Source organism: Rana temporaria, chromosome 1 (assembly GCF_905171775.1).
Source record: "Rana temporaria chromosome 1, aRanTem1.1, whole genome shotgun sequence".
Taxonomy (NCBI): Eukaryota; Metazoa; Chordata; class Amphibia; order Anura; family Ranidae; genus Rana; species Rana temporaria.
In genome coordinates this window covers 294958073-295091249 of record NC_053489.1, presented here as the reverse complement: position 1 = coordinate 295091249, position 133177 = coordinate 294958073, and the positions used below count along the sequence as shown (strand labels likewise).

Below are 133177 nucleotides of genomic sequence, written 5' to 3'. Positions count from 1 at the left end.
ATGAAAGTAGCTTACAGATATTTCTATCTAGGCACATTTATGTACTTTTTCAAGGCTGCATTGGGTTTTTGAACACCCTTGGCCCCCTTGACAGCCAGCTGTTTGCAAGCTGCAAAAAACATCCAGCCAGTTTTAATATCAACATGAGCATGCCATGTTTGGGCTAAAAGAAATTTCTGATCAGTTTTGAAGTGTTTAGACATAAAACCCTGCACGCAGCTTGTTAGTTTATGGAATCTCAATAAGATTTTCGTACTTGCCATAAAATCAATTTCTTAACCACCTCAATAAAAGGCATTTTCACCCTCTTCCTGCCCAGGCCATTTTGACATTAACTAGTTTATAAGTATGGTCATGTTATAAGTATTTTGTCCCTTGATGAACACATGTTGGTGAACATCTTCAAAGGCTAATTTTCCTGGCAAATGCACAGATGAGGCCAACAATTTTTTATTTATTTTTTGAAAATACTTTTTATTTAGTGTGAATGAAAAAAGTTACAAAACAAAGCCTCTGGGCGTACCCCGGCTTAAACAACATACATTGTAACATTCCTATAGGTTCTAATACATCTATTGTAACAACTACAACATAGACTGCATGAGCCGTCAAATATATCAGGTGACCACTTCAGGGAGAGGTGCTGGGGGAAACTCATCCAGGGGTACCTTCAAATACCAGCAGATTTAGGTCTCCACCGCTACAAGACATTTAGTTAAATTAAACAAAGAGATCTAGATCTTGCTGTGTTGCGTTTGTGATGTCTAATTCTAATCGCACGTGCCAAATTTTGTCAAACTTGGCTGGGCAACTTCTGGCAAGATAGGCCACTTTGTACAATGGCACCGCTGAGTTGATCAACGATTTCCAGGAATTACAAGTGGGTACCTCCTGGTTGCTTCCATTTTATGAGTAAAGCCTTCCTAGAATAAAATAATAGGAGTCCTATTAGAGTTCTGGTTGCTCGGCGGCGGGCCAGGGAGCCCACCAGACCAGAAAGCAGATTTCCACTTCCAGGGGAACATGGATTGGGAGCAGAGTTTCAATGAATTTTGTGACCTTCATCCAAAAGGACTGGCTCCTGGGCCAGGATCATAACATATGGTTGAAATCGGCATCTGCTATACCACACTTCCAGCAATTGGAAGAGGAATTTGGGTAAATTTTGGATAATCTTTGGAGTGACATAAATCCTGTGAATCCGTTTAAATTGAATCAACTGATCAGAGATAAGTTATAGAAAAGGATACTCCCAAGCGTCTTGAATCCAGATCAGAGATCATGCCCTGCCATTTGGAGAACAAACCCACCAGACCAAAATGGAGTGAGGGTAATAAAGTTCTATAAATGGTAGAGGTGGGTTTGACCAGAGGGACATCCCCTAACTTTGATTCAAGATTGGACTGAAGGAGAAGCACTGGGGTGGATCTGAATTGGGTAGCGAAGGCGTGGCGCATTTGAATAAATCTAAAGAGTTGTCGATCAGTAAGCCCAAATTTCTCCTTAGGGGCTGGAAGGGAGTCATTAATACAGATATGCTCCAATTTTTGATACCTCTAGCAGCCCAGAACCCTGGGTCCGGAACAGTCAAACACTCTGATAAATGCGGGTTGAGCCACAAGGGGGTGTTGGGGGATCTAGTGTGAGGGTCCCCTTGTAGTTTACATACCACTAGTTACCAAGCCCTGATCACCGCCTTCATGGAGAGTGTGAGAGGAGAAGGGGCACTGACACCCCTATATAGAGCATTTTTCAGCACCTCGTAGTAACCGAAGGTGAGCGGCCTCAAGGACTACAGCATGGGCATGTCATAATTGTGCAGCAAATACATTTTTCTGAAAATCTGGACAGGCACAGGGCCTTTTGAGTAAAGATTTATTTATTCTGGGGGGGGGGGGCAGACTCCCACAGAAAGGGGGTTATAGCGGTTTTGAAAGTCAAAGTTTTGAAAGAAGGCTTTGGGGATCCAAATTGGGGAGTGCCTCAGAGCATAAAGAAAAACTGTAAGGAATTTTATTTTGAGTAGGTTTATCCCGCCAATGAGGGATAATGGCAGGTTATTCCAAGCTTGAAATTATAGTTTAAGTTGGGTGAGTAAGGGATATAGATTTAATTTAGCAAAGTCACACCCTAGGGGTAATGTTAATGCCCAAATATTGGACAGAGGAGGCCCAGGCCAAGGAGACAGAGGGGTCTGCAAGAAGTTTTGCCTGAAGGTCAATAGGCAGTGCCTGAGATTTAACTCTCAGCCCAGATAATTTGGAAAATTCTGAAATAATATTCTGAGCAGCACGGAGGGAGGGTCCTGGGTCATTGAGAAAAAGCACGAGGTCAACTGCGTATAGCGTGAGTTTTTCAGTGATAGAGCCAACTGTAATGCCCTTTACTGAGAGTTTCTGAGGACCATAGCCAAGGGTTCCATGACCAAAAATGGGAAGAGGGGACACCCTTGCCTAGTACCTCTCTCTATTGGGAAAGGATCAGACAACCGTCCCCCTAATTTGACTTGCACTATTGTTGATTTGTAGATGTCAATCCACTTGCAGAAGGAGGGACTGAAACCAAGGGTCTGGAGGACTGATTTCATGTATTGCCATATTACCATATCAAAGGCTTTTCAATATCTAGTTACTTGGGTTTGGGAATGAGAATTTGGGAGCTGCGGATGAGTGAAGACTCTACACAGGTTGATGTCAGTGGATTTGCCCGGCATGAACCCAGTTTGATCGGTGTCAACCAGTTCAGGCAGGACTTTAACCAACCTAGTGGCAAGGACTTTGGCCAAAATTTTAATATCATAGGAGGCACAGTGTTTTGGGTTTTTGCCTGGTTTAGGGATGAGTATAATATGGGTGCACTGTACATAGTGGGCGGTAAGGAGTTAACCTCTAGGCAGTGGGAGAAAAGTAGCTAAAGTTTGGGGGCTATAAGCTTGGTGTATCTTTTGTACCAGTCACCCGGGCGGCTATCTGGCCCAGGGGTTTTGGAGGGAGGGCTTGAGGCGATGGTCAACTCTATTTCATGGGTAGTTATTGGAGAATCCAGGGCCTTGATCCCTGCAGATGGCAGGGTGGGAAGATGTAATTTTTGTAGTTCAGAGTCTATAGTCTCAGGAGTAGGGCATTGGGGCTGGTGATATAAGTTCTTAAAGGAAGCAAAAAATTTGTGGAGGATTGCGTTGGAGTCAGTAACACTGGTCCCGGTCTCTGACAACAGTTTTCGGGGACTATAGTTTGAAGATGCGGGTTAGCCACTAGATTGGCTAGCAGGCGGACAGTTTTATCGCCCGATTGAAATATTTTACCGGACAACAAATGGACATCAGTTTGGGTTAGAGAGGTATAATGTAGAGCTACATTCCTCCTGGCTTGGGCTAGTTGTAAATAGTTGGATGGTGTGGAATGCTCAGCAAAAGAGGCGGAAGCATCTGTCTCTAGAACCTCTAGCCTTAAAGTGGATGTAAACCCCAAAAAATTGTTCTTTACAGATCTCGTGCACTAGCTTGCAGACATGCACAGCTTCTGTAAAGTGCACAATTTACATCCCCCTCCCCTCTCCTCCTCCTCTCCCGTCCCAGCTTTTCCCGGGTTGGCTGTCTTTCCTGTGTTTTGATTAAATGTTTTCAGAATATGGGGTGATCCACAGTTCAGTGTAAACAGCCATCAGAATATACATAGACAAGAAGCTGTGCATGTCTGCAAGCTAGTGCACGATATATGTAAATAACCTGTCACTCAAGCAAGGACTTTGGTCTTTATCTGGAAGTCTGTTTTATTTCACTGAACAATAAGGAGGATTGCTCAGCGCTGGATTAACTCTGTGTGGCAAGACTGGGCACAGATGATAGGAAATCGTACACACCCCCCTAAAGTTAGAAACACAAATGAGGTCACACTTAACCCCTTCAGCGCCCCCTTGTGGTTAACTCCCAAACTGCAATTGCCATTTCTCTTCCGTTCATGGATGGACACAGCAGCCTTTGACCTTAGGGTTATATCCAATATAAAAGTGAACTGCGCCAAGTAGGAAACCAGATATCAGGCTGGTAAAAAGCAATGGTAATAGATAGGATGAATAAAAGCACATTCAGTCCAATAAAAAGTTCCTAGCAGCACCACCATGTGTCAGCAAAACTTCTGTGTGAACACACCACCACCAAACTGAAAGCCGCTTACCAGAACCACCCAAACATTAGGCATGTAGACAGATTATATTCAATGGGCTCCACATCAGATTAGCATCAGACTGGGGAGGGATCCAGGGAGCAGATCTCAAATTGCACCACATCGATGATTGAACATATCCTCGGCATATAAATAAAATGGACCATAGCGTGATACCGTACGAAATATTTAATAAAAATGCATAAGACATGTACTTACAAACATCTCATGATTAAAAGCGTGTATGTATGCTGGCCGGCAATAGGAGCCCTTCCTCCTTCAGATGGAATGCAGTGACGTCAGTGTGCACCTTCCCCCAGGGCACACATATGACCGGTCTCTATGGCTTTGTCACAGTGTGTCTGGCCGACAGCCATGCCGTTAGTGGACGTTGGTTCTGTCTGGGATACCTCCAGCCGGTGGTCGCAGGACAGGTAAGTAGTGGCCCCTTGCTCAGGTAAGGTGGTATGGCTGGTGTTTTCCCTGGGGAGGTCGGCCGAGGGTCCGCCCTGCTTTCCTCTCCCCCCTTCCTCTCCCTCCTTCCCCTGACTGGGTAGCGGCTGTAAAGGGGGGCCTCCTGGGTTTTCTTTATTACCACTGGGGCCCGTGTGTTGGGGGACTGTGTTGTTACTCTGGGGGGTGCTGCTGTGTTCAGGGCCGTTTGAAGGAATTTGGGGGCCCCAAGCAAAATGGACATGGAGGCCCCCCCCATGTTTTTTTTTTTTTTACAGCCCCCTCCCTCTACCTTACCGCGTGCAGGAGATTCAGTTTCCTGTTCCCGGCCAGACTGAAAGGAAGAGAGCACTCAGGCCGGACTGACAGGAGGAAGGAAGAGGAGCTTGGCCATGCTACAGGGAAGGGGAACTGGGGAAGTAACGAGAGAGGCTGCAGAATTTATAGGAGGCGTGGCAAGAGTAGGGTGACCACATTTACAAACTGCCATTCATGGACAAATAACCCCCCCCCCCCCCCCCCAAAAAAAAGATGATTTTTGACATATTTTTTTGGTGATATTTGGGGCAGGGGCATATGAAATCAGCGGGCCTGTGTGCAAGATCAAAAGTGGGCCCTAGGCATTAAGAACAACACTATGAAGCACAAAGCGCGTCGTGGTGAACGGTGGACATAATCTTAAATTGTGCTAAATATTGGCTTAAAGGGGTTGTTGTTAAAGAGAGTCTTAGATGACTTACATAGTGCAGAATGTGGTAATGATAAATAAGGAATGCAGAGTGTATGGTGGTGAGTAGTATAAACAGGAGAGGAGTGCGGAGTGTATGGCGGTGGGTAATATGTACAGGAGAGGAGTGCAGAGTGTATGACGGGGGGTAATATGTACAGAAGAAGAATGCGGAGTGTATGGTGGGGGGTAATATGTACAGGAGAGAAGTGCGGAGTGTATGGCGGGGGGTAATATGTACAGAAGAGGAGTGCGGAGTGTATGGCGGGGGGTAATATGTACAGAAGAGGAGTGCGGAGTGTATGGCGGGGGGTAATATGTACAGGAGGAGTGCGGAGTGTATGGCGGGGGGTAGTTAGTGGATAGAGGAGGAAGAGGAGTGCAATACCACCTCCTGATAGTCTGTCAGCCACTGCTATACTACCTTGGTGGTGGGGAACTCCGAAGGATGTAAGGACCCCACACCAGCGTGATGTACAGGGGGAGGCAGTGGGGTAGACAGGGGGGCTGCAGAGTGGTCAGGGGGGCCACAGAGGGGTAGTGGGATGGACAGTGGGACGCACAGAGGGACAGTGGGATGGACAGGGAGATCGTGGGATGGACAGTTTGTCAGCCTCATTACTGTACTGTCCCCCAGCCTCAGTGCCCAGACTTGTCACCTCTGACCTGGCTGCTCCAAATTAATTTGCTCACCTTCTAGCTGGCTGCTGGAGTCTTGTCTTGTGTGTCGGTGAGCGGTTGATCAAGCGCCGGTCTATGATGTTCGTTCCCTCCCTGGTCTGGTTCAGCATGCTGCAGGCAGTTGGGTGGGTCTGCGAGTCGGCCCGGACCGCGGAAATGAGGAGGAGAAGTCGGGAAATGTAGCTGGACTCTGGACGGGCACTGGCCGAGCAGCTGAGCAGTGAGCACTGGATCTGGATCTAAGCCACTAGCCAGCCAGCACTGCAGAAGGATGACGGTTACACACTCGCTGCTGCCGCGCGGATGGAGAAGGAGAGGAGGTGGGTCAGGTGGTTCTCGGAAGGCTAGCGCAGGGCAGTACTGGGTAAAGACGGAATATATAAAAGGGGGGGAACCAATGCGCGAAACCACAACTAACCTAGGGTAACCTAACTAATAAACAAAGTGTAAAATAAATAAACAAATATATGCAGCAGCCACTACATGAAAGTGCTCACGCACCAATCAGCATATAAGAAAGAGGGGGTGTAGTGGCGCTTGCAGTAAATAAATATGACAAGAAACGCACAGCAACGTGTGATAATGTCCAAAAAAAATGTGTTCCACTCCAAATTCCTCTTTATAATCCTCTCGCATCAATGACTTAAGATGTGAAGGAGGGGATGTGTGAAGATAATGAGATCCAAACAATATTTATGACTCAATGTCTAGAGTTCATACACAATCATATAAGATGAAGCAAAATGTGGATAATTGCATTTGTATGAGTGAATCCATGTAACCACAAATAAACGTAGTAAAAGGGTGAACCCAAATGACAGTACGTGCACTATAATACTATAATAATAGGCAAAAAAAAAAAAAAAAAATGCACAGCAACGTGTGATAATGTCCAAAAAAATGTGTTCCACTCCAAATTCCTCTATAAACTCCTCTCACATCAATGACTATGATGTGAAGGAGGGATTGGGTGAAGATAATGAGATCCAAACAATATTTATGACTCAAAGTCTTGAGTTCATACACAATCATATATGATGAAGCAAAATGTGGATAATTGCATCTGTAAGAGTGAATCCATGCAACCACAAATAAACGTAGTAAAATGGTGAACCCAAATGACAGTACGTGCACTATAAAGTCTGTGCCTAAAAAATATAAATATATGATAAATAAATAATGTTCCAGTTAGGTGCACTAAATAAATGTGCCAAATAAATAAATAATGTTCCAATAATCAAAGTGTCCCGAAAAAATTCCCATGCAAAAAACAGGATAATTGTATCACAGTGAACGTGGAATAAATAATAAAGTGCTTGATGCAAAAATTCCCAAAAAGTGCAATAGTGCTAGGTTAGAGGATGATGCCGCAATCCAATGCACGATCCATTCCGTGTAGTAGTGCAGAATCAGAAGGTAAATACTAGCCTCTCACCTCATGAAAGGCTAATTAGAGCCTTTAGGTAATATGAAGGTCAGCAGGGGATAGCTCTGGATCCAGGGCAGCCCAGGTAATTTTCATCACATAAGGTCCCAGGTAATTTTCATCACATAAGGTCCCAGCCGCTCTCAATAAAGCATAAGGCAAAACTCCATAGTGTAGTAGGTAGGAATAACATTTAATAACACATAGTATCACTTACAGTTAAAATCTTTGAACACCAGCAGCAACAGCAAACGGTTCACAGACAAACGAAATGACAGACAGCTAATCTCCGCTCTCGGCCGCAAGCGGAAATAACGTCACCGACGGCACTTCTCCAAACAACTGACGCGTTGCGTGGCTGAACTACGCCACTTAATCGTAGGTAATCGTGTTACCTACGATTAAGTGGCGTAGTTCAGCCACGCAACGCGTCAGGTGTTTGGAGAAGTGCCGTCGGTGACGTTATTTCCGCTCGCGGCCGAGAGCGGAGATTAGCTGTCTGTCATTTTGTTTGTCTGTGAACCGTTTGCTGTTGCTGCTGGTGTTCAAAGATTTTAACTGTAAGTGATACTATGTGTTATTAAATGTTATTCCTACCTACTACACTATGGAGTTTTGCCTTATGCTTTATTGAGAGCGGCTGGGACCTTATGTGATGAAAATTACCTGGGACCTTATGTGATGAAAATTACCTGGGCTGCCCTGGATCCAGAGCTATCCCCTGCTGACCTTCATATTACCTAAAGGCTCTAATTAGCCTTTCATGAGGTGAGAGGCTAGTATTTACCTTCTGATTCTGCACTACTACACGGAATGGATCGTGCATTGGATTGCGGCATCATCCTCTAACCTAGCACTATTGCACTTTTTGGGAATTTTTGCATCAAGCACTTTATTATTTATTCCACGTTCACTGTGATACAATTATCCTGTTTTTTGCATGGGAATTTTTTCGGGACACTTTGATTATTGGAACATTATTTATTTATTTGGCACATTTATTTAGTGCACCTAACTGGAACATTATTTATTTATTATATATTTATATATTTTTAGGCACAGACTTTATAGTGCACGTACTGTCATTTGGGTTCACCATTTTACTACGTTTATTTGTGGTTGCATGGATTCACTCTTACAGATGCAATTATCCACATTTTGCTTCATCATATATGATTGTGTATGAACTCAAGACTTTGAGTCATAAATATTGTTTGGATCTCATTATCTTCACCCAATCCCTCCTTCACATCATAGTCATTGATGTGAGAGGAGTTTATAGAGGAATTTGGAGTGGAACACATTTTTTTGGACATTATCACACGTTGCTGTGCATTTTTTTTTTTTGCCTATTATTATAGTATTATAGTGCACGTACTGTCATTTGGGTTCACCCTTTTACTACGTTTATTTGTGGTTACATGGATTCACTCATACAAATGCAATTATCCACATTTTGCTTCATCTTATATGATTGTGTATGAACTCTAGACATTGAGTCATAAATATTGTTTGGATCTCATTATCTTCACACATCCCCTCCTTCACATCTTAAGTCATTGATGCGAGAGGATTATAAAGAGGAATTTGGAGTGGAACACATTTTTTTTGGACATTATCACACGTTGCTGTGCGTTTCTTGTCATATTTATTTACTGCAAGCGCCACTACACCCCCTCTTTCTTATATACTGGGTAAAGACGGCACCCTCGTTCTGACAGACTTTGCCTTCTGACATGTGACGTCACTCGTTGGCCCTAGCAACCAGTGGATGTGTCTGTCCTAATTTCATTCCGGGACAACAAGGTGCCTGGGACACGGGCAGTCCGAAACACGTGGTCACCCTAGGCAAGGGCCCTGCTTGGGGGCCCCAAGCAAATGCTTGGTTTGCCTGTCCTGTTGCGACGGGCCTGGCTGTGTTATACAGTTGTATTCAAAATTATTCAACCCCCACTGAAATTGATTGTTTTGCCCAGTTTGAAATTGATTTTGATCATTCAGTCATCCTGCTTACAATTAAATCAAAGAGGCACGTGTAAGTCAGACAAATATAACATAACATTTATAATGAAATAACCACAAATGTCTTTTCTGTGCTCACATCATTATCAGTTTTATTCAACCCCCAAGTGACATTCAATCTTAGTACAACATCCTTTTACAGTTATAACAGCTTTTAAACGTGAAGCATAGCTTGACACAAGTGTCTTGCAGCGATCTACGGGTATCTTCGCCCATTCGTCATGGGCAAAAGCCTCCAGTTCAGTCACATTCTTAGGCTTGCGCACTAAAACTATTTTCTTTAAGTCCCACCAGAGGTTCTCAATCGGATTTAAGTCTGGTGACTGCAATGGCCACTCCAAAATGTTCCAGCCTTAAATCTGCAACCATGCTCTAGTGGACTTGGAGGTATGCTACGGATCATTGTCCTGTTGAAAGGTCCAACGTCTCCCAAGCCTCAGGTTTGTGACGGACTGCATCACATTGTCATCCAATATCTCCTGGTACTAAAGAGAATTCATGGTACCTTGTACACGCTGAAGCTTCCCTGTACCTGCAGAAGCAAAACAGCCCCAAAGCATGATTGACCCCCCGCCATGCTTCACAGTAGGCAAGGTGTTCTTTTCATCATAGGCCTTGTTCTTCCTCCTCCAAACATAGCGTTGATCCATGGGCCCAAACAGTTCTAATTTTGTTTCATCAGTCCACAGAACACAATCCCAAAACTTCTGTGGTTTGTCCACATGATTTTTGCATAATGCAGTCGACTCTTCTTATTCTTTGGAGACAGCAAGGGGGTGCGCCTGGGAGTTCTGGCATGGAGGCCTTCATTACGCAGTGTGCGCCGTATTGTCTGAGCAGAAACTTCAGCACCCACATCTGACAAATCTTTTCTCAGTTCCTCAGCAGTCACACAGGGACTTTTCTCCACTCTACGCTTCAGGTAGCGCACAGCAGTCGAAGTCAGCATCTTCTTTCTGCCACGACCAGGTAGCGTTTCAACAGTGCCCTTTGCCTTGAATTTGCGAATGATGCTTCCTATGGTGTCTCTTGGTATGTTTAACATCTTTGCAATCTTCTTATAGCCATTGCCCTTCCTGTGAAGAGTGATCACCTCTTCTATTGTCTTCCTGGACCATTCTCTTGACTTCACCATGTTTGTAACCACACCAGTAAATGTCTAGAAGGAGCAGAGTATCACAGTCATTTTAAAGCTGCCTAATTGGTGCTTATTAGGCTTTATTGCTGCTCCCTGACATCCACAGGTGTTTTCAATACCTGATTGAAAACACTTCACTGAACCTCTGTTCTTCAGAGTGGTAGTCTTTAAGGGGTTGAATAATTGTGTAAAGAATTCACAAAATAAACATTTACTACTGTATTACAAAACCAATTGATGTCATTTTAGTTGCATATGGTTCTTTAAGAAGTCCTTGTAGGATTTCATTCTGAATACAATTACAAATAGGGGTGCAACGGATCAAAAAACTCACGGATCGGATCGATCCTCGGATCAGGAGTCACGGATCGGATCATTTTCGGATCAGCAAAAAAAAAAAAAAAGACAAATCTTGTTACACCCACCAGAGTTTTAGATTTCACAGTTCTTCTCAACACAAAACTGAGCTTGTGTGCTTAAATACAGTGTTTGGAAATCCGACGGACTGTTTATTGCTAATGTGACAGAACACCTCTGATTTTCACATTTAAACAGTCCGTCAGATTTACAAATACTGTATTTAAGCGTATAAGCTCGGTTTTGTGTTGAAATAACTGCATCTCGCAATACTTATATGTGCAGCCAAGTGGAAGTCGCAGCCCCATGTACGAAAGTGGTGTCACCAGTTCCCTACTGTGACCTGAACTATCCCAATCATCAGATCCCTTTAGTGTCATTGATCGGCGGGCTGAGTGTCTAGTGAAAATCCCCCCTATGTGCTCAGTCCATACAGATCCCCCCGATCGCCTCCTCTCTCTTCTCTGGCAAGCAGCAGGACGCCCGGTGCGGCAGCGGCTCCCCGTGTGGATTCCTCAAGGTGCAGCATGGAGCTCATCGCTGGGCTGTTAGGAGTCAATGACATATTGAGCTCAAGTGCCCACAAACTTCCGAGGAGCAGCCTGCATCCCCCGCGCCGGGTGGACCTCGATGGCCACCGCTTCGATAGCTAGGCCGAAGCCGCGGCCTTTCCTATGGACCGGGAGGCCCGTGGATCGCTGTGTGTCCCGACCCGAAGGTGCTGATCCGTACGGATCAGTTGCACCCCTAGTGACAATACTTGATGTGTTCCCACTGTCATATGGCATTCTTGTGCCACAGTGCCTACACACCGTCACGGTTTTATCCACTAACCTCTTTCCTTCATCATTATATTTGACAGGGAAGCCAAAATGCTCCCATACAGGGGATTTAAATGACGCGGGGCATTCAAGCTCCTCCGTTCGCCATGACCACGCTGTGTGTGGACTGAACATGCGCAAATTATTATTATTTTTTTTTTTTAGAAAACAATCCTCGGATCACGTGTGTGCGGTTCGGATCAATCTTTTTCGGTTCGGATCACGGATCAATGACGATCCGTTGTACCCCTAATTACAAATGTACACTAAATTCCCTAAAACCCTTTACAGCATTGGGGGGTTGAATAATTTTGAACACAACTGTATGAGGTGATTTTTACCTCAGACGGCGTCCATCTTGGAAGTCTCTTGTGACAGTTTTAGTGCTGTGAAACGCTGTGATTCTTCCCTGAGGTGAATGACACATCACAGCCAGCACATCAGAGCACACCTCAGGTTTTCAGCTCTCTCTACAGCTGGGTGGGGTGGTGAGTCCCTGGGAGGCCTCTGCTTCTATTTTTGCAGCCAGGAGATGACCGGTGGGTTGTTCTGTCTTGCAGTACACAGCGGTGGGACAATATGGAACTTGAACCTGGTGTTTCTGTCCCAGCAATGACTGAGTTATACTTTAATCCCCCTGCTCCTGCCGCATCTGTTGAGGCAATGTCGGCTGTACTTGAGGCCTTTCTCGCCAGGTTTGAAGCAGCTGGTGCCCAGTAGGGGGGGTACAAAGCGCCCCCTCCCTGAGCCTGCTTCTAGAGATGTCTCTGACAATGCAGGCTTAACCCACACGGACTGTGAGGATGACTCTGCCTCAGGGTCCGTACATGATAGGGAATTTGTTGGAGCTCTTATTTCTGCGGTGCGTGATACTCATAAACTTGACGATTTTGCGGGAGCACCAGTTGTGCCGGTCCCTTTTGGGTTCCGCAAACCGCCCAGCACCGCAAAAAAGTATTTCCCTGTGTTCCTTATTTGGAACATTTGCTATGTAAGGAATGGGACACGCCACAAAAAGTTTTTGCTGTTCCTAAAAATCTTTGCGGTCCGTTATCCCTTTGAGGAGGACTTTAAAAAAAAAAAAAAAAAAAAGATGGGTCTCTCCTCCGTCAGCGGACCCTCCTGTGTCCAGACTGAGTAAGGCCACCACATTGCCTGTGGTGGGGGCTTCTGCTTTTAAGGACCCCACTGATAAGAGAGTGGAGGCTGTGGTCCGCTCTATGTTCACGGTTGTGGGTTCGGCTGTGAGACCGGTTGTGGCCGGGTCTCTGGTGTCGCAGACACTGACTGAACGGGCAAAGTTGTTGCTGCAGAAGCTGGAGGAGCAGGATGCTTCCAAGACCTGCAAGGACCTGGCTGAACAATTGGTTCAGGGTCTAACATTTGTCTGTGAGTCGGCCCTGGATACGCTTCCCTTGCTTTCCAGAGCCTCCGCCTATGCGGTGGTACTACGCCGCCTTGTGTGGCTGAAATGCTGGTCTGCGGACCGATCCTCCAAGAAGGCCTTGGTGGATTTGCCCCTTTAAGGGTGAGCGGCTTTTTGGGGCGTCCCTGGATGACCTCATTAAGGATGCCACAGGTGGTAAGAGCACACTGCTCCCACAGTCTGGGAAGGGCAAGGAGCCTCGCCGTAAGCAAGGGCCCTCTTTTACTACCCCCAAGCGTTTTTTCCGTGCGCCCTGTGCAGCAGGAAAAAGTTTGCAAGGTGCTAAGGCGCCCGCTGCAGGGCAGAAGCGCCCCTGGTTTCGCAAGCCTGCGGACAAACCTGCTTCCGCATGAAGGTCTGCCCCCCGCCCGGGTCTCGTGTGGGGGGCCGGCTTCGCGAATTCGCGGCTCGGTGGAGGTCTCTTCTCTCCAACCGTTGGGTTTGCGAAGTAGTTTCACCGGGGTACAAGATAGAGTTTCTCTCTTGTCCACCAAACAGATTTTTTCCTTCCAACCTCCGGTTCGCCGGTAGGCTCTGTCAGGGGCTGTCCAGGATTTTCTTGTCAGGGGAGTGATTGTGCCAGTTCCCTCGATGGAACGGTTTCAGGGGTTTTACTCCAATCTGTAGCCCCAAAAAGGAGGGGTCCGTCCAATCCTGGACCTCAAGGCCCTCAATTGCTTTGTCAAAGTGCAAAAATTCAGGATGGAGTCCATTCGCTCGGTAATAGCAGCGCTCCATCAGGGGGACTTCATGGCATCCTTGGATATCATGGACGCATACCTGCATGTTCCCGTATGCACAAGGCACCAGAGATTCTGCGCTTTGCGATCGGGGAGGACCACTTTCAATTTGTGGCCCTCCCGTTCGGCCTGGCCTCGGCACCACAGGTTTTCACCAAGGTGCTCGCCCCGATACTGGCCCTGCTGAGACAGCGAGGGATCGCTATCGTGGGGTATCTGGAGGACCTTCTCCTGAGAGCTCCTCAGGCTCAGAATTAGAAGAGGTCGTGTCTATCACGTGTCAGACTCTCCAAGAGTTTGGCTGGTTTCTGAATATCCAGAAGTCAGTGTTGGTTCCGTCTGGAATACCTGAGGCTAGTCCTGGATTCCGCAGAGGCGAGAGTTTTTCTCCCAACGGAGAAACTTCAGACTCTGCAATCTGCGGTGCAGCAGTTGTTGACCCAGAAGTGGTAGTCTCTTCGATTCTGCATGAGGGTTCTGGGTCTGATGGTGGCCTCTTTCGAGGCAGTTCCTTATGCCCAATTCCACACCAGGGAACTACAGAAGAAGATTCTGTCACGTTAGGACAGGCTCCCGTCTTCTCTGGATTACCAGATTCAGTTGAGTCAACTGGTCAAGTCTTCCCTGGTGTGGTGGCTGACGTCTCCGGTGCTTCGGACCGGGAAGTCATTTCTGCCATGTCACTGGACAGTGGTCGCAACGGATGCCAGCCTCTCTCCGGCTGGGGGGGGCGTTTGGGGCACCCAGTCAGCCCAGGGGCGCTGGACTCAGGAGGAGTCTCGCCTGCCAATCAATGTTCTGGAGCTCCGAGCACTCAAGCTGTGCCTTGCCGGGTGGTCCCTGGAGCTGCAGGGCCTACCGGTCAGGATCCAGTCTGACAACGCCACGACCGTGGCGTATGTCAATCATCAGGGAGGCACATGAAGCTCGGCTGCAGCGCTGGAAGTAGCGCACACCCTTCGGTGGGCCGAAAGGTCCGTTCTGGCTCTATCGGCCGCGTACATTCCGGGTGTTCAGAATTGGCAAGCCGACTACTTAAGTCACCAATCAGTGGACCCAGGAGAATGGTCACTTCACCCGGAAGTGTTTCGGGGTCTGTGCCAAAAGTGGGGCACTCCAGACGTGGACCTTCTAGCGTCCCGTCTCAACTGGAAGGTGCCACGATTCGTGGCCAGGTCGAAGGACCCGTGGGCGGACGCGTCAGTGGCTCCTTGGGGTCACTATCGACTGATTTACGCCTTCCCTCCTCTGAAGCTTCTTCCTCGCCTGCTGCGCAGAGTGGAAGCCAAAGGGATTCCAATATTCCTGATCGCCACAGACTGGCCGCGCCGCTCCTGGTACGCGGAACTGGTGCGTCTGGTGGCAGACGCCCCCTGGCGTCTACCTCTGAGAACAGATCTTCTGTCGCAGGGTCCGATCTTCCACCCTGCTTTACAGTCGCTGGCTTTAACGCCGTGGCTGTTAAGAGCCAGGTACTGATGGACCGAGGCCTGTTAGGCTCGGTGGTCTCTACCATGCTGCGTGCACGGAAGTCTACCTCACGTAGGATTTACCATCGTACGTGAAAAGCCTACATCTCTATGTGTGAGGAGATGAAGTGGCACCCTCGTTCATACGTGGTGTCTAGGATTCTGCTGTTTTTTACAGCGGGGAGTGGATCAGGTTAAGAGTCAGATTTTGGCTCTGGCCGTTTACTTTCAGCGACCCTTGGCGGCGCACTCCTTGGTGCGTACGTTTGTGCGGGGGTCCGACATGTGGCTCCTCCGGTCCTTTCGGTGCTTCAGGATGCTCCCTTTGGGGATATCCGAAAGATCCCTTTGTTGACTGTCACAAAAGATGTTTTTTTTCTGGTAGCAATTACCTTGATCAGACGAGTATCTGAACTGGCAGCCTTGTCTTGCAAGGCTCCCTATTTGGTCATCCATAAGGATAAGGTGGTGCTGCGGCCGCAGCCGTCTTTTCTCCCGAAAGTGGTTGCGGCTTTTCACATTGAGGACATTGTTCTTCCATCCTTATGTGCTCAGCCGAAAAACCAGAAGGAGGCCACTTTACATTCCCTGGATGTGGTTCGGGCCCTACGAGTGTACTTCTCTGCTACGGCCCCGTTCCCGAAGTCGGACTCACTGTTCGTGTCGGTGGCTGGTCCCAGAATAGGTCTGGCAGTCTCGTCGGCCACCATTTCTAGGTGGATACGACAGGTTGTGCTTCAGGCCTATGCCCTAACGGGGCGGGCACCTCCCTTTCGGGTCACGGCGCATTCGACCAGGGCGATCGGTGCCTCTTGGGCTTTCTGGTATCAAGCCTCTGTGTTACTGGTGTGTAAGGCAGCGACCTGGTCGTCGGTCCACACTTTTTCAAAGTTTTACAAGGTGGATGTGAGTGCATTTTCTGATGCCTCCTTCGGCCGCAAGGTGTTACAGGCGGCAGTTTAAAGTTGGAGTTCCTCCGTTGAGTAACTCCGATTTTGTTTGGGGTGTAGCTTGGTTTGCTGTGTTGTTTTTCCCACCCCTCAAATTTTTTGACACTGCTTGGGGACGTCCCTAAGGTCAAAGGCTGCTGTGTCCGTTTATGAACGGAAGAGAAAATAGGATTTTTGTACTCACCGTAAAATCCATTTCTCTGAGTTCATGGACGGACACAGCACCCACCCCTCCTTTTGTTTGTACTGCTTGAACTGGAGCTGCTAGAGCAGGGTGTGGGTTATACCCGGGGAACCACGTCCCCTGGGAGGAGCTGCACTGAGGAAAGTGTTGTTAACACTTAAAGTGCTTTGTTTCTGCCTAACTCTCCTGGAAGGAAGCGGATATAACCCTAAGGTCAAAGGTTGCTGTGTCCGTCCATGAACTCAGAGAAATGGATTAATAGAAATGCAATAAAACTATCCCCTATATTTTGTAAACGCTATAAATTTTGCGCTAACCAATCGATAAACGCTTATTGCATTTTTACCAAAAATAGGTAGAAGACCGTCCCTCCATATAAATCACACTCCCATATGACCTCCCTCACCCTCCTGCTTCTCCTAACCTCTGGTGACAAACCCTGGGCCTCCATTATCTGTCTTTGCCGTATGCTCCCATCTCCCTACACACTCTGGCAGCAACCACAACCCACAGAACTTAGTCTCTATTCCTCCTCTTCCCAAAACCAGCCTCCCCTTCTCTTGTGCCCTCTGGAACGCCCACTCTGTGTGTAACAAACTAACCGCCCTCCATGACCACTATCACAAATTCCTTTAAAGTGGTTGTAAACCCTTACAGTGTGGGTTTACAACCACTTTAACCTACTTGCCACACTGAAACATGGCTTCATGAATCCGATACTACGTTTCCTGCTTCCTGCTCCCATGGTGTCCTTCTTCAGACTCACTCCTACAGACTCACTCCTACAGACCAAGTGGACGGAAGGGAGGTGGAGTGGGAAACCTTCTAGCTGCATTTTTAATAGTTTTACTCTCTCCAGATCTTCCAATTCCTCTCCCTCCAACAGCCTAAAGCCTTGTACATACCCTCGGATTTCCGTCTGACAAATCTGAAATTTTGTGTGAAGGTCGTTGGCAGTGAACTTGGTATGCATACAGACGGCAGAACCTTTTTAGCCAACATACACAAAACTATGTGGTTTTTCAGCTCTTTAGCACCACCCTTTGGGAAACTTCTGCCAATGTTGTCTTATGGTTAGCATTGGTTCGGAGCATGCGTGTTTGTACTTTGATTTTTTTTTCGATGGACTTGTGTGCACACGATCGGACAAGACACATTTGTTATCTGAAAATTTGAAAGCATGCTATAAAAAACATTTGTTGTTTGAAATTCCGACAATTGTCCGATGGAGCATACAAACGGTCGGATTTTTCAACAAAACCCTGCCATCACACATTTGTTGTTGGAAAATCCGATCATGTATACGAGGCTTAACAGTTACTTGTAGAAACCTTCGCCACCTCAACCCTTCTCTGCTACTGACCACCTCTATGACCAAATCTCACCCCTGTCCTGCCCCAACCTAGCCACTTTCGTAACAGCTCACCATCATCCTCCCTAGACAAGTTTGCCCGCTCACTACACGCAGAATCAGGCCCAGACCACTACAACCCTGGTGGGCAGACAAAAACTGCTCTCCTTAAACTCAAACATGACCTACTAGCAGCTTAAACCGAGAGACACTATTCCGTACTACTGCTCCTGGACCTCCCTGCTGCCTTTGATACAGTGGACCACCCCCTCCTCCTCAACCACCAGGTCTCCGTGACTGTACTCTTTGCTGGTTCTCATCCTACCTATCCCACCGCTCCTTCAGTGTCACTTAGAACTCTACTTCCTCCTCTCCTCTTCCTTTTTCTGTCGGGGTCCACCAAGGATCTGTTCTTGGACCTCTTCGTTTCTCAATCTACACCTCCTCCCTGGGTTATTTGATAGCTTCCCATGGCTTTCAATATGATCTCTACGTGGATGACACCCAAATCTACCTCTCCATCCCTCAACTCACTCCATCTGTCTCCTCACGCATCACCAAGTTACTAACAGACATATCAGCCTGGATGTCACATCACTTTCTCAAACTCAACCTAATCCAAAATCCAGCTCATGATATTTTTTCCCCCACGTACCACTCCCCCTGATTTCTCTGTCAAAATCAACAGCTCAACTATCAACCCATCCCCCCACACCAAGGTCCTAGGTGTAATGCTGAACTCTGAACTAACCTTTTGGCCCCACATCCAAATCGCTGTTCAAAGCTTGGCACCTCAACCTCTACAACATCTCCAAGATATGCCCCTTCCTAACTCCTCATTGGCTTACCGCTAAAGTAGGCTATCCCCCCCTTCAGTCCATCATGAACACTGATGTCAGTCTCATCCACCTTACAAACCCAGCTAAGCGTCTGCCACCCCTCTCTGCCAATCCCTCCATTGACTGCCACTCAGTCAACAAATTAAAATTCAAGATACTAACAGTAACTTGAAAAGCCATCCACAACCTGGCCCCCAGCTACATCACTAACCTGGTCCCAGAAATACCAACCAAATCGTCCTCTTCGCTCCTACCAAGACCTTCTGCTCTCTAGCTCCCGTGTCATGTCATCCCATGCTCGCCTCCAGGACTTCTTCCGAGCCTCTTCCCAACCTCTGGAATGCTCTACCCCAACCTGACTACATCCTACTTTCAGACTATCCCTGAAAAAAATTCCTTCAAAGAAGCCTATCTGGGCCCTAACAACTGTACATTTATTTCCTCCATCAACACATGCCCCACAGTATTAACTCTTGTATCTCTTGACCCTCCCTCTTAAATTGTAAGCTTTAATGAGCAGGGCCCTCTGTTTCCTACTGTATTAAAGTGTATTGTATTTGTACTGTCTACCCTCAAGTTGAAAAAAGCCCTGCGTAAGCGGTTGGTGCTTTATAAGTCCTGTATAATAATAATAACAACATGCAGTTCGTGAAAGACAACCAAAGACTTTGCATGACCTGGAGGGTTTTTGCCAACATGAATGGGCAGCTATACCACCTGCAAGAATTTGGGACCTCAGATAACCATTACAAAAGACTACATGCTGTCATTGATGCTAAAGGGGGCAATATACAGTATAAGGAACTAGGAGTCATTTCATTTGTTTACTTGTTACTTGTTTACTTGTTCCCAAAAAAAGGTGCATAATGTATATTATCAAGGGTATGCAAACTTTTGAGCACAACTGTGTATTGATCATTTAATCGGAAATGTATGCAAGAATGTAACAGGTTCCCAGAAGTACAGGTGCCAAAACCAATGAAAAACAGCACATTTCTCTTAACAGTGGATTGTGCACTAGACATGCACCTGATTAAATTTTCAATTGTAGTTCGAAGGTCCTACGAACTGCCCTAAATCTGTGTAACTTTACTGTGTAACTACCAATTAAGAGAGACCACCAAAGATGCACAAACCACTTTATACCAATGATCAGACAAAACCTCACTGAGCAAATACACAAAATATTTTCATAAAAATGGCATCATATAAAAACATTTCTATAGAAAAAAAGGGGTTAAGTTTCTACAAGTACACAGCATAGACCAGCAAAAGAACATAAGCAACTTCTCAGAATCATAAAATATTTAATAAGGTATACTTTTAGGGGATATACTGTGTATAAAATTTGAGATCACAATAGGAAGCTAGTTTAGACCCTCTCCAAGCTATGACTGTCACCCATTTGCAATGCTTTGCAGATTGTACTGCCACTGATACAAGGCTCTACTGAGGCATAAAAAAAAAAAAAAAAAAAAAAAAAGTAGCTTTCTGTATTGGAAAGACAAAAAATAAAAATCACATTGCTAGAGTATCAATTATCTCTAAGAGCAGGAAAAATAAACACAGATTACATTGCACTAATGTTGCAACAATGCATACATATTGTTCTCATTAGCTATATTAGTAGTCAGCTGGCTTAAGGTACAAAATATAAAGCAGAGAGAAGCTCACAGTAATAAACTACAAATAAGCTTTGCAAAAGAAGAATGGGGGGGGAAACAAACATAGTAAAAAAGGGAAAGGAATGAAATAAAAACTGGAGTTTGCGGTTCTGTAATCTAACACAACTCTTTGTATTTAAGTGCTGTCAGTGTATGTGGAGCCCTTCCTTCCTAAAAAAGGAGTCTACAAGCCTTTTTCCTACAACACTCTGTGGACCCCCTTGGCACTGGAGCAGAAAAATGTCATGAACCAGGATTGACTGAACATCCAGGAGGCTGTGCATTGGTGAAGAAAAAGGTGATCAATTTACTCTCGCTGTCCCCATGTATTCTCTTCCTCTGTCTTGAGGTAGGTAGTTAATACAAGCCAGACTGTAGGTGTCGTAGCCAGAATGTGAAGATGGTGTCCAAATCCATGGTCTTAAGAGACAGACTACCTTGGATGTTTTAACAGTCGAAAACAGAAGACATGAAGACGCAAGGAAAGAACATTTCCCTCCGATTTGATGAAGGCGTTTCGATTCCACACTGCATGTTGGTCCAATATTTTTTTTTTGCGATTTATTGAATCTGTCTTTATTTATAAAAAGTCAAAAAGGAAAGTGCTATGGGAGCAATCACCGTCCTTTGCTGTAGCCAGGAAAAAACTGGTCAAGCAGTGTTTGCAGGACCTTGTTTGGAACCATAGTGTAAGTCTTTCCAAGGTCAAAGCGACATGCTGGACAGCTGTAGACCTCTGCTCGAAAGGAACGCTGCAAACAGCTCTGAAATCAAAAAGTACAGTTATTCAAAAATAGAAACTTTACAGTCTTACTTTTCAAGTTACTGATTCATCACCTGTACTGTCATCTGCCCATTCAGTTCACCATGTCTCCTGATAGCCCACCCCCAAAAAAATGTATTTGTACCCTACCCACACTCCATTGCCACCTCTCTGCAACAGGAGATCACCCTTCTTAAGCTCTGGCACGGGAGCTCATCTTGGCAGCAGCAGCACATCAGCAATATCAGTACATTTGCTGCATTTACAAAAGGGAAGGACGGCAATTCAGGTCCGCGCTGTAGCCGTCATTCGGCTATAGTGCGGACACCTAGTGGTAAAAACTAGGTATCGGTACCGATACCAAGCATTTGCCCGAGTACTTGTACTTTATGAATGGAGAAGCCGCTGTCTTCTCTCATTTTCAGTACAGCTGAGGCTGCTGAGAATGGGACTGGGGAATCTGTGTCCCTAGTCCCTTTCTCTGTCACAGAGGAGAGATGTCAGAGGTCTGTTAAGACCCCTGATATCTCACCAAAGCCCCCAACAGGGCTGATAAAACAAAGGAATTGCAATAAATAAATAAATAAATAAAAAAAATAAAAAAACACACCGACACTGTCCACCCCCCCCCCCCCCCAGGGAAGGAAGCGTTGTAAAAAAATTGTAAAAAAAAAATACTGACACATGTGCCACTGTCACACGAGATTTAAAAAAAGTATCGGTCATCGGTATCGGCGAGTACTTGATAAAAAGTATCGGTACTTGTACTCGGTCCTAAAAAAGTCGTACCGGGACAACCCTAGTAAAAACTATAAGTTTATGACGAGATAAAATAAACAGAGCTTCCATTTACCTGTACGACTAACAAAGAATAAAGCAGAATTGAAGATTATACATGCAACATTTTAATTGGTTTACTCACCTTGCACACATTGTGGAGGCAGGCAGTTGTAACTGGCTGGTAAACTAACTCCTGGCAGCACACACACATAAAAGTTTGCTCAACATTTTTCAGAAATTTCTAAAAGAAAAAATAAATAAAAAAATTATATATATATATATATATATATATATATATATATATATATATATATATATATATATATATATATATATATATATATATATTATATATATATATATATATATATATATATATAGTCATCTTAATTAACAAAAAATATATTCAGTATAGTGTGTGTAAATGTTGCTTATGTCCATGTTCTTATAGCTTAAAGCTGAACTTCGGGTAAACAGCTAAACACACAGTACAAATACATACAGGTATATTGAAAATATTTAAATCTGGGGGCCGTCTGGAGGGCCAGTGATGTCAGCACCCAGTCCCACCAATGTCGGTGGAATCCCCATCCGAGCCAAAATTAGCCACAGGAAAGAAAATACCAAAACAGCTCTCATGCATTATGCGTCACACGCGTCGGCCCTTCTTCCAAAATGGGGGAACACCGTATTTATAGGATCACCCAACACGAACATAGTCAATTACAGAGCAGGCCGATAATTTCCCTTCTTGAACCCAGAGACTCCACATGAAGATTGACCCCCAATCTGATGCTATGTCACCGATCACACTGGAAGCATCACCGTGTATACGGGCAGATCTACTCTGTACACAGTACAGAGTCCGGGGATCCCATCACATAGGGCGGCTGTGAAAGAATGTCTAGCTTCACCACTGCATACCAAGTGTTAATTTTGACATAAAATTTTGATTTAGTTTTAGTCATAGTCTTGACTAAAATGTCATTTCAGTTTTAGTCGTATTTTAGTCACCTGAATGGTTTTAGTCATTGTAACAGGAGTGACTTTAGGGGCACAGGGTGAATGAGAACCCCACTATGGTCTGTGCTAGTCACATTTAATGCGGTCAGATATTGTATATATATATTGTGTGTTGGCTGATGTATACTAGTAAGCTTGCTGTGATGAAAGGGGTGGGGTGTGATTGCATTCCATTGTCTATTGTGGTAATTAAGTCTGCTCTGTGGATTGGAGCTTGGTAGACAGTCTGAATACCTATTATGGGATGTTAAAGTGTCTTGCTGTGAGGAAAGGGGGGGAATCACTCCAGCAAACCCCCCTCCCCTGCTAAGACTGTTTACTGAAGGAGAAGTTTGAACACACCTGACCTGTATCACCATTGTCATTGGACAATTTAACCCACCCTGTTTCCCAAGGGTGGGAGGGATGTATTTTGAAGAGAAATGTATTACCATGTGCAGATAATAAAGATTCATTCCCTGTTTTGAACCTCAACCAGAGCTGTGTGTCTCGTTTCTGGGGGGAATGGAATATCGTGTACGGATTTAACCCCTGTCCCATTTGGGGTTCCGTTACAATTGTTGGGAAGCAGTGAGATGATCCCACAGCCTTAAAGGACAGCTACAAGGACACAGGACAATGGAGACACAGTAGGAACGGCTGAAGCTCTCTACCCTCAAGGACTTACTGGAGAGCCGGGGCAGAGCAGCCAGAAACCATAAGAAGATGGACGTGATCACAGAACTTGTCCAAATGGATGGAGCGGAAAGACCCAACATAACGGAAAGGCCCAGCGTAACAGACAGGACCCCGGAGGAAGAAAGTTTTGATCGGGCTGTTAAGCTAAGACTGGCACACTATGGTCCTAACCCTCCACCGGAGATCATAGACCGGGTTATAGCTGCTGTGGACGCAAATTGGCTACGGCAAAGACGTACTGCAGCAGCAGAAGTCACAGCAGCACCAACTGAAAGGAGAAAGATACATTTTGCTGCTTTTAAGAACTTTATTGAAACTGAAGGGGAGATTGATGGGTACCTTGCTGATTTTGAACGGCAATGTGCCCTACACCGGGTGCCCACAGAGGAATGGGTTACCATTTTGTCTGGGAAATTGTCCGGCCGGGCCAGTGAAGCATTCAGGGCCATTCCAGACAAGGATATTATGAACTATGGACTGGTAAAAGAAGCACTTTTGGCCAGGTATGCCGTCACACCAGAGGCATACCGGAGGCGGTTCCGAGAGACGAGCAAGCAGACTGGAGACTCATATACCGAGTGGGCATGCCGCCTACACCGCACAGCATCCCACTGGGTCGATGGATGCCAAGCAGAATCCGGGGAAGAGGTGCTGCAGGTGTTCCTGCTGGAGCACTTCTTTGACAAACTGTCCCGGGAAGTCAGAGAATGGGTCCGGGACAGAAACCCTTTCTCCTTGTCTGAAGCAGCTCGCCTGGCGGACGAATACACAGACGCCCGCAAACTGGACAACTCTGTGGTCAAGACCACAGCTCGGGTGGATTATGGATCAGCGGCACCCCCGCCGCCTATTGCCTACAAACCCCAGTCGGACCGTCCTACAACACCACCTCCAGCGGCCACTTATCCTCAGAAGCCTACGTTCAACTCCCAGGACTACTCACAGTCCATCAGGTGTTTCGGGTGTAAACAGCTAGGACACAGAAAGCTAGACTGTTCATTGAATCCACCCAGGCAGTCACAGCCATGGAGACAGCCAGAAAGGGGGAACCCCCGCACACCCATGCCTGCGGCCCACTGCGTTGAGGAGGAAGAACATTGGGACGTTCTGCACGAGGCAGATCCGATACAAGCAGCTAACCAGGACAACAGGCAGCAACACAGGCAGACTGTCTGGGTCAATGGAAAGGTAGCCAATGGACTACGCGATTCTGGGGCCACAATGACCCTGCTACAGAAGAAACTCATCCCAGAGAGCCAGCACACCGGAGACACCGTAGCCGTAAGAGTAGCGGGAGGCACCGTCTTCCGGCTACCCGTTGCCCGGGTTCACCTGGATTGGGGGGTTGGTTCGGGACACGTGAATGTGGGGGTGATGAAGGATTTGCCAGCAGATGTACTATTGGGGAATGATTTGGCCCCCCTTATTTCTGCGTACGCCCCGATGTGCCCCGCTGAAGCCCACACAGTGACTACCTGTGCCCAGACCCGCGTTGCTGGAACCAACTCGCTTGCTGCTGAGACCCAGGTAAGACTACCTTCCCCGACATGTACTGTAGATCCGGCACAATATCACAGTCTAAAATGGGAATGTGACAAGTTGGCCAGTGAGAAATCAGAGATGCAACGACACTACGTCATGTATTATGAGATGTCCCGTGGCTTGAACATTGAAATGCACAAACAGGCTGAAATTGTCAAAAGATTAAATGGGATTTGCATCCAGGTGGTGCCTTATCTGTCCCAAGAGCATCAGCAACAGGTTTTGGGAGCCATTGAGAGAGCAAAGCAAGTGACTGTTCCAGAACTGAATTCCATTATTCACCGTCACCATCAGCTACCGACCTGGTAAGCCAGATGGCAATGCTGAGGGTTTATCCCGGCAAACAGACGTCATCCCGGCCTCCTAGTTCCGGACATCCCCAAGTTGACCCGAAAAGGATCAAGCCGGGTCTGCCAGAGTGTTCCACAAGGAGGGAGCCATGTAACAGGAGTGACTTTAGGGGCACAGGGTGAATGAGAACCCCACTATGGTCTGTGCTAGTCACATTTAATGCGGTCAGATATTGTATATATATATATTGTGTGTTGGCTGATGTATACTAGTAAGCTTGCTGTGATGAAAGGGGTGGGGTGTGATTGCATTCCATTGTCTATTGTGGTAATTAAGTCTGCTCTGTGGATTGGAGCTTGGTAGACAGTCTGAATACCTATTATGGGATGTTAAAGTGTCTTGCTGTGAGGAAAGGGGGGGAATCACTCCAGCAAACCCCCCTCCCCTGCTAAGACTGTTTACTGAAGGAGAAGTTTGAACACACCTGACCTGTATCACCATTGTCATTGGACAATTTAACCCACCCTGTTTCCCAAGGGTGGGAGGGATGTATTTTGAAGAGAAATGTATTACCATGTGCAGATAATAAAGATTCATTCCCTGTTTTGAACCTCAACCAGAGCTGTGTGTCTCGTTTCTGGGGGGAATGGAATATCGTGTACGGATTTAACCCCTGTCCCATTTGGGGTTCCGTTACAGTCATGTTTTAGTTGACTAAAATGTTAGTTATGATATTAAAGCGGTTGTAAACCCTCAAGGTTTTTCATCTTATTGCATTCTATGCATTTGGGTAAAACTTTTGTAGTTTAACAGCCCCCCAGAGCCCTCCCTTTTACTTACCTGGACCCGATCATTTCAGCGACGGGAACAAGCAGGGCAGCTACAGCTCCAGCCACTGTCTTGGGCTCTCATTGGCTGGATTGATGGCAGCAGCAGCAGCATTGGCTCCTGCTGCGGTCAATCAAAGCCAGTGACACGGCAGCCAGGGGGCAGGGCCAGGTCCTGCTGTCTGTCAATGGACGCAACAGCAGGACTCGGGAGTACGCCCGCACGGGTGCCCCAAGGGAATGCTGGTCTCCGTGGGGGCACTTAAGAGGAGGAGCCAGGAGCGCCACTGGGGGACCCCAGAAGAGGAGGATCAGGGGAACCCTTGCACAGAGGAGGCAAGTATGACATGTTTGTTATTTATTGAAAAAAAAATACCTTTACAACCCCTTTAAACACACTACAGACACAGATTTAGCCGTTGTAATATAGAACGTCATTATAAATAAAATGCAATTTCCTAAAAAAATCATTTGCTTTTTGACAAAGGGCAACTTTACAGTTTTTATAAATATATATATATATATATATATATATATATATATATATATATATATATATAAAAAAAATTTAAACTCTATTGGTTGTAATGCCATTGCACATTTTACCTGATTTCCAACATCAAATATTGAGGGGGGGAAAAGAAAGAAAAGCCTTATTCTCAATTTGTTTTAGCAGCTTAGTAGATGGCCCCCTACTTTTTCTTATGTGGTAGTGCAGTGTTCATTTTTATGCCAAATTATGATTTAGTTTTAGTCAGTCTTGACTAAAATTACATTTTAGTTTTAGTCGTATTTTAGTCATCTGAATTCTTTTAGCCTTCGTCGCATTTTAAATTGACTACTTTTAATAAATCGGACCCTTACCTGTCTCAGGGTCCAGCAATGCGGGGGAACGAAGCCCCGCGCGTCTCCCCCTCCTCTCCGCGGCGCCGGCATCACTACTGTGGGCGCCCGTCTGTGGCTTCACAGCCGGGCATGCACTGCGCATGCGCGAGCCACACACTGTGATTGGCTGAGCAATCATCTGGGACCTGTGACGTGTCCCAGATAATTGCAGAGAGAGAGGGAAGAGAGGCGACCATTCTTCCGGCGCCCAGGAAGAAAGTGGGAGCTGAAACCATCTACAAAGAGGGTTTCCACCCCCCCCCACCACAAAAAAATTACATATCAAATGTGGCATGTCAGGGGGTCACCTTCCCTTAAAGGGGAAGTTCCATTTTTGGGTGGAACTCCGCTTTAATTTAGTCAACTAAATTAACGCTGTTCAAGACAATTATCTTAAGAAATGTTACTAAACTTTGCCAAATGTCATTTTTTGCATGTGTGCCATTGTGTATTCTTTTAGTAAAGAGTTAACCACCCATTGAGTAAATGCCAGCTGAAGGATCTCTAATCAGTTCTAATTCTGCTGTATTTTCTCTTTGTGCGACCAGCAGCTACTATTCACCATGCCACCAGTCGTGTTTCTGACCCGGCCTCTTAATATGCATCAATTGACTAACAGACTTGCTATGTTTACATCTGCAACACACTCTGCCCCCAATACTGTCCACATTCACAATTACAGCTACTCCTAGTGGTGCCGCTCAGTGAGCAGATGTGACTTGTGCATCTCCATGATACCTCCTCTGAGTGCATGAATGCAGCTGCTTTTTCTCAAACGTCACTGTTGAAGGTATTTTTTGACTAAATGGTGAAGCTTTATTATAAAAGATGAGCAGCTTTTAATGTAATTTACTCGTGTCCCAGAGTTCAGCTTACTCAAGAAACTGTAGCTAGATTACCACCACTTACAGGGCCCTCCTTAATGGAAGACAGAACTCCGTCCCACAGCTTCTGGTTTTGAGAGTCCTCTTTAATAAGCCAATCCTGCTGTTCTGTTAGTTGAAATGTTTCTCCACCCTTCTCCTTCTGCTCCTTCTCATTCTCATTCTTCGTCTCCTCCTCCTCCTCCTCCTGCTCCTCCTTCTCCTCCTCCGACAGCTTCATAGACTTAGATGGCAAGGTGTCCTCATTTGTCTCATCTGAAATAATTTTCAACATAAGATGACTGAAAATAAATATACAATAAAAAATGATAAACACAACAGAGTAGACATACAAAGCCTAAAGCAGAAAGACCTAATGCACCTTAGGAGGTGTAAGCTTCATTAGTAAACAATGCCCTCTACTGGTCAGAACCCAGTTTGCCCAGTTTGAACACATGTCTAACCAGGATTAAAGGAGAACAGCCAAAGCTTGTTTAGTTGGTCTTCTCTTATGGATCACAGGAGTGCAGTTTGTTCTGCACTCCTGTGACCCATTTTCAGAGAGCAGGCTTAAGTCCGCTCTCTGCTGACGTCACAGAGTCGGTCCAGGCTCGGTGTCATCACAGACCATATTGCTGGTCAAAGACCAGAGCACTTTTTGCGATTCGGCACTGCATCGCTTTAACTGACAATTGCGCAGTCGTGCGACGTGGCTCCCAAACAAAATTGACGTCCTTTTTTCCCACAAATAGAGCTTTCTTTTGGTGGTATTTGATCACCTCTGCGGTTTTTAGTTTTTGCGCTATAAACAAAAATAGAGCGACAATTTTGAAAATAAAAATTAATATTTTTTACTTTTTACCATAATAAATATCCCCCAAAATTATATAAAAAAAATGTTTCCTCAGTTTAGACCGATACAAATTCTACATATTTTTCATAAAAAAAAAAAAAAATTCAGGATAGAAGCTATTGAGCATTAATGCATGCAAAGTGTGGCTTGTTGCTGCTAAACGCTTTGATAGCATACAGCGTGCACGAGGCCTTATTGTGATGTGTTTGCTTCACACGGAAGCAAGTGCAATTTTTCATTCGCACATTTGTTCTGTGCACTGCCTTTGTGCCCAATTTTTGGGCATTGTCGGTGCTGTGTATGGATTTGGTTTGTAGTAGTCCCTTCTGTATTCCAGCATGCCAGAACATCCACTTTTGAAGGCCGGCATGCATTTTAGAATACACAATGGCCTGCCAAATTATATTAAAGGCACATTGCCTTTTTGGATTTCTCTTCCTATGGATCATGATAACCTGGGATCTTGACATGATGGGGTGAGTGGCCTCTTGCGCAATGCTGCACCCACGCATTAACTTGCACTCGTTCAGAATCTGTCTTGTATCATACATATCCTTTAATACACACATATGTATACCGATTTGTGATTGCTGCTCTCAAGAAGTATACCAGTTGGTTATAAGTTATGCTGCTTCTGTGCATTTTGATGGTTTATAGAATTTGATGTAATAGTTTGCTGTACTTCACTTTTGAGTTGGGCCTTCCCCCATACAAAATAAGGAGCCTATTACCTGTCCCTTGCCCATTTTTCTATTTTCTCATTTATCTTAAAAGTTTCCTCTGACCTGAATTTGGCTACTGCCAAATTTGAAATCAGTGTGGCTCTGTCAGCACAACTACATTATTCATTCACAGGAATTTGTAAATTCAAATATGAGCCCCCTTCCACAGCAAAAGGACTCCTAGTACTTAATGGAAAACTATGTGGTGGCGACATCACAGCACCTGTAATCCACCGACACTTTGTTCAGCCCTAGAACCAAAGGTCTGTACCCGACAGGTGCAGATAGACAGAAAAAGTTCTCAAGAGCCAGAGCATTGAACGATCCATAAATCACAGCTGCAATACTTTCCAGGCTCCTATGCACAAATATATACATGCACATTTTATTTTAATATAGGTACATTCATGTTTGTTTTTTATGCAAAATTTGGTCGTAGCCTTTACAGGTATAGATTTAGTCCTCCTGCTAATAATCCAAAGCACATGACTGGGGTAAACTACTTTATATTCCACACATAGAAATACACAAATTAACTGGAAGAGATGTACTTAAATTCATGAAAGAAAATTAAGTCAAGACACAACTATTAAACAGTAATCTAAAATAAAAAGCAGCTTTAATATTACAGAATTATCAGGACATCAGTTTTTTCAGAAAACATACCATCTTCAATAGGCCTTTTCTGGCTTCCGTTGCTTTGGGTGCCACTATATTTGGAGTTGCTACGGGTGCCATGGCTGTGCTCTGGGGTACTTGGTTTACTCTGGCTCCGGGAACTCTGATTCGATGAACTGGCCGGACTACTGGGTTCAGTAGGCGGTTTCTTGACTTTTTTCTCTTTGTTAGCCATGGCTTCCAAATATCCCTCTGGAAACTATAGTAAATGCCATAAAAATTTCAATATTTTATAAATTTACCCTAAAGAGCATGTAAACGCTCACAAAATCTGTATAAAATTACCTGCATGGGATTAGCACTTTAGCCTAAATGATATAGCTTTAGAATAAAACATTTTTAGCAGGCAGCCTTATATTGTATAACTCCTTTGCAACAAATGGGTCTTACCTGCCAACAATGTTTGTTCTGAATGTGTACTGAGCTACATACACAGTTTCTCACAAAAGTGAGTACACCCCTCACATTTTTGTAAATACTTTATTATACCCTTTCATGTGACAACACTGAAGAAATTCCACTTTGCTACAATGTAAAGTAGTGAGTGTACAGCTTGTATAACGGTGTACATTTGCTGTCCACTTAAAATAACTCAAGACACAGCCATTAACCACTTCCATACAGGGCATTTTCACCCCCCCCCCCTTCCTGCCCAGACCAATTTTTGGTTTTCAGCGCTGTCGCACTATGAATGACAATTGCACACGTGCGACGTGATTCCCAATCAAAAATTGACGCACTTTTTCCCCCACAAATAGAGCTTTATTTTGGTGGTATTTGATCACCTCTGCGGTTTTTATTTTTTGCGCTATAAACAAAAGAGCAGCGACAATTTTGAAAAAAAAAAACACAATATATCTTTTACTTTTTGATTTAATATCATAATTTAAAAAAAAAAACATTTTTTCCTCAGTTTAGACCGATACGTATTCTTCTACATATTTTTAGTAAAAAAAAAATGTTTTTTTCTTGTTTTACTACTAATGGCGGGGATCTGTGATTTTTATTGTGGCCGTGACATTGCGGCGGACGTATCGGACACTTGACACATTTTTGGGACCATTCATATTTATACAGCGATTAGTGCTATAAAACTGCACTGATTACTGTGTAAATGTGATTGGCAGGGAAGGAATTAACACTAGGGGGCGAGGAAGGGGTTAATATGTTCCCTAAAGTGTGTTCTAACTGTAGGGGGAGGGGACTCACAAGGGGAGGAGACCGATGTGTGTTGCTCTGTACTGGGAACACACATCAGTTTCCTCACCGCTGACAGGACACACAGATCCATGGTCCTGCCGTGATTGTGGGCAATCGCGGGTGCCCAGCGGACATCACGGCCGCCGGGCACGTGCACTGGGTCCCGAGCAATGCGGCGGGTGCGCGCCCCCCCTAGCCGCCCGGGAATGCAAGGACGTCATATGACATCCACTCTGAGGGAGGGAGGGTTCCCGCCAACGTCATTTTACGACTTGGTAGGGAAAGGGTTAATGTCTAATCCACTGGCAACAAAAGTGAGTACACCCCTAACTGAAAATGTCCAAATTGGGCCCAAAGTGTAAATATTTTGTGTAGCCCCCATTATTTCCCAGCACTGCCTCAACCCTTTTGGGCATGGAGTTCCCCAGAGCTTCACAGGTTACCCCTGGAGTCCTCTCTCACTCTTCCATGACGACATCACGGAGCTGGTGCATGTTAGAGACCTTGCGCTTCTCCACCCTCCGTTTGAGGATGCCCTACAGATGCTCAATAGGGTTTAGGGTTCTGGAGACATGCTTGGCCAGTCCATCTTTACCCTCAGCTTCTTTAGCAAGGCAGTGGCCATCTTGGAGGTGTGTTTGGGGTCATTATGTTAGGATACTGCCCTGCGGCCCAGTATCCAAAGGCGGGGGGGGGGGGGGGGAATCATGCTCTGCTTTAGTAAGTCACAATACATGGTGGCATTAATGGTTCCCTCAATGAACTGTAGCTCCCCAGTGTCAACAGCACTCATGCAGCCCCAAACCATCACACTCTCACCACCATGCTTGACTGTAGGCAAGACACACTCGTCTTTTTACTCCTCATCTGGTTGCCGCCACACACACTTGACACCATCTAAACCAAATACGTTTATCTTGCTCTCATCAGTTGCTGCAGTGTACGGCATATTACCTGAGCACTGACAGGCTGACCCCCCCCCCTTCGACCTCTGCAGCAATGCTGGCAGCACACATGTTTATTTCCCAAAGAAAACCTCTGGATATGATGCTGAGCATGTGCACTCAACTTCTTTGGTCGACCATGGCGAGGCCTGTTCTGAGTTAAACTGCTGTATTGTCTTGGCCACCGTGTTGCAATTTAGTTTCAGGGTCTTGACAATCTTCTTACAGCCTAAGCCATCTTTATGTAGAGCAACGATTATTTTTTTCAGATCCTCAGAGTTCTTTGCCATGAGATGCCATGTTGAATTTCCAGTGAACAGTATGGGAAAGTGATAACACCAAATTTAACACACCTGCTCCCCATTCACACCAGAGACCTTGTAACACCAACGATACACATGACACCGGAAAGGGAAATGGGCTAATTGGGACATTTTCACTTAGGGGTGTACTCACTTTTGTTGCCAGTGGTTTAGAGATTAATGGCTATGTGTTGAGTTATTTGAGGGGACAGCAAATTTACACTGTTATACAAGCTGTACACTCACTACTTTACATGGTAGCAAAGTGTAATTTCTTCAGCGTTGTCACATGAAAAGATATAATAAAATATGTTCAAAAATGTGAGGGGTGTACTCACTTTTGTGAGATACTGTATGTGCATCTCTGTATACATTCTCATCTCTAGGTCAAGGATATGCAATTAGCGGACCTCCAGCTGTGCAAAAGTACAAGTCCCATCATGCCTCTGGGTGTCATGCTTGTGGCTGTCAGAGTCTTGCTATACCTCATGGGACTTGTAGTTCTGCAACAGCTGGAGGTCCACTAATTGAATATCCCTGCTCAAGGTCATATGTTCATTACATGAAGCTATAGGCTGAATTACATAGCTAGGATTTGTTTGTATATTTATTTATTTTATTTTGTGTGTTTATTAAACCAAAAAATACAAATTCACAATGTCTCTGTTGTCACCTGTAAAGTCAATCCAAGGTTTTTTGAGCGTTCTATGCCTTCCGCAGTCCATGGGGCAGGCTCCAAGTCATCCCTCCGCAATAGGTATCTCCACACTAGGAACCCACACTTGCCTATTTCAGGCCAGTATTTTACCACCTGTGCAACAAAAAGGTCAGGCAGTATTCATAGTGTTTTTTCACAACAAATGGATTCCGAAATAGAAAATGTGCAATTCAAATAAACGTATGCAAATAATTCTGCTTCCTTTGCTTAACTTTGTTATGACAACTCAGTAATGCAGTACATTCAATAAACAGCTAACAACCTATCACCTGCAAAGCATTTTATAAATATAAAACTAAAAGCAAAAATCAAGAATCCGATTAGTTGTTAAATTTTTAAACTATTAATGAAAAGTTTACTTATGTACTGCCAACACAAATAATCCCTTCTGCCAAAATCAGTAAATTTAAAGAAAAACAATAGACGCATTTCAGGTTAAATAAATTCTGGGAACTGGGAAGTAGAGACATTTAAGCAGCAATTCGCATGGTGTTGAAGACCTTATAAATGCCATCATATCGGTTGCCATCTTCAGGGGCATATTTGCTGATTCTACGCCCCTTTGAGCTGCGGACTACACGGACAGGCTTTCCAGCTCTCCAATTCTTAGACTCGGCTCCATCTTTATCATTCAGGGGCGCATCACAATTTAGGGCCAGGGCCCTAGAAGGGGATGCAAGAACATGAGAGCACAATAAATGTTCTGCATTATGAACTGCTTAATCACTCAAGTAATCATCATAGTGTTAACATAGCATCAGAAAGGGGAAAGCATTACGTTTCCTCTGTAATAAATCTAAACAATAAATCTAAAGAAAATAAAAAATACCATATAATTGCATAAATATAGTTCTTACCAAAGCCTAATCATGTTAGGAACTTGTTCATGAAGGAATATGGTAGTTATTTTAGGAATTCTAAATACATTTATCACAAAACAGGTCATAATTAATAGAGAGTCGAACAGGTGCACATTTATAGATAGTGAGGGAAAAGCTCTTGCCACCAAGGTATGTATGTTGCATTTAGTTATAAAAGTAATGGCCCATACACAAGATCCAAAAATGGGAAGACAGATGGTCCGTTTTTTTTTTGCATGTTAATCGCATACCCAAATATGGGTATAGAATTGTGTATATGGAATTGTACAATATTTTTTATTTCATTTTTTTATGGTTGAACTAGATGGACTTGTGTCTTTTTTCAACATGACTATGTAACTATACCGAAAATGGAGGTTACTAAAGTTATGAAAATTCTCGTACGACAGAAAAAAAAAAATCTGAAGCCATGTGTTGTAGTGTATTTGTATTGTATTTTAAGACAACAACTGTACTGATTAAACAAAAACCGTACAATCTGGTATCAGACGGAAAAAAATAATAATAATTGTGCCGGTCCGATCAGATATCTTCGGATGAACTGCCGTGATCGGCTCTCGAAAAGCTCTGTACCAACAATCAGATCATCATCCGATTTTCGGATTGTGTGTACGGGCCATAACTAAAGTTTTCAAATAAATGGTAATGTATACACACTCATAATTTTTGATCAATTAAAAAAGGAGAATATGTAAAAAACAAATGATCTTTATGACATCCTGTTTAACTTAACCAAAGGAAAGTGAATCACCACAGTGACTATTAAAAGGAAAAACCCAAAAGCACAGAAAACCACATTGGACTATCACAAACATAAAAACCTCAGTGGTCAAAATCTATTGAAAAACAAACCCATTGGTATCTTCTGGTTCTCTTGGCTGCAAGCTCCACAGGAATAGGATTTCTGGTATCTAGTAATGTTATATTATACTGTGTCTTAAGAAAGAACTTAAAAAAAACAAAACAAGGAAGAAAACAACTTTTGTTTTTTATTTCTAGGCTAAAGCACAGAAATAGTCCTGAGAAACACAGCACGATGCCCAATTATTAAACATGCACTGGTATGTGCATGACAAATCCCATAAATTTCTGTGAAAACAGACAGGCCTGCAATTTATTTTATACAATTTGCACTGATATGTCCAGAGGTACAACCTAGTGTCTGGGGGCAGCTAAGGCAGTAAGATGTTACACCTTGAATACTGGTGTAACATGTTATAAAAGGTGAACTTACCCTTTGACTTTAACCAACACACCCGCCACCCCCCATCCTCGGACAGCAGCCACAATCTGGTTTCTATTCCTCTTCCTCCCAGAACCAGCATCTTTCTCCTGTCCATGGCCTTTTTTAATCACTAACTCCTTCAAAGTAATATCAAAGGTTGTATATATAAAAAACAAAAAAAAAAACAAACACACACACACACACACACACACACACAACCCCCCCCCCCTCACAAAGAAATAAAACAATCGCGTTATACTTACTTGCTTGTGCAATGGCTTTGCACAGAGCAGTCCAGAACCTCTACTTTTTGTCTCCCCCCCCCCTCCTCGCTGAGTGCCCCCAGGAGCAAGCCTCTTGCTATAGGGGCACTTGAGCAGGCTCCCAGCCAAGCCACACTCCTGTGAGTGGACAATGACTATTCACGCACAGCTTTGCCTTGTCCCACGTTCTCTTCTCATTGGCACGCTGCTGTGTGAGCCAATTGAGAGCGAGCGAGACCCAGGAGAGCTGCTGCTCTCATGCACATCGCTGGATCGAGATGTGGCTTAATTATAGGGGGGGGGGGGGGGGGGAGCTCCACCCAGAAGGTTTTAACCTTAATGCAGAGAATGCATTGAGGAAAAAAAAAGCCCTTGTCTTTAGAATCACTTTAATCTACTTGCCATTACTGAAACCTGGCTTCTCCTAAAAGTCAACTGACTAACAGCTAAAACCAATGGTCACTATACTGGACTCTTATGCCGCGTACGCACAATCATTTTTCGGCATGAAAAAAATGTAATTTAAAATGATCGTGTGTGGGCTTCACATCATTTTTCGGCTTCTGAAAAACGACAACATTTTTTTGAGCATGCTGCATTTTTTAACGACGTTTTAAACAATGTCGTTTTTCGGGTTGTAAAAAATGATCATGTGTGGGCTAAAACGACGTTGAAAACCTGCGCATGCTCAAAAGCAAGTCATGAGACGGGAGCGCTCGTTCTGGTAAAACTACCGTTCATAATGGAGTAAGCACATTCATCACGCTGTAACAGACAGAAAAGCGCAAATAGTCTTTTACTAACACGGAATCAGCTAAAGCAGCCCCAAGGGTGGCGTCATCCGCATGGAACTTCCCCTTTATAGTGCCGTCGTACGTGTTGTACGTCACCGCGCTTTGATAGAGCATTTTAAAAAACCGATGGTGTGTGGGCAACGTTGTTTTAATGATGAATTTGGAAAAACTTCGTTTTTTCTACATGCCGAAAAACTTCGTTTTTTTAAATGCGATAAATGATCGTGTGTACGCGGCATTACTCTAGGAACCCCAGTGTTGCTTACAACTCTACCTCCATCTCTCACATTTCATCTTCTGTAGGAGTCCCCCCAAGGTTCTGTCTTTGGACATCACTTATGCCTTGTACACACGATCGGTTTTCCCGTCTGGAAAACTGTCATGACAGCTTTTGGCCAGGAAAACCGGCCGTGTGTACGCTCCATAGCAGTTTTCCCGACAAGGAAAACGACGGGAATCTGGGCGGGAAAAATAAGAACATTTTCTCTTTTTTCCCGCCGGTTTTTAAGCCGGCAGTTTACCTATGGAGAAAACCTGCGGACGAGTTTCCCGACCAAAGTTCTCATGGCAGTTTTCCTGCCAGTAAACCCGGCCGTGTGTAGGGGGAAAAAGCTACCGAGCAGGTTCTCGGTTTTACCGGCGGGAAAAATGATTGTGTGTACAAGGCATTAAGTCTCCATCTACACTTTCTCCCTGGGTCAGCTGATAACCCTCCACAGCTTTTTAACACCATTTCTATGCCAACATCACCCAAATCTATCCTTCTACCCCTCCTCATGCACCATATGGATGTTATACCAATTTTTTAAAATCAATCTATCCAAAACATGCCCCTTCCCCTGACTTTCCTGTTGAGATTAATAAAACCAACAATGCGTCCCCGCATGCGAGGTTGTAAGGTGTAGCCCTGAATTCTTAGCTCTCCTTTTGTCCCCACAGCCATTCGCTGTCCAAATCATGTCATCTCAACCTCTGCAACATCTCCAAAATACATACCTTCTTAAACCAATGACACCACAAAGCTTCCAATTCCCTCCCTGGTCATCTCTCGCTTGGACTACTGCAATTCTCTCCTCATTGGCTTACTTTTACATACGCGCTCCTCCCCTTCAGTCTATCACGAATGCTGCTGCCACACTCACCAACCTTACAGACCGTTCTTTCTGCTACCCTTTAGTTGATCACACCATAGGCTTCCAATCACCCAAAGAATAAAATTCAAAATACTAACTTACATCGCCATCCACAACTCTGCTCCTTTGTCTCTCTCTCCATTGGCTCACACAGCAGTGAGCCAATCAGAAGAGAACATGGGACAGGGCAAAGATTTGCTCTGTGTGTGAGTGGTCGGCTTGCTGCTGTGGGGCACTTGGCGAGAGGGGGGTAAAGTTAGGACCGCCCAGGGGCCAAAAAAGTAGAGGATCTGGGTTGTTCTGTGCAAAGCCATTGCACAGAGTAGGCAAGTATAAAATGTTTACGTTTTTTTTTTCCCTCCACTATCTTTTCTTAAAATATTAAACCATTCTTGGGTCCTCACATGGCCTCCTTGCTCTTTAGCTCCCTTGTCACATTATCCCATGCTCGCCTCCAGGACTTCTATGCAGCCTCTTACATCCTCTGGAACTTCCTACCCCAATCTGTCCGTATAGCTCCTATTCTTTCCACCTTTAGGAGATCCCTAAAAACCCTTCTCTTCAGAAAAGCTTATACTGCTTCTAATAAACTGTACTTTTACTTTCTTCATCAGCGCTTCCTCCACCGTTATTAATTTTGTATCCCCTGACCCGCTTAGATTGTAAGTGCTAAAGAGTAGGGCCCTCCGATTCCTCTTGTCTGTACTATCTGCCTTTATTTTGTAAATCACTGCACAAACTGCTGACATTGTATAATAATAATAATAATATTGAAAACCCCAACTTATGCCCTCTCCACTTCTTGAGAGAACCAAAAGTAAACTACGGTAAATCATAGTATAAAAAATAACCATGATCCCATGTGTAGGTCCAGTAAAACTGGCAACATTTTTTGTAAAGACGTTTTGCATTTTACCATTGTATTTGTTCAATATATTAAAAGAGATTTGTAAATTTCTGCCCCCTCCTGTTCTAGATTTGCCAGGAGGTATGCAAATACAGCTTAGCTTGCCCAAAAACAAAATTTGTGAAACATCCCTACTTACAATTTTTTTTTTTACATAGGCAATAAAAAAAAAGAGAAAATTCCATAAAAAAAAAAAAAAAAAAACACACAAAAAAGAGTCGACAAACTTCAAAAATATATAAAACAGAACTGACCCAAAACCATTAACTCTTTCGTGACTGGAGATCAATGATGTCTAGATGCCCAGGTCAAAATTATTACTATAAGTGCAATACAATTTTGACAGCCAGTAATAGACACGAGGGAGAGAAGCTGAACGTAAGAGATGCATCCTAATTTATTTATTTATTTATTTTTTATTTAAAGAGGACTTATTCACTAAATATGCACATTTATTTTCCATGGAAAGAACTAACCTGTTCATATGAGTCAAAGTCTGATCAAATGAATGTTCTCCAATCCTTTTGTTTCCAGAAAGATCCCGACCACCACTGCCAGTGTATGTGAACTCATCACCACGATCCTATGAAAGGAAATAGTTTGTTTCAGTGGATCTGCCAAGTTTAATTGGCTCTCTTATTAGCAGTCTAGGTTGGGCAATCACTAAGTGCTAATTTGTTAAGAACAGCAACCATGTTACATCTTTCTGACCAAATCAAATATATTTAACAAAGTCTCATGGCCAATACGAATTACTGCATCTAAAGCAGATCTTGGTTTCACATTTACATTTGCCCAGCTTGGAGCCATCTCCCATCTCCACATTAACCACACGGTGGGCGTCAGTCGGAAGACACTTCAAGCAGTTGGACAAGGTGGAGAGAAGGAACAGTAATCTTGTGTTCTCCACCTGTCCAACCAAAGAACACCCTGCATTCGTAAAAAAAAGTGCCGACTAAGCGACCCTTTGCGATTAGTGTGCAGGACCCAAAAGATCACTGCCATCACTGTAGCATCCCCAGGGGACCTTCAGGTATGATCCAGCCTGGAACCATGTCATGTCTCATACCTCGAGTTCAGCTTTAAAATGAAAAGCTCTTTACTGAATAAGTTTGAATGAGCTGTACTTCTATGGACAACGCCCTACTTCTACAAAATCCAGTTTACTTATTAATACCTCCAAAAACTGCTAAGTGGCTTTAAGCACTGCACTGCAGTACACTGCAGTACAAACAAATACAACAAAAAAAAAAACAAAGGACACATTTGTGCAGCTATGTAATTATTATTTACATACTAATTTTTAAAAGCAACTAGTTCAATTTGACTTGATAGCTTCTAGAATTCTCCATAGGTGCTCAACCTGTGGTCCTCCAGTTGTTGTGGAACTACATGGCCCATGAGGCATTGCAAGCCACTGAGGGTTACAAGCATGACTCCTAAAGGCAGAGGCATGATTCGACTTGTAGGTCAACAACAGCTGGAGGGCTACAGGTTGAGTACCCATAACAAAACAATAGTGATGACCAACTCTGTGGTGCATAAAGTAGGCCATACAGTATACAAATTCCTTCCTTCAACCATGGGTTGATTCTCTCATCAACACAGTCAGTGTTAATGGGGGAATCCCTCCCACTGTTCTATTGTATTCTGACACCAGGAGGTTTCCCAGCTGTCAAGAATACAATGACCACTGATAAATGCTATAGCCACCGGCAATGATCGAACAAAAAACACAACAGGCTGGTTGTACTACTGGTTGTTAAAACTACAGATTTTATTAAGTACAGCCAGACTGCCCATAAATAGATTGAAATTTTAATGATCCGACTGTCGGATCGCATCTTGAATGCCGAGTATGACTATTCATCTCACAAGTTGTAATACATAGGCATTTCTGCTTCAAGAACTTTACGATATCTGGACTTTGCCTTACTGAGGGGGCTGAACGCATCTTACGTTGGTCCCACCAGAGGTGGTATACCAGGGCAAACAAACCGAATCGAATGCTGCCAAATAGACCAAGGACTTTCGCTCCCGAATCCACTCCCATCACTTTGCGCAACCGCCACAATGTCCTTACGGGTAACTCAATACATATCTTGGAGGAGTTTCGATTCCGCCTAAATTGTATTCGGACCCGGAACAATTTAACGCTCGGGACACTGCCGACTTCCTCAGCCGTCTCTCACTCCTGACTCTGACGGAGGCGCATGTTACCCTCATGGACCGGGACATACAAGTTTCAGAGGTCCACCAAGGTATTTAGGATCTTAAGGTGGGAAAAAGACCGGGGCCGGATGGCTTTATGGCACTTTGCCATAGAAAATTGGCTGTTATGGTAGCCCCGCACAATTAACGGCCATGTTTAACTCTGTTAAAAATGGTGATTCCTTCACCCTGGATCTCTTAACGGCAAGCATTGTGATCCCTAAACCGGATCGTGATCACTCCTCCTGGGCCAATTTTAGGCCTATTTTTAATATCAAGAGCGGAACCCGCCAGGGATGCCCCCCGTCACCTCTTCTTCTTGTACTGGCTCTGGAACCCCTGGCGGAGGCGATTCGCTCACATCCGGATATACAGGGTATTGAAGTAGCGGGCTATCCCCATAAAATTTCCCTTTTTGCCAATGATATTCTTCTCACTTTGACCTCCCCCAGAACTTCCTTACCAAATTTACAATCCCTTTTAGACACCTTTGCTTCCCTTTCGGGGCTCCGGGTTAACCCTTCCAAATCAAAAGCATTATCGGTCAATCTTTCTCCTGGTCTGTTGGGGAATTTACAGTCGGCGTTCTCCTTCCAATGGGTCTCCTCACTACCCTACTTGGGGATCCACTTTACCCCTACGTATTCTGGAATGTACCAGGCTAACTTTCCACATTTGTTAAAAAGGCTATCGGATATGCTGCTGTCCTGGTCACATTTGCCTTTGTCTTGGTTCGGCAGAATAACGGCTATTCGTATGTCCTACCTCCCAAAATTACTATAAATTTTTCTGTGTCTTGCCTGTTCTGGTTCCCTCGCATATTTTCCGCATACATCAACGCAGAATTATGCCATCTATATGGGGTTCGACGCACCCTCAAATTGGCAAACAGGTCTTGTTTGCTAAGCGAATCAATGGCGGTCTTTCGGTTCCTAATCTACGGGCCTATTATATAGCACCTCTCTCATGCCTTCATGAGACTTATCAGCTTCCGCTCTGGGCTATGCTTGATTTGGTTGACATTGACCCTGTTCCCATCTCCTCATTGCCCTGGCTCCCTCCTGTGCATCAACCAGCGGATATGGGGCCCTGTCTGGCCCATTCTCTGCACCTCTGGGACTTGGTAAAGTACTCTGCAGGGCTGATCTCTCCTCATCTCCCACTCTTACAACTTTTACATTTTTCATGGTGGATCACGAACTCCATAGAGGCAACTAGCCCAGCATCTCTTTACTGCAACGAGGTTGACAATCGCGAGAGCATGGAAAACCCCCCACACTTAGCTTTGAGGCAGTCAAAAACCGCCTGAATGACGTAATGGTTAATGAGAAACTGACGGCGGTCCTTTCTGATACGCATGACAAATTTCTTAGGGTTTGGCAGCCTTGAATTGCATACCACCACCGTTCTCGGTTTGACGCTGCATTACTGTCAATATAGGACTCCTCTCGCACGCACCCCGTGGACCTCACACTCCCTTCCTCTGTTGTTCCCTCTTCACCTTCTACTCCTCTTCTCGCTCTGCTCCTGTCTCCTATTTTTATTCTCCCATAGTCTCTTTTCTCTTGGCAGTTAATTCTTTCTAGAGGATGCTAAACTTTAGGTTCTTTTTTTGTGTATTACAGGTTTACAGACAGCAGGGTATAGCTCGGGTTCCAAATCGTATGGTTCTAAGGACTTTCATCTTATATTTGAGTATAGCCTAAGAGCTCGGCTCCTGCTTCCTTTATGTTGGTTAGGGCTTGCAGGTCCGGATTTGCTTTGTATGATGTATACTATAATACCCTATCGTAAACCTGTACTGTTGGTTTATATGACAATAAAACTTTTTGTAAAATACATTTTAATGACCCATCTATGGCTGGCTTCACTAAACCTTGGAAAGGCCAGTATATGCTGTGCAACATTTCCCCTCCAAAATTTTGGACAGTTAGCTCAATAAAACTTTGCATAAGGATGATTGAGATTGTAGGAACAAATCTTTGAAAGTATCCAGTCTGCAGAGGACCGCTCTAATTTGCTAAGGTATCTAAAAGATGCCCACCAATCAGTATCACTCATGTTTTTTTTTTTTTTTATGGAAGCTGGTTCAATAATAATAATAATAATAATAATAATAATAATAAAAGCACTGCAGTGGAAAATTTGTCCTTTTGATCATCATCATACATACCCAATTAAAGCCCATGGTGCCCGCTGCCGTGTCTCAGCCAATCAGGGGGAAGTTTTACAGATAGCTGAGGGACTCGTGGACATCGCTGGACAGAGATGGAGCTTAAGTATTAGGGGGGGCTGCTGCACACCCAAGTCTTTATCTTAAAAGTATGGGTTTGTTTTTTTCCTTTTATACTTACCTACTCTGCTGTCTCTGCACTGAGCCATCAAACACAGCCGATGGCTCAGTTCTCACAGGTCCGAGAGGAGATCTGCTAACTGTCAATCAGCATCTCTCAGCTCTGCTCCTCCACGCTCACTGGAGCACTGAGCTGTGGAGGGGATGGGGGCACCTGTCTCAGGCTCTCAGCAGCTCGCTGAGAGGCTGAGACCGGCATCAGTCCAGGCACCTGGCGGATCCAGACTTTGTTGCGATGACACAGTGCCTGGACTAATTTTTTTGTCATCAGCAGAGTGTGGACTTCAGATCGCTCTCTGCTGAAAATGCAGAAGCCCAGTCAAACGAGCTCAGGGTGAACTTAATAAAATGTTATGCATTAAAGGCGATAAAAAAAAAAAAAAAAACCTTCTGCCTTTACAACCCATTTAAGTCTCTGAGCCTTATTACCAAAGGATATACGTGTAGAATTTAACTTTTACATTACAATCATATCTCATAGTTTTCAGTTGTGCTCACCATCCTCCTGTAGTATCAAACAGCATCTGCTAGTCGTTTTTCTTTTTATCCAAGTCGGACAATCGTGTGGAATGTAAATGAAACTTTTCTATGTTTTGCAGATATTTCTGTAACATATTGCCTTTACACTACACATACAAGGTAAAATTTCTACTGCATAAAAATATTCTTAGATATAGAAGCTTAATCTCTTATGCGTTTTCTAAAGTGATACATAACTCTGAAATAAAGTTTACTTTTTTTTAACATTGTGTTGCAGAATACGTACCACTTCATCTTCAAATCCTCCCGCTAACACAAGAGAGTATGAACCATCATTGCTCCGGCCATGAATTCCACCAACATGAGGCCGATGGACACCTGCTTCACTAACCTGGTCAGACAGAAAATAAAAAATAAAAAAGGTCTAAATAAAGTTTGCATGGATTTTTATTTCAGTTTCCAGCTCTCGCAGTGTCATGTTGTAAAGTACTTTGTGTCTGGGTATGCTGAAGTAGTTGCAGAGTAGAACATTTGATTTATTCTTAAAGCCTTTAAAGCTAATCTTCAGGCTGTATTGTCCACCACCCCCTCTAATTAGTCGCTTGCATTAAAAAAAAAAAAAACATAAAAAACTATTCAGATGCACACTTACTTAAATCTGTTGTCAAGTCTCCTTTTTTTATTATTATGCAGGATTTATATAGTGCCAGTTTGCGCATCACTTTACAATATAAAGGGGGACAGTACAATTACAATACAGAAGGGATAGGAGGGTCCCTGCTCATGGAGCTTACAATCTAAAGGGAGGGAGAAATGGTACAAAAGGTAATAGCTGTGGGGGATGATCTGGTGGAGGTGACTCAAGTATGGCTTTTAAGGAGGAGGAGGAGGAGGAGGGGGGGGGGGGGGGTAGGCTTCCCTGAATAAGTGAGTTTTCAAGGATTGCCCGTTAGTGGAAGATGACGCGGAACGTGAAATGCATAGAAGCTAGGTCTGACACGCACTCCAAGTCACTTCCGCTGGGGGGTTGCCTAATGCATAGTATACACTGCTGGTCAGATAGCGCTGTCTGAACGGACTTTCACCGCACTAAGTGTTCCCGATATACTGATGCTGGAAAAACTAAGTGAGAATTTTTTTTAACAATACTATACTATATCTGCTTTCCCTGGCTCTTTTTGGCACAGCTTGATTTGCAGATGTAGGAGATTGGAGCGGAGGATAGACACGAAGGATTTTATCTGGTTGGTCCCGGGTTCATTTAACCAATTGATAAGTTTCTTCATGTCTTATGGTCACTTGTTGGTAGGTAATCATCTGGTGAGCGCATTTTGTTGTTACTTTGGGTGAAAAGTCACAAATACTATTTGGAACATGGATTTTATTTTTCACATGGTGTCGAGGAAGAATCATCTAAAAAGATTTCTGGAGCGGTTTTGAACTTTTCATGGTATAGTTGTTTGAGCAATCAAAAAACATAGCAATCAATTTTTTCTGTAACATTTGTGCATGTTTGGAGTGAAGCAATTCACCAATACACGTCTATACACGGTCACAAACGCATATATATATTATTTGCATAGATCACTTTTTGCACTTATTAGTGATTGTTTTGGGAGCGCCTGTTATTACATCATGTATGCCTCATTAGTTTTTACTAATTTCAGGTGCAGCAACCTTTTTGTTTCACCATTGGCACCAGTATCCATTTATATATTTATTTATTGTTCACTGGCTGGCCCTGCTTCTTCCCAGCAGGGCCCAAGTACCACCTGTGTGTCTATGCCAAAGCTATTTGATCAGGAAATCTGCAAAATGAGCTCCTTCCCAGCTCAGCCGCAAAAGTAGAAATTGCTAGAAGGAAAAAAAATGAAATCTTGATGCTTCTCTCAGTGCAGAGAGGAGTTGTCTGTTCGACAAGAGATTAGTCCCATCCTCCATGCAGAGCTGCCAGCAGATGTGTACACATCCATCTGCATGCAGCCAGTCCACAGAAATGGATCAACATGCAGCAGCTGCAAGGACACAATCGAATGTCAAAATCTGACATGCAGGCAGGAGCAGGTGCACAGATCCAAATGTACAGGGCCTGTTCATATCCCTGCAACCGCTCCAGTCCACGAGTCAAACTGACAAGCGATTGTGTCCGTACAGCCACTGCGTGTGCATCCATTTCTCTGGGCTGCCTGCACACGGCTCCAACGTGAATGCAGTCGCTCTGCACAGAGCAGCAACAGTCATACCCAGAAAATGCTGCTCAACCTTGCTTATACTGGAATTAGCAAAATGGTCTCAACTATGCCGAATCAGCAGCGATAACAGCTAAATGTAAATATATATGTGACTTAACTGCCATGTTTGCGTGAGGGCTACTTTTAGTTCCAATTAAAACTGTGCCCTTTGATGAAAAACTGAGTCCATGTCTAATATTTCAAGGATGGCTCTTACTGCAGCAGCCAATATTAATGCTCTTTCAAGGAGGTTATGATTAATGAATCTACTGGAATCTCAAAGCTGACCCACATATGAAAAATGTTCCTTTTATCTGTCTAGTGCTCCCACATTCATATGAATTTTAGCCTCCGAGTTATCCACCTTTTCTTTAATTACATCCTTGGCTGCCTTCAGATTTGAGTTTCCACAGGATTTTATTAGGTGCCTGAAACTTGGCAGCATATATCTGTGGATCGCAAATTCTTTCCGATTGTTCAACAAAAATGTATAGGATTATATACTGCTTCTTACATATTCCACCAATGTCTCAATTAGGGCTGAAACGATTAATCGATATTATCGATAATAATCAGGGCTTTTTTTCTCAGATAATAGGTGCAGGAACTCCCCCTTTCTGAGTCACCCCTCTCCCTTGCCCCTACCCACCTCCAAGCACCTTCCCTTGGTTCCATCCTATACCCACCTCCCAGTACCGCCCCTTTTAGACAATACAGAACCAAGTATCATTTTGTGGTGCTAAGAAATTTGTATGGAATTTGGTAATGATATCAAGAAAATCAGTAAAATAGATCCCCTGCAGCCAGCAACAATAGATCCCTCCAACAACAATAGACCACCGACAACAAAATCCCCCCCCCCCAGCAACAATAGACTCCCGGCAGCATCAACAGATCTCCGCACAGCCAGCATTAATAGACTCTCTGGCAGCCATCAACAATAGACCCCTCCTTAAACAGTAGATCTCTTGCAGCAACAACTGACCACCTGCAGCAACATAAGACCCACCCCCAACAACAATAGGCCCACCACCAGCAAAAATAGACCTCCGCAGCAAAAGTAGACCCCACTGCAAAAATTGGTCCCCTCCAGTTAGAATAGATCCCCCAGCAGTGAGCATCAATACCCTACAGCAGCCTTTCTCAACCAGTGTGCCGCGGCACACTGGTGTGCCGTCAGAGGTTTTCAGGTGTGCCGCGGGGGTCAGTGGAGAGAAGGCTGTCAGATGAGCTCTCCTGCCGAACTGTGAGAAGCTCTGTCGGCTTCAAAAATGAAAGTGAAGTGCAGAGGAGTGTGCTGTGCTCTCTGCTTCCCCCTAGAGTGCAGTACCCGGCTAAAGAGAAATCTGAAAAGGTACTGAGCTAGAAGCTACATTATTTTTTTTTTTTAATGGCTTTATACATTTGTCTGTGTGTGTGTGTGCACATGTGACTGTCTCTGTGTGTGTGTGCACATGTGACTGTCTGTGTGTGTGTGTGTGTGTGCACATGTGACTGTCTGTATGTGTGTGTGCACATGTGACTGTCTGTCTGTATGTATGTGTGTGTGTGCACATGTGACTGTCTGTCTGTGTGTGTGTGTGTGTGTGTGTGTGCGTGCACATGTGACTGTCTGTATGTGTGTGCACATGTGACTGTCTGTCTGTATGTATGTGTGTGTGTGCACATGTGACTGTCTGTCTGTATGTGTGTGTGTGTGTGTGCGTGCACATGTGACTGTCTGTCTGTATGTATGTGTGTGCGTGCACATGTGACTGTCTGTATGTGCGTGTGTGTGTGCACATGTGACTGTCTGTATGTGTGTGTGCGTGTGCACATGTGACTGTCTGTATGTATGTGTGTGTGTGTGTGTGTGCACATGTGACTGTCTGTATGTGTGTGTGTGTGTGCACATGTGACTGTGTATGTGTGTGTGTGTGCACATGTGACTGTCTGTCTGTATGTGTGTGCACATGTGACTGTCTGTCTGTATGTGTGTGTGTGTGCACATGTGACTGTGTATGTGTGTGTGTGTGCACATGTGACTGTCTGTCTGTATGTGTGTGCACATGTGACTGTCTGTGTGTGTGTGTGTGTATCAGGTTTGCCAACTTTCAGTAAATTTACAAAGAGTTTGTAAAATCCATACTTTTTGCATTTGTCCATGAATGTCAGTTACAGACATGCAGCCTACATGTCCGCAATGGACATTCAAGGACAGATGAAAAAAGTATGGATTTTACAAACTTCGTAAATTTACTGAAAGTTGGCAACCCTGGTATGTATGTGTATGCATGTGTAAGCCTGTGTCTGTAGTCTGTATGTATGTTACTTTTAATCCTGCCCCCCCCCCCCCATTCCTGTACCATGACAATGGATTTTGTAGGGCTTGTTTGATAGCAAGGACTGCTGCTTCTCTGAAAAGCAATCCATGCACAGATTGCTTTTCAGAGGCATTTGACAGGCCGTAAAGAGGCATTATGTTGCCTCTTTACTACCTGTTTTAAGCCCGTAAATGCAGCATCACTACACCGCAACCGTGCAATGCACACAGTTGCAGGGTAGTTGCAGTGCAGCCCCATTCACCCTCGGTATACCTCCAGTTGCAGCCACAGCATGTGAACACTCCAGCTGCTGCCTCTGCAGCTAAAGGTAGAGAAGTTGGGGGTGGTAAAAACGTCTCAACCATGTGGTTTTACCGCCCCTTTGACATGTTAACAAGCCCTTGGTTCACATCTGTGCAGCTGCATGTAGGGCAGACCATTCATTTCAATGGGCTTCTGTACCCACAAAAATGCAGGGAAACAAGTCCCCAACCTTCTTCTTTTTTTTTAATTGCACTGCAGCTAAAGCACCCGACATTTTCCAATGTGTGGGTGTACCATTAAGAATTAATGGTACCTCTAAAGAGCAGAGCATTATTCTGTGTGTCAGAATGGGCGCGATTTTGCGCGTGTTCTGCGACACACCATAATGTGAACCAAGCCTTGGACTGGGGTGCCTCAAGACTGAAAATACTTTTTAAGGGTGCCCCGACTGGAAAAAGGTTGAGAAACACTGCCCTACAGCACACACCAGCACCCCTTGCCATTAAATACAGTCAGTCCAGGAGGTGCCGGAACTGCGTTCCCCCTGAAAAAAAGCCCTGAGATAATGAAAATCGTTGTCAACGATTTTCATTATCGATTAGTTGGTCCGCACCTTCCGTCTGTCTGTCCGCCCGCCCTTCCGCCCATTCAAAAAATCCTCCAATCCCGTGATAACAGGCGCCGCCGTATTACACAGGCCATGCAGTGCCGACGTGCCTCGTATGTGTACAAGGCGCCGGCCGTATTACGAGGCACGTCCGCGCCCGCATGTCCACGCCTCTCCTCTGACGTCAGCTCCCCACTGATCTCAGCCCCGCCCGCTGCTGCCTCGAGGGAACAGAGGCTAGAAGCAGCCGTGAGGAGAGCCGAGCTGCACTGTCTGTGAAAGGTAGGTTTTTCTACCTTTCACAGTCTAGTTTACAGTTGCACACTCACACAGTAACAGTACAATGAGTACATGCCTTCTTATAACAATTCCCCATCCTTCTAACTCCCATCATTGATTTTCTTGGGGGGGGGGGATAGTGCCCCATTGGTGTTCCTGGGGGGGGGGGGGGGAATAGTGCCCCATTGGTGTTCCTGGGGGGGGGGAATAGTGCCCCATTGGTGTTCCCGGGTGGGGAGGGGAGGGAATAGTGCCCCAGCATTGGTGTTCCCGGGTGGGGAGGGGAGGGAATAGTGCCCCAGCATTGGTGTTCCCGGGTGGGGAGGGGAGGGAATAGTGCCCCAGCATTGGTGTTCCCGGGTGGAGAGGGGAGGGAATAGTGCCCCAGCATTGGTGTTCCCGGGTGGGGAGGGGAGGGAAGGGAATAGTGCCCCAGCATTGGTGTTCCCGGGTGGGGAGGGGAGGGAATAGTGCCCCAGCATTGGTGTTCCCGGGAGGAATAGTGCCCCAGCATTGGTGTTCCCGGGAGGAATAGTGCCCCAGCATTGGTGTTCCCGGGAGGAATAGTGCCCCAGCATTGGTGTTCCCGGGAGGAATAGTGCCCCAGCATTGGTGTTCCCGGGAGGAATAGTGCCCCAGCATTGGTGTTCCCGGGAGGAATAGTGCTGCTGCAAAGTTGTGTAATGTTAAACATTTTTTAATCTGCCGTTTGAGTGTAACATGTTTTTTCATTATTACTGTTAAATAAACGAAAAAATTCCAAATTACGTTTTTTTTATGATTTTATCCAATTAATCGAAAAAATAATCGGCCGATTAATCGATTATGAAAATAATCGTTAGTTGCAGCCCTAGTCTCAATACTCACTGAATGCTACATGCATTATGGTGTGCTAGGAAATGTTCTAGGAAATAGAAATGTGCTAGGAAATAGACAAGTAAATTTAATTACACAACGTAGCTACCCAAGGCAAAATCCTTTGACATTTAAGATGATCCTCGGGCACAGGGAGTTGGATGTAAAAGCAATCTAGTTTATAAAATAAGACAGACAAAACTTTTACTGTGCAATGTGAAGAGATTTCAGCATTAGGGTTGTCAAATATAAGCCATGTCAGTAATTAAACAGATAAGCTGGCAATTGTGATCAATACTAGTTCATTCAAATGACATTCAAACTTGCAGTATTGCACCTGTAAAAAAATAAAATACATTTTTTTTATGCTTACAGATGTAAGAGCTTTAGTTTCATTTGACATGTGCTTGATCATGGTCTGCTAGTCAGAAATGTTCAACCCGGAAACAGCAAGGCAACTGGCATTTTTAAAAAGATGCCCCTAATTACAACCCAATGTTTATATTGCATATATAAAGCAGTCAAAAAAATAAAAATAAAAATAAAAAACGACTTCCTTTTTACCATAGCAATTTTTTTTTCTGTGTGCTCTGTAGGACACATATGCTTTGCAGTGTTTGCTCTTTACTACGTGGGCCAGGTAACTGGGATAAAAGAACTCCTAGGGCTTGTCACGGATTAACATTATTCATTAGTCTCCCAGTGGTTTAAGAGGAAGCCTTGGAAACCTGACGTAGTCGGGAACACAGACTGCATTGCACAGCGCTGGAGAAGAGAACAACTATATCGGAAGCTCAGATCCCTGGTCTCCCTGCGAGACCGACTAATACAGTTCAAGATGGCTCACCGCGCATACTTTACCCTGCACAGGTTGCACAAAATGAACCCCGCCTCCCCCCCGGGGTGTTGGCGTTGTGGTACAGTACCAGGTGACTTTACCCACATTTTTTGGACCTGCCCAGCCATTGTCGATTACTGGAAGGAGATATTACGGGTCATTACACAGATCACCACTATATCGCTTCAACCCTCCATAGAAGTGTGTATATTAGGTCTCATAGAACAACTGATTCCCACTGTGGCAGGTCGCACTCTGGTCGGGTTGCTTCTCTTTTATGCCCGCAAGGCCATAGCCCTTAGCTGGCGTAAACCTACTACCCCTCCTCTCTCCCTGTGGAAGCAATTGGTCAACAACAGCCTGCCTCTTTACAAAAATTGCTATGCTAATAGGGGTTGCCCTCAAAAAATATGATAAGGTTTGGTCCAAATGGCTGGCGGATCCTTCCACAGCCACAGACCCAAACTCCACTTAATTCTTTGTTCCCTGCTGTTGCATAGGATTCTACGACTAATATATCATGTGTCTCTGAGCTGCAGGGGTTTTTTGTCCCCCCCTTTTGTTTTTTGTTTTGCCCGGAGTTGTCCTTCTACCCGTGAATGATGGCCCGCTGAGACCATTGTGATGACTTGAGCTCCCCACCCTATTTTATGTAACCAGATTGCCTCGAATCATATTTCTGTATGTGCCTCAGCCAATTTTTGTCATGACCAATGTCTGTTGTTTTCTTTTTTTTGTTGAATGTTTTAAAATTCAATAAACAGATTTACAAAAAAAAAAACTATATCGGAAGCATGCATTCAGAAAAATTGCTTTTTTGACACTTAAATATTTAAAAGGAGACTTTTGGAGCGATTTTTATATTTCATTTTAAATTTTCCTTTTATGGCAATAACGAATTGATATTATTTTTGATATTAGCACACTTTGTATAGGTTATATTAATGCATAGATTGTTCATCGTGATTTTGTATAAGAGGGTTTGTTTTGATGCATGTATATTGAAGAGTTTATATACATACAGTATCTCACAAAAGTTAGTACATTCCTCAAATGTTTGTAAATTATGTGTTCATTTGACAACATTAAAGAAATGACACTTTGCTACAATGTAAAGTAATGAGTGTACAGCTTGTATAACAGTGTACATTTGCTGTCCCCTCAAAATAAGTCAACACAGCCATTAATGTCTAAACCGCTGGCAACAAAAGTGAGTACACCCCTATATGAAAATGTCCAAATTGGGCCCAATTAGCCGTTTTCCCTCCCCATGTCATTTGACTCGTTCGTGTTACAAAGTCTCAGGTGTGAATGGGGAGCAGGTGTGTTAAATTTGGTGTCATCGCTCTCACTCTCATACTGCTCACTGGAAGTTCAACATGGCACCTCATGACAAAGAACTCTCTGAGGATCTGAAAAAAAATAAAAGAAGTGTTGATCTACATAAAGATGGCCTAGACTATAAGACGACTGCCAAGACCCTGAAACTGAGCTGCAGTACAGTGGCCAAGACCATACAGCGGTTTAACAGGACAGGTTCCACTCAGAACAGGCCTCGCTATGGCCGACCAAAGACGTTGAGAGTACGTGCTCAGCGTCATATCCAGAGGTTGTCTTTGGGAAATAGACATATATGAGTGCTGCCAGCATTGCTGCAGAGAATGAAGGGGTGGGGATTCAGCCTGTTAGTGTTCAGACCATACGCCGCACACTGCATCAAATTGGTCTGCATGGCTGTCTTCCCAGAAGGAAGCCTCTTCTAAAGATGATGCACAAGAAAGCCTGCAAACAGCTCTCTGAAGACAAGTAGACTAAGGACATGGATGACTGGAACCATGTCCTGTGGTCTGATGAGGCCAAGTAAACCTTTTTTGGTTCTGATGCTGTCAAGCGTGTGGTGGCAACCAGATGAGGAGTACAAAGACAAGTGTGTCTTGCCTACAGTCAAGCATGGTGGTGGGAGTGTCATGGTCTGGGGGTGCATGAGTGCTGTTGGCACTGGGGAGCTAAAGTTCATTGAGGCAACCATGAATGCCAACATGTACTGTGACATACTGAAGCAAAGCATGATTCCCTCCCTTCGGAGACTGGGCCGCAGGGCAGTATACCAAAATAACGACCCAAAACACACCTCCAAGAAGACCACTGCCTTGCTAAGGAAGCCAAGGGTAAAGGTGATGGACTGGTCAAGCATGTCTCCGGACCTAAACCCTATTGGGCATCCTCAAATTGAAGGTGGAGCAGCTCAAGGTCTCCAACATCCACCAGTGCCATGATGTCATCATGGAGGAGTGGAAGAGGTCTCCAGTGGCAACCTGTGAAGCTCTGGTGAAGAGTTAAAGCGGGAGTTCACCCAAAACACAATTTTTAACATTGGATTGAGGCTCATTTTGTCAAGGGGAATCGGGTGTTTTTTTTTAAAATCGAAGCAGTACTTACCGTTTTAGAGATAGAGCTTCTCCACCGCTTCCGGGTATGGTCTTCGGGACTGGGCGTTCCTATTTGATTGACAGGCTTCCGACGGTCGCATACATCGCGTCCCGAGTTGACGAAAGAAGCTGAACGTCGGTGCGGCTCTATACGGCGCCTGCGCACCGAAGTTCGGCTACTTTCGGAAAATCGTGACGCCATGTATGCGACCGTCGGAAGCCTGTCAATCAAATAGGAACGCCCAGTCCCGCAGCCCATACCCGGAAGCGGCGGAGAAGATCTCTCTCTAAAAAGGTAAGTACTGCTTCGATTTAAAAAAAAACACCGATTCCCCTTGACAAAATGAGCCTCAACCTAATGTTAAAAATTAAGTTTTTGGGTGAACCTCCACTTTAAGGCAGTGCTGGAAAATAACGATGGCCACACAAAATATTGACACTTTGGGCCCAATTTGGACATTTGCACTTAGGGGTATACTCACTTTTGTTGCCAGTGGTTTAGACATTAATGGCTGTGTGTTGTGTTATTTTGAGGGGACAGCAAATTTACACTCACTACTTTACATTGTAGCAAAGTGTCATTTCTTCAGTGTTGTCACATAAAAAGATATAATAAAATATTTACAAAAATGTGAGGGGTGTACTCACTTTTGTGAGATACTGTAGATTTAGTGCTGCACTATTTCAGATTCATATTCTCTTATGTTTCTACAGTATCCTTCTTCCCCATAACACAGAGCGTGTCTGCTCTCCCCAAATCTGCATCTGTTTAAACAGTGGGTCTCCTGTTGGGAGCGCAGTAAAATGAACACAGGAGGGTTGGACGGGGGCGTGTCTACTCTCTCCAACTCCACTGCTATTATGACCACCAGGCTTCTGCTGGTAGCGCAGCCAATCAATACAGCAGTACATGTCTCCTCTTTCCCATTCCACTGCAGTTTTAACAGCGAGGCTCCAGTTAGAAGTGATGTCAATCATCATTGCAAGGCTGAACGAGCGTGTGGCGACAGCATAGTATCCTACAATGCCAAGCAGGAAGAACAGATATGCAAACTAACCACACCAGCACCAGTCTGCTTTTGGGCTTTGCATGGTCAGAATGAAAGGGAGAATACGAGAAACAGACAGGTTCACAAGTTATTCTAGTGCAAATAAACAGGCTACATTTACCCACAACAATACACAGACACATAAATGCTACATGAATTTTTGGGGCAGTACGCACTTTAATATCATTTTGTATGTAAAGCCAAAATATTTGTTTGGTAGAGATGAAGTAGTAAAACTGATCAGAATTTTGTTTCTCTATGTGTTATTTGGGTAATTTAGCCACTTCTCTTTGTGCCAGTGACTAGGTAAGAAAGTGACATGAAATAAAAATAGTTAAATTTGTTACCAAAGCAGAAATTGTTCGATAGGACACTCAGACAATTGTCCCAAAGGCAGCCCATAGTGTGAAATCGTTATATAATGTCCTTCACTTCATTTAATGTCCTTTATTGCTGTGCTGCAATCGCATTCTAAAAAGGTTAAAAAAAATGTAGTATTCACAATCCTGTGAACCCTAGTTAGGTCCCTTTCACACGGCAGGGATGCTAAAACAGCATTAAAGCGCCGGTTGTTTTTTTCAGCGCTTTTCAGGCGCTAGTGGGGCTGATTTTTTAAGGTCACCTTAAAAAAAAAAAAAAAGTTCAGTTTTACGCCGCCTTGAAAACACGGCCCAGTCATTTCCATGGGCAGGGGAGTTTTGGAAGCGCCATTTATAGCCCTCCCAGGCCGCCCCCAAAAGATGCTACTTTCAGGACTTTTCCCAACGTCCTGCAAGCGTACCGCTCTAGTGTGAAGGCATCCATCGCACAGAGGACAACGTTTTTAAGTACTTTTTAGAGGCGATTTGTAACGCTAATACGCCTGAAAACAGCCTCAGTGTAAAAGGGGTCTAATAAACTAGGGATATTTTCAAAAGGGACAGATGAAGGCATAATTCAAGCATTCATCATTCAACAGAAAAAAATGTTTATGGATTGCAAGTGCAATTATTTTTTCCGAGCCCTCTGCTGCCAATATTTCGTATGTAGTGAAAAGTTTTATTTCAGTAAAAAAAAAAGCTTTCGTTCAATTCACATTAAAAAATAAAGATAAATGCAATTCTTTTTGTATGCAAAACAAAACAGTAAATGCAATTTTTTTTTTATTTCATTTTTTAGGAGCCTGTAAAACATTCATTGACAGTCTCAAAGCATGTCAGTATTTGTAGTCTTTTCATTCACAGAACTCCTGGCACGGCCATGCTCCTTTAAAATTCTGACAGCAGGTCTGGGGAGAAGATCCCCGGCCCACTGGCCCACGAGGGGGGCTGGGGTAGAGCTGCAGAAGCAGGACCATGTTACATGTTCCACCCTAAAAACAGGTAGAACATGTAACATGTTCCCAAAGATGAACTTATTCTTTAATATAAACAGTTTGTTCATAATTGGCTAGCTGAGGAATATGTATATATTGAGGTTGATTTGCCAAAGGCAAATACACTGTGCACTGCAGATGCTCTAGTCTGAAATAAGGGCACGCGCTGAAATAAGGGCACGCTCTGAAATAAGGGCACGCTCTGAAATAAGGGCACGCTCTGAAATAAGGGCACGCTCTGCTGATTTTCATCATCCAATCATGTGCAAGCAAAACAAAAAATCATTTTTTGTTTTCCTTGCAGGTTTCCCTCAGATCTAGAGCAACTGCATTTGAAGTGTACTTGCAGTGCACAGACCTTTAATAAAATCAACCACGTTATGTTTAGAAAAACAAAGCTTTACACTTAGAACCCATGTAGAACATACCTGCACTCGGAATTTCCATAATGCCCCAACAGGAACACCAGGGATGGGACCATAATGATTTGATGGAACAATAGTGCACTCTTTAGTGCGCCCAACGCAGGCCATTCCCTTTAAAAGAAAAAACACAACAGTTAGCATATAGTATTGACTGGCCACAGACATTTACAGTGGTGGATAAAAGGCGATTTAGAGGCCTGGGCTGTGTGTTGCAATGTGTCCCTGCAGGGTCAGTTGTAGATCAAATAGGCAAAATGATCTTGTTCTAAATAAAAAAAGCTCCTATCCAATTTTAAATCTAAAAACTAGGGCTTAATAATGCCAAGGAAAATCTATTCACCTTTTATAAACGTGGGATCTAATATGCCAGCAAACACTACTCCATTAAAAACTGAGCTCTACAAGTGGCATCTTCACATCAAATGCCTGTACAGCTACCAAGGGAATAATCCTTCAGTTAGGCCAGTGATCGCTGCTCATCACTACTCACAAAAGGCATGCTTTGAAACAAAATAAGCTCATGTTCTATCACCATTAAGCCCTGTGGACACGTTTTCAAATATGAAAAACTTTAATAATCCCCATCTTGCCATATGAACAAAGCTAAATAAGAAGAACCCAGCAATTACAATGGAAAAAAAAAAAAAAAAGACGGACCATGCAATTACAGTGTGAATATAGGAACACCGATTTCTGAAGGATTTTATCGAATAAAGCTCTCGGACTTTGTGATCACACCGGAACAGCTCACTTCTTTCCCCTTGGGGTCCCCACAGCAACTAACCTGCTTAGCTTGCCATTTCATACTGAACTCGTTCCAAAGACTTCCTACATTTACGGTTATACATAAAACATCTCACAGTCAACAACTAAAGACAAATAGTGAATGCTCTTGGAAAAACATCTGAATTTACAAGGATTCGGCTTTTCAGGACTGGCATCTTCAGTATACAGCAGCATCCCTCTTTGGCGCTCTTAGCTCCTCCCCTTGGAGCAGTGCCCCCAGAGAAAGCTGCTTGCCCTGTGCGTGTTCGCTCCCGAGCCGCTGCTCTATGCGTCCACAAGACACAGAGCCGTGTCATTAATTTAGTATCCTGTGGATGGAAAGCTACAACGTCTGGCAGCCTTTGCAAGGAAGCCGATATGCTGACAGATCTTCAGGAGACCTGCAGATCGCTGTTGCAATGATTTACAGGCTCCTGCAAAAAAAAAAAAATTAAAAGCACATTTTCTTTACCTGAAAAAAAAAATGTGCATTTATAAAAAAAATGTTTTAAGTGAACTTATCCTTTCAACATGCTTAGTGTAGAAGGGAATAGATGTGTGTATTGCAATTTGAAGTGAAATAATGATCTATATGCTGCTGCTACAAGAAAGACATTTCCAGTAAAGATATCTACACTAAGGGGTTAGGTGGGATTTGAAAATTAAAGAAAAAAAACCTGTGAATATTACCATTATACCCAAAGGGCTAAGCACATTCGGTCGTTATGTTACTACCCATTCTGCTAACGCACAAAAGATAAAAAAAAAGGGAGATATTTCTTAGGTAAACTGGAAATATTACACGTGACTAGCCATTTTGGAATGGATACAATATCACAATCTAGTTAATCCTCTGGCTATGGAAATAGACATGCTATTTAAATCTCCCAGCAGTAGCTAGGGATTTTAAGATAAAATACATGGAACAGTGTGCTTACATTATGTATCCTGGACATGGACAACCTGCAACATTGTGTTAGAAATGTGAATAATGCACTTTTTATAAGCTGCACGTGGCCCTGATTTAATGGGAAAGGCAAAGACAAGTGTTAGATACACTGCAGCAATATCAAATCTTTAAAACTAAAAGCTATTACTGGCCTTTAAAAAACAAAATAAAGTTTCTGAAATTTAAAATTAGAGACAGGTAGAGAAATGTTAACTTTAGCTGGTGGATGATTAACTGTAAAGCATGATGTCCTTTAACCCCTTTTTCTGACCGGTTCGTACGCACCTACAGCACTGCTTCCATCTGGTCAGGTCCGGACGCCGTATGGACCGGACACATTCCTCCTCCTCTGCTATAAGCTTATGACCATGAACTTATATTGGAACTGTTCAGCAGACTCTGCTGCAAAACCAATAGCTCTGATCAGCGGATGACAAGCTGCTGATCAGAGCTATTCCCCCTTAAATGTGACCTGCCCCCTGCCGCTTCAGAGACATTTCATTGCAAAAAATACACTCCCCACTGCTGTCACAGGGAAGGGGAATTGGACGGGGGAGGAGTTATAGGCTGCAGATGCTGGAACATGTTACGTGTAATACGTTCCAAAGGTGAGCGTGGCCTTTAATGTTAACCAAAAGCACCAGGACCACCCACCTCCCCTCTCCAAGGTAAAACTATGCTTTTCCTATGCAGGGCAAATCAACAAGTTAATTTTACTTTAGCCTCGATCAACAGATGCTTACCTTCCCTTTGCTTCCTCACAGCTCCACTTAGCTGTTGAAAAGTAAAGTCTTATGTAATCCAAGGGTCACTGGTGTCACACTTTACACAAGGCTCTCTCTGTATTCCCCTTCTGACATGGTCAATTGGTCCAATGCTGTCACATGCAGACAGTCATGTGATCCCGCATACACACAAGTACCAATATCCTCAGGAACTGGCTGGCTGCATTTTGGGTGCAGCATCCAGCAAGTGTATCTTAAACTGGAATGAACAGTATCATATGCAGAATTCATTTCTTTGCACATTATTGGGTGGAGATGCAAACAAAATACACCATATCTTGCACAACGGGTACTATACCTTGCCCCAATCTCTCTGACTCTCAGTGCTAGCTGAGGGCATCTTTGCCTTCTTTTTACTTTGTCTCAGTTTTTCACCAGCCTTTACAACTTCAGTTGAATCATTTTTACAGGAAGGACAATACCTAAAAAAAGAAAATAACATACTTTCTGTAGGTAAGCACACAGGGTTACTTTTATCAACAGGTAAGCAGACAAGGTTACTTTTATAAATACTAAATGACACTTCTACACCCTTTATATTGCTCTCCCCAGACAACTGAAATGCAATGGAAAGTAAAAAAGGTACCCACAAAAATGACATGCTTGTTGCCCAAAAGCGAAGAATATGGCAGATATGGTAAACATGTGGTGGAAAAACCACTGGCAACGAGGCTTCATTAGTGAAAGTGGTAACCAAAGGTTACAATTTGCTTAAAAAGTATACTTGGGCAGATTACACAAATTGCTCTCCTGTAGGATTTTCTACTTGGCATACGACCTATATCTTTAAGCTCATTAGGGACGCAGAAAAAAAACAAAACAAAGGTGGACAACCATGCATAGCCACTCCAACTCCCATTATGCTTCAGTTATGCCAAAAAACAGTATTAGGATTAGATCACAAAACAGAGGGATTGGACCAGTGTTAATAAACTCAAAAACTGATTTTACAAGGATTCAAAGCAAATCAAAGGCAACTGGTACATTCAAAAGCAGGGCAACAAAACGCTAACAGGCCCACACAATAAGGCTACAGTCACACTGGTGATTTAGGCTGGTGCGAAATGCAATAGCAAGGATCCTCTAATTCCTGCTGCTGCAAGCAACTAGATGTGGCTGTCTGCATGACCAGCGATGACCACTGGTTATCGCTAGCTGTGCGGAGAGCTGCAGCTGCGGGTTACTTGTCATAGTGAAAAGGGTTGGCAGCCACACCTAGCAGAAGAGCAGTAAACAGAATATTACTTCCGCTGCAATGCGCACCAGCCTAAATCGCCAGTGTTAATGCATCCTAACAGTGCAAACACAGAGGGCAGCCTGCAACTCAAAGAGCTGCCTGAAAGACCTTACCATCCAGGTTTGCATCGGCTGAGGATTGGTAGAAATTTAGGAAGTGATTCAATATATTTAAGCCTTGTAGATGTAAGGTAGGGTAAATACACCCTTTTAGTTTGGGAACAGTGAACAGGTTTGAGTAAGGGCCCCGAGACCTTTCTGCTTTTGAACAATGGTAAAAGCTCCCCATTTCAAGGGAGCTTGAAGAGTGGCCCTGAGAACTGCTAGCCTGTGCAGAGACTTGTGTAGGTTGGACAGCATGAAATTGGGTGGATGTAGAAAGCAGAACTCTAGTTTGTAGCCCTTTAACACAACGTTCTTTGCCCATACCTCCAAGATGTTTTCGAAACAAGCATGGAGAGGTTTCTGTAGGGTTGGAAATTTTGAAAGCCAATGGCTTCTCATGGAACTGGGTCCAGGGATTGGATTAGGTTTGACTTAAAAATGGGAGGCCTGGGACAAATGCAAGGAAATCTTTTTAGTATAAGTGGCAGGTCTATATATTGCCCAGGTTAAAGCTTTGGCTTATTTTGAAGCAGTGACATCTTTAATAGCTGCCCAAAGCACCAAAAAGTTGTTGGTTGTCAAAAGGCATACCGTACATAGTAAAAAAAAAAAAAAAAAAAAATTATATATAAAATTTTTGTTCTGCACACCAATAATTTAGGCAGAAAAATGCATATGCGCGTTAACTGAAAGGAGACTCGTTTAAGAAATGGGATGGACAATATCCACAAAACCATCAACACAATAGTGTAAATATAGCAGGCACGAGCTCCAAGTGTTTCATAACCAATTCAACTGTAAATATAGCTCCTTTGACAAATCCCCTAATGGCTGACATGACCGACATGACTGACATGATGGCTATGGCAGGTTGCATTGTTGGACCTACTAGTGAAAACAAGGATTTGAAAAAAACCTCTAAAGGTTGTCAACCTATACCTTGAAAGCATTGGGGCATGCTCAATAGCAACAGTCAGTGTTTTATAAAGACAGGAATGAAATGGCACACCATGTTATAAAACCGCTAGTAAGGTAGTGATTTTGTTCATATAATCTAGCATAGTATCAGAAAGCCCCTCCCTGTATAAAGCAGAAAATGGATCCACACTCCTGAAAGAGCTAAAAGAAGACTCAGAGGAGAGTGGACTCAAACAGGTTACAATGATCCAGGCTAGCAGGGTCTGGTCCGTAAGGAGGGCGAGTGCAAGCTGCCCATAGCATTACATTTAGGCCACTTTCACACTGGCGCGGTAGCAGTGTCGGCGGTAAAGCGCTTTTCCGCTAATTTTGCAGCGCTATTCGGCCACTAGCGGGGCAGTTTTACCCCCTGCTAGCGACCGAGAAAGGGTTAAAAACAACAGCAAAGAGCCTCTACAGAGGCGCATTGCCAGCGGTATAGCCACAGTGTCCCATTGATTTCAATGGGCTGGAGTGGTGGAGAAGCAATATACACACCGCTCCAAAGATGCGGCTAGCAGGACTATTTTTACCGTCCTGATGGCGTACCGCTCAGGGGGCTTTCACACTGGAGACACAGCAGCTGCTGTTTCAGGTCGGCAAAATGACCCAGTGTGAAAGGGGTCTTCTAGCTTTAAAACTGGGGTCTTCTCACTTTACCCTTACCTTTTGAGAGTGGGAAAGGTATATAATTGGCCCGAGGTAACCGAGTCATTGAAGACAGCAACAACTATGTTTATCTTGCAAATGGAGCAAAGCTAGGAACTACTGCACACTGAAGGCAGGAATAGATGGTGCAATGTGTATGACCCAGCAGTTAGTGACGCAGAACCTTTTTCTATTGCATAAACCCTTTCACACAGAATCTGATAGAATAAGCAAAACAAAACAATGGTGGTGCAAAACAGTGAGAAAAAACCCACAAATTTGGTATGCTCAGAATCTAGACAAAGTACAAGAGCCCTCAGAGACTTACTACGATTGTGGACATGGAGATCAGCTAACAAACTCAGTACTAAGGGACTGAAGAGTGCCATATGCAGGGTCTAGTGCCCAAGGGTCACACTGCAAGTTATCTTTACCCTGTCCATGGACATGTTAAATGTGCGAATCTTCTGGGACTGGGTCAAAACAGAGGTTGCGACAGGACCCCAGAGCCCATCAGAGCTCAGGGTCCAAGGGCCACATTACAGACCAGGCCCTGCATTTTTCAATCCAGCATGGGTTACTGGGTTACGGCCTTCAAGATCAAGGAAAATTAGCCAATCCAGATAACTGCAGATAACCGCAGCAGTATTTGTGAAGAAATCTTGAGAAAAAAAAGAAAATGGTTAAACCTTTTTGAGAAAAGTCCATCCTGCAACGGCACCAACAACAAAATTAAGCATTGTGGGGATGGGAGGGTTTATACCTGGCTCATTTTATTTGCCAGTGTCCAATTCCTCTGAAAGGAGGCAGTTTAACCCAGTTGTCTCTGATTTACTTCTCATCCTCTGTCCCTTATGGAACCATAAAAAAAAAAATCTGCATTTTAAAGTACACCTTTATGAATTAAAAAGGAAAGGTATCCACTTATATTGACTTCCAACAGACTTTCCAAAAACAAAGATTCTATTTTGACATAGATCTAGGCTTAAACCAGGGACATTGAAATGCGAGATTGCCCCTGGAAACTAGTACAACAGTCAATTATTGTTCTGAAAATACATACCAGTCTTCATCTTCAGGTATTTTTGGCAGTGGTGGGTTTAGGCAGTAAATGTGGTAGGCCATGTTACACTCATCACACAGCAGCTGCATATGGGCATCCTGCTTCCCTCCACACACATAACAGGAACAAAATCTGCATTCTGTTTCTGGGTCCGCTTTGCAGTACTTACATTCCGGACCACTTTTCCCTGTAAAATTAAAGTGTGATCGAGATCAGTTAACTGGCCAAATAAGAAACGAAGAGAGAGGTTCTAAATGCAGTTTTGTGTCTTGTAGAGCGTTTTTTCCTTGCTTTCTGTTCTGCCTGAGAGCAATTACACAGAGAAGTGAGAGGCCCTTAGAGAGGACACAGACAGCAATAGGCTGCATATACATAAACATAGCCTTACTTTGACCACCTACCGCAAGAAAACACGGCCGGGGGTCCACCATTCCTATCCTGAACGCAATTCAGAGAGGGAAGTTGAGGCAGGTTAAACCCAACTGCAGCAGCTCCTAAAACTCTGCTAAACGCCTGTGACTCGTAGGCTTTTATGGAGTTGAGATTCGGAGTTTTGGCAAAAAACGAAATAAAAAGTGCCAAAAGCTCCAAAACTCAATTTTAGGAGCGGTGGTGTACATGAGGGCATAAAATCCTGAAAGGACAAATCCTGATTCTTACCCCCCTCACCTTGTTTTGCATATTGAGCCCCAATTCAGGAGATTGTTTCATAAAGGTTAGGAAATAAAAGAACAGACAGGAAATTAGGAGAAATTACTAAAAGGGATTTGGACAGCAAACAAGGTAACAGAATGTATAACCTTTCCTCACTCTATCCAATTGAAAGTTTTTGCCACAGTTGGGTTTTAAAACTACCCCATAATGAAATGAAGCAAATTCTGTATACAAATAGGATAATGTGAAAAAACTCTGCAAAAGTGTTTGGAAAGCCATTTTTTTTAGTTGAATGCCTATCAGGTTATTTTGGCTGCCCGTGTCCTGCTAGGAAGATTTAGTTTCACGATCCTGGAGGCATGAGAGGAAGTCCCTTTGATGTAAAACACAATTCCCATTTTAAAGAGTTGTCCTAGAAACAGGTATTTCATTGGATGAAATTACCTTGACCCTTTGTTTTGGGGACAACTGTAAAATATTTGGGTTTCCAATAATTTTCTGTCCCAGAGATAATGGCCACTAAAACCATGAGAGGAGGGGGGGTCCAACCTTTCCATACTCAATCCAAAACTAAATTAATACTTCCCTTTACATACACTTCAAGTCACATGTCAGATACCATCCCTGTGATAATACCAGTGTTCTAGCAAAATTGAATCTTTACCATAATAAAATTAAAGGGGTAAGTGGAGTTGGCGCTGCTAATGCAAATTATATATAGGTGTATCACAGTAAATACCATAAAAACTAAAAAAACTATTGAAACGCTTCAACAACTGACAATTTGCTAAGTGCAAAAACAAGATACATAGGTATCCATACCAAGTATCAAAGTGCTATAGTGCAATAAATCAAGCGCTATAATATATAATGAACATGCATTAGTGATATTTCATATACATAGTATCAAATAAAAAGTCCATAAGTTCATATCAAACATTAAAATTCATTTTAGCATAGTGAAATAGGTGCTGCCAAAAGTATATGCATTTGAGCAGTGGCTTTGTTTTTATACATCATTTTCTCCCACTACGTAGTCTTAATAGTTCTCTGTTAATTATGTTCAGTCTAACAGTATTAAAGTATAATAGTATTTTAGAATAGCTACATGGTTTGTTACATATTTCACCTTAATGATAATTTGTGATTTGTATCTTAACTATTTATTTTATTAATAAGGTATATGGTTGCATTAATGGCTATTGCATAACATTAGGGAATTATGCACTAGAATGCTGTGTGCAGTGACCTATGAACTGTGGAGACATACATACATACATATATCACCCTCTTTAGGGGTTAAATGTATTCAGCGAGTATCAGGGAACATTATCCAAGATGGCCGCTGGTCACATGGTCCCGAGTTTCTAGGCTACCGCGCCCCATTTAAACTGAATGGGTGTAGCAATATGGCACTGCTTCCGATGACGTCTTGGTGGCAAAACGTGCAAGCCAGGGCTATTGCGTCACATCCGGTTTTGGTCCGTGGAACACATCGCAACCCGGACTTCCTGTTTTGACGATACACAGATGCTTGTAATCTGTTGGATTCTTCTAAGCATTTTACTTTTTCGAGCTAAAAAAATATTGGTATATGGAGTCACGCTATGAGTACAATTACGGTCTTTCCATGATAACACTGGGGGCGAAGGAGAGTGTAGGAGTTTGCCGTGAGGATTTCAATTACAGTCACTGGTACTGTGGAGGCTTGTTACCCCTTGTTGGGTAGAGTTTTCTGGCGAGTGTGGCACAAAAGGGGGCACGAGTGCGACACAAAGCCACTTCCCGAATTGCATGTACTTTGCCAGCACCTACTTCACTATGCTGAAAATAATTTTAATGTTTGTTATATACTGTAGCAATAGATTTATTGCACTATAGCACTTTTGATACTTGTTATAGATACCCATGTATCCTGTATTTGCACTTTGCAATTTGTCAGTTGTTGAAGCTTTTCAAAAAATTTTTTTATGTTTTTATGGTATTCACCACGATACACCTATATAAAATGTACATTAGCACCACTTGCCCCTTTAATTTATTTACATTTGAAAGCCACCCTTTGGTGGTTGACATTTAGTCCATAGCACAGAACCATTTTTCTTTACTCATATACATACATTAGTTTGTTCAATACATTTTTTACATCCTGCACCTTCTAATTTTCTCATCACTGTGGTTGAAAACAAATGCATATTTGACCCACCAATCATTAGAAAAAAGGAACTTTCTTAAAACCTTATTTTCTTAAATGATGTTTGAAATTCTACCCATCTATGGCCAGCTTTAGTGTCTAAACATTCTGCTGACAGAGAAATTAAATGGCTACTCTACCCATCAATTTAGACCTCATCTTCACGAACATGCATAGTCTTTTTTTTTTCCCCATTCTCTTATTTCTAGGTCTACAATTTCCAACATTTTATAAAAGAAAAATGTAATAGATTCAAAAGAAGCAGATACAATTGCCTACAGTCGAGTATGAATTTACAAAGCGAAAGAACTACAGCCTTGAGCTTGAGGATTTGTACAGAATGCTCTTTGCTGCTAGCATATAGTCAAGAGGACACATTTTATAGATCACTTTTTTTTGTCTGTTACAGAGCAAAAACACTTACTCTTAAAATCTCCATCTCCAGATGACAGAGGGTATGCCCCAGGCTTTTCGATCTTGTAAATTTCCTCAGAATAAACTATCTTACAATCAGTAATAGCATCTTCAGGACCACTGTAAGAAAAATAAAATCAATTTAAATCACTTTGAGTGTGTGGGAGGGGAGGAAGGAAGAAAAATAAAACGAGATAGATAGATAGATAGATAGATATAGATAAAGCCTGTTGATTTAAATTGGCTGCACTATATCTGGCTCATGGGACATTTTGGCCTTTTGTGGGTTTTTTACTGTGCGTTTTTCAGCATTTGACCCTAGTTTTTTCACATGGCAAATTGTGCGTTTGCTTCTGTGTTTGGTGTGCTGTTAATTAATGGCACTGAAAGCGCAACTCGTAATTGTAGGTGTATAAACATGGCCATACACTACGCAATCTGATTGTATATTTAGTGAGAAGGGTGATCACTCGTTGATTGCATTTTATTTAAAAAACGTGCACATGGGAGTGGGAGGGTGGATGATGCAGGGTGTGTGCTAATGAGATCAGCTGGTCAACTCCAGACTTTAGGTCCTGACACAGGAAGATCAGAAAGAAAGACATTACTTATGGAAGCGTGGACTTAGACAAGAAAAGTAAAATGCTAGATTTAATGGAAAGCTTTGATATTTTTTTCGCCAAAAAAACAAAAAGTACATGCTATATTGGTGCATAGGGAAGCTGGAATTTAGAAGAAAAAAAAAAAAAGTGCTCAAAAAGGTGAACTTGCCCTTTAATTCTGAACAGCTACATCCTCAGTTATAAAAGGAAGTGCACACTTATGCAACCACATTATTATTTTTTTAATTTATTTCACCCCCTTCCCCCATTAAAGATTTCAGTTTATTAGGTCACATTAAGAGGAGGAAAAGGTTCTGAAATTATTCATCCTTGTCTCATTTTTTTTTTTTTTTACATCAAATTGAGGGACCCATGAATGCCAACATGTACCTGTGACATACCGAAGCAGAGCATGATCCTCTCCCTTTGGAAACTGGGCCACAGGGCAGTATTTCAACATAATAACGACCCCAAACACACCTCCAAGACTACCAATGCCTTGCTAAAGAAGATGAGGTTAAAGGTGATGGACTGGCCAAGCATGTCTCCAGACCTAAACCTTATTGAGCATCTGTAGGGCCTCCTCAAAACGGAAAGGTGGAGGAGTGCAAGGTCTCCAACATCCACCAGCTCCGTGATGTCGTCATGGAGGAGTGGAAGAGAATGTCAGTGGCAACCTCCATGCCCAATAGGGTTAAAGTGGTTGTAAACCCTTTCAGACCACAGACCACTTTTACCGACAGGTAAGCCTAGGTTAAGGCTTACCTGTAGGTACAAGAAATATCTCCTAAACCTACACGGTTTAGGAGATATTTGCAGAAAAGACTGCACCGATGTCTACGGCTCTGAGTGTGCCGTTAGTGAAGGCGATCGTGCCATGTGTGGGAGTGACGTCATTGCGGCTCCAGCCAATCTCAGCACAGGAGCCGCGATACCCGGAAGTCACTCCGGGAGTAATGGCGATGGAGGAGGCGAACGAGGGCCACTGCAGAGGCTTCAATCTCAGGTAAGTACCTCATAATGAGCAAGTATGCTATGGATACTTGCTCATTATGCCTTTGTCTTGCAGGGTTTTTCTTCCTCTTTAAGTGCTGAAAAATAATGGTGGCCACACAAAATATTGACACTTTGGGCCCAATTTGGACATTTTTACTTCCGGGTGTACTCACTTTTGTTGCCAGCAGTTTAGACATTAATGGATGTGTGTTGAGTTATTTTGAGAGGACAGCAAATTTACACTGTTATACAAGCTGTACACTCACTACTTTACATTGTAGCAAAGTGTCATTTCTTCAGTGTTGTCACATGAAAAGATATAACAAAATGTGAGGGGTGTACCGACTTTTGAGAGATACTGTACATACATACACACTTCTGGATGGACTGCCACGGCAGTGCAGTGATTTGAATGGGCGTCTGCCCACACCTGCTGATCGGCGAGGAGACACACAGAACGGAGCTCTGCCTATGCAAACAAGGCAGAACTCCATTCTGATGGGAAAAGGGGGGCGGTAACGTTGGATGTTTTTTCACCTTAATGCTTAGGATGCATCAAGGTGAAAAAACATTTACCTTTACAACCCCTTTAAGGCAAGTCTTTCATATTGTGCTAGTATGCAATAGATACTAGCACACGATTACATTGCTTCGCAGGGTGAATTTTCTTTTATTTACTTTAACCTCTTTGAATGCCATTACATATTCTCTACATCACTGGATAGCCAACAGATGGACAGCATTGATGTTTAGAAAACATCCTTGGTAATGTATTGAAGCATAAAATGTACTATAGACTATCACAAGACACTGGAGTTGCTATAAAAAAACTGAAAAAAATTAAAAATTACAAAGCATTACCATATTTCCCTCTATTTCACAGTTAATACATCAGCACCATCATAGCTAGAAGGTATGCTTGTTAAAACAGGAGAAATGCGATCTACATTTTGCTACATACATGTATGCATTGAAAGCCCTAGATTAGTCACAGAAAAATCAGCGCGAGGCACATTACTTTTAGACAGTAGGATGCATTCCTCGTGCTACCGACTCCAATATTAGAAATCTCGGTAATAGCAATGGATAATCTCCCAGTGCAACAAGGGGTTATTAAGGTCAGACAGAGCAGTAACAGGCACTCATCAAGAGTGCCAGATTATGCCCACCTTTTCTGCCCAGCTGCTCGGGCAGAGGATGATTGAAAGGTCCAACCATTCACAGAATGAAATAGAATCCATTGGACCAATAAAGCACTGCTGCACCACAAGATTACAGCAGCAGGGGGTTCTATGAACAAGGCTTGTAGACAAGCCAGCAGCACAACAGATACTGACCAAGTAATGTTCCCTGTGGTGTTTTTTTTTTCCTTTTCTGTGGGACTGAACGTGTGCTTTAATGTACAATGTCCTTTTTTGCGTGAAACCCCTTTGTATGGCACTACGAAAAACAACTGTTGAAATTTGTAATAAAACGTGCGATCACATACCCCAATAAAATCTTCGCATAGACTTCCTTGTTAGTTCTAGAATGTTCCTTCAGTTCTGTTACTTTAGCATCGAACCAAAACCCACGCTCCTCTGGATTCTCCATGTTGTAATTCACCATTACAATGTCACTCACTTTGAGGTCGCTCCACTTCAAGATGGTTCTTGCTCTGGGTCGCAAATTAGAGCTCTCAATCTCTACAACTCCATTTTCAGGATAACTAAAGCAGAAAATAAATCAGCAAGTCAGTTAAAGAGTCTAGTCTCTACGATTAAGCCTTCAACAGGATAAAGTGTGTTAAAGGGGCGGTCTCCCATAGGTGGAGACCAGGCTGAAGCGATTTCACACACTTATGACTGTGGAGAACATAAACAGAGTGCAGGGATGCACCATTTTGTTGTGGAAGGACTACAGAGCTTGATGAGCCTTACAAGCCAAACCAGCAGCTGGCATTAGATATTCAACCAGCCAGGGTAAAATACTGGGGTATCCGAGTAGTACTTTTCTTTTTCGAGTTTACTAACTTTGAAGTACAGTAGAATTTCCCTGAACTGCCCAACAAGAAAAAAAAAAAGGAACACCATAAATTGATAATTTACAAATCTGTTTACTATTCGCATGGTATGAATGTACATGTACTTTCACTGGAAGAGTTTATATGCAAATGTTCTATAAATACACCCCATAGTACTTAACGAGACTTGTGTTTCACTTTGAATTTATTTTTCTTCTGATACTGACTAGCAAGCCATTTTTTTATGAAAATGTAGCCTACCTAGGAATGCCCACCGATCCATCAAGGCATTTTCATATCTGAAAAACTCCCAAGAGCCAGCCCACTGCTTGCCAAGGATAAGGGCGCTCCTAAAGAGGAGTACTGAGGCAAAGTGCTGTAATGTTTTTATAAAGTCTTGGGCACTGTGGTTTTCCATGCCAGCTGCTACTACAGAACACAGCAGGCTCTGCCACCAGAAAGGATCTACCTGCATTGGATATAGAAGCACAGACACCCAGTGGTAACAGAACCGGGTTTAAATAAGGTATGTAGTGAAAATATATTTCATTAACATGTTAATGAGGAGGGAAAGAAGAGCAAGAAAAGGTAGGGAAAAAAAACCCTGAACTTTAACCATGTTGAACTTTGTGGGGTAGATTCAGATACAAGATACAACGGCGTATCTCCTGATACGCCGTCGTATCTGAGTGCGGGGGGTCGTATCTCTGCGCCTGATTCAGAGAATCGGTTACGCATAGATATCCCTAAGATCCGACTGGTGTAGGTGTCTTACACCGTCGTATCTTAGGCTGCATAATCACGCTGGCCGCTAGGTGGCGCTTCCGTATAGTTACGCTGGGAATATGCTAATTAGGCATTTACGCCGATTCAGAAACGTACGTCCCGCCGGCACAATTTTTTACGTTGTTTACGTTAGGCTTTTTTCGCCGTATAGTTACCCCTGCTATATGAGGCGTAGCTAATGTTAAGTATGGCCGTCGTTCCCGCGCCGAGTTTTGAAATTTTACGTTGTTTGTGTAAGTCGTTCGCGAATAGGGCTGTATGTCATTTACGTACACGTCGAATCCAATACGTCCTTGCGGCGTACTTTAGAGCAATGCACACTGGTATATTTTATGGACGGCGCATGCGCCGTTCAAAAAATACGTCAAAAATGCCGCCGTAACTAAGGGCGCAAGTTCTTTCTGAATACAGAACTTGCGCCCAAAGTTACAGCGGCATAACGTATCGGAGATACGTTACGCCCGCAGAAAGATGCGCTCATCTTTCTGAATCCGGGCCTGTATTACTATGCAGTTTAAAGAAACCCTGCTGCTACATTTCCAAAATGAAAATCTATGTCAAGGCCATGTTTTTAGGATTGAGTAGGGAAGGGATAGAGCCTGTTAAGTTTGCATTGCAGTCTGTGCCCACCATTGGGAAAATTCACTCTTATATTTGTACAGAAATGTCTTTCAGCAAGGGTAAAGCCATAATTTTAGAGTTGTTACAAGAGCAAGAGTTGGGGTAAATCATCCAATGGGGACAAATGTTGGGACATATCCCTCACTTTAGAGAGATTATTTCCTATTGTGTCTCCAGGCCAGGAAGTAAAAGGGAGAAAAAAAAAAAAAAAACACACAGCAAAAAAAATTATCTGATTAGAGTTGTAACCCTTCCACACACAAAAAACAAAAAACCTTTGCCAAACATACACTTTAACCACTTCAGCCCTGGAAGGTTTTACCCCCCTCATGACCAGGCCATTTTTTGCGATACGGCACTGCATTACTTTAACTGACAATTGCGTGGTCATGTGACGCTGTACCCAAATCAAATTTATGTCCTTTTTCCCCACAGAGCTTTCTTTTGGTGGTATTTGATCGCCTCTGCGGTTTTTATTCTTTGCACTATAAAACGGGAAAAAAAATATTTTGAAAATAAAAAAAAACAATATATTTTTTACTTTCTGCTATAGAACATACCCAAGAAAGAAAATTCTTCATCAATTTAGGCCAATATGTATTCTGCTACATATTTTTGGTAAAAAAAAAAAAATTCCAATAGGCATATATTGAATGTTTTATGCAAAAGTTATAGCATCTACAAACTATGGGGTATTTTTATAGATTTTTTTTCTTAATTTTTTTTTTCTTTCTGGTTTACTAGTAATGGTGGCGATCAGCGATTCATAGCGGAAATATGACATTGCAGCGGACAAATTGGAAACTAAATTGGGGGACCAGTGACATTAAAGGGGTTTTCCACCCATTTTGTACGTTTATTAAAAGTCAGCAGCTACAAAAAGTGTAGCTGCTGGCTTTTAATAAACCGACACTTACCTGCTCCACGGCTCCAGCGACGTGCTGGACGGGGCTCCGCTCCTCGCCCCCCCTCGCCGGCCGGCGTCTTCATGCTCAGTGTGGGCACCCGGCCGTGACAGCTTTCGGCTTCAGGGCCGGGCACCCACTGCGCATGCGCGAGCGGCACTGCGCATGCGGCGCGGCCCGGCCCGGCGAGGCGCCGTCTGATTGGACAGGCGATCGCCGAGGACCTGTCACGTGTCCTGGGCGATCGCCTACAGCAACCCCTTCCTGTAGGTGATTAAGCTTAATCGCCTAGGCATCCATTACTTGCCATTGACAAGTGCTTATAAAGTTCATGTCATGGAGTCGTTAAGAAAAGCTGGTATTGGATTTCACATATGCTTGTATTTGTAACAATTGTGAGTACTGTATTTTAGCTTGTTAACCACTTGCTTACTGGGCACATATACCCCCCTCCTGCCCAGGTGAAATTTCAGCTTCCGGCACTGCGTCGCTTTAACTGACAATTGCGCAGTCGTGCAATGTGGCTCCCAAACAAAATTGACGTCCTTTTTTCCCCACAAGTAGAGCTTTCTTTTGGTGGTATTTGATCACCTCTGCAGTTGTTTATTTTTTGCGCTATAAACAAAAAAAAGAGCGCCAATTTTGAAAAAAATTCCACAATCTCAGAAAATTAGAATATTGTGAAAAGGTGCAATATTCTAGGCTTAAAGTGTCCCACTCTAATCAGCTAATTAAGCCATAACACCTACAAAGGGTTCCTGAGCCTTTATATGGTCTCTCAGTCTGGTTCAGTAGGAATCACAATCATGGGAAAGACTGCTGACCTGACAGTTGTGCAGAAAACCATCATTGACACCATCCATAAGGAGGGAAAGCCTCAAAAAAGGTAACTGCAAAAAAAGTTGGATGTTCCCAAAGTGCTGTATCAAAGCACATAGAAAGTTATGTAGAGGGGAAAAGTGTCAAAGAAAAAAGGTTCACAAGCAGCAGGGATGACTGCAACCTGGAGAGGATTGTCAGGAAAAAAAACATTCCAAAGTGTTGGGGACTTTCACAAGGAGTGGACTGAGGCTGGAGTCGGTGCAACAAGAGCCACCACACACAGACGGATCCTGGACATGGGCTTCAAATGTAGTATTCCTCTTGTCACCCCACTCCTGAACAACAAACAACGTCAGAAGCGTCTTACCTGGGCTAAAGAAAAACACACCTGGTCTATTGCTCAGTGGTCCAAAGTCCTCTTTTCTGATAAGAGCAAATTTTGCATCTCATTTGGAAACCAAGGAGCCGGAGTATGGAGGAAGAATGGAGAGGCACACACTGCAAGATGTTTGAAGTCCAGTGTGAAGTTTCCACAGTCTAATGATTTGGGGAGCCATGTCATCTGCTGGTGTTGGTCCACTGTGCTTCATTAAGTCCAGGGTCAACGCAGCCGTCACACAGGATATTTTGGAGCACTTCATGCTTCCTTCCACAGACGAGCTTTATGGGGGTGCTGATTTCATTTTCCAGCAGGACTTGGCACCTGCCTACACTGCTTAAAGCACCAAAACCTGGTTCAATGACTGTGGGATTACTGTGCTTGATTGACCAGCAAACTCGCCTGACCTGAACCCCATAGAGAATCTATGGGGCATTGCTAAGAGAAGGATGAGAGCCATGAGACCGAACAATGCAGAAGAGCTGAAGGCCGCTATTGAAGCATCCTGGTCTTCCATAACACCTCAGCAGTGCCACAGGCTGATGGCTTTCATGCCACGCCGCATTGAGGCAGTAATTGCTGCTAAAGAGGCCCAAACCAAGTACTTGCTTGTTTATACTTTTCAGAGGACCGATATTGTTCTAGGTACAATCCTTGTTTTATTGATTGCATATAATGATCAACATTTTCTGAGATTGTGGATTTGGGGTTTTCATGAGCTGTAAACCATAATCATCACAAATCACGGCTTGCACTATCTTGCTTTGCATGTAATGAGTCTATCTCATATATTAGTTTCACCTTTTAGGTTGCATTAGTGAAATAAATTAACTTTTGCACGATGTTCTAATTTTTCGCGTTTCACCTGTACTGGTCTCAGAGATAGTATATATTCCGTTGGTCAATGATTCAGAAAACACTGTTAGCCTGAGGATAACTATTACAGTATTTTGAAGATACACACAGAACATGAAGCCCATTGGTGTTTGTGCCTGCATTGGGAGTACATCGGCTAGGTACATTAACCAGCAGATAGGGTTCATTTGAATCCTAAGAAGAAAGCACCTGCTTCATTCCTAGGGGAAGATTCAGAAGCAGCAGCAATAAGAAAACAGGACAGGATAAGTTTGCCTACATTCAGTCTCTGTCAAAGCTTCCCCCTGGGCACAGGCTGGTTCATTTTGTATCCACAAACTGTAGGGAGTAATGTTCCTTAAAACATACTAGCACAATAAAAAGCTCTAAAGGACAGTTTGATATACAAATAGATTTCTCCAAATATCAAAATCAGTATTTACATCATATTCTTACCGCAAGGCTGTACTTACTCATCATATTTTATAAAATAAGATACATCTTCATCATCCACATAATCCGAGAAAGAAGTAGAAGGGCCAGAGTCCGACATATGAGAATTCTCAACGGAATGATCCTCGTTCACACTGCCATTAGTCCCCTTGTAAGAGTTGCCCCCCTTAACATGAGCCTTGCCATTTTTCTGTCCTTTTGCAGCTCTTGTAACATTTTCAACGCGCGCTTCAAACCAGGATCCAATGGTTACATCGCGGACATCCACCAACTCATTGATCTACAAAGACACAATAAATAATGAATATGAGCACGTCACTACAGTAACAGAAGCACTGGAGTTTTTTTTTTTCAGCTGTAGCCAGAATTATAAAGATGAGATTAGTCTGAAAAATTTACACTGTTAAATGAAGCACTCCAAATGACTGTATGATGCCACAATGAACACCATCTATTAATTCACAACCAAGAGGCTGAGCAAAGTCACACAGCTAATCAACTACAAAAAAGATCCAATAGTTTTAGATGCCCATAATCTGACTTCTGTTATCAACAAACAACTGGTAACCCAAATTAGGTGCAGGTTACTGCTTCAGATAAAGAAAGTACCTTAGTCAAAATAATTATTTATCGGCTATGGCTAGGTTATAATTTTGTGTCAAGAACCAGGTCAATGATTGTTTGGTATAGATGTTCATAAACAGCATACGTGTATTTATGTATTTTCTTGCATTTTGTATGCTCAATCGATATTGACTATATCAGGGATGCCTTCGCTGGGTTACAAATAAAATTGCCTAGGCAGCTACCTACAATTATCTGCGCCTCCTCTGTATATAGTAATGGCATGGATTGCGGTTCTCATTTATTCAGTTCCTGTGTATGGATTAGAACAGTTTTGTGATTCACTGCCTATATAAGCTGAAGAATATGAACAAACGCATTTATATCTACATAATACAAAATGGCTTCCTAAGTCATGCATTACCTTACAAAATGACAGCCATGTAATGTCTGAGTAATAGAAGTTCATGATAGGAGAATATGTGAAATCTACACACCCCTGTAAAAAATGTCAGTTTTCTGGGATGTAAAAAAAAAATGGAGACAAAGATAAATCATTTAACTTTTTAAAACCTTTATTTGACCTATAAACTGTACAGCTCAATTGAAAAACAAACAATTATTTTAAGAGTAAAAAGAAAATAATGTGGTTGCATAAGTGTGCACACCTTCTTATAACTGGGAATGTAGCAGTGTTCAGAATTAAGCAATCACATTCAAACTCGTGTTAAATAGGAGTCAGTACACCTGCCATCATTTAGTGCCTCCGATTAATCCCCAAAAAAGTTCAGCTGTTCTAGTAGGTCTTTCCTAACATTTTCTTAGTCGCATTCTTCAGCCATGGTCCGCAGAGAGCTTCCAAAGCATCAGACGGATCTCATTGTTAAAAAGGTATCAGTCAGGAGAAGGGTACAAAAGAACTTCCAAGGCATTAGATATACCATGGAACACAGTGAAGAAAATATGGCACAACAGTGACATTACCAAGAACTGGACATCCCTCCAAAATTGATTTAAAGAGAAGAAAACTGGGCAGGGAGGCTGCCAAGAGGCCTACAGCAACATTAAAGGAGCTTCAGAAATATCTGGCAAGTATTGGCTGTGTGGTACATGTGACAACAATCTCCCATATTCTTCAGATATCTGGCACAAAACCGTCAGGGTTCTGCTAGAAAGCTGAACATGAAGAGGAACTTCATCTTTCAACATAACAATGACCCAAACTATACATAAAAATCAACAAAGGAATGGATTCACCAGATGATTAAAGTTTTGGAATTGCACAGCCAGAGCCCAGACCTAAATCCAATTGAAAATCTGTGGGGCGATTTGAAGAGGGCTGGCGCCCCACTCTACCTTGCCCTAATCAAGCCTTGTAAATTATCTCCTGAAATTACACGGTTAAATGTTTTATGCAGAATCAAGTTACAAAAATAATATAAACAACAACTTTAACAATATTAACATAAAATTAACATAAAGCATATCAGTGCCACCCCATCAGTTCAGCCTATCAGTGGCCATCAATGCAGCCCAGGAACTAGGATGTTACATTGAGGTCTCAAATATATCAAATATAAAAAAAAGTCTAGAATGCACCTCCTTCAATTGAGAGTGCCCTGTTAGCAACCCTCATATGCATATGAAATAAATGGGATACCTTAAATATCTACGTTTTGTGAACAATAATATATAAAAGGTGCATCATAAACCAAAACTATAGCTATAGATTTTTTTATACATTTGGTTTACGATACACCTTTATATAACCTAATCATTCACCACACGTAAATGAGGAAGGTAGAACATTCTCAAAAAAAGGTGCATTATAGACCTTCACGTTTTTTGAGACCTCATTGTAACATCCTAGTTACTAGCAGCACCACACCAATTACCATTACATGCTGGCTAATAACATAGCAAATTCTATCAGCTTTAGATTGCAAAAAGGACCAAATGGATCCATGTAGCACATCAACAATTTCTGGCAGGTTTCCTTGACACTTTGTCATCAAAAGCTAATTGACGCTGCCTAAAACTGCCATGTGCAGGGTCTAGATTACATCAACTAAAAAATGCTCTGAATTAAAAGGGGTTGTAAAGGTAAAAAAAAAAATCCTTAACTTCCTTTACCTTAGTGCAGTCCTCCTTCACTTACCTCATCCTTCGATTTTGCTTTTAAAATGTCCTTATTTCTTCTGAGAAATCCTCACTTCCTGTTCTTCTGTCTGTAACTACACACTGTAACGCAAGGCTTTCTCCCTGGTGTGAAGAAAGCCTCTTAAGGGGGGAGGGGGCGAGCAGGCAAGTCAGGACACTCTCTACTTTGCAGATAGAGAAATTAGCTGTGTGTTAGTGGGCGTCCTGACACTCCTGTTCGCTCGCCCCCTCAAGAGGCTTTCTCCACACCAGGGAAAAAGCCTTGTATTAGATTTTATTCAGGTATTTACCAAAACATATTTAAGCTACAGTTATATAATAGATACGGGCTGAAAGCGCACACTCAGGTTTTTTTTGAGGGTATGTACATCCAAATCGGAGGAAGGGTTTCAAAAAGGGTGTCAATTGCGACAGTGCTGTAGAGAAAAAAAAAAAAAAAGCAAAAACAAAAACGCAGGATTAATTTAAAGGGAAAAGTGCTTCCCTGATTACCATTGCCTTTTTTTTTTTTTCACTAAAAACAAAAAATATTTATTTTTTAGCAAAAAAACGATTTTTTACTTCCTTTTTTCTGCAAAGGAGGGAATAAAATCCATCTCTTCTCCTAGCAAAAGCGGAACATACAGTTAGAGCTGCACGATTAATCGTCAAGAATCGTTATAGCAATCTTTTTCCCGTTGCAATTCTCGACACAGGCTTTCACGATTTTCGACACGAAAATAATTTCCTGTCTGCTCTCAGCCAAAAGTCAAAGTCCGGGCAATCTGCCAAGTTTTGAAAACATTTTTTATCAGTGGAAAGTTAAGTCTAAACATTGTATCACATCAAAGGAATAAACTTCTGTATGTAAATTAGGGAAAGTTTAACCACTTAAACACCAAACCTTTTTCTGACAGCTCTTTTCATGTTAAAATCATTTTTTTTGCTAGAAAATTTACGAAGAACCCCCAAACATTATATATTTTTTTTAGTAGAGACCCTAGAGCAGGGGTGTCCAAACTTTTTTCAATGAGGGCCAGATTTGATGAAGTGAACATGTGTGAGGGCCGACCATTTTTGCCTGACATTCTATGAACCCTTAAAATTTGGTCTAAGTGTTTGTTCGAGGCACTAATACACGGCCCAACAAGAATTCTCCTGCCTTTGTGGCTGTGTGTGGTAAAGAGTTGAGCTTGGGGGGTGTTATTTGTATCTATCAGCCTCCCCACTGCCATGAATGCAGCCTCCCCACTGCCATGAATGCAGCCTCCCCACTGCCTTGAATGCAGCCTCCCCACTGCCTTGAATGCAGCCTCCCCACTGCCTTGAATGCAGCCTCCCCACTGCCTTGAATGCAGCCTCCCCACTGCCTTGAATGCAGCCTCCCCACTGCCTTGAATGCAGCCTCCCCACTGCCATGAATGCAGCCTCCCCACTGCCATGAATGCAGCCTCCCCACTGCCATGAATGCAGCCTCCCCACTGCCATGAATGCAGCCTCCCCACTGCCATGAATGCAGCCTGATCCATGCCCATTTGCAGACAGGGAGGGGGCGGAAAGCGTGCTAACAGATTAGATGCAGGAGAATCTCCTGTTTTCTCGGCGGCCTCTTTAATACCAAGTCTTGCCTTCTATGATAGACAGAACAGTCGTCCAATGGCAGCCCAGGAGATAGAACTTCCTATGCCAGATTCCACTGAGTAAACGCTTGTTATGCCCCCTCCCAAGTCCCCTCTGAGATAGCGCCGGGAAATACAGTATATATCATTAGTAGCCCGGGGGCCGCAAAATATATAATATATATATATATATATATATATTATATATATATATATATATATATATATTCAAATTACCAGGGGGGCCACGTTAAACCGGAACAAGGGCCGCATTCGGCCCGTGGGCCGGACTTTGGACATGCCTGCCCTAGAGAATAAAATGGTGGTTGTTGCAATATTTTATGTTGCACTGTATTTGCGCAGCAGTCTTTTTCAATGCAATTTTTTTGGAAAAAATTACTTTAATGAATTAAAAAAAAAAAAAATAGCCAGTAAAGTTAGCCCATTTTTTTTGTATAAATGTAAAAGATTTTAGGCCGTGAGAATCGTGATCTTCATTCTAAGCAAAAAAATTGTGATTCTCATGTTGGCCAGAATCGTGCAGCTCTACATACAGTACACAAAAAACACTGGCTAAGTATACAGGTAACCCTTTGATCGCCCTAGATGTCGAACCCCTTCCTAGCAAGTATCATTAGTACAGTGACAGTAAAAAAAAATTAACACCGATCACTGTATTACGTGTGTCACTGGTTCCGCAAAGTGTCAGTTAGTGTACAATTGTCCGTCACAATATCGTAGTCCCACATAAAAAAAATAAAAAAAAATTGCTGATCGCTGCCATTACTAGTAATAATAAAAAAAAAAGCCATAAAATATTATTCCATAATTTGTAGACGCTATAACATTTGCGCAAACCAGTCAAAATATTCTTACTAGGATTTTTTTTTTACCAAAAACATGTAGCAGAACATAATTGGCCTAAATATATGGGGGGAAAAAATACGATTTTTTAAAAAATGTTTTGCTAAAACAAAAAAAATAATTGTTTTGTTTATAGTGGGGGGGGGGAGGAGGCAGTGGTAATCAGGAAAGAACTTTTCCCTTTAAAATTAATCCTGCGTTTTGTTTTTGCTTTTTTTTTCTCTGCAGCACTGTCGCAATTTGAATGACAATTGCGCGGTCATGCTACACTGTACCCAAATGAAATATTTATCATCATTTTATTCCCACAAATAGAGCTTTCTTTTGGTGGTATTTAATCACCTCTGCAAATAAATTTTTTTTGCGCAACAACTAAAAAATTTCCGAAATTTTTGAAAAAAATTAAGTTTTTATTTTTTTCCTGTTAATTTATTTTGTAAATAAGTAAGTTTTCTTCTTCAATTATGGGCACTGATATGGCGGCACTGATGGGCAACGATGAGGTGGCACTGATGGGCGGCGCTGGTATGCTGCACTGATGGGCACTCATAGGCGGCACTGATGGGCACTCATAGGCGGCACTGGGCATAGATGGGCACTAATGGACACTGGGTGGCACTGATGGCATTGCTGGGCATCATTACAGTCAGTGCCCATGTTGCCAGTCAGTGCCCATTTGTGGGCACTGATTGGCATCGATTGTGTTTATTTTTTTTGGTTTTATTGTTATTTTTTTGTTTGTTTGTTTTTGTTTTGCTCCATTTGGCAACCAGGGGGCACTCCCTGGTGGTCCAGTGTTGGCACCTGAGGGGGGGCTGCGCTGATAAACAATCAGCGTGAACCCCCCTGCCAGGAGAGCCGCCGATCGGCTCTCCTCTACTCGCGTCTGTTTACATTGTAATCAGCCGTGGTTGGACACGGCTGATCACGTGGTAAAGAGCCTCCGCCGGAGGCTCTTTACCGAGATCGGAGATGCAGGGTGTCAGACTGCCACCCCGCATCACCGATCGCCGCGCGAGCTGGCATGAAATCCTGCAGGACGTCAATAGACATCCAGTCGGGATTTCACAACCAGTTCTCGGACGTCAATTGTATATTGACCGGGCGGGAAGTGGTTAAAGTATAACTAAAGGCAAAACCTTTTTTTATAGTTTTGGATAAAGTAGAGATGGATTGGAACACCTATCAGTTTCTATTACAGTCTGTGCCCCCGTTAGAAAGATTCACCCCATTTGTCCTGTTTACCGTCATCATTGAAAGTAAAAGAAAACCTCAAATTTTGAGCTGTCCCAAGAAAAGTAAGAGGGGAAATCTTCCAATAGAGACACTAGTTTTGGTGACCTGGGGGTCCTCAAGAAATGCCTTTAAATTTCCAGAGATTTCCTCTCACTTCCTGCTTGCCTTAGGGACAGGAAGTTAAGGGATATCTCCGCAATGGCACAAAGATGGTGAAAAAAAATAATCTGACAGGGGTTACAACCCTTCCTTACTAAAAATAAAAAAATTGCCCATACTTCTACTTTAACAATGTTGTCCTTGACAAAATGGAGGCATTCGGAATACATTTTCTTATTCCAAAATGTGCATGTACACATAGTGCACACTTTGTCAAATAAGGCTTCAGAAAAATAAGGAGGTGCCCAGTTGAGTTCAGAACAAATGCAAGCTTGCGATCGGTAAAATCCCCATGGAAACGGCATGCTAAATGAGACATGTAAAAAGAATAGCAGACGAGAAGTGGAACTGAAACACTAATGCAGCCTAAACTGAGAATTCCCAGAATTTGTCCCTAAACACCAGGTTTTGTTATTGTTGGACGTCAGCTGAAGGCGCCTAGAACTAGCAGATCAGCAAGGAATAAAAAACTCAAAATGTTCTAAATCATTTTTACAGTTAAAAAAAAAAAAAAAATTCAGTCTGTCCTCGAGCTTTAGAGGCTGCCTTCCGCCATGCCTCTGTTCTGGAACTGTGCTTGTCCTGTATGCTCTCATATTACCATCTAGCGAACGGCTTTTACACTTCAGCACGCTTCTCTAGCTCCAGCCTTCAGTCATTTCCGAGGATGTTTATCTTTTGTTCAGGGACTGTATTCTCATTATATGTATATTTAGCCAAGTGAGGATAGCCCATATTTCACATCTATGCTGCAAAGATTTAAATCTGGCTACTGGCCTGCGCATAGCAACACGCCTCTGTAGTCGCTGACTTCCACCATTTTGTGGATCTCCGCACAGTTCTCTAACCACTGCCTTCAGACGTGCTGAGGACGTCTCCTTTGTTCCAGGACTGTGCTCGCATTTTGTGCATTCTCAGTCTATGTATTTACAGCTCGCTGTGGAGAACGCTAGCTTCGTTATCCTGAAGATCCAGGGAACGGCGAATGTCTGTCACATTTTAAGAACGCGTTCATCCTGTGTGCATTTTCCTTGTATTTACATCTAGCTTCTGCAGATCAGCGTGTGCCTCTGTAGCCGCTCACTTCCACCATTTTGTCGATGTCTTTTATGCTCGGGGAAAGTCATCCATTGTGTGCTTGCAGGTTATGTACAGATCGGGATAACTGTCCCTATATATCATACAATTAAAGCCCTTATATTATATAGTCAAATGTCATAGTTTTAATTATTTTATGTAAAGCTGAACTCCAGGCAGATATGAAAAAAAAAAAAAAAAAAAAAAAAAACACATACATATTATAATGCTATTTATTATTTACAAAATGTATTTTAAAATGCAGCTACCTGAATCTGTCTTGATACCCCATCCCCTGTAAAACATCCTTCACACTGGTACTAAGAAACCTGTACTATGTGTTTAGAGGAAATCTCTAAACTATATTTTATTGGTGACATTCAAAACGGAATATATATATATATATATATATATATATATATATATATATATATATATATATATATATATATATATATATATATATATATATATATATATTTTTTTTAAAGAACTCTCTGCATTCAGGATCTATATCTATCTATCTATAGACACACACACACACACACACACACACACACACAACTCTAAGGTTACTTTTACACTGTGGCAGCAGGAGGGGGGGGGGGGCAAGTTAGCGGTAAAGTGCCGCTGTTATAGAGGTGCTTATAACTCCCGCTAGCGGCTGAGGAAAGGGTTAAAAAGTGCCCGAAAAGCGCCACTGCCAGAGCGCTTTGCAGACGCTTCATCGGCACTGCCTATTGATTTCAATGGCAGGGGAGGTTTAGGAACACTGTATATGCCACTGTAAAATACCTAAGTGTGAAAGTAGCCTAAAGCTCTATGCACACTAGCACATCTATAATAAGGCTTACCTGTAGGTAAAAAGAACAGATATTGACCCTGAGATATTGACCCTGCATGCCGCCGCTGACGCCAGACATGCATGCGCTCTGCAGGTCCGGCGTATACTGCCGGAACGAAGAGCATGCTCGGGAGTGACATCATCGTGGCTCCGGCCGCTCAGAGTGCCAGAGCCAGAACCAGCACCAGCGAGGGAACATGTCTGCTCCCTCAGCGGCAACTGAGTGTGCTGCGGGAGCTTCGTTCTAAGGCAAGTATTTCATAATGTGCTAGTATGCAAGCATACTATCACATTATGCCATTGTCTTGCAGCTTTGGCTTTTTTTTCAGCGGTTTACGAACTTTAACTGCAGCAGAGAAATGTCAGATCACCAACTTAGCTGTCCGACATGGCTGGATAAAACTCAGGACTGGCAAGGCAAATTTACAAAGCAACAGGTAAAACAGTGCATATATTTATGTCAAGGGTGTATTTAGCGGTTTGCTAAAAGTTAAGCAATAAACATTACATTCAATTTAAATCACTGAAACCAGATTTTTACAACATCACACCTTATTAAAGAATAAATATGCAGTATAAAGAAAAATATAGGGTTTAACCACTTGCCGCCCGCCAATGACATATTGACGGCGGCAAAGTGGTTGTCTGATCCTGACCGGACGTCATATGACGTCCTCAGGATTCTGAGCCGCTGCGCGCCCCCGGGGGCGCGCATCGCGGCGATCGTTGTTGCGGGGTGTCAGTCTGACACCCCGCAACACCGATCTTGGTAAAGAGTCTCTTACGGAGACTCTTTACCACGTGATCAGCCGTGTCGAATCACGGCTGTTCACGGTGTAAACAGGAAAAGCCGTTGTCGGCTCTTCCTCACTCGCGTCTGACAGACGCGAGTAGAGGAGAGCCGATCTGCGGCTCTCCTGACAGGGGGGGTTCGCGCTGATTGTTTATCAGCGCAGCCCCCCCTCGGATCGCCACATGGACCACCAGGGATGCCCACCCTGGACCACCAGGGTGGGCAAAAAAAAAAAAAAAAGTCTGTAAAAAAAAATAAAAAAAAAGTCTGTAAAAAAAAAAAAAAAAAAGCATTAAAAAAAAAAAAGATGCCAATCAGTGCCCACAAATGGGCACTGACTGGCAACATAGCTAAATCAGTGCCGCCCCAGTGTCCATCAGTGCCACCCCACATTGTCCATCAGTGCCACCCTACAGTGTCCATCAGTGCCACCCTACAGTGCCCATCCATGCCCAGTGCCCACTTATCAGTGCCCATCTGTGCCACCCATAAGTAGCCATCAGTGCCACCCATAAGTGCCGCCCATGAGTGCCCAGTGCCGCCCATCAGTGCCCATCAGTGCCGCCCATGAGTGCCCATCAGTGCCGCCCATGAGTGCCCATCAGTGCCGCCCATGAGTGCCCATCAGTGCCGCCCATGAGTGCCCATCAGTGCCGCCCATGAGTGCCCATCAGTGCCGCCTGTGTGCCCATCAGTGCCGCATACAAGCGCCGCCAATCAGTACCACCACATCTGTGCCCGTCAGTACTACCTCATCGATGCCCATCAGTGCCATCTCATCGGTGCCCATCAGTGCCGCCATATCAGTGCCCGTTATTGAAAGAAAACGTACTTATTTACAAAAAAATTAACAGAAAAAAATAAAAACATATTTTTTTTCAAAATTTTCAGTCTTTTTTTAGTTGTTGCGCATAAAAAAAAAAATCGCAGAGGTGATCAAATACCACCAAAAGAAAGCTCTATTTGTGGGGAAAAAGGGACGCCAGTTTTGTTTGGGTACAGTGTAGCATGACCGCGCAATTGCCATTCAAAGTGCGACAGTGCTGAAAGCTGAAAATTGGCTTGGGCGGGAAGGTGTATACGTGCCCTGTATGGAAGTGGTTAAACCAGGGATCCTCAAACTACGGTCCTCCAGCTGTTGCGGAACTACACATCCCATGAGGCATTGTAAACCTCTGACATTCACAGACATGACTAGGCATGATGGGAATTGTAGTTCCTGAACAACTGGGGGGCCGTAGTTTGAAGATCCCTGGTTTAAACCATGGGTTTAAACTGGCGGCCCAAGGCTGACAGTTACAAGCATGACTTCCAATGGCAGAGGCATGATGGGACTTGTAGTTTCGGCAACAGCTGGAGGACCGCCGCCAGTTTGAGACCCCTGGAACGTTAAACAGTAGATCATTTAACAGGCACACAAGAAACTTAGCAAACGAATGAAGCATTGTAAAATTTACTGAAAGAATAGGAATAACTTTGTGGTAGCTAATGACCTTTTCTACTCTTCTGCAGCACAGTAATGCCTATGGATTAAAATTATATTTGACAGGTCAATATTCAAAATCAGCACAGCAGATGTGAGCTTCCAATGCTATGATTGGGCTGTTTAAGAGTTAATTGGTTCCAATTATGCTTCTATAGAATACAGGCCAACGTCTTACCTCCCATTGTTAACAATGAGAGATCTGCCCATACATAGGCACCCTTGTACTGTAACCTCTTGCATACATGGCCGTCACACCATGTTTTCCACGTGGTTTATCAAAATTGTCACTATAACTGTTTAACAATGACATTTTCAAACATACCACAACTATCTTAAATAGGCAGTAAAACAAGCATCTCTTTAAATGCATTTCTTTCATTGACAAAAATGCATTGGAGTTTCTGATTTGCCATGAGATGCCCATCTACTGTAGGCTTTGAAAGGAAAGAAAGGGTTAGCACAATATGGGTCAGGCTGATGAACGCTGTAGGGAGAAGATAGGGTAAGCACAACCAACTGCTGTAGAAAGTGGATTCGGTCATTTTCCGGGGGGGGGGGGGGGATTGAAGCACTCAGTGCTTGTTGAAGGCATAAGAGCCTCTACCAACAATGTGAAGGACAACCAATCATCTAACTTAAAGGAGATACTAATAGAACAATACTAACCACATTAGGAATCTAACTTAGGCCAACAATTACGATATACGAATATTAACAGACAAATCACTGATGTGAAGGCCTAAGCTCAGTATACTAAACCCTTGAATTCAGGGAAAGCAAGATTGAACAGATGAAGTATGGCCACAAGAATAGCATACTAGCTCATTATGATTGACTTACCCGAGATCGAAGCCCCCGAGGTTCTGCTCCGTGCCCTCCGCGGCCATGTCTTCTCCGATCTTCTTCCCGTTATCGCCGCTCCGGCACTGTGATTGGCCGGAGCAGCGATAATGTCACTCCTGCGCATGCGCGGAAATGGGGCATTAACCCCTGAATGTACCATTCACAAAAACGGCACGCTCAGTGCGGCCGCACCGTTGTCTACGGCGCACCGTACACATTGGTGCCCGTTTTTGTGAAAATATCTCCTTAACCGTTAAGGAGATATTTCTTGCACCTACAGGTAAGCCCTAATCTAGTTGTGTGGTTGGGTTTACAGCCACTGTAATACTGGCACTAGATTAATTGTGGGGGGGGGGGGGGTATTTCTTGTTTGTAAAAGTACCTTCTGAGTGGCACGTATGTTGTTGCCCCTCCTGCTTAGCCTGGGACTATCACTCTATTTAGTATACCAGGATGATGAAATGTTCAACGATTATTCTTTTTTGTTTAGATGGCTGTGATTAAAGCTCCTGAGGAAGTGGATTAAGTCTAGACAAATCGAGAAATCATAAAGAAATCAGTATCTCCCAATATACTACATGATCCTGTCACAATGTATTCTACATTTGTACTGCAAACGGACTTGAAGAAATTTAGGGATATTGGAGATTACAATTTTACGAATGTCGATTCTAAATAAAGAATTAGCATTACATGTTGTGCCTCAAAAGTCTCATTTTAGAAAGTTAATCCTCATTTCCTTTTTTTTGTCAAGGAAAGGAAGCTTGGACAGATGAAGTATATCCACCAGAACATAAATATACTAGAAAAAAAAAATAGTCTGAAAGTTATTGAAGGTACCTTTAACTTTTGGTATTAAGAAAGATCTAGAATAAGGGATATTCCCAGACAGCAAGTAATCTCTAAGGAGCCATGTATGGACAAGAGAACCCTCAAAATATTACATTCAAATGAACAGGACAGCAACCCACAAGTCTAGGAAGGAGAGAGTGTGGGGTAACAACATCTACAGTAGGCAGGAATGAAAATAAATTGCAACTCCAATAGGCAAACAAAGGAGCAGAAGGATGGGGTGGAACACATGCCATTTACTGTACACCCAAAATCGTTGAGAAATATGATGGCATCATTACACTCTGCCTGAAAATAATAAAACAGGATTATAGAAATTATGAGCAGAATCCACTACGGATTAATCAGAAATCAGAGTTAGGAATTTGCACAAGAAAAAAAAAAAAAAAAAAAAAGGAGGAACTATGGCTGTGATAAATTCTGATGAACGCCAAACAGAAAATTTTGCACCAAGAAGAGTGTCACTCCAATTTTTACAAAACCAAAGCATATTATAAATAATTCCATCAATACAGCTCCAGTTAGAACAATGGGGTCATCGCTGCCAACCTTGCATGGTTACCTGGCTATACCTATAGGTACAGTAAATATCTTATAAACGTACTGTTTAGGAGATATTTACTTTAGATGCAGCTGATGAAGTCACCAGCGCATGCGCACTGAAGGAATGGTATACCCGTGCCACTCTTTAGGAGCTGTGCCGTAAATAGTGACATCAACACTAACTCGGCCATTCACATCACCACAGCCCGCAAACCCAGAAGGAAGACAGGACTGGATGAAGATGGAAGCGCTTTCAGCAGTGACAGTGGGCAGCTGGAGGGCTACGCTACATGATAAACTGCAGATTTTCTCCAGTGCTGAGAGTTCAGGAAGGAGGAGATTTCCACTGCAGCCTGTATACATGCCCACATGTATGAGGTCAATATCATGTGACCTGCCTATCTCTGAGAATAAGCAACTGTTCTCTCCAGCATAAAAGACAACTGAGCATGTGCAGGTCGGCTACTCTGAGTGTTAGCTGGCCTTCCCCAGATAGACTGTGCAGGGAGAGGCTCTAGGCATACAGGATAAAACAGCCTTTTTACACAATGCAGAGAATTAACCCCTTAAGTGCCACAGTGAGAAAAACAAGCATGCTATGCTGCATATACAGCCTGATTTTACTGTTGTGGGTTTAGTAATACTTTACGGCCGAAACGCGTTGACCGTTTTGACCTTTGTTCACATGCCTATAACAAATCAATGTTTTAGCCGACTTCCATGGCACCAGCCTTACTGCCTTTTTTTGCATGGATTACATGGAGGTTTGCAGAGACTTCCCATGCCGAGTGCTGCATCCTTGAAGCTCACCAGGCATTGCACAGGAGGTAGTTGCTCGGATGCACCTGTTCCAATAAATTCTGAAGATTTTAAAGAGCAAGCAAGGAGTTGAACACTCTTTCATGAGTGCGGCTCTCTGAAGCTGGAAAAATGCTGTGGAAAGACCAACATGGTTCAGGTCAAACAACTTTGAGTCTGCATAGACTGGGTCAGTGTAGGTTGTGCCATGGCCCTAGAGCAGGGGTCTCCAAACATTCTAAACAAAGGGCCGGTTTATTGTCCTTCAGACTCTTGGAGGGCCGGACTTTGGCAAACGGGGGTGGAAATTTTCCCGGCATCAGTGGGACTTAACATATGGTATTAGGGGGAGAAATAGTGCCCCATTGTTTGTATCATAGGGAGGATTAGTGCCCCATTAGTGGTGTCAGTGGTAGAAATGGTGCTCCACTGTCGGTGTCAGATGTCAGAATAGTGTCTCGTATCAGTGGGAGGGATACTTCCCCAAGGGCCGGATAAAGGCTAGCAAAGGGCCGCATCCAGCCCTCTGGCCGCAGTTTGGAGACTGCTGCTCTAGAGTAAGAGAGTGTCCTGAAGTTGACCAATAAAGTACACAGAGATGTGCATCTTGCTATAATGCAGAGCTGAATAAGGGAAGGTCAAAGACCATAATAACCTACATAATTCCAGTTCAGTGGAGGGTAGGTAGAGATTTCAAAAGAAAGTGTCCATAGGTTTCAGTCTAAATGGCTGTCTCACAAAGAGTATTCAAAGATTGGGTCAGAGCCATGGTCGTGCCACTGCCTCAGTCCTAAAACACTATGCTCTGCTGCCAATTAAAACATAAGTGAAGGTCTGGAAAGCATCAAAATGCAGAGCTCAGTGCTCAATGAGGAGTTACCCAATTTATCTTTGCTGCAAAAATAGGTCAACTCAAAGTGAGTCTTCTGCTGTGTAACTGACCCCAAAAAAATAAAATAAAATCCAATAATAATAATAATAATAATAATAATAATAATAATAATAATAACCAAGCTTTAAATAACATTAAACATGACACTTATTCATTTAGAATACAATTTTTAAAAGCAAAATAGTAGCTTAGAATTAGAAAATATGTTCAAACAAAAAAGTAACATATAACACAGTGTATTATAAAAACATATAAACCCTCAAAAGCAAATATAAGGAAAAACCCTAAACAAACAAAATAACTTTGTGTAACATCAGGGCCTACCTTGTAAATTCCAATTCCCGGATCAATCAGGAAGGCTCGGGCAGAAGTGGAGGGCTGAACTGAAGGAGTGGATACACGCAACTTCTTATTTGTAGAATTTAACTGAACTTTGCTTTCCCCTTCCTTTTTCTTTGAAGAATTGCTGCTGCCCTCAGACTGCGAACGGATTAAGAGTTGGACAATGTCATTTAATCCAACGTTGTAGTCAAAGAGTGTATGTCCATCTTCCAGCTGTAAAATAAATAAAATAAAGAACACTAAGTGTGAAGCCTTTTCTGATCAAAAGTACCAACGATTCTAGTAGTTTGGAGAGTTGACAGGTGTATATTTAAATGTGTAAATGGTATTATACACCTTACTACCTGTACCCTGTGACAAAATGTTAGGACCAAACATGCTTGGGAAAACAACATTAAAACGTGATACCAAGCACACACGGTTTCATTTACATTGTCCCTTTTTCTGCAAGTATTATAACAGCTTGCCGACCATATATCATACATATACGGCGGCAAGGTTTGTCTCCTGTTAAAAAAAAAAAAAATCACATACTGGTACATGATTTCGGGTCTGGGGAGCACGCCGCCGGCTACCCGCTCCTGCCGTGATTGGACATAGCAAGAGCCAATCAGCAGGTACGGCGGACCCGCCGATCGCCAAAAACAAAAAAGGAGCATAGCCCTATATTATAGGTATCGTCTGCCACAATGATCTCCAAAATAAAAAAAGGAAAGCAAACAAAAAGAAAGCAGCCAGAAAAAAAAAGGACAGATAAAGCAAGAGAAAGGAAATATGATGGACCCGCTATCAATAAACACCACATAAAAAAAGATACTAATTAACCAGAAAATGTAAATATTGGGTCCATGTTTCCTAGACTCTCAAATCGCGTAACAGTATCATTCAAAACACTAGCAATCTTTTCATAAAGACATAATCCACAATATTTTCCTCTTTGCCTACAAAAGGGACACCAAAAAGGTAATATCCAGGATTTAGCAATGGCCCTCTTGGCTGCAACGAGTATAAAGAAGTTTAGTTTCTTGGCAATTTTAAAGTACATTTTCAACAGATTCAACCTGTGTGTCCCAGAAGACAGGCGCCCATTCATGAAGCGTCGTGCAACTCGCGCATGCACAGTAGGAAACGGGCAGTGAAGTCGCAAGGCTCCACTGCCCGTTTCCTTTAGTGAGGATGGCGGTGCTGGGAAACGATCCAAAGGACGGATTGGCCTCGGGGGGCCGACATCACGGGCGCCCAGGACAGGTAAGTGTCCTTATAAAAAGTCAGCAGCTACAGTGTTTGTTTTTACAGTTTAGAGGGGGGAAGATTAGCACAAGCACTGTGCTATTTAATCTGCTTTAAGGGACCAGGATGCGTTTTTTTTTTTTTTTTTGGTTAAACACTTTAAAAAAAGGACAAGTTCACCTTTGGAAACATGTTACACATTTGTAATAGTGTAACATGTTACTGTTAAGCACCCCCCTTGGCCCCTCACCCATCCATGACAGCGGGTACTCTCACTGCATCCACTTTCACATTTTATAAACTGCGTGACTGCGGGACTCCACCCACATAGCCACGTTATTCATGCACAGCGTTCTATGAATGAGAGAACTACAAACCCCAATCGGCCACCGAGGCAGACGTACTTTAAATGAGCTGCAAGCTTGCCGAGCAGCACACTTATAGTTCAGTCTGCTTCCAGACTTGTAACAGATAGCCTACATGGAGCTATAGGCACAAAGCTAGGAGGAAGACATTCCAACTTGCAATCTGCTGATTGCACGTGCAATGCTTTTCAGGATCCTGTCAAAATAATTGCATATTTCCTTTCAGTTTGACCAGCCCTAAAGAGGAAGTAAACCCTGATGGGTGTTACTTATGCTTTGTTTCCCTGCAAAGGTAAAGCATAATGGGCTACTATGCATCGCATAGTAGCCCATTATGTGACACTTACCCGCAGGAGAAGCCTGCGATGTCCCAGTTTTCCTTGCGAGTAGCAAGCATACATTCTTCACCCTTCTTCCTTCCAGGGCCGCAAACTCCGGGTCTGTGAGTGGCTGGAGTCGCGTGACGTCACTCCCACGCATGTGCGTGGGAGTCTCCACTCACGGCATGACCAGAGTTAGAAAGGGAACAGCGTGCCCTTTCTAACTCCGGCGCATGCGCAGAAGAAATCACCGTACATCGATTTGCAAATATCTCCTAGACCAGGGATCTTCAAACTACAACTCTCCAGCTGTTGCGGAACTACAAATCCCATGAGGCATTGTAAAACTCTGACATTCACAGACATGACTAGGCATGATGGGAATTGTAGTTCCTGAACAACTGGAGGGCCATAGTTTGAGGACCCCTGTCCTAGACCGTGCAGGTCTGGGAGATATTTCAAGCACCTACAGGTAAGCCTTAATCTAGGCTTACCTGTAGGTTAAAGTGGTTTACAACCACTTTAAGGCCCCGCATAATTGGGTAACTGGTAATAAATTCAGGACTTTAATTGTAACTTGTACTTGACAAACGTGTTACAAGTATTTGCTTTTTATACAATTAGTTAAACGCACATTTTTACTAGAAGTTACAAGAAGAATCTTTTTTTTTTTTTTTTTGCCAATCTCCTTTGATGCCTGCATTATTAGACAACATAAGTATTCATTTATATGACCGAAGTGTACAGTTACAACTAACATATTAGTGCATCGCATGGCAGTGGAGTAGGCCTTTTTCCCTTTCTTTTGAAATTCTCTTTACATTTTGTTCAGCGAAACGTATAAAAACATTATAGACTAAGCTCCATGCACACTGGTTAAAAATCGCTGCTTCTAGAGGAGTTTGCGTTCTGCCTGTAGAAGCAGCTCAATGTTATCCTATGTGTCCATGCACATTAGGACGATTACAGGCATTTTTTGAGCTTGTGTTAAGAGGCAGGAAAAACACCTTCTGGTTTGCATCTCTGATTGGAGCTTTCTAGCAGAAAAAAAAAATCTCTAAACTTTCCGAAACTGTGTAAAAAAAAAAACTTTTTTTTTTTTTTTTTTTTTTTTTTATGGAGCCTAACAAACTCATTGTATTGTAAACACACTACAATACAATACAATACAATACAAGATAATTCTCCTCATGAGAACTGCCGTGAACTGCTGTGAACTGAACGGAGAAAAAACTTCACAGTTTATTAAACGGACACCTCAGGCTCGATTCACACTTCCACAACTTGTCATGAGACTTGAGAGTAACAAAGTCACATGACAAGGCTCCCTATTAAAAGCAATAGAACGGTTCTAGTCGCAGCGACTTGGAAAAAGGTTCCAGCGCTACTCTGAGGGTGGACTTCATCGCGACTTGCATGGACTTCTGTTAATAAAGTCGCAAGCAAGCCGTAATGAAGTCATGCAGGATGCTGGCTGTCAAAGTTGCGTTGATGTGAACTAGTACACCCTTACTAACAAATTTGAAACAAAATAATTATCTTGCATTTCATGTTATCATAAACATATACACAACCTATTCTTTTTTCCCTTCTCTCACTACTGTAACAATATTATTTATAAAGTTCACATGCTAAACATGTAAAATATTAAAACTTTGCATCCAAAATCTGCTGTTATTACAGATCTGAAACCAAGGTGGTCAGAAAAATTTGCATGTCTTTCAAATTTCCCACTCCAGCTCAAAACAAAAAACACAAACTTGTACATGTAATCTGTTTATGCGTTATGTAGATAATTGGAAGTGGCTTTGTGATTATAGCATTGGTTTCTTTTTATGAAGGTAAGCACATGGAAATGATCCGCCGTAATCCTTTGCTTGCTCATACAGGAAATGAGTAGCAGGTAAAAAACACTTTTTTTTACTGGAAATAAAGTGAGTAATGCACATTAGGAGTCATGTTAAATATACGCAAGTCTATTATTGGTAAGGTGGCGCTTTGAGGTACCTCAGGCTATCACTTCTGCCCTGTCTAAAAACACACATGAATAATCTACCAAATAAAGTAGATTAAAGTGATTGTAAAATGATCACCTTATAAAAACAACCCATTCAGTTTATAATAGAAATGAAAAACATTTTTTTGTATAGATAAAAAAATAAAAACAAAAAACACACCTCTATAAAATACCATTTTAACCCTTCTCAGCTGCATAAGGCCTCATGCACATAGGACATTTAAAAAAACGCCAGCACTGCTACCAGGAAAAAGCAGCGCTAAAAATGCAGTTACCTGCATTCGTCTGCTTTTTTTGCATTTTCAGTAAAAAAAACTCCCTATAAGGCTTCATTTCCATGGACGTTTTTACAGCCACTTTCTTTAGCCTTTTTTACAGCTTAAAAACGCCTGTCCATGTTATTTATTGAGCTGGAGCTCAAAAACGCTGCGGTAGCGTTTTTGCAGGTTTTTGAGCGTTTAACGTCTGGCGTTTTTACAGCTCTACTCTGGAGCTTCAGAACGCACTTGGTCCTGTTTTTTTTTTTGCAGCTTAAAAACGGCTCAGTCATCTACAGCTCAAAAACGTCATGGTGGGCATGAGGCCTTAGACCAGTGTTTCTCAATTCCAGTCCTCAGGCCCCCCCAACAGGTCAGGTTTTCAGGATTTCCATTATTTTGCACAGGTGATTTGATCAGTTTCACTGCCTTAGTAATCACCACAGCCTTTTCATCTGAGGGAAATCCTGAAAACCTGACCTGTTGGGGGGGCCTGAGGACTGGAATTGAGAAACACTGCCTTAGACTAACATGGAGAGCTGTTTTTAAGCTGCAAAAAACGCTCAGAAAAGTGGCTGTAAAAACGTCCATGGAAATGAAGCCTAAGGCTTCATTTCCACTGGCGTTTTTACAGCCACTGTTGTTAGGCTTTTTTACAGCTTAAAAACGCCTGTCCATGTTTATTTTGTAAAAAAAAAAAAAAAAAAAAAAATATTTTTTTTTTTGGGAGCTGCAGCTTTAAAAATGCCGCGGTCGCGTTTTTGAGCGTTTTTGCGCGTTTTTGAGCGTCTTTGAGCGTTTTTTAACGTCTGGCGTTTTTACAGCTCTACTCTGGAGCTTCAGAACGCCCTGGTCCCGCGTTTTTTTTACAGCTCAAAAACGTCTATGCCACTAGCAGCTCAAAAACGCCTATGTGGGAATGAAGCCATAGAATAACATGGACAGGCGTTTTTAAGCTGTAAAAAACGCTCAGAAACGTGGCTGTAAAAACGCCAGTGGAAATGAGGCCTAAATGTAAAAAACGCCAAACATGGCTTGTTACAACGTTTAGAAGCAGTACACCAAGCTTCCCAGTGAATGGCTGTGCAGTAGGGGTGTGTCAGGACAAGTCTGATCATTGGAGGAGAGCAGGCCGAGTTCCCAGCATAGCTAGAGAACTGACCAAGGTGTACCCTCCCTGCTTAGCGTTGTCAGTTTTTAAACAGGAAAGCAGAGGGACTACTAGCGGGAACACCAGGGATTTCACATAAAGGAAGCAATACAAATATAACATTTTCAAGTACATGGTACAGCAGGCACATATCAGGAATATGAAGTGTTGGGGAAACAAATGCGATAAGTATATAACTATTAACAAAAATTAAGTGTTCAGTCAATTCCAATAATGTTCACTCTGCTGTTATCTGGTCATACAAGAAATATTGTCAATCGGTGGACCTGGTGGTCTGAAGAAAGCCGCCTTATATCCCCAAAAGAATGCATCTGCAAGGTCCCCCTGCTTCGGCTTCCAAAACTACCACCTCTCCTAAAAATACTACTTGCCTGGCTGTTATCCAATGGTTCAATACCTTTTGAGATGCTATACCCCCAATGATGATTACCCATCATTGGCACAAATTATTTTCTTACCAGTACAGATATCATAAAACAAGCGCAGTCCAGCACAAGCTCGTGAAACGTTGGCACTACCTGTATTTTCCTTTAAACTCTGGGTCCTGCGACATGTCTGTGCAAGATAGAAATGCCTTGCCTGTGAAATGCCTTTTGACCTTTCTACCCTTCTGCTCAATAACATTAGATCAGCCTAGGCAAAGCTGCGATGCCTAAAGATTTGCCGATGGTGTCAAAAAGAGGTCAGTGTAGAATGTGCAGATGGAAGGATATTCTTTACATGAATTCCATCTGGGAAGATATTTTTTAGATGCCATCTGTCACGAAACACATCATCTAGGTGAAAAGCCATAGACAGAAGCTGCCACTCATTTATTTAGCCTTGACCTGCACAATGCTATAGGTCTTGACATCACATGCACTGAAACTGAGCAGAATCTGCTTGAATATGCAGAAAGGCAACATCTAGCGAAGGTTTCTAACATGGAAATATTACATTGCGACTTAATTCTTTATAATGCACACCTGTACCTAAAATTATCACATGGTTCAACAAGCCATGTTTCAGCATTAGCAAATCAAATGATGTAATTTTATCATGAGTAAACAGACAAATGCTTCCCAGGAGCTTCTTCATGTGGCCTACAGCCTAGGCAGGCTACATCACATGGTCCCTGGTTACAAGAAGCTGCATATCATAAGAGACAACACCAAACCTGGTCTCAACAAGACACTGGTAGATTTATAGCGATACAAGATGATTTGCAAAGCAGAGCCTCTGTAAAAGGCTACTAAACAGGAAGTAGAGCCTGGAAACATAATGAGCACATGTGGTTGCCGCCATGTAGCTATGGAACTATAATAAAACATTTGGATACTCGGATTATATTCTATTAACAGCAGAGTTCCAGTTATATAAAACCAAATCGTTTTGGATAGATTGGGGAATACTAAAGATGCCTGTAAGGGTCCTTTCACACGTGCGTCGTCCGTTTTTCATTGGATGAAAAACGGACTACAATGCTTTCCAATGGTATAGCGGATGACCATCCGCTAACGTCCGTTCACATCCGTCTCCGTCAAGCTCCGTTTTTCTGAACGGAAGAAACCCTATTTTTCTTCCGTCAAAAAGACGGAACGGACGAAAAACGGATGTTAGCGGACGATCCGTTTAACATTCGATGCGCTAACATCCGTTCTAACAAAAAAAAAAAAGGATGAAAAAAACTGATGAAAAAAACTGATGATAAAAAACTGATCTAAAAAACGGTCCGCACGTGTGAAAGGACACTTAGGTTTTTTTTTTTTGGTAAATATGAAAATGAAAAAAAAAAAAAAGCCAAAAACAATAAACAATCATCTCATGGGTACAAAATACTTTGTGGATATCAACCGTAACGGGCCAAAAATCCATCTTCATCAGGGCTTAAACAAAAGTAGCAAAAATGGGTCTATCGGAGTCGAAACAAAAAGTTCTTGGCACAAGAAAAAAAAGAAAAAAAGAAAACCTACAAGGAAAAAGGAAATCCCTCGCAGGTCTTCGGCTCCTGCGACAACTGAATTTTTTGGGGATTTTATATTACTTTCTGTACCCGAGACAATGGTTTCTGAAACAAATGGAGGGTGAATCTTATATACATATATTTGTGTACATACATACACACACACACTCTATTATATATATATATATATATATATATATATATATATATATATATATATATATATATATATATATATATATATAGCAGATCCACAGAGCGAGTACGCCGGCGTATCTACTGATATTTCAAATTACCCGCGTCGTATCGTCGTTTTGAATCCTCAAGATACGACGGCATCTGGGTTAGATGAGACAGGTGTACGTCTTCGGATCTAAGATGCAATTCTTCGGCGTCCGCTGGGTGGCGTTCGTCGTTTTCCGCGTCGGGTATGCAAATTAGCTATTTCCGACGATCCACGAATGTACAAGCGGCCGTCGCATTTTTTTCCCGGCGTCTCTAGTTGGCTTTTTCCAGCGTATAGTTAAAGCTGGTATTTTGTTGCGTATAGTTAGACCTGCCATGTTAAGTATGGCCGTCGTTCCCGCGTTTATTTTTAATTTTTAATTTTTTTTGCGCAAGTCGTCCGTGAATCGGGATGGACGTAATTCACGTCTATGTTAAAAAAAATGACGTCCTTGCAAGTCATTTAGTGCAATGCACGGCGGAAAATTTAGGGACGGCGCATTCGCAGTTCATTCGGCGCGGGGACGCGCTAAATTTAAATGAAACACGCCCCCTAATCGCCGATTTGAATTACGTGCCGTTACGCCGCCAGAGATAGACTACGTTGCCGTAACTTACGGCGCAAAATCTTTATGGATTCAAACTAAAGCCGGGTAAGTTACGGCGGCGTAGCGTATCTCTGATACGCTGCGCGGGTGCAGATTTCTGTGGATCTGCCCCATTATGTTTAAAAAATAAAAAAAGTTTGACTTTACATACCACTTTGAATCATTAAATCTTCCTTTAGAGCTTTGATGCTAAAGGTATTGCAAAACACACTAGATACAGGGGATTATGCAGCATACAAGTGCCTAGCTAAGGATATTGGAACATTCACTTGACAACCACTGCAGTAAAAAAAAAAAAAAAACAAACACACACTTGGGAGTAAAACTGACATCCTTTCAGGCATAATCAAGTGATCTTGCTGAATATATTTCTTCAAAATAAAATACTTGGTGTTTTCAGTAAAAGGTGGCATGCTGCTACTTCGGTAACAAAATTGTATATGGTGGTTGATGAATGGCAAAATATTAATGTTTGGCAAATCATGCTTTTTTTCCCCCCGTTTCAAAAGCAAAACTACATGCCCATATAAAAGGCACAAGCAAATGCAGCGCTTTAACTATTAATGCAGCATTGCATACATCTTCAGTAGGTACCGGAATATGAGTTATCAGCCTCTTGAAGTACCTGGGGGGGGGGGAAACAGCACAATGGGCCAATCAGGTGTGCTGTGGTTCAAGAAGCACGTTGATACATGGAGATAGAATAGTGACAATGAGATGAGCTCATCAGCATGCTGCTACTCCTTTCACTGTCCATTCACAGGCCAGGAGTAGAAGGCGACCTGTAAAGTGCAATGCACCTGTATTAACCCTTTATCGGCCGCTAGCCGAGACCATACAGCAGTTTAACACAGGACAGGTTCCACTCAGAACAGGCCTCGCCATGGTTGACCAAAGAAGTTGAGTGCACGTGCTCAGCGTCATATTCAGAGGTTATCTTTGAGAAATAGACGTATGAGTTCTGACAGCATTGCTGCAGAGAGGGTGAAGGGGTGGGTGGGGGTCAGCCTGTCAGTGCTCAGACCATACGCCACGCACTGCATCAAACTGGTATACATAGGTGCCGTCCCAGAAGGAAGCCTTTTCTAAGGATGATGCACAAGAAAGCCTGCAAACAGTTTACTAAAGACAAGCAGACTAACGACGTGGACTACTGGAACCATGTCCCGTGTTCTGATGAGATCAAGATAAACTTATTTGGTTCAGATGGTGTCAAACGTGTGGCGACAACCAGGTGAGGAGTACAAAGACAAGTGTCTTGCCTACAGTCAAGTATGGTGGTGGGAGCGTTATGGTCTGGGGCTGCATGAGTGCTGCTGGCACTGGGGAGCTACAGTTCATTGAGGGAAACATGAACGCGAATATGTACTGTGACATAGAGCATGATCCCCCGCCTTCGGTGGGTGGGCCGCAGGGCAGTATTCCAACACAACGACCCCAAACACATATCCAAGACGACCACTGCCTTGCTAAAGAAGCTAAGTGTAAAGGTGATGGACTGTTTTCAGACAGTGTCTGAAGACAAGCATGTCTTCAGACCTAAACCTTTTTAAAGCATCTGTGGGGCCTCCTCAAACAGAAGGTAGAGGAGCGCAAGGTCTCTAACACCCACCGTCTCTGTGATGTCATCATGGAGGAGAGGAAGAGGACTCCAGTGGCAACCTGTGAAGCTCTGGTGAACTCCATGCCCAAGAGGGTTAAGGCAGTGCTGGAAAATAATGGTGGTCACACAAAATATTGACACTTTGGGCCCAATTTGGACATTTGCACTGTTATACAAGCTGTACACTCACTACTTTACAATGTAGCAAAGTGTCAAAGGATAAAGGATATAATAAAATATTTTCGGAGAGGGGCCTTAATGTGGTTGTAAACCTCAGACATGAAATATGAAGAAAGCATATCCTTCTATAGTGTGTACTTGTCTCAATTCAGAGCACAAAGTGTCACTTATCTGCTGCTTCCTTCCTTTGAATCACATCGGACAAGTTTTCCTGACACCAAGAGGAAAATGGTGACAGGCAACAGCCTCAGGTCTGTTTTCGTGTGCAGGGAGGTGTGTCCCTTGCCTTCAATCAGCTCTTAGAGCTCTCCTCACAGAGTGCGACTTCAGCTCTCCACCCCCTTTTTTCTAAACTCTCAGACAAGTTGTATAAGTCAGCACTTTGAAAAGATGTAGAACCATTTTACGAGCTGTAAACGCTTAGGTGTGAATGCAGCCTTAGGGGCTGTGACAGACCTGCCGGGCTGCATGCTCAGATAAGGGTCTGGTATGGATTGGGGGGGGGACCCATGCTGGGTTTTTTTTCCTCTCCATTTTACCGTGGGGTTCCCTTTTTAAGATCCATACCAGACTCAAACGTTATGGCATCTTGGGAGGGACCCCATGCTATTTTTATTTTTTTGGCGTGTGGTTCCACTTAAAAAGATCCTCAAAGCACAAGTCGCGCCACAAATAGGATCATCATGATCCGACTTCTATTCAAATCAATGGGCGGAAAGTGGGATCAGTTAACACGGCTTCCATAGGGAACCATTGATTTTGAATAGAGGCAGAGAAACGCTGCTAAAAGCAAACACGGTAAACGCACATTAACGTCAATGCAAAAAGCTACTAAAAACTGCATTTTTGCAGCTGCATTTTCCTGCTGTGGGTAGTGACTTTGCAGCTCGTTTTTTCCAATGCCCTATGTGCATGGGGACGTACAGGCACAAAAAAAAAAAAAAAAAAAAAATGGTTAGCGCATGCCAGCTGGGTTTGTTTCAGTTAAAAAGGTGACACAAAAAAACAAAAAGAGCAGCGCCATCCAAGTGTACTGTAGTATGATCACAGTTTTTGTTTTTTTTTAACATTAAAAGTGGAATGACACTCACAATGTTAGTTAAAAACAATATCCAGCGTTAAGGAGTCTGGTGCTTATCCACTTATCTGCTGGTGTATACGTAACCAGAGGTCCAATGGCTCCAAGCGCTTCCTGGAAAACTTGGAGACACTTGAAAACTGTTGCTCCGAATGCACACTACCCCCGCCCCACCCAGCTGGGTGTCTCAGAGTTATCCAGGAATCGCTGGGAGGCACCCCCAGGCCTCTGGCCACGTATACACCAGCTGCTTTACGTGGATGACTCCTTAATGCTGGATATGTGGATGAGTGTCATTCCACTTTTTTACATTAAAACTGTGATTATACTACACTCATGAATAGAGAGAGCAGACTGCGCAAAGGACAAAACAATAACAAAGCTGCTGAACACCGAGGGTCAATAAGTCCTTGGTCAGAGTATGTAAAAAAAGCAGTGCAGCGCTACTAACAAAATGATGAAAGTCCAAAAAACAAATAATTAATCAAAATGAAGAGAGGATAAGGGTGACTTCTGGAACCTCAATAAGGTGATCGGATGAAGACTCCTTATAAAACAGTCAAGTATCCTTAGATAGAAATACAAGCCGCTCACCTTAGCAGATGGACCTGTGGGTGAGCAGCAGGTCAAATGCGCTGTCCCTCTAATAAGGGGGTATTATAAGATGATAACGGTGCCTCCTCGGTCGATCCTTTTCTCCAAAAAAACAATGTGAAGCCCACACACGACGATTTTAAATGACGTTTTTAAAAACGTCTTTTTTTTTCATGCCGAAAAACGACCGTGTGTACGCGGCATCAGATGGTGCTGTTTGACTCTACTCACATTGCAAGACCTCGCTTGAATATCAATAAAAATAAATTTGCTCATCTTGCAAAACATTCGCAATCCAAGGTTTGAATTGACTATCATTGAATCATTCTATGGATTTGGGGAAATTGCAACAGAAGCCAACTAAATTTTGTTTTTGCTAAACCCGTATCCAAATCGCATAAGTGTGAATTCAGCCTTAGATTAAGCCCTGATAATTTTTTGTCTCTGACTTTTAAGTGTACCTATTTTGTAAGAAAAACATAATTACCTATCAACTATGATACATTCGCCAATCTTATTTTGGATCCTTTCACACGGGTGTTCTGATAACATCCACCTGTTTAACAACTAGAAAGGCAGGAAGATTTTCTAAATTAAATTTTTGTTACGTCATTTAAAATGGGAACCCAAACAGATAGCGATGTTTCTCAAATTTGACTGCAAAAGGTGGACATACACTTTAAAAGTGGTTGTAAAGACACATTATTAACTTACGGGTGTACTTACTTGCCCTCTGTTTTTTTAAAAAATTATGCTAAATACCTTTTCTCACACCGCCGCTGTGCAGTCACGTGATACCCTCTGCTCTCATTCCTTGATCTAAAGAGAGCAGTGGGAGAAGCGGAGATTCCCCTCTGACATCAGCCAGCCAGCAGTGCGAGAAGGTATTTAGCATTATTTTTTAAAACACACACACACACACACACACTGTAGTTCATGTCTTTATAAATCAGATGGGATACAAGTCATTGTGTTAGATATTGCAGTGGAATAGTGGCAGAAGGGGAGGAGATCGGCTCTCGCACGGACTAGGAAATGACAGGGCAGGGAGGGAGGGGGAGAGAGTGACCACGCACCGGGATGATGAAAGGACATAAACTGACCACGATATCATGGATCAGCAGCCACGATTACCGTAGTTAAAAACACACGCGCGCGCGAACAGGATCAAGCAGGTATTTTATAGCCTAGAATGGGATAAATGACACTGCAGAAGCACAATGCCATTTATCATGCTTTAAAGGAACAGGATCTTTTCTTTTTTAGCTTTACAGTTACAGCCACTTTAAATCAACCTTTAAGTTTGAATATTAAGCAGCCACACAGCCTACTTCATGAAAACGCAAAAGTTTGGATTTGCAATAATAAAATAAGTTTATACATCCTGGGTATACTACAGCGTTCATCACAATTATGTGTACTCATTTTATTTAACAAAGACTAACTTACAGAACTATACTGTGCAGTAAACATGTGGAGATGACAACTTGGTATAGAAGCTAGTGGGGTAAAAAATGATCAAGACACAAATCACAGATCTATATATAAAAAAAAAAAAAGAAGGAATTAGAATCTGACAAAAGGGTTGCTCTTCAGCAATTCACACACTCAAAACATCATCCAACCTCATGAGAAGTAGCAGTGCCTTAGATCTCAAACAACAGACATACAAATATGAGACTGTAAGCCCAGGAATGTCTCGACACCTTCACCCGCCAATGCCAGGAAGGGCACTGCTAATTTTCAGGAAGAATTTAAGGCAAAATGCTAAGATTTTACTGCTCTACTTAGTCACATTTAACATTTCTAGGTGTTCCCTATAGCATGGAATTGGAAAAAATCCTGGACTGCCGCACTCTGTTAAAACGACGTCTTTATTGGATAAAATCTGATAAAAACAATCCAAAATGGTGCAGTGGAGATGAAAAAGTGGACAACAGGACAAAAAATGGCTAACATGTTTCACATCATAAGATGCTTACTCATAGCTCACATCAATTCTTCACTTTTTAAATTTAGGCCTTTAAGTTTTAAAATCAAGCAACCGCAAGTGACAAATATTTTACCCCAGAGAAAATTAAGAGTCGATGAAAAACTCAGAAAACAAGCAACGTGACCAACTTCTGTACTTCTGGGACCCAAAGGACCTCCCTCACAAAATACTAGTTGTGTACAATATCTCTACAGAGCAAAAAGAACCAAAATGTGGCTGGGTATCCATGACAAGTGGACAAAACCATGCAACCATTCATTTACCAGGGCAAATTCATATTAAAAATTAGAATCTTTTCTAATTAAAATCCACCCATGCCCCCACAATTTAGGATCAATACTCAATTCCACTATGAACGTATTATTGCGCTCAACTGACAACCACATACCGTATCCTTTAACCATAAGTGGTCTGCCTGGTCTCAATTGTACATTTGATAAGAACTATTGATAGAGTTTTAGCAGCTTAATTTTTATATGGTGCACAGAATTTTTCCGTTCGTTCTATACCCTACCCCATTTTATTTTTTTCCCCCCTTTTAAGTTGTGTTTAGCTTGTTTTTCATTAACACTTATGCAGTATATGAGCACTTAACCATTTAATACTTCACTACTTGTAGTAATAGGTCCCGAGTTTGATACTTTATGGGCAACTTATTATCACCCAATGTGTTTTTATTGGCTGTTACTGTGTAGACAACATGGTCGTTATACTGTTTCTTTTGTTATTCTTCAAAACCTTTCAATAAAAATAATTGGAACAATAGAATGTTGTCCGATACTTACCTATCCATTACATGAAAAGCCAGAACTGCCAAGCTTTGCCGAAATATTGGTACATTGTGTTGATTTTTTCCACAAGATGCGGCTATGGATAAATATACACAAATGAAAAAAAAGAGAACCTGACGCTGGTTGTACGACCCTTTTTAATGCACATTTCTATTTAAACTTTGACACTGTAACGTTTCCAAATCTTTAGAAAAAAAAAAAAAACGTTTTAAAGGCGCTGGTCATATAATTTTTTTCATTTATGTAATTTAAATTGATTGAAGTGGACTTTGCTGGCGGCACCGTCGGTTATTCTAAAAATCGCATACAAATCCGGTGAAAGGCACACGGATGTGGCGAAGCTTTATCAGGACTCCAAACACACTGGCACCATTTCAAAAGGCATTCAGATTCCATGAGCTTGAATCTAATTTGAAGCACAATATGAACACATAGGAAGCCGACAGAAATTCACAAACAATTACATACAGAGTATGGAGGCGGGAAGTCTTTTGCCACATGTTAGCACATTTAAAAAAAAAAAAAAATCTTTTCAACAAAACTTTTGTGCATTTCACAGAAATAAAAACAGGTTAACAAAAAGTAGCTTTCCTATTAAAAACGGAATTACCAACTTGAAATAAAATCTTTAGGAACATTTTATCTAAATGTTTTTAAAAAAAGTTTTCCCCCTCAAAAACTGCACAGATTCACTTAATACTTAAGCATTCTTTCAGTAAGTAATGTGAGCCAGAGGCGGCAAAATAAGCCATGGAAGACTTTTTTCTACTCTGACCTTTGCCATTGTAACTTTGTGAACTTCCTTGCTATAACTGGCTCTGATCGTAGCGGCATGTCCTTTAGTTTTCAATCCTTGTGATATGGCCAAGTTAATTGGAAAAAAAAAAAAAATAGGGCAAACTGGGAATCTAGTAGAAACGCAAGACAGTCAAATCACTACCTACGCCTGCATTATAATTTTAGTCAGGCCTTTTTGTTAATTGAATCCAAGTTATTATGTTAGGATTGCAATAAACTATACACCACAAGTTTACATATTTTACATTTTTGTGATGACAGGCATTGGAGATATTATTATTTAAGTGCCCCTGTCATACAAACATAGGCAACATTAAAAGCGGCCTTTCCAATAAAAGTACAAGGTTCGGGACCTTATTAAAATCACTAGCAGAGATGGTAGGTCCAAAAAGCTTCATAGTGCGATGTACTGTACATGAGGCATATAGCCTGAAAATTTGATAGCCAAAAGATGATTTACTTAAGCTGTAAATGAAGAAAGCCATAGTTAACAAGTGCCACCTTTCATCCTCTCCTTTCCTGGGCAAGATCTCAACATTCCTGACATTTTAGAAAAAGGACAAAAAGAAAAGGAAGAACCATTATCAGGGAGTGGTACGCAATTCCTGTTTTTTAGGCTCCATGCACACTGACTGGGCTTAAAAAAAAAAAGTCTGTTCTCTTTGGAGTAAAAAGCATTTTTTGTACAAAGTTTAGACGAGTTTGGGAGAGTTTTACGTTTTTTCTGACAGTGAGGTCCAATCAGAAATAGCGAATGAGAAGGGTTTTTTCCTGCCTCTAAACGTTGATCTCAAAATATGCCTGTAAACGTCCTAATGTCTATGGACACATAGGCCAACATTGAGTTGCTTCTAACATTGAGTTGCTTCTACAGGCAAAACACAAAAAACTCTTGCATCAGTAACGATTTTTACGCCAGTGTGCATGGAGCCTTATGCCGCGTACACTCGATCGAAAATTCCGACAAGAAAACCGTGGATTTTTTTCAGACTGAATTTTGGCTCAAACTTGTGTTGCATACACAAGACTTGATTCCGAGCATGCGTGTTTTTTGTGTGTGTCGTTATTGCATACAGACAATTGGAATTTCCGACAAGAACTTTTCCCATCGGAAAATTTGAGAACCAGCTCTCAAAATATTTGCTATCGGAAATTCCGACAGAAAAAGTCAGAAGGGGCCTACACACGGTCGGAATTCAGACCAAAAGCTCACATGGAACTTTTCTTGTCGGAAATTGCGATCGTGTGTATGCGGCATTAGATTGCTAAATCATATGGCGAAAACGGTTTACCATATTTTCTGGTGTATAAGACGACTGGGCGTATAAGACAACCCCCTAATTTTCCAGCTAAAATGTTGGTTTTGGGATATACTCACCGTATAAGACTACCCCTTTCCTACTAGTCATGCCTCGCCTCACTGTGCCACCGTTACATGCCTCACTGTGCCACCGTTACATGCCTTGACGATCCCTTACCTTATCCCTGACATGCAGAATCTACAGCTTTCATTTGAATAGCTGTCTGTTCCCCGCCGCGCATAGACACTCCCCCTTGCTCGGGATTGGACGGGTGATCTGTCTATCAAAGTGCAGATCACCGGTCCAATCCCGAGCAAGGGGGAGTGTCTATACGCGGCGGGGAAGATAGCTATTCAAATGAAAGCTGTAATGTTCCCCGCACGCTGATTAACTAGGCGGCATCTAGGTATGGGGAGACATGGCTGCATTCGTGGGGGGACATGGCTGCATTCGTGGGGGGACATGGCTGCATTCGTGGGGGGACATGGCTGCATTCGTGGGGGGACATGGCTGCATTCGTGGGGGGACATGGCTGCATTCGTGGGGGGACATGGCTGCATTCGTGGGGGGACATGGCTGCATTCGTGGGGGGACATTTAAAAAAAAAGTATCGGTATTCGGTATCGGCGAGTACTTGAAAAAAAGTATCGGTACTTGTACTCGGTCCTAAAAAAGTGGTATCGGGACAACCCTACCGATTACCGATACTTTTTTTTTAAATGTGTCCATGTGTCCTCAAATGCAGCCATGTGTCCCCAAAGAGAAAGCCAAGCCCCCCCCCCCCCCGCCTAGTTGATCAGCGCGGGGAACATTACAGCTTTCATTTGAATAGGGTTGGCTTTCCCTTTGAGGACTGCTCTGCTCCGCTCTCCGCCTCCTCTCCACCTGCTCTCCGGAGAAAAGAAAAAAAAGTATCGGGCGAAGCATCGGGAGCATTTGCGCGAGTACAAGTACTCGCGCAAATGCTCAGTATCGGTCCCGATACCGATACTAGTATCTGTATCGGGACAACCCTACCAGTTTTAGTAAATCAACCAGCATGTTGAAGGAGTTAGAGGAAGAAAAACCCAATGGGTTTTACTTTCTCTTTTGTTCCCTGCAAAGTAAAAGCATCTACCTGCAAACAAAGCCAGCGATGTCCCCGCATCCATCTTCACCCCTCTTCTTTCCGGGGCCACGGACTGCGACTGTCCGGAGTCGCCAGTCATGGCACGGGCCCTTTAGAACAGCACAAGCATATATGGAAAATATCTCCTAAACTGTGCATTTCCAGTACCTACAGGTAAGCCTTATTATAGAAACAAGTCGATGTATACATGTGAATAGTGGTGCAACGGATCGTCATTGATCCGCATGGATCAATGACTTCGGACCGGCACACACGCGATCCGCGGCGTGCCGCGGGATTGCAGAGCGGTAAAACACACATTAAAATCTGCTCGCACACAGCCCCGCCTGCTCCTAACCATGCTGTGATAGACAGAATGCGGGTCCAATGCTGTGATGTGTTCTGTCCATCACAGCATGGGGTTAGGAGGAGGCAGGGCTGTGTGCGAGCAGTGTGGAGACAGTTTCAACATACGGGTGGCGAGTTGCTTTCCTTTCTAGCAGAACATGTGTGCAGCCATCCATCCTCCCCTCTCCCCCCTTATACTTCTGTCGGCTGGCTCTGTCTTTGGGACTCTGTCCCCCCGGCTGCAGAGTCTGGCTCCTGTCCCTGCCACCAATGCACTCCTGTTTTTGGAGGTGACAGGGTCAATAAAGAGAACATGTCACCTCCAATTGCTATCACACAGGGAATTGTTTTCTCCTGTGTGATAGCAATAAAGTATAAAAAAAAATAAGAAATATTAAATTAAATAAAATAAGTAATTAAAAAGTAAAGAATAAGAAAGATATTAAAAATAAGAAAATTCTACCAAAAAATAAAAAAAAAAGTAAAATGATAAAGTAATAAAAAAAATAAAAAAAAGAACAAAATATTTGAACTAACCGTGCCGCCCCTGCCATCCTATTGCTATTCTCCGTTGATTGGGGGGGGTGGGTCGGTTAGTGGGGAGGGGGTGCATTGCGGATCTTGGCCTTGGGGCGGCAGGGAAAGGAGTGTCTGCATCCCTTTAAAAAATTAAGGCATACTTATTTTAATTTTAAACACCTTTATTCTATACAGGAGAAAAGCAGCAGAAAAAAATAAAAAAACACATGGTAAAAAATATTTTGCATGCAAGTTTAAATGTTTGGCATTGATGAGTTCTATTGGCCATTTGAAAAGTTATTAACGCACATAAACATGCCTAGTGTCAACGCATTTATTTTTAGCCCAAATGTTCCCTTTTGGAACATGCAAGTGATGTTTTTTTTCCTGCCTCTAAACTCCTGTTAAGCCTATATGTGCATGGACACATTAGGTTAACATTGGAGGGGCTTTTAAAGGCAAAAAAGATAAAAAAAAAAAACGAAAAAACGAACAAAGAGCCTATAACAACAAAAACAGGCCTTTTTTTTTGCAAAATATTTTTTTGACAAAAAGGGAAAAAATAAAAATAGTACAAAATGACCCAAAGGGTTTGGCATCTTACAAAAAATATATATTAAAGGAACACTAAAAAGGTACAATTTTTTTTTTTTTAAATAACATACATGATATACTTACCTCCACTGTGCAGATCGTTTTGCACAGAGTGACCCGGATCCGTGTCTTCTGGGGTCCCTCGGCGGCTGTCTCGGCTCCTCCTCGCAAAAGCTTTCCACGTTCATGCGAGCTCCCTCGCATGGTGGAAAGCTTTTGCGAGCGCGCTCCCGTGATACAGCAGCGGCCATAGCCGCCGACTGTATCACTCGGCGGCGGATGCATTAAGGTAAAAAAACTTTTACCTTTACAACCCCTTTAATATATTCCAAAAGAAACAATTGGTTTAATATAAAATAAACTAGGGCTGCAACTAACGATTGTCATAATCGATTAATCGAAACAAATCGGCCAACTAAACAAAAAGGGGCCATACAATGTCCTCCTTCAAAAAACTAATAATTTTAAGAACGTTCGTTCAACTTTCCTATTGTCAGTGGGGTCAAAACAACGTTCGTTTTCAACCACAGTGATGGGGAAGTTTAGAAATAAAAAACTTCTTGTTTTTTTGTTCAGAAATTACAATCATTTTAAAACTGAATGTTAAAAGCAAGTGAAAAAGTCAAACATTCTTTCATCAGCGAATGTATAAAGATTTTTCGTATTAATATAAAACATTAACAGAGTGATTTATTGCTCTTTTTGTACTATAAAAAAGGGCCAAATTTTCTGGGGGGGGGGGATGGGTTTAAGCCATTTTGTTACTGGCCGATTGATTACTATTTTCATAGTCGATTAATCAATTTCATAAATCGATTAGTTGTTTCGGCCCTACAGTAAAACCGCCATACCATCACAGAATAATGCAAGAATACAAATAAAGCTTAGCATAAAGTATAAAGTAAAAAGAAGAAAAAGCTAATTATATGGTTATATCCTCAAAATAGCAATTAGGACAGAAAAGATCAACGGGAGGATTTGCATATTTATTTTTTATATATAAAAAAATTGTATTATATGCAACCTTTTAATTATCAATTTAAAATGAATTTATTGTTGCCCGTTATTGGCACCTTTAGTGCAAGAATAGCTCAAGAAAAATGCAGTCTGCAGTCTCTAAACAATCTCTTGCATCAGGTCTGCAATCTCTTAAAGTGGATGTAAACCCTCATATACCCAGTGAAGTGAACAGCCTCAGATGATACACAGGGATGAAACAAATCTCCCTACATAAGTATGTATATCTGCTGTCTTCAACTTTATATGCTGTTTAGAAAGTGCACATTGTGTTAGATTTTCTATTCCGGGTTAGCACTGCAGTGAAGCCTGGGCATATAGCCAAGACAGCTGGATTTGAATCAACGGGAGGCTTCTGTAACAAAGTCCCGCCTGGGGGCGTGGCCAAGATGGTGCTGTGAGCGGCTGCTTCTGCTGAGAGCTCCGCTGCATTCCGGCCTTTAATCTGGATCCTGGGCTAATAGAGGCAGACTCACTCACCCTTGCTGAGCGGGCGGGTGCACGGACATCACAGAGCAGGGAGTAAGGCTGTTTATCAGGCTGCTGCCGGCTCCTCAAGTGCTTCCCGGAGCTTCGAAATGGAGCAGAGGTACACCGCGACCCCTACACGTGGGGAAGGCATTCTGGCACAAGCCACAGATGGCGGGGAGTGTGGCTGATATACCGGCGGCTGCCGGCTCTTCTCGAGGTGCATCCCAGCTCCCTCATACTGCTGGGCCGCGGCCTTTCCTGGCGGACCTTGAGGCTCCAGGGCGGGGAGAAGGCACACCGTAACTTTGCACAGAGGGAGCTCTAGCCTGCGCAGCGGACACAGACGGAGGGGCGAGAGGCACCTCAGGGTGCATCCCGGCCCCCTCGTGTGGATAGGCTGCGACAGACTTTCATGACGGGCCCTGGAGCTCTGGACCGGGACGCAGCAGCAAAGCGGTGGCTCGCGGTAAGAAAACTACACCAACTGGGGGCCCCATTCTTCTGCGACTCTCACAGGGACACACAGGTCCTGCTAGTGGACCCCTCCACGCTGCCCACAGTACATACAAGTCACATTGCGGGCTCTGAATGAGGTGCCAGAGCTCATTCAGCAAAGGGGACTTTTTCACCACTGCCAGACCTCCCCCCCAGACGCCCACTGATCTCTCGATATGGGTCCGTACCACACGGAGCTCCCACAGGGCCTCACAGATGGGTCTCTTGGATTCAGCCGAGTCCTGACCCCCCTGGCTGGCAGAAGTCATGGCGGCCATTGCCACTTGCCAGTCCACGTTAACAGCAAAAATAGAGGGCGTACAGATGGACGTGGACCTTATGCGCCAAGACATGGACAAACTTAGGGCCAGAGAAGCGGAGACCGAACAAATAGTGAGCAACACTGAAGATACGGTCGCAGAACATGTCGCAGTGCTCCGCACCCCTCACACCACAGTGAAAGCCCTGGAGTACAGAGCCAAAGATGCTGAAAATAGAAACCGGCGGAACAACCTTTGTATAGTCAGCCTACCCAAGGGAGCAGAGGGGAATAACCCCACAGGCTTCGTAGAAGGTATGATGTGTACCCTCCTCCTTGAGGCTTGCATGTCACCCCATTATGTGGTGGAAAAGGCGCACCGCATTCCACCTAAACCGGAACCCCCTGGAGCTCCACCGCAAACCTTCATTCTCCGCCTGCTCAACTTCCGGGATAGAGACAAAATTCTCCGTGCCTCCAGGCTTATGGGCGGTACCAGAATGCCAAGTTGATGATTTTCCACCGACTATTCGGTGGACACCCAGAAACTCAGGAAATTGTTCGACCATGTCAAAGCAGCACAGAGGGCGTGCAACATCGGCTACAGCGTCCTCTTCCCGGCCCATCAGAGTCCAGGACGGAGAGACGACTCGCTTCTTCAACAATCCCAGGGTGGTGTCTGTTTGGCTGGACTCGCTGCCGCAGGCCCGCTGATCGGACACATAGTACGTACCACGACACCTCAATTGCTCCGAGTTTTGCCCGTGCCTGTGTAGTCTACAGACTGACCCACGGAGGGAGTACACACCTTTTGTTGCACCTGTTGTGCCCTGTTTGTACCAATGGTGTGTACTGCTCCCATACTGGAGGTTAGCCCCCACTGATGTGGGAACCCAAGTTAGCACCCCTGGCAGGAACATAGTCAGGAGATCATTGCGGCCTGCCGCCTCCTTTTGTTTGTTTTTTACCCCTCCTGTGGCATTAGGGGCTATACCATGTATGCCCACCCACTACTGGATCAATTTTACTGCTGGGACGTATTCCTGTTTGCTTTTCTGCTTTTGGACCCCTGTCACTTGCAGCTTGTTGCATTGCCCAGCAGATGTCTCACACTTAGAGAGCTGCTCAGACTGTTGCTCGGCCCCCCCAGAAAGTATCTGGGGGGCCGAGTTCCCCTCTTGCACGGAAGGGGTTGGGGCAGGGATTGTTGCCCTACTGGGGCCATTTTTATTTTTCTGTTCTTGGGTTTTTATGTAGTACTGTTCTTGTTTGTTATGCAGATAATTGATATTTCAGCTTTACTCGATGCTCAGATGTATACATCCTGGGTCTGGGGGGTCAGGTCCGGAATCTGGGAAGGGTCGTCATCCTAAACTCCCTACTACCTTCATAGTTTATGTCCACAGTTAATATCTTGTCATGGAACACTAGGGGACTAAACTCGCCAACCAAGCGTCCTACAAGAAACACACCTTATGGGGAGTAGGATTTTATCTCTTTAAAAAAAAAAACATGGGTGCGCTACCATCATCACTCGTACTCTAGTTTTGAAAGGGAGGGGGGGGTGTCAGTGCCCTGGTCCTTAAATCCCTCCCGTTTTGCCTCCTGGATTTGGCCCTTGACCTGGATGGTAGGCATGTTATAATCCATGCTGTGATTTACTCTTTAACCTGGACCATTGTGGGCCTATACCTGCCCCACCAGCCTCATTGTCGCTATTGAATCAGGTGACTAGTAGGATGGCTGAGTTCACCTCTGACAATACTGTGATTTTAGGTGACTTTAACCTGGTCCCTGACTCGGGCATGAATTGGCTGACGTCTGTGGGATATCCCTGTTCTGGGTTGGCTCACTGGGCTGATACCTATGGATTGACGGATGTGTGGAGGGGGAGGCACCCTCAGGCTCAGGCCTACACAAGCCACTCAGCCTCCCATAGGACGTTCTCCCGCATTGATCTGGTTTATGCGGGGGGCCCGGTCCTGCCGAGAGTCACTGACATACGCATATTGCCTCGGGTGATTTCTGACCATGCTCCAATGCTCCTGACACTTGATCTTTTGGTGGGCCCTAATGTTGGCCTGCGAAGACTGTCCAGGTTCTGGGTTATGGATACTGATACAGATGTTCAATTTCAGACTGAGCCGACGGGTTATTGGGCAGCTATAGCTGGCACGGCGGATGCCGCAATTGTGTGGGATGCCGCAATTGTGTGGGAAGCCTTTAAGGCCTCCATGAGAGAACATTACCAGACCATCATTGACAAAGTTCGTAGGGAGTGCAGGGCAGAACTGGTGAGGGCAGAGGCGGCCAGGGCAGAAGAAAATTTCATTAGATCACGGGATCCCCAACAATATACCCAACTGCAGCCCCTGATTGGGGAGGTCCTTAGCCTCTGTACCGCTCTTACACAGAAGAAATTACTTGCTCAGTCCTAGCGGATTTTTGAGCAGGGAGAGAGGTCCAGGAGACTGCTGGCCTGGCTTTCTAGGGAACAGGTGGGGGGGGGGCCCGAGGATTATGGGCCCCACGGGGGAACTGATCTGTTCCCCGGAGGGAATCAATACGTGTTTAGCCGAATTTTATAGACTCCTTTACAGCTCGCGGGCGGACTATGAGGTTCTAGATCTCCGGGCCTACCTGGACGACAATGATATACCGGTCCTCACACCAACCTACCGTACACAGCTTGATGCTCCCATCACGGTGACGGAAATCCAGCGGCCCATAAATCCATGCAAACGGGTAAAACGCCGGGGGCCTGATGGAATTCCTGTGGAGTTTTAAAAAGCATTACGCCGAGGACCTCATCGTTCGATTCCACTATCTTTTCACTGGAGAGTCGCGGCTGAGGAGGCTGCCTGACACCATGAGAGAGGCGGTTATAGTGGTAATTCCCAAGCCAGGGAAGGACCCTACCCTGTGCTCCTCGTCTCGCTCCATTTCTCTGCCAATTGTGGACGCAAAAATCATGGCCAAAATCCTTGCCAACAGGCTGAACTCGGTCATAACTGCTCTGGTACACTCGGACCAGATGGGTTTTTGCCGGGTTGGAGAACGGATATCAATATCAGGCCCTTCTCACTCACATTGATAGGGCCGAGGAGGGGTCAGCAGGTGTGGCGGCCTCACTTGATGCAGAGAAAGTTTTTTACTCCGTCGAGTGGGGCTACCTGTGGGAGGTGCTCTCTAGTTTTGGGTTTGGGACAATCTTCACAAAATGGGTACGCATGTTATACACCTGTCCCTCAGCTAAAATTATAACAGCTGCCTTTCTGAGATATTCCAACTGGGTCAAGGCACGAGTGTCCCCTCTCCCCGGGTTTGTTTGCCCTGGCCATAGAACCCATTGCCATATTGTTGAGAGCAGAGACGAGGGTTCAGGGACTGCGGATAGGCCCGATAGAGGAAAAGCTAGCTTTGTATACGGATGATACCCTGCTCTATTTAGCGGATGCCTCCTCCTCCTTACAAGTGGCCTTAGATCTCAATCAGTTTGGTCGGTATTCGGGCATCCGTATTAACTGGGACAAAAATCGGTCCTGTTCCCGTTACACTCGCCACTTCAGTGGGTGGATGAGTTTACTTACCTGGGCATTAAACTTAGTGGTAGGACGGGCGACTATGAGTGGGAAAATTCAACCACTTATGACCCAACTGACAGACAAATGTGCGGCGTGGCGCTCTCTCCCCCTGATGCCAGTGGGAAGAGTTAATCTTCTGAAAATGATTTACCGCCCAAAGTTTTTATATTTCTTTCACAATACCCCTTCGCATATTCCTAGGAGATTTTTTAGGAGACTAGAGGGCCTGCTGATATCCTTTGTGTGGGCTGGACGACCCCCCCCGGGTAGCGGAACAGATTCCATACCTCCCCGTCTGGTGGGGGACTGGCACTCCCAAATTTTTTACTCTACTATTGGGCGGCAGTACTGGTTATGGTCCCGTGGTGGTTCTCTCAGCCCAGACAAAATCCGGCGGTCACCCTGGAAGAGGCTATCCTGGGCTCCTATGCAGCCCTGAGTAACCCGACATTTGAGGCCTTAGGGCGAACCCCTCTGACGACCATCATGCGCACCACAGTTAAGGTCTGGCAGGAGGTTCAAACTATTTATAGGAGGCCTGCCCACATGTCCCTGCATATTCCCCTGTGGTGTAACCCTATGTTGCCCCACCTAACTAGCATTCCGGACCCCTCTCCCTGTGGGCAAAGAAGGGTATCATCACTTATAGTCCATATAAGTGATGATATGCCATATAGACCTCAAGGGTAGACTTATACCTTTTCAGGCATTGAGACGAGCTTAAGCCCTGCCAGTCTCTTTTCAGTTCAGATACTGGCAGCTTAAACATGCTTTCGAGGCCCAATTTCCTGACCCCTTAACTTTGGAGTCTGACTCCATAGAGCGACTCCTGGCCTCTAGTGTAATGGACCACCCTCTCATCCCTGTACCTGTATCTCACTGTGGCATATGACACCAAACTTACTAAAACCTGGGATAAGTGAAGGGCCGATATACCGTCCTTGGACGAGGAGGGGTGGGAGGACTGCATCTCCTCGTACATTCCCTCTATGATTGCCGCGAAGGACAGGTTTATACAGTTTACATTTCTTCACAGGGCCTACAATACCGCGCAGGGGCCGGCCTGTATCTACCGGTACGGGATCCCAATTGTCAACGGTGCAAACAGGAAATAGGTACGTTCTGGCATATGGTCTGGTCGTGTCCAAAACTCCGGCCATATTGGACAGCTGTTGCCTCCAGGCTGACTGATGTAATTGGGACAACCAGTCAACCCGACAGTTCTGTTATTGAGCCATCTGGAGGACGTGGCAGGGGATAGGTACTGTAAACTACACCTGACCTTCTCCCTATTTCATGAGAAATTCTGCTGAAATGGAAATCTGGCCCCCCCCCCCCATGCTTCCTGGCAGCGCTCGGCAAATTCAGTCCTGCCCTTGTACATGTAGACTTAAGTGAATAGACAGTGCCCGGTGAAGTTCAACAAAATCTGGTCTACCTGGATGGAGACCAGCGCTGCCCTTGACCCCCCCTCCAGACTGGATGTGCCGGACATTTGACCCCCCCCCCCCCCCCCCCCGACGGTTGCCGTTTTGGTCTCCCCCCCTTTATGCTACTGTTAAGGGTTATTTGAAGTAGCTCTGGCGTAACTGTGAAGAAATACTAGTTATGTATGTTTGATATTTACCCAATCCTCACTTGCTACCGATTACTTGGGTTCTGCCCCTGGAAGTGATGTATGCTCCCGACACTGATTTTTGCATTGATGGAATTTCTGTGACGCATCTGTAATGTAATGCTGATTTGTCTAATAAAATGTATTTCTGTTAAAAAAAAAACAAAGTCCCACCTCCTAGATCTGCTACTATGGCACACGTCACACTGATATAATTTCCCAGCTTTGGATCAGCGTGCCGTCTATCACAAGAGGCAGTCTAGGAGGCAGGACATTGATTTAAATCACCAGGCGGCCCTGTAACAAACTGTGACACAGCGTGAGATCCCCACGAAGCATCACAAGGAGAGGAAGAGGTAGGGGGAGGACTCTGACAAGGGCAAAAGGGTGACACACATGTGGCACCTGGGGCGTAACACCCCCTTGTCAATTCCTTTTGGCCGCATGCATAGAATTCACTCCATCAATAAGAGAAAATGGAACTACCTTGGAAGGGCCATTGCCCAAATTGTTGCAACACAGACAGTGTGGATAAGGCGTTCTTGGAGTGAAGCACCGGGAATAGAGATAAAAAGCAAACACAGAGGACACCGAATTGAGCAGGCCACCCACAATCTTGGTAGACATTAGAAATCCTATGCCACACAGGTTGCAAAACTTGAGAGGGCCAAACCATATGATGCAATGTGCCTCGGGCTGCATAAAATTATTTAGGGATGCTATATATGCCTTTATGACATTATATTTGATGAATTGTACCCCTTATGCTTTTTACCAGCTTTTCACATTTGTAACCATTTCGCTATCACTGTTAATATGACATCTGTACACATGTATACTCATTCTATGCATTCATCAATCAATGCAGATCATCATGTGGCACCTGGTTATGCACTGCTGTATCCCTGTTTCTCTTACTAAAGATGCACATATTTATGTGTTTTAATATGAAGTAATGTCATTTATTTGAAATTGTTTCGTTTACATGTTTTCTGGATGTTGACACATGTTTTGCATTTTATGATGAATAAATATGTACCCCTTTTTTTCACCCGTACCATGTCTGCAGCCTCACTCAAGGTCCCAAATTTCAAATTTTTTATTTTATGTGTCTGAACCAGGGATGGAGGTGCTATACTCATACACCTCATTTAAAGTCCCAAATTTCCCCTTCCTCGTTCCGTGCCTCGGGCTGGGCAACCACAAAAACAAAATTGAGGAGTTCGAGAAGGTGGCATGGATACAAACCAGGTTATAACATCTGGTTAGAAACTTGATTGCTGTTTCCCTAACAGTGAGGTATCGTGTACAGGCCCGGGAGATTGCACTCCACAAGATTTGGATACATTGTAAAGTAAAATCCTCTTCCCATTTGCGTTCATAAAAAGGGACTCAGGGAGGTAGGGTGCCAACCATGAAGCTACAAAAGATGAGAAATTAGGTCTTTTCCTCTAGGGGTGGAACTACAAGTCTGCTCAGTAAAAGGTTTTAGGAGGAGAGGTAGGGTTAAGGGCATAACTAGGAGCATACAAAATGTCTAGGGTATCGTAGATATTCATGATTGGAGGTGGCCATCAAACGTTGGAGTTTTGCAAATTTTATGAAAGCCGATGAGAATGTGTCCAATTTAACCAAACGATTAGCCTTCCACCAAAAGAACTGTTGATCAATTGGAAAAGCTGGGGGAAATGGAAAAAGAGGAGGCTGGGGAAAGACAAACCAAATGCAGTTTAGTAACTGGACCCGAGGCGAAGGGAGTGAGAGACCGAGGTATTACATGTGGCCAACGCTTGATAAGATAGAGGAAGTCCACAAAAGACACAGAACATTATACAGGTGTACTGAACAGGTTTTAAATTGAATCCATGGGAGGGAACAATATGCCACTGGGCCAGTTGGAATAATCTAACGGACAGAAAAGTAGAGCCAAAAATTAGATAGGCCGATACCCCCTTGGGGTTGGTAAAGATAAAGAATCCTCTCTCGAAAATCTAGGTTGCTTGTCCTGCCAAATAAATCAAATATCATCACTTTGTAACTTGTCAAACTGTTTAGGTTTTACAATACAGAGTGCACGAGACGGATGAATAAGACATTCATCCTAATTGTTGCGATTCTCCCAAGGAAAGATACGGGGTAGCCGATCTGACCATATGCAGCAGTCTCAGGCTCCCCAGTAAAATGGGAGAGGCCTTCTGAGCCTGGTAAAAAGTGACTGGGCGACTGTAGATAACATTTACTTAAAAGCCGATGGCCAGCATAAATAATATTATTAATAATAATAATAATAATAATAATAATAATAATAATAATAATAAATAATAATAATGCAGCCATGCCATGGTCCTGGTATAACCGCTTCTCATCCAGGATGTTTATATACGTACGCTGGACTGAAAGTAGTTAATGCTGAGGGAAATGTAATTCTATGGAAAACCGATTTTTATAATATTTAGCATACTTGTTAGTGTACACATCTAATCTTTTTTTTTTTTTTTTTATAAATACCTACTGGTCATGCCATTGAGGTCCTTATTATACAGGATTTATAAAGCACCAACAGTTTATGCAGCGCTTTACAATTTGAGGGTAGACAGTACAAATACAATACACTTTAAGCACTTAAGCCCCGGACCATTTTGCTGGTCAGACCAGACCACTTTTTGCGATTCGGCACTGCATTGCTTTAACTGACAATTGCGTGGTCGTGCGACGTGGTTCTCAAACAAAATTGACGTTTATTGATCGGTTTGTGCAAAAGTTATAGCGTCTACAAAACAGGGGATAGTTTTATGCCATTTTTATAAAAAAAAAAAATTTTTACAAGCAATGGCGGCGATCAGCGATTTTTATCGTGACTGACATTATGGCGGACACATCGGACACTTTTGACGCCATTTTGGGACCAGTCATTAATACAGCGATCAGTGCTATGAAATTGCACTGATTATTGTGCAAAATTACACTGGCAGTGAAGGGGTTAACCACTAGGTGGTGCTGTAGGGGTTAAGTGGGCCCTAGTGAGTGCTTCTAACTGTAGGGGGGGAATGGGCTGTGTGTGACAGGACAGCGATCACTGCTTCCGATTACAGGAAGCTGTGTTCACCGTCCTGTCACTAGGAAGACTGGGGAAATGCTTGTTTACATAAGCATTTCCCCCTTCTTCCTCACCGTGACACGATTGCGGGTATGCCCGCAGCCATCAAGTCCGTGAGACCCGCAGTCGGAGTCACGGAGCTCACGGCGGGTGGGGGCCAGATAGGCTTCTCTAAAGAGATGCGTTTTCCGGGATCGTCTGAAAGCGGACAAAGTAAAAGATAGTCGGACAGATTGGGGTAGAGCATTCCAGAGTAATTGTTCAGGCAGTTACTGTTGTATGGTGACAATACTCTGTCCCTGTCTTTCCATTGATCCCCGTTGTCATAATATGCGAGGGCTGTTAATAGAGACTACAAGTGATGGTGTCGACACTGAGCAGGCATGTTGCTCCATGGTCACCAATACAAACGCTACCCTGAGGTTTAATGTGCAGTAAAAGCTAAAATGGGTACATGTAGACAGAAGAAGCTTGAGCAGATCAACAGCGCTGAGATGCAAAGACAAGGATTTAAAAGTGAAAATTGTATTTATTAAGAAAAAAAAAAATAGGCAATTGGTTTAGGATACATAAGGCTTTAGCAATGTATATTTTATACAGTGAGAGTTTACATCTACTTTAACTTCAACACAGCCCTTAAAATTTGCCCGCTGTTGTAATTCAGCGCCATGTTCCCCGAAGGCTTCACTGCTGCATAATTCCAGACATGGCCACAGAAAATGACAGCCCATTTATTTAAAAACGAGACATGTTCTTCTCGCAGGGTTATGAATGGCGGAGAAGTGACAACGCCATCTCAAAATTCAGAGTTCCTCATCGGCATCCCGATGATGTAGAGAATGTCAAGGAAGAATGTGCGCACAACAGGAAGGACGGATTCTTCAACATTTAAATACAGAAAGGTTAATGGTCATATGCAAGTATGGTTGGTTAAGCATTATTCATACATTAATAAAAACCTGCATAAGGCAATACAATTCAGTTATGGGAGATTCAAAGGTTAGCAATTTTATTTCAAGTCCCCTTTATTTTAAGCTTTTTCTCTACTTTTTTTTTTTACAAGATCAACATGCAATTTTAATTATGACATTAAATTAAAATAGTTTAACAGTAGCTGTTGTGTTTGCCGATTAGAATATAATCCTGAATAAATAAAACGCCACTTGGCTGTGCAGCTTGACTGCAGTACTGTTTTGCTGCCTTCAGGATTACAGCGCACATGCTGCTACTATTGGGGGGGGGCTTGGGAGAGAATGAATAAAACCAGCAGAGGAATTTCTATGCTGAAAAAGGTGGGCCTAGGAGCCCATTCACACAGGCAGAAAGACAAAAAAAAAAAAAAAAACACTGTTTAGATCAGCACAGCAGATAGTTTTGTATGCATCGGAATGCAGCGCTTTAGTAAATCAATGAGCCCATACATACAGCGGCCTCTACATAGGAGAATGGCGCTGCATGTAGACCTGCAGATTTTTGGCATGTAAACGTGAGTACGTTAAGCATATATTTTATGCAGGCTCATGTAGCCCTGCCAGCAAGGACCTTTGTTTAATGCAGAAAACATGCATCTAAAATGCAGTGTTTTTTATGCACCAACAACAAAGTAGCAATACTGACGTGTTGACACTATGGAAGCCCTGTATATGGCCGCATTACACATCATGTGTTATTTTAGCAAAGAGCACTGAAGGAAATATAGTGCTAATGTTTAAAGACCCTGCATTACAGGGGAATATAAATTGAAGTGCATGTAAACCCTAAATCTATCTGTATACAGTTTTCTCATGCAAATGTTTGCCAATCTATTGCAATATATTTTACCTCAAGATCCTAACAGCGCTTTCTGTTTCTGGCCGACAGCTCTAAGCCCTGCCTGACAATTACAAGTAGTGTGGTCATCCTGCTGTGTGACCTCATTTAGTTGGCCTTTGGACTGCCTATCTGGTAGACCTTATCAGTCAAAAAGGGAGTACACAAAGTAGGGCGACAATGTTGCTACTAATTCCAAGACAGTGATTTAGAATTGTTAGCCTGCCACGAGTTGCAGGAAAGAAAATCTGTCGATTCCCCCATCAACACTGTGCGAATTCCTCCCGTGAAGTCATTGTGTACTCCCAGCAGGGGGTGTGGGTAACCATCCTTGCCGGGAGAACACAGTGGCTAGCGGCTATAATCGCATGCTAAAGATCCAACAGGCTGGTCGTACCCAAGTCAATCTGCGGATAAACTTGGATAAATCAGCCTGCCTATAGATGAGTGAATCTTGGCCGCTCCGTGTGTGTGTATGTATGTGTATGTGTATGTGTATGTGTATGTGTATGTGTATGTGTATGTGTATGTGTATGTGTATGTGTGTGTGTATGTGTATGTGTGTGTATATATATATATATATATATATATATATATATATATATATATATATATATATATATATATATATATATATATATATATATATATATTTTCTCTCTCTTTTCATAAATGTAGGGTTTACATACCCTTTAAAATTAAAAGGTCCACCAGGCCCTGGATAAAAGTAGTAAAAAAAACCTGTATAGTACATTATGTGTCATTTAACCAAGGTCCCTCAAAATTGGGGTAATCCGTCATTCGCACCTGAGCTTTTTGTTATGCGATTCCCAAAGTCCAACAAGATAAAGAATCCCATTATTCCCAAAGGTTCTGTTCACATGTGAGCAAGGTGTCCCTTGTCCTCTGTTGTATGAAGCTCGAAAAAGTGAATGAGCTTCTAAGGGGCATAATTGAGCATTTTGGCCCAACAGACTTTAAAGGGCAAGTTCACCTTTACAGAAATGCCCCCCGGTCCCGCTATACACAAGTCCCACGATTACCTGCTGTGACAATTTGGTCGCCACTTCACCAGTCCAGGGATTTTAAATCTCGGTGGCTTAATCTCCTATAACATATCTTTACGAGGTACATTTAGGAAGCATTCCAATTGGTCGGCTCTGACCAATCAGGGCCCGCCTAGCCCGTCCTGTCAGCACTGGAGAAGATGAGAAAGCCGCTGGGATTTAAAATCCCTGGATGGTAAAGCCTTCCCCTGCCATCAGCACGAATCATTTTCCCTGACACCAAGAGAACAATGGTGACGGGAGGGACCACCAGCTAATTGACAGCCTCAGCTCTGTTCCTGTGTAAAGAGGGGTGTGTCCCTTTTCGTCCAATCAGCTCTCAGAGCTCTCCTCACTGAGCTCTACAGGAGTAACTTCAGCTCTCCACTCTCTGAATTCTCAGACAAGCTTTATAAAATTCTTGACTTTTAAACAGCTGTAGAGGGAAAAAAATTGCAGATAGACAGCGGCAACCTATGTAGGAGGATTTTCTTATCTCTGCGTTTCACCTAAAACCAGTCACTGCACTTGGATTAATGCAAGAATTTACAACCACTTCAATGGGGAGTTTAAAAAAATAAAAGCATGCACACATACTTTTTGTTCCCCAGGTTCTTCCATTTAAATGTTTAGGGTGCTAAAAATTCATTCTGTCCCTTTACTAAAAATTGGTGGTACAAAAAGGTAAAAAAAAAAAAAAAGGTAAAAAAAAAAAAAAGAATACAAAAACCGCATTTAAAAATAAATAAATAAAAAAAAGTTGTCCAACTATGCTCAACTATGGGGGTGTACCAGGATTACATTCCCAGTGCCCTAAACAAGAAAATATCACTAAATAAATCATTAAAGACTCACCAGATTATGGGGGGGAAAAAAAAAACACACCACACAAATACAACACATAACAAAAAGGCAAATAAAAGTACAACTACTTAGAACCGCGTACTCCAACCGTCACCCAAAAAAAAAAAAAAAAAGTACAACTACTACTTCCCATGCATCAGATGAAAGTTTGAGTAACAAAACAGAGCAGTATTGTGATCACAGAACCAAAACATGCTGTAATGTGAGGGGGCGGGAAGCCATACTACGCCAGATGCCTTTCATGAATAGTGCAGACTGCAACACACGAGAAAAACAAAATAGACTGCAGATAAAATAGAAGCACAGGAAAAACACCGTCCAGGACCAATTTCTCCACAGAAACATTCACGTCCTCTCAGAGACCAATTAGAAACTCATAATAAAAACATTCCAAAAAAAGAAATCCAGCCAACTGTCAGGTTTCAGTTCTATCAAAATGTGATTTTTAATACTCTAACCCAAGGACAGACATTTAGAAAACTGATACAACAAAAAAAAAAAACACCACACACACAAAACAACATTTCACTAACACACAAAAACTAAAAAGGGAAAAGGCCAATTTACACTTTATATACCAAACAGAATGGGACAGATTTATGACATATATAATCAATGTTCACATAGAAAACATCAGTTTGTACACGGCATGGTTTATAGAAGATAGAAATTGTCATAGGCCTTTTGTCGTCATTTAGGCCTCGTTCTCATGAGCTTTAAAAGGGAGCACATGGTATGTATTTCTAAGGCCTCATTCACACGGACAGTCAGCCCTGCATTTCCATGCATTCAGAGGACATTTCTAAAGGCAAGTAATGATTTTACAATGGAGCTGATGGACACGGTTTATTTAGGTATGATCAGTTTAGATGCATTTAGAATTCTGTGCTCCCAGAATCCAATTAGAAATTCGAAACACGTCAAAGGGCTGAACCCACTGGAAAGCAAATAAAGACAAAAAGTTGTTTATATTTTCCAGATAACTTCTCCTGCATTTAGCTTTTCTAAGCAAGTGTAAGGCCCTGTTCACACAGGCATTAAGTAAGGCGCCTATCAAACGCAATTTACAATTGCTGCAAAAATAATACTGAATGCAGAGTTCGGCAGGTGTTGATGCTTTGCAACTGCCTCCATTCACTTCTACTATAACATGCCATATACACACCCAAGACATTTACAGTGTGTTTAAAGGTGAAGTACGAGCCAAAGCTTGACTGGCTGTACGTCTGTGGATCACAAGAGTGCAGTTTGTTCTGAACTCCTGTGACCTGTTTTCAGCAGACAGCGGGCTGCAGCCCACTGTCAGCTGACGTCACAGAGCCAGTCCAGGCTCAGACAATATTGCAACAATGAAGTTGGGATCCGCCCACATGCTTGGACCAACACCTAGCTCAGCCTCTCAGTGAGCAACCTACTTCCAAAGCCCAGCACCCCAGTGAGTGTCGGGGGGCAGACAGCCGTTACCGACAGTCACCAGCTCTCTGCTCAGAGAGCTCTGAGAACCAAGCGATAGGTCGTGTTTGGTCAATCAGTTCTCAGGCTGCATTCACATCTAGGCGTACAAAATCACTGCGTTTTGTCCCGCGAATTGCGGCGACAAATTGCAGCATTTTGTACCACGATTTGCGGCGACAAAACGCCGCGATTGTGAATGCAGCCTCACCCCCTCTATGGAGATGGTTCATATCTCCTATGCCGAACGCCGAAAGCCGCCTGAAAAAAAGGTCCGGGACTTTTTTTCAGGCGGCAGGCGTACGGCGTTCGGCGTGGAGATGTGAACCATCTCCATAGAGGTGCATGTTAAATCATCCCTCCAGCGTCTCGGGGGTGCAGCGGTGTCGCACTACAGGCGTATATACGCCTAGGTGTGAACGGGGGCTAAGGCTTCGAGCCAGCAGGTGGACCGGTGCTGCATTCCCCTAGGAAAGTAGGATTCTGAAGAATAAAAAAAAAAAATAGAACCATACTTCTCTTTTAAGGTGTAGTTGCAAAGCGTCAGAAGTGATCATTTCCCATTTTAGCACTGTGCAAAAAAATCAAGGCATTTGAACAGCATCATTTAACACCACTGTGCCCACACTGAGGGTTAAAGGGGTTGTAAAGGTTAGTTTAATTTTCTGACTTTCGCACTTCCTGTTTCTCCTCAATAAGCTTGCCCCCATCATCCGAGCCGTTCTGGCTGGGGGTTAGTCAGCATGCTCGCCCCCTCCCTTGGGAATACATCCCTGCGGGGAGACGCTGTGAACGTCAGGCATAGAAAAAAAAACATTTAGAAGGGAAATCGAATGAAAAGGTAAGTGAACCAACAATGCACTAGCTGCAACCCCTTTAATTTCTCATTTATGTCTAGAGCAGTGGTCTCCATACTGCGGCAGGGTGGGTGCAGGTTATGTGTGCTGAGGTAAGCTGGTTAACTGTATCTTAACAGTTTTTACATCCAAAATGTACATACCAGGAGGTCATGAACTTTACTATGGAACACACCAGAGGCTAGGGTAAGGCATTGTTTTAAGAAAACTGTTTTTTCTGCAACAGAGGTACATTAACCACTTGAGCCCCAGACCATTTGTCAGCTTAAAGACTGGAGGTCTTTTTGGGATTCCGCACTGTCACTTTAACTGACAATTGCGCGGTCGTGCGACATGGCTCCCAAACAAAATTGACATCCTTTTTTTCCCCACATATAGAGCTTTCTGGTGGTATTTGTTCATCTTTGCGATTTTTATTTTTGTGCTATAAACAAAAATAGAGCAACAATTTGGAAAAAAAAAGCAATATTTTTTACTTTTTGCTATAATAAATATCCCCCAAAAATATATAAAAAATATATGAAAAAAATAAAAATTTCCCTCAGTTTAGGCAGATATGTATTCTTCTACAAATTTTTGGTAAAAGAAAAAAAAGAAAAAAGAAATCGCAATATGCGCTTATTGATCGGTTTGCGCAAAGGTTATAGCCTTTACAAAATAGGGTATAAAAGAGAAAAAACAATATCTAACGAGTGGACATTGATGGTCAGACTTTCAGGCCAAGGAAGTAGGTTAAAAAAGTTTAATTTAATAGCATATAGATACAAAACAAATACAGAATAATATTACAAAATTTTTTTATTATTAGCCACTGTATATTCCTCAGAAGTCGCCAACGCACGTTTCGCCGTGGGGCTTTTTCAGGACGAAGACGAGGAATGCATGTTTAGCAGAAAATCAGATTTGTATCTGTAATGATACAGTATAAAGGGTTAATAACATTTACATATATATGTTATTAACCCTTTATACTGTATCATTACAGATACAAATCTGTTTTTCTGCTAAACATGCATTCCTCGTCTTCGTCCTGAAGAAGCCCCACGGCGAAACGTGCGTTGGCGACTTCTGAGGAATATACAGTGGCTAATAATAACAATTTTTTGTAATATTATTCTGTATTTGTTTTGTATCTATATGCTATTAAATTAAACTTTTTTAACCTACTTCCTTGGCCTAAAAGTCTGACCATCAATGTCCACTCGTTAGATATTGTTTTTTCTCTTTAATACTTTACAGATGCGGCCCATGTGAGTGCTATCCTTACGTTTCTTTCCAATTTTTTCGTTTTCTTCCTCCCTTCTTTCTTCAATCTATCTAATCCCTCTTCTCCCTCTCTTTTCTCGCAACTCCATTTCTCCTGCCCTCTTTTGCCCTTCTTCTATCCCCCCTCTTTTTTGGAATCAAAATAGGGTATAGTTTTATGGCATTTGTATTAATTTTTTTTTATTTATTTTTTTACTAGCAATGGCGGCGATCAGTGATTCTTATTGTGACTGCGACATTATGGCGGACACATCGGACACTTTTGACACATTTTGGGGCCATTGTCATTTTTACAGCGATCAGTGCACCGATTACTGTGAAAATTACACTGGCAGTAAAGGGGTTAACCACCAGGTGGCGCTGTAGGGGTTAAGTGTGCCCTAGTGAGTGATTCTTACTGATGGGGGTATGGGCTACACGTGACAAGACAGTGATCAGCGCTTCCGATTACAGGAAGCGGCGATCACTGTCATTGTCACTAGGCAGAGCGGGGAGATGCTGATTTACATCAGCATCTCCCCGTTCTTCCTTACCATGAGACGACTGTGGGTATCCCCACGGCGATCGAGTCCGCGGGACCCGCGGTCAGGCTCACAGAGCTTGCAACGGGCGCGTGTCAATACCGCGATCTTAAAGGGGACGTACAGGTACGTCCTTCTGCCTGTTCGAGCCAGCCATGCTATCGACGTATATCGTCGTGCGCTGGTCGGCAAGCAGTTAACCCATTTGCTTACTGGACACATTTACCCCCTTTCAGCCCCCAGCCAATTTTCAGCTTTAAGCGCTGTCATTCTTTGAATGGCAATTGCACGGTCAAGCTACACTGTACCCATATGAAATTTTTATCATTTTTTTCAAACAAAGAGCTTTCTTTTGGTGGTATTTAATCAACACTGGAGTTTTTATTTTTTTAACTGCTATAGTGCAGGCATAAAGTGGTTAAAGTATTACTAAAGTCCATTTTTTTTTCTTCATTAAAACAAACATGTTATACTCACCTGCTCTATGCAGTGGTATTACAGAGTAGCCCCGATCCACTGCTTCTCGGGTCCCCCGGCAGCGATCCTGGCTCCTCCCCTTCTTCACGTGTCCCCATAGCTAGCCGCTTGCTATAGGAGGCACACAGTGTCTAAGGACCCGGGCTCCATAGACATACAAAGCGGGCCTAAGCCACGTCCCCACATTTGAATGACAGCAGCAGGAGCCAATGGCTCCTGCTTGAGTGCTGTGTGAAGAGGAAAGTGGGGAGCAGAGAAATAGATAACTTTTTTAGCTTAATGCAAGGAATACATTAGGGTAAACACATTTTTAGCTTTAGTATCACTTTAATGGTATACTGGTACATAGGGAAGCTGGAGAAGAAAAAAAAAAAAAAACACACACACACACTTGTTATACTTACCTGCTCTGTGCAATGGTTTTGCACAGAGCAACCCCGATTCTCCTTATGTCCCCAGCCGACACTCCTGGCTCCTCCCCCTCGACTAGTGCCCCCAATAGCAAACCACTTGCTGTGTGAGCACTGGTGCGTGCTTACGCCTGAGCCCTGCGTCTATAAAACACAGAGCCGCAGCTCGGCTCTGCCCCCTGCTCTCGCTTCATTGGCTCACTGGCTGTGATGGACAGTGGTGGGAGCCAATGGCTCCCTCTGCTCTGTATCAGACAATGAAAACAGAGACACTCAGGACAGCCAAGGCTCCTGTGCAAATTGCTGAATCGAGAAGGGTCTCATGTTAGTATGGGGGAGGGGGGCTGCACACGTTTTTTATTTTTTTAACCTTAATGCATAAAGAATATGAAGATAAAAATACTTTCAGCTTTTACAACTACTTTCAAGCCCACTGCAGCACTTAGCGGGGAGATAATTTTGTGCTGGCCTACAGGATGTGTGCCTACACCAGGCCACCAACTTTCACCGACCCTCTTCGCCTGCTAAAAAAGCATTTCTACGCCAGGAGGATGACGTTTGGGAGGCACTTCTGCATCCGGGGGCCCATGTGAACTCGGTCTTTCAGATTGCATTGTTCATTGAGAGTCACATGGTGGAGGGGGGGGGGAGCCACAGCTTAGTGGCTTTTGGAGCTTGTGGACAGATTCCTGCATGCTAATTGAATCACGCTGCGAGCAATGCTAACAGGACAACATGTCGAACAGGATCCTTATTTGCACATAGCGCTTTCCAGCGGGCTCTTGAGAAAATCAGAGGCGGGTTACACTTCATAAAATTTGACAGCAGCTAAACAAATCCTGCTCCAAAACATATGTTTGTAGTCCGTTAAACATCACAGCGGCGCCACGACACTAGAAGAAACATGCCCAATGGTTGCTAGGGGTTACGGTCATTTGCCTTGCTGCTCTTATTAAAAAATAAATAAAAAAAGACCATTCTCTATATAGGTTAAATATCAATCAGATCGGTAAAAACTAGCAAAATCTGAAAACGTGACAGGCAAAGTTGCCGGGATTTATCGGCTCACCGCCCAAAGTGAGGCTATATCCATGCTACGCTCCCTTCCAGCTCTCTTTGTACTAGACAGTGGCGTGAACCGACAACCTTGAACACCGCTTGCAAGCCTAAACTGCGTGAACGGATCGTTTTTAAAATACAAATGACGCATCCGTTGAGAACAATTGGACGGCGTTACATTCGCCTACCAAATACTTCTTCACGTATAAAAGCTTTTTTTTTTTTTCTCAGGCTCAACCGAGAGCATGACAGGCCTCTCCGCCAGCAAAGTACTTGCGTGTCTGCATGCCAAGTTACGTCTTCTAGGCCTTTCCAGAAAGGAAGTAACAGTAGATGTCTAGCACACAACGAATGGGGCTCACGCTTGTCGTTGAATTTTTTTTATTTTTTTTTCCCCAGGCAGGAACGATCGTTTATTTAGAGGGCAGAACTAACACACGACATTTTATTCCGCAGATGAGATTAAATCGCAGGATGATTTCTCTAGGAAAGACGTTTAACGATCGGGGAGCATAAACAACGCTGTAGGGGAGGGGTCGAAAGACGATCTTGTTAAAAGTAAGCTCGCTTGTATTCGTAGCGTCTCCCCTTTTTTTGTACAGCGCTGTGGTATAGGTTGGCGCTATAGAAATCTTGTGTACGTTAAAAAGGAAGCATGTGCTTGTCTGATTAATAAAATAAAGGGAAGGGGGGTGAGAGGCATGGGTTTGTGTTTATTGTGGAAGGGATGGTGAGATGTGTGCAGCATGGGCAGGTGTTGGTAGGTGGCCTGGCTGTCATGCAGTGTAGGAATGCACACACACCGGTGGCAGTGCCCCCAGGGCATATCTTCTGCACATTACCTGCTTGCCCCGGTAGAAGAGCCTCTGTCTGTCCGGGCTGACGTTAAAACTCTCCTCGATCTTTAACCGGAGGCTCTCGATCTTGGTGAGCCGAGACAGGTCATCAATCGTGCGGGTCTCCGTGCCGTCTATGGTCCTCACCTGGATCCACATCGTTGCAGATCGGACGATCGGATACACAACAATCACCTGCTTTACCGTCTTAGGGCATCCAATGACAGCCGCCCCCAGCAGCAAAACAAAGACAGGCTGACGATCGGGGGTGCGGGGTGCAGGCTGCGCCGACGGATCTGACGATGCTTCACTGAGCAACTCACACACTGGCGATGATGTTGTTGTTATTGTCTAGCAGTGTACGCGCCGGGTAGCCATGTCTGAGCAGCCCTGGGAGTGTTTACTAGGAGCTGCTGCTCTCACATGGGGGGTCACGGCGCCAAGCGAAAATCTCGCGAAATCACTCCGGGGCTGGCCCTCGTGACACAGGAGGCTCGGCCACGCCCACTTCTCCGGTGCATGCTTCCTCTTCTCACACAGCAGCATGCAGAGGGGGGCATGGATCACGTGTGTACTCTCCTCTCCCTTCCTGTACACCACACGTGTCCTCTGTGCAATTGTCTTTCCATTTATTCATTAATACAAGGGAGGAGAGGGGTGCCCCTATGTTTTTGTTTTTTTTATGTTTGGGGGCGCACGTTGGCATGCTTTCTCACAAGCAGCGATAAAAACGGGCACCTGAGCAGTGGGTTAAATGCCACCCCAGTTGCTCGCCGAAGGCCCAGTACCAGTGCCGGTGACTTGTCCTTAAAGCGGTAGTTCACCCTCACTCACATGATTTTACCATCGAGACAGGCATTGTAGCGCGAGCTACAGTATGCCTGTCCCGATTTTTTTAACCCCGGACTCACCTTGTAATCGTACATTGTAGATTTCGGCTCCCGCGGGGAATGGGCGTGCCTATGGAGAGGGAGGATGATTGACGGCCGGCCCTGGCACGTCACTCTCCCCGAAGACAGCCGGAGTAGGTCTCGGCTCTTCACGGCGCCTGCGCACAGGCTATGCGCAGGCGCCATGAAGAGCCAAGCCTATTTCGGCCATTTCCGGAGAAGCGTGACGCGCCAGAGCCGGCCGTCAATCATCCTCCGTCTCCATAGGCACGCCCATTCCCCGGTATCTTCGATGTACGAGTACAAGGTGAGTACGGGGGTAAAAAAAATCGGGACAGGCATACTGTAGCTCGCGCTACAATGCCTGATTTTATGGTAGAAAAAAAAAAAAAAAAAATGTTTGCGTTCATAGGGTGAACCCCCGCTGGTTCCCCTAACGACAAAGTTCCTTCAAGGACTGCGCAGGCGCAAACTTGCCGACGGAAATCTCCGAACCTCGCCCGGCATCCAGGCTCATTTTTTAACATCCCCGTGGATTGGAGGATGTCATTCACTGACATGACTAGGCATGATGGGAATTGTAGTTCCTGAACAACTGGAGGGCCGTAGTTTGAAGACCCATGGCTTAGAAGAACCCATGGTGCTGATTGTTGGGGCAAGGTCAGATGAGTCTGGGCATTTAGAACCTTTGAGATTGACATCACCTGGTCTTCCCAGACGATAATTGAGAACAATCCCATACCTCCCAACTTTTCAACTTCAGAATGAGGGACAAATGAGCATACCCCCCAAACGAAGTTGTTGAGCGGGGGGGTTACCATGGATCAAAGTTGTTGAGCGGGGGGGTGTTCCGTGGATCGGAGAAGTTGGGGGGGGGGGGGGGTTGTCGCCAATCGTCGGATTTAACGTGAATCACGGTTATCGCGGGGGGGGATAACCGTGACATATATAAGAATGTCTAATCTGTAATTTGATGCCTTTTGGAGATTTTTCCATCTTTCCTTTGCTTTGTTGTGCACATTAATACAAATTTTTACCTGGGGTGCCCAAACTTTCGGCCCCACTGTATGTATCCACTCTAGAGTCGCACTGTACAGAGTGCAGGGTTCTGGAGCGTGCTACGTACAGAGTGCAGGGTACAGGAGCGTGTTACATACTGAGTGCAGTGTACAGGAGCGTGTTATGTACAGAGTACACACCGGAGCAGTGCGCTAGCAGGACAGTAAAATAAGTCTTGTTAGCTGCCTCTTAGAGGCGCTGTAGGAGGGGTAAACTCACCGCTCTTAAGGTGCCCCTGCTCATTGGTGGTTTTAACACTTTTTTGGCCACTAGCGGCCGAATAGCGCCGAAAAAGCGAAGGTAAAGTGCTGCTAAAAATTGCTAAAACATTTCTTTACCGCCGGCGCACTTGGCGCCCCAGTGTGAAAGCGGCCTAAGTGATGAAGATTGTGGTGCCCTCACTGATAGTAAATGTAATCAATTCCTTACCTGTATTCAAGAATTGTCACAGATGGATATTTGCACTGTATTTTGAGTTCAATTTGTTGTGCTTTCCCTTTGTACAATCAATACAAATGTATGATTAAAACAAAACAATTTAATTTTCAGCACAACACTGCCTCTCTTCATCAGCCTGCTGGATGGGGGAAAAAAAAAACATATCCGGCTGGCCCAGCATAGCTGTCAGTGGTGGAGTTTCCTGCGGGGCTCAGCTCACAAAAAATCTGGTGTTCTGTCAGATAGTGCCAGCTGCACAGCGCATGCGCCGTACGTAACTGCACAACAGCTGATTTCACGCTGAAGGGACTGAAGAGGAGAGAGCGGAAGTTGTTTATTCTTGTCTTTTTGGAGACCAACGGGCACGCATGTGCTGTCACATGCTGGTGCCGCTCGCGGGACTGAGGGGGAGGATGTTTACTCTTGGGAGACTTGACAGTGAGAAGCGAACAGGTGTCAGCCGGAGGCCACTGTGCGGGCCACTTAGCAAGGCCTGGCGGGCCAGATTCGGCGCAAAGGGGGCCTTGTGTTTGCCACCTCTGATCTAAGCAAAGGAAGCTATTCTTTTATTTTTTTTTAAGTTGTTTTTATTGTTATTTTCAAGATAAAAAAACAAACAATACAATACAGAGCCTATTGGGCATACCCAGGCTCGGTCACACACAAACTAAAATAATAATAAACAACTAAACCACCTGTGCAGATTATCTAGAGTATTCTTCTATTTCCACAGATACTCCACATAGCTTATTGTAATTATTTACAAAATGAAATGAAGTACATGTGACATATACACATTCACATTCCCCCCTCTCCCCATAACTATTGATCAAGCAACCTTTCTCAAGATAGGACTATTTGCCCCCCCCCCCCCCCAAAAAAAGATCGACTTCGAGGGTTGTAGCTCGGCGACCGGGGCTCACAGAGATCCCACATTTGGGAGCTAGGTAGATGAAAACCCCACCACTGGTTAAAATATGAGGCTGCTATCATTTATGGTCCCGGAGATA

The 133177-nt window shown here is 43.5% G+C and overlaps 1 protein-coding gene across 1 annotated transcript; it reads right to left on the bottom strand.

Annotated features, from left to right (window-relative positions):
* Positions 1-19869: 19869 nt before the first annotated feature.
* Positions 19870-130248, bottom strand: UHRF2 (ubiquitin like with PHD and ring finger domains 2). Its single transcript, XM_040357613.1, has 16 exons — positions 129787-130248; positions 89586-89816; positions 74573-74832; positions 69219-69437; positions 66142-66251; positions 62870-63056; positions 59159-59282; positions 56365-56472; positions 44014-44118; positions 39160-39266; positions 33981-34143; positions 33436-33573; positions 30305-30515; positions 28110-28339; positions 22097-22195; positions 19870-21175 (listed from the first exon to the last, which is right to left on the bottom strand). Exons 1-16 carry the CDS (start codon positions 129937-129939, stop codon positions 21029-21031), a joined length of 2592 nt encoding a protein of 863 aa, XP_040213547.1. The 5' UTR covers positions 129940-130248; the 3' UTR covers positions 19870-21028.
* Between the last annotated feature and the right edge of the window lie 2929 nt (positions 130249-133177).

Excerpts from the sequence above, each read along its gene's own strand:
- UHRF2 (XM_040357613.1), bottom strand. The coding sequence starts at position 129,939 with ATGTGGATCCAGGTGAGGACCATAGACGGCACGGAGACCCGCACGATT. Across the intron at positions 39,267-44,013 it reads GAGGATTTGAAGATGAAGTG|GATCGTGGTGATGAGTTCAC; the intron begins GTACGTATTCTG and ends TTCCTTTCATAG. Across the intron at positions 34,144-39,159 it reads ACTTTGACTCATATGAACAG|GGCCCTGGCCCTAAATTGTG; the intron begins GTTAGTTCTTTC and ends ATCCCCTTCTAG.